At 41.5% G+C, this 144,179-nt stretch overlaps 1 protein-coding gene across 2 annotated transcripts; it reads right to left on the bottom strand.

Moving 5' to 3' along the window:
- Positions 1-31,576: 31,576 nt before the first annotated feature.
- CDH11 (cadherin 11) lies at positions 31,577-131,269 on the bottom strand. Of its 2 annotated transcripts, none has more exons than XM_083753524.1 (13): positions 130,358-131,269; positions 91,360-91,480; positions 63,335-63,745; positions 60,546-60,840; positions 59,776-59,895; positions 56,894-57,061; positions 52,318-52,505; positions 50,490-50,743; positions 47,919-48,055; positions 44,739-44,860; positions 43,716-43,833; positions 33,602-33,853; positions 31,577-32,923 (listed from the first exon to the last, which is right to left on the bottom strand). In XM_083753524.1, the coding sequence occupies exons 3-13, from the start codon at positions 63,560-63,562 to the stop codon at positions 32,427-32,429; spliced, it is 2,379 nt and encodes a 792-aa protein (XP_083609650.1). In that variant the 5' UTR covers positions 63,563-63,745; positions 91,360-91,480; positions 130,358-131,269; the 3' UTR covers positions 31,577-32,426. The 2 variants fall into 2 exon arrangements, with proteins under 2 accessions (XP_083609650.1, XP_083609651.1); XM_083753525.1 differs by having other exon boundaries at positions 91,360-91,476; positions 130,358-130,554.
- Between the last annotated feature and the right edge of the window lie 12,910 nt (positions 131,270-144,179).

Here is a 144,179-nt window from a genome sequence, read left to right as displayed (position 1 = left end):
CCTTCCAACATGCAACCTTTTAGGACAGAGGTGACAATGTCACAGCTCAGATCTGGCCATGGACTGGCAGCCCTTGCAACCTTGTCTCCCACTGTGATTGGAAGATAAATCCCTACCTCTGAATTTTAAAGAGCAATCTCTAAAGACCAGGTGTAGTGTTTTATCTCCCAATTGGGAGATAAAAGATCCCCACTTTAGAGATCTCTGAAGAGCAATCAGAATGATCTTTCCTCTCCGGTCTCAAGGAATGAGCACCACAGCACTGAGATAAACCCTCCAATCCTGGCTGTTCTTTGCAGAGGAACTCTAAAGAGCAATCGGAAGGTGAGTCTTTTATCTCTGATCCCAGCATTAAGCACCACAGCACTGGGATTGGAGATAAGCCTGGTGCTTGCGCCTTAAGAGCAAAAAGCAGTGTTTCCTTCCACCCGCATCCCTATGCTTATCTGCCCTACATAAAATGTCCATTCGCTTTCAGAGTAAATCTAGAGATGAAAGTTGGCAGTAGCTGTCTGTTAAGGTGGAACTGGATCTGGAAGAACAAAGGGAAACAGAACTATGAAACAAACTGGAGAGAAGCCTCTTTAATCGCATCCTCTTGATGTGGAGCATGCCAGAGATTCCTTGGAGTTTTACAGCTGTATCTATTGATGCATGGCAGTAGATTCTAGTTGCATACCGGGATTTCTCCTTTCTCACCTCTCTCTGCATGCTGCCCAAATTTATTCCAGAGGATCCCCCAAAGCACTTGCAGCAGATTCTGAGGGCATGAGGGGGGTGCGTGGGAGGAGTTCTGCTGCACAATTGAAACTCTCTTGCATGAGCAGAGCAGCAGCACCGGATGCACCACTTAATACCCACCTTCCAGAATGAGGGCACTACAGTCTAATGTGACCATTGTCAAACAATGAAAGCAGTGAAGTAGAATACTTAGCTCAGTAATGTCTGCATAGCTGGGCTAGTGGAGTAAAGGGATCCAACAAACCTTTGTAGCTTTCCTTCCTCCTCCTCCTCCTTCTTGTTTAGTCATTTAGTCATGTCCGACTCTTCATGACCCCATGGACCAGAGCACGCCAGGCACTCTTGTCTTCCACAGCCTCCCACAGTTTCGTCAAACTCATGTTCATAGCTTTGAGAACACCGTCCAAGCATCTCGTCCTCTGTTGTTCCCTTCTCCTTGTGCCCTCAATCTTTCCCAACATCAGGATCTTTTCCAGGGAGTCTTCTCATGAGGTGGCTAAAGTATTGGAGCCTCAGCTTCAGGATCTGGCCTTCCAGTGAGCACTCAGGGCTGATTTCCTTAAGAATGGATAGGTTTGATCTTCTTGCAGTCCACGGGACTCTCAAGAGTCTCCTCCAGCAACATAATTTCTTCTTGTACAGTATTACATAATTTCTTCTTGTACAGCTGGCCTCAACTAGAGCCAGGGCCTTCTCGGCTGCGGCTCCAATCTGGTGGAACGCTCTGTCACAAGAGACTAGGGCCCTGCGGGACCTGACATCCTTCCGCAGGGCCTGCAAGACAGAGTTGTTCCACCAGGCCTTTGGCCAGGGCGCAGCCTGACTCCCTCCTCTGGCAACCTGCTTAGAATCTTGCTTAATTAGTTGCCATTAATTTGATTTTAATTGATTTTTATAATGAAATATTTTTAGAATGTGTTTCTTAGAATCGGATTGTTTGATTGTTGATTGTTGTTAGCCGCCCTGAGCCCGGCTTCGGCTGGGGAGGGCGGGATATAAATAAAATTTATTATTATTATTATTATTATTATTATTATTATTATTATTATTATTATTTACTCCATAAAACAGGCAGAGACTTGCTTGGACTCTTAATAGGCCTGTGCCACTTTACAGTGTGTGTTCTTGGGAGAAAAGAGCTGTCCAGCAACTCCAGATTGGCTGACAGGTCACTCTCCTGTGCCAGTGAGTACCTGCAATATGTTGCGACATTGATTATGCTCCCCTCCCCAATTAGAAATGTATCCAGTCTCACCAATTTGGGCACCCCACTTTTATGGGCAATGAATTGGCCCAGTAAAGTTAGAATGAGTATTTTTGGCTTGACCTTACTTTTTACATCAATAGGGACACGGAGAAAGGGTTGGCTAAACTATTAGGCAGAGTGAGGCAGCCACCCCAGATAGCAGGTTTGAGGTGTTGTCAAAAGACAGTGAATTGATAGTTATTTAATATGTAAGTGTCATTTTTGCTGCCAGGTATGAGAGATGTTTAGGGGTTTTCCATTATGTTTGGCTGGCCTGAGGTGAAGAACAAGATGGCACCCTCTCCCAAAGCACATACAGAAGCCAATTGGACAGGTAGTTGACTCTTACTCCAATTCTAGTGAAAGGGCAATACCTCCATTCCACTTAAAGGCAGTCGGCTAGCATAGGTAGTACAAGGTAGTACACTCATGACACTCACAACTCTGACTACTCCCTGCACCACAGCATTTGTTGCCTGAGGCAGCCGCTTCATAGGACTGACCCTGGCTGAGGCAGAACAGACCACAAAATGCAACCCCACTGGTCTTTTGCAATATACACCCTGACTTGGAGAAAATAAGACACAATTTGCTGCTTCACCTTAGGCTGCAAAATGCTTTAGAATGGCCCTGTTGTATTCCTTGCACATTACCTGTCAGGAGTATCAAAGCAGACGAAGCTGCTAACAACCAGATTAACTTAGTTGAGTACATTTAATGAGTTGAGTAAATTTGTCATTTTTGCAAGAAGGTGACTCACAGGGGAAAGATGGGCAGGGGTGGGTGGGATGAAGTAAATCGTATCCTCCCAGTGTTAATTGTAATTCAAATGAGATTCAACCCACTCCTCTCCCATCTATTTACTCCCATGCTCCAATCCACTATATGGAGGCTGCAAATTGTCGACTCTTGGAATGGGTGATGCCTGTGAAACAGCAGATGGTAGAATATGGACAGTCTTTCAAGCAATACACTTTTATTACAATGCTTTAAAACTCAGCAGGTCTTTAGAGGAAGTCATGAAGGCAAGGTGGCTTTGGGGAGGAAGTGTGTGTGTGTCCAATTAAAAACACACCCACATTGCCTTTTATTTCAATTGCTTTGCTTTTCTCTCCCACCACTGAATGAATCAATGTAGCAGACTTACTGGTGTCCTCACGCAATTTCTTTTACAAAAAGAAACCCTGTTTCTCCAGCCGTTTTGATACTTCTGGGATGGTTTGCCTTGATCCAGGTATGCATATTGGTGTTCTCAAGGGAAACCTTTTTTATCTCTAGAACTTGATCTTAAAAGGATTCACCCTGGCTCTTCTTTAAATTAGTGTTTTAATATCAGTATGCAAAAACTTTCATCTGCTACCCGGGTTCCTTATTAGACTGCAAAAAAAATCTGAGTTTTTTAATTAGCATTTCCTCAGTGAACTAAACCCACTGAGATTACTACACTTAGTAAAATTTAATTAACTTGACAAAAGATCCTAATTGTTTTCTTGCCACTGGTCTTTTTGTCAGACTAAAAATAATACTCTCCCAATTAGACAGCTACAACCATTCTCCTCTTCTTTGGTTGCCCTACTTTTTCTTTTCTTTTGTATTAAAGAATAAGTTAATAATCTTTTTATACAAGAAAGGACCATTTTTGTTTTCTTGGAGTTAGTGTTTCTTCAGCCCAAGGCTGATAGTAGTGATAAGAACTTGCTATTAAGAACTTGCCATTGTTCTGCCCGGACACAGAGGTCCAGCGCAAAGGGCCTTCTCTGATGGTTCCCTCACTGCAAGAAGAGAAGTTACAGGGAACCAGGCAGAGGGCCTTCTCAGTAGTGGTGCCCATGCTGTTGAACACCCCCCCCCCCCCATCAGATGTCAAGGAAATAAACAACTATCTGACTTTTAGAAGACTTCTGAAGGCAGCCCTGTTTAGGGAAGCTTTTAATACTTGATGAATTATTGCACTTTAATATTTTGCTGGAAGCCACCCAGAGTGGCTGGGGAAACCCAGCCAGATGGCTGGGGTATAAATGATGATGATGATGATGATGATGAAGAAGAAGACACCTTTTTAACAAGTCAATCTGGAGCCCTCTTGTTTGAAGTGGTTTGAACCTTGATTTTTAAAAGTTCACATAATAAGCAAACAAAAATCATCTCAGTTTAATCACTTACATAAGAACATGCTAGATCAGGGTAATGGTTCACATACTATGCTGTTCTGACATGTGTCTATGGGAAACCTGCAAGAAGGTCCTGAGTGATTCCCAGGAACAAGTATTAAGAAGCCTAATGCCTCCAAACACACACACACACACACACACAAGCATAATGGTGTTCTCAAGGGAGTAAAGGTAAAGGGACCCCTGGCCGTTAGGTCCAGTTGCAGACGACTCGACTCTGGGATTGCGGTGCTCATCTCACTTTATTGGCCGAGGCAAGGCAGCTGGCCTACAGCTTCCAAGTCATGTGGCCAGCATGACTAAGCCACTTCTGGCAAACCAGAGCAGCGCACGGAAATGCCGTTTACCTTCCCACTTCAGCGGTACCTATTTATCTACTTGAACTTTGGCGTGCTTTCGAACTGCTAGATTGGCAGGAGCTGGGACCAAGCAACGGGAGCTCACCCCGTCACAGGGATTCGAACTGCCGACCTTCTGATCGGCAAGCCCTAGGCTCTGTGGTTTAACCCACAGCGCCACCTGCGTCTCAAGGGAGAGTTGTCCTAAAACGATCACTTTAGCTCTTCTTTAAATTATTGTTTTAATATTGGTATAGGGGTAAAAATCATCTGCTACCTAAGTTCCTTTTTAGACTGCAAAATATAAATAAATAAACCTGAGTTATAAAATAACTTAGAGATTGTTCAGAGTTACATCATTTGGTGCAGAGTCCTTAAGGAATGATTTCCACTGACATTCGCTCTACTAGTCTAAGCTAGGGTTCAGTTCTCTCTAGCATGTGTGTGGGAGTCCCATTCTCCTTTTGAGAGCCCCTTCAAACTTCTGATGGTGGCAGAACTCTTAAGAGGGCCCTCTCTGCTGATTCTAGAAACTGAGATTATCTATACAAAAGAAGGCAGTCTTTCAGATATGTGTGGCCTGATTGAAAGAAAGTGATCTGTGCATGCATTGTAGATTGCAAAGATACCATTAAGCCAAAGCATGCCTGGTGTAAACTACGACATGCATTGTTACTACCTGCATTTGTAATCCTATTATGTGTCCCACTGAAAATAATGCCATGTGCATAGATAGCTTGCACAATCAAATGTACCACCGATTTACACTTGGGTTTTTTGCTGTGTGCAAGGAAGCCTGCTTCCACATAAAGATCACCTTCTCTGGATCAGTATGGCTATAAATAATACACATGCAACATTCTTCCAAGTCTGAAATCGAATATATATATTTTAAAGAGTTACCCAAGTGCATTAAAGTAGTTACTTGACTTGGATTAGAAGCTTATAGTGTGCATTCCCCATATAGGAAATAAATGTTCCTTTCAGAAAATTACAGGGATCAATACCTTAAAGGTCAACGGAATGGCTGATGTGTTCAGATTTTAGTATATTGTCTGTCACTGACTAATGAAAAGTGACTGGGATCATTTGTCACATATATTGTGATAGTAATCATGGTTTCTGAACCTAGAACACAGTTCTAGAAATATATAGAGATGTATTTCATTCCCAAATTTAAGGGGAGAGGGGGACAGGACGGGCTCATTTTCTCTCTTTTTTTATCAGTTCTTTTATTTCCAGTATTCAGGCATTCTGTTTCCAAGATCCTTTGCTGATGTGGCCAAAACTGCACTACCCATGCAGAAAAGGAATGTACTGAGAGGCTTTGGGGATTTCAAAGTTTTCAGGAGTACAAAAACAAACATTCATTTATTATATTGATAATTCCTCTGCCCTTCAAGGTGCTTGAGGTGGCATACATAGTTCTCCTCCTCCTCCCTTTATCATCACAACAACCCTGTGAAGTAGGTTCGGCTAAGAGTTGGAGACTGGTCCAAAGTCAGCAAAGTCAGCTTCATGGCCAAGTAGGGATTGGATCCCTAGTCTCCCGGGTCTTAGCCCAACTGCACCATGTAGTTGGCAAAATGGCCAATTTGGCAGCTTGGAGAACAAGCAGGTGGCCCACTGCAACCTGTCATAGACCCATTTGCCTTCAGCAAACAAGCAAACCCTGTAATTTAGAGGAAGCAAAAATCCATTTACTGAGAATAAACCTGTCCACATATGCCATGAAAGAGTCTTGCTTATGATTTATTTTGTATTCCACTATCAGAGATAAAGGATTGTAGCTTTTAATAGCAACTTTGAAATACTAGGTGATAAAAGACACAACACAGTATTGATATTGGCAGCTGACTCGTTGCCAGTGTTATACTCATTAGGGCATTCTTTAGTTTATTTTTTGTCCTTCCAGCTAAGAAAATAATAGCAAATTTGAAGGCACTGAAAATGTATTTTTAGAGTGGGGTTTATATTTGAGGCTCAGTTTCTAATACTCTTGTGCTATATAAACATGTAGATTTTTCTGAGTATATTGCTGTAAATAAAACAGAATGTCACCAGCATCACAGGGTGAAGAGCTACTTCTCTCTCCTCACATCTTCTCTGTCCAGAATCATGTTTGATCTTGCCACGCTGCTCTAAATTCTAGCTCTAAAAATAAATTGATGGTGGCTAGGGTTTACTTCACGCTTCATCCAGTGCCCTCAAGCCTTCCAATTTAGCCTTTGTGACCTTTTAAGCTGTCTAAAACATCAGACAATATAGAATTTTCTTTTAAGATTAATTAATTTAGCCTAGCAAGATACAGGCAGCTTCACATTGCTTCAGACAAAGTGGTGTGTGTGTTTGTGTGTATTGGAGAAACCATAGAGAATGGTCTGGTTCTCCCTGGGGTGTCGTAGCAAACTGTATCTGGGCTCTGCTGCTTCATATTTAATGTACTGTTCCTCAATGTCACCACCAACACTACCCCTCCCCCAGAAAAAAAAACCCTACATAGGAGAAACTACAGTAGATGTTATTAGGGAGATGGACCCACTTTGCTTGCCAAACTAAGGGTTTGTTTTATGTGCAGGGAATTGTTTTATGTGCAGCGAATGGGCAAACATTTGATAATGTAGTACACACACCCAATAGGAATGGTGTAGAATTTGACTCCATTTGCATTTAAAGGCAAAGCTTACCATATGTGAACCAAAACACAGCCATCCTTTGAATCCCACACTTCTCTGAATTTCACAATGCAGTTTTTCTTTTTCTTTTTTTTTTAATTTTTTTATTAAAGGTTTTCTTAATACAATAGAAAAAGCAAACAAAATAACATATAATTTTTTCAATATCCACATTTTCTTCACTTCTTTGGACTTCCTCACATCTCTCGTTCCTGCGTTCTAAGTTTTTCGAACTTTACCCAGCAATTTATCACCTTGTTTCAATTCTTATATTATAATTACCAATATTGTGTCCCTAATTTTAGATAATTTTACCCAAACCTTAAAAGCTTAATTTTAGCATAATATTTATCCAAAATTTGTCTTTTCTTATATTTTCATTTATCTTCATATTCCTTTTAACTATCTTAATGGTGCCATATTATTAATAATCTTACATCTTTCTTAGCACTCATACAATTTACAATATTTTTGTAAATAGTCCTTAAATTTCTTCCAGTCCTCCTCCACAGCCTCTTCTCCCAGGTCTCGGATTCTGCCAGTCATTTCTGCTAATTCCATATAGTCTACACAATGCAGTTTTTCAACCATGTAATGTATATAGAAAAACACGTTTGTGTAAAATGTGATTAAAACACACATACTAGTGAATATTCCACACATAACTATGTTACTTTACAGAAAAATGCTTTGAAAAATTTTCCAGGTTTGGAGAAATTGATAATAAAATCCTGATGAATTTTCATGAGAAAATAAGGAGAACTGAACTTTACTGGAAAGAGTGAGAAACTGAGAAACCGACATTCACAGATTAGTCCACCCCTAACACCCTCATATACATGTTTACAATAGTACAGTCAACAGTTATTACTTCAGTGCAAACCTAGCCAAAGTCTCTGTATCTGACACTCTCCTGTGTACCAGTAGGGAATTCATTCTTTGAGTGCTGGTTAGGGGAAAGTGACATGAAACTTATGTCTCCCAAGCCACATCCAGAGACCCCTACCCACCCACAAAGAAACCTGGATGACAAGGAGTCCTTCAGGGTCTTTTACAGGAGTTGGATTTTCTTGCACAACAAGAAGCTATTGTTTGAGTACATTATTCCGGAATACAAACTTAAAAATGATGATGGGTGGCAACATGCCAAAAAAATCCAGAAAACCCCCAGCAATTGTACCACTTTAAAATGGGTGTATTAAGCCTACAACTTTTATTATTTTTTGTCATTTCTGCATAGCTTGGGTTTTCTCTGTGCATGCCAGTATGTCCCCATGGCCCTACTTACTACTACTACTACTACTACTAATAATAATAATAATAATAATAATATAGGTGGAGATGACGAGCTGGCAATTTCATCAATCTTTCTGGAAAGAAACTTCTGGGAAACTTAAGAAAAAAAACTTTTCAAAAATAACTGTGAAGATGGTAGCCATGAAGACACAGTAATTGTTGTAATGGAGCCAAAACCACCTACTTCTCATTATTATCTACCTGTGAATCCTTATAGCATGATTGGATCCAGTCCTACTTACTATACATCATTTCCATATCCTTTTTTTTGCACATTCAAATCTAATCATTTTCCAAAATGAGGTATTTTGAGTGGAACATATTTCATTTTAAAATTACACATCATTTATAAAGAATTTTAAGAGGAAAACTTTGCTCTGAAGGATATGTAATGGTTTCATAATGTTCTCCTTTTTGAACAGACATCCTATAAGAGAGAGAGAGAGAGAGAGAGAGAGAGAGAGAGAGAGAGAGAGAGAGAGAACACTAGCTCATGTCAGCTTGGTAAAAAAATTGAATCACTTCTTATTTGTAGTGTAGCTCCTACATTAAATCACTGTATAATACTGCTTCTTCAGTCATTCAGAGAAGAGACCCAACCATAAGAACATAAGAAGAGTTTGCTGGATCAGGCCAATGACCCACCTAGTCCAGCATCTTATTCTTCAAGTGGCCCACTGGAAGTCTGCAAGCAGGACTGGGCTCAACAACAATCTTCCCGGTTATGATTCCAAGGCACGCCACCACTGACACTGGAGATAATATAGACACCTATCTCTGACATGGGAAGTGGAACATTGCCATTGTGTCTAGTAGCCTCATCTTCCATTAACTTCTCTAATTCTACACTACATCTTGTGGGAATTACTACATCTTGTGGGAATGAATTCCATAGTTTAGCTACATGCTGTATGAAAAAATATCTTCATTTGTTGGCCCTGAATATTCAAGCAGTCAGTTTTGTTAGGTGTACCCAAGGCCCCATATTAGTGGTAGAGTACACATGGAAGATAGGGAATGGCCGTAGCTCAGTGGTAGAGCATCTGCTTTGCATGCAAAGGCCCCAGTTCAGGACTGGGAGAGGCTATTGTCTGAAATCCTGAACAGCCACTGCTAGAAGTTGTAATTATTGATCTAGATGGACCAATGGGCTGACTCATTATAAGGCATATTCCTATGCTCTATTTGTGGCATCTCAAGTTAAAGAGATGTGGGGAGCAGGACAGGAAAAGATTGCTGCCTCAGACTTTGGTGAGATCTTAAATTGGGTGAAATCAGGTCAGTATGCTAGAGGTGTTTAAAATTATGCATGATGTGGGGGAAAGCAGACAGAGATAAGTGTTTCTCCCTCTCATAAATAAACACTAAAACTTCAGTCATCCAATTAAACTTGATTGACAGGAGATTCAGGGCAGAACAAAGAAAGGACTTCCTCACATAATGCGTAATTAATTTTGTGGAATCTGCTGCTGCAAGATACTTTCAAAGGGCATTCAGACAAATTCACAAGTGAGGCATACAACAAAAACATGTTGGGTACATCAGGGGAAGGAATCAAGAATGAAACTGCTACTATCACAATGCTATTATGCAAGTCTGATGTGACCACACTTAGAATGCTGTGTGTCCAGGTCACTGCACCTTATAAAGCACAACGTAGAGCTGGAAGAGTGCTGCAAGAGGCAGCCAGAAGCCTAAAGTACCTGGATCAGTCCAATAGTTCATTGTTTTATCCCAATGGGGGACCAGTAGATTGTAGGACATGTCTGAAGAACTGGTAATATTCTAAGCCAAATGCAACTCATCACCCATATATTTCACCACATCTAGGGTCTCACTAAGCAGCCTGATGGAATGAGCAGTTTGGCTGAAATTTGCATACAGATCCATATAATTTCCAATGAAAGTACAACCTTCCCTTGCTTCTAAGTCCAAGGGAAGCAGACAGAAGAAGAAACACCAGTGCAGGAGACTTACCAGCACCCTGGTGGGTCATTGTGCATCACTGCATTTGCCTTAGGGAGTCTCAAGTTGTATGGGCCTGGTCTGTGATCTCCTGAGAGCAGAGAGTGTCTCATATCATCTGAAAGATGTGATTGGTATAAGAATCCCAGTGTCAGTGGAAGGGAACATGATTAGCCAACCCTGATCCACTGGCTCTGTTGCATAAATTGCAGCAGATGATTGCAGTTTGAAATACGACAGTAGTAACTGCAGGACACCAGAAACTGGAAATCCACCAGGGATCTCTTCCTCTTTCCCCTCTACATAAAAGCCAGCCTACTGCACCATTTTATTTCCCATGAAATGCCCATGGAGTTACTTTTTGGAGAATTAAAACAGTGGATAGGCTCAGCTGATGGTTAATGTTCAGGCTGTGGCTTAGTGTTCTGTTTGCCCACCCATGCATGACTACTAGGTAAGAACCCAGTGACAGAGAACTAAAATAAATTTTGCAAAGGACCCTGTCAAACTTGGAGCAGGACCCAAGTAGCAATAGTTGGAATAGTCCAGTAAATCTGTACTCCATAGCAGACTTGAAAGGAGGCTCCAATGACACCAGTGGGACTAAGAATTCATCTACACATAGAAGGTCTGCCAAACAATAACCAGATTGTGTAAGTAGAAGCATTCAGGTTTGAATTAACAACTAGGACAGAAGCATCCCTCCACTCTGCTGGGCATGTGAATAGCCACTTAACTCCCCAGCCAATGATTGGGATAAGATTATCCCCCCTTGCTAAGCAGGGGCATCATTTGACATCACGTCCGATGTCATGCACCCCTCAATATGTCCCATCCCCCACCCAGTGCATGAGTGTTCGCCCATGGCAGTGGTGGGTAGGGAGTGTGGTCCCAGTGGCGGCGGGCTGTGGGGAATAGTGGCTACCTCAATACTGGAGGGAGGGGTTCAACCCCCTACCCACAAATATTGAGGGCACTGAAGCCCCTTCCTCCCCCTATAGTTTGTGCTCCTGTTGCTAAGTGAGCCTTGGGTATGTAAACCCAACATGTGTACCCAGACCCCTCTGTCCGGTATTCACCAAGGTGTGCACACCTGGCCCAAAGGGCATTCCCAAGGACCTCATAAACTGAAGGCTGTGGAAGGAGGCTTGAGGGTGCCCTGAACCCAACAGTGCCTTAGGGAGCCTGCCAATTAAGTTTTGACATAGCTAATCCAAAGGATGAAGTTTCACCGATAACAAAACTGTTCCAATTTACTCCAAATGATGAACTCTTTCTGAAAAGGGATGCTTATATAATATTTAACCAGCCTTTCTCACTGAAAGCCCAAACAGATTTCTCTATGAATGCAGCCTAGATGTTAATCCCCCGTGGCACCAATTTCCTTTCACTTTAATGGTGCACCATAAAGTTTTTGCCAATCATAAGCATTTTCTTAAAAGCCTGGAAATGCAAATTAATAGTTTGCTAGTGAACCCAAACTGATGTAGGAGAGAAGCAGATGCCATATTAAAAAAGATACTGATGGAGAATGTTAAACTCAATTTAAAAAGTAGCAATGCAATTAAGGAAAAGGGAAATGCTGAATGAAGGTAATTGGTGAAGAAGATTATGTTTCTAAAATCTTGCAGATTCTGTGGAGAATTTGTAAGTACTTCTCATTGATCAATAAAGATCAGTTCTTTTACAGCTGAAGGATATTAAGGAAGGCTCTAGAAAACAGATAGGTTTAAGGAAAATGGAACTAAAGGTTACTTCCAGATCACCCACTTATTAAGCACTCATCCTGGTTTGTCTGTGGAAATGATATAGAACCCTTGTGTCAGGGGTTCAGAAGGAGAGACACAGGAGGGGGAGCAAATGGAGAGTGAGGAGGAGGAGTACGAGGGGGGCGCAGGCAGTGACAGTGGCCAGAGTTATTCCACAAGCCTCTCTAGCGAATCGGAGGACTCACAGAAGGGAGCGCCGGTGGCCAGAGCGAAGGGGGCTCCAGGGGGGAAGCCCCAGGAGGAAGGGGCTAGCGGGGAGTCCCTGAGCAGCAGTTGGAAATCAGGACCAGCTTCTCCACCAGAGCGCAGTGGGGAGGGGGAGTCCCAGGAGTCGGGACCAGTGTCCTCACCACCAGAGGGAGGAGAGGAGTCAGGTTTGGCAACGCCCACATCAGGAAGCGGGGAAACGGTCAGAAGGAAAGTCACCGGCTGGGCGCGCGCGCCAAGTTCAAATGTACAGGAGCGCGGCACAGCAGGGAGCCCGGAAAGGGAGCCAGGTCCTAAAGCCCGCCGGAGGGAGGGGCAAGACTCAGGAGGCTCAGCGTCAGAGGAGTCCAGGAAGGAGGGAACCCCAGAGGGCAGAAGGACCCAGCGAAGGAAAGAACAGCGTAGGAGGTGGAGCCGGGCTAGAATCTTAAACTGGTGTGGGTGGAGCAGTGAGTCAGAGGGGACTTAGCCGGTCTAGCGTCGAGACGTGGGTCTGCGCGCCCAGAGCTTGGAAATGGAAACTAAACTTTAATAAAGACTTTTGTATATAACATCCACTGGGCGTTGGTCCTCTGTGAGCTGGGACCTAGCGGCAGTCCTGACACCTTGAATGTTTATTGAGAATTCATTCTTATTTTTGCAGGCAATTTTGTGGGGTTATACAACATTGCATCAAGCAATTGTCATCTCAACTTTTCCAGTGCATTCCCGTATCACTTTCTTTGTTGCAAAACATCTCTTCCTCCCATTTGGAAGTCGGTTTGTTGTGCAAGAGCACAAGTCCTCTGTAATTGCACAACCTGAATTTGTTGGAATGTGATTGAATCCCACCTGCAAAATAGCAACAGTTTGGAAGCAGCCAGTGTAGGAACTGTAACCAATACATATGCAATGGTCTGTTGTTGCTGCTGTTTTCTGTGGTCACTTTAGACATCACACATTTGGGAGTGGACCATTGCTCAGGAGAGCATGTGCTTTCCAGAAGGTCCCAGGTCCAATACATAGTTTATCCAATTGAAAAGTACTTTAGGTAGAAGATTTCTAAGACCTTGGATAGCTACTGCCAGTCAGAATAGACTGAGAGATACTGAGATTGGCAGATACATAGATCCCAAGGGGGTGACAGCCTAGAGGGGGAAAATGAGGGCTGATGGATGGACAAATTGGGGGCTGGGGTGGCATAGTATAAATGTATTGTTGAGAATGGAAGAGGGAAGCCCTCTGAAGGCAATTAGTTCAGATTTCTGGAAGAAATGGAGCAGGAAGAGCCAAAATGATAGATCAGTGGAAGGATAAGTGATGGAAAAGCAGGGTATAAATCCTCTACGTACTTACAGATATAAACTAGGGCTGTGCGACCACTATGGATGAATCCCAAATTTCAAACTGAATCAGGCACTGAATTCAAGATTCATCAAAAGTGGTTGCACAACCCTGGTCTATATGGAGGGAAGGGAGCCATATGAAAGCAATCAGTTCTTACTTCTGGCAGGAGTGATCTATCTCTCCTCCCACAGCTACTGCAGGAGAAGAAAGAAGATGGAAATTGTCAGAAAGTGAGTTCCACTACACACTTGCAGCTCTGGTCCTGCTCACATTTGACTCTGGCCCTACACAAAACTGTCTCAAGCCCTGAATATCACTAACATTCAGTCTTCAACAGAATAAAGTTCCTTACCCCTGGAGCAGGCCATACTTGAAAGAATGGGCTGGGAGTCTGGCTCAGTACAAGGTAGTTTCTTAAGTCAGTGTGCCCCTAAGAATTGTGCTCCTAAATGGCCACCTGCAATATGAATGCAACAAGTATGCTGCTATGCATTATTGACTTTTATCTATTTCATTATGTATAGCTTTTACTTTGTTTGTAATCTGCCTTTGAGACCATTGGTGAGAAGACAATGTATAAATCATGCACCTACATGAGATGTGTGTCTTCCGGGTAGCACTCCCAGGTGAATCATATACTAGGGGAACTGTTCTCATTCACATGGCTATGATTTCTCTAGGATGCGTGGGGAAGCTGTGACCCTCTCTATGTTGCTGGACTCCATTTCCGATCAGCTCCAGCCAACCTTGCTAGTGGTCAGGAATGATGGCAGTTAATATCCAGCCATGTCTGGCAGGTGACAGGTTCCCCAACCCTAGCCTAGGAAGTCCTGAATACTTCAAGCACTTGTGTCTACTGTCAAGTTACACTCACCCCTGCCAATAATACAAAGATAGCTAGAATTTGCTTGATCTGACAGGCTTACTGGAAGTCGTTTACATCCCTGATACATGCAGATGTGAGGAGGCATGATTTATAATGCAGGTCTTTCAAAATAGCTTCCAGACAGGAAGAGAGCCTTGATTTATTTGTCCTATATAAATGGTTTCCTGGAAACAGAATTGTGTTATGTGTGCATGAGAGCAAAATGTTTGAAAGAGGGCTTGGGATTCTGGTTGTTGTCTTCCTTCCAGCTGACTCATGCCAAAAAGGCAATTTTCAAAAGGGGCTGAGGTTAGCTACAACTCTCCTCTTGCTGCAGGATGTTGTCATGGCAAAGGGATTCCATGGATATGTACTGAAGACAGAAGGGAAAGCATAGCCAAAGTGTAGTCTCCAGGCTGAGGAACAGTAGCGCTGGCTACAGATGGCAATAATTAACAACAGGGGGAAGATAATGCCTGGTTAGATGAGCAACCAGAATGATCTAGCATGCTGATTTTTATGTCCTTATGGTTTACTGCTGTAGCAGCCATTGCCCAGCATTTAAAAAAAATAAAATAAAAGGCCTATAACCTCTTCACTTCTTTGACCTTCCAAAGAAACAGTGTTTATAGAGGCATGTGAATTTATGCACCATATGGGATTCTACATTGTGCAACAGGGTCCCACATTATCATGGTCTATACATGCAGTAGATGAGGGCACAGAAACCTGACATGGTAGAGGTTTACTTCAGGAGCCTATTAAGGGATGCTAGTTGTTGTTTTTCCAGGTCCTTCCATATGAAAATAAGCCCATGTGGAAGAAGGAAGCACCACCAAGCTGGCTCCTGAGACCCCAGAGAGCTGCTGTCAGTCAGAGTACATAATATTGTGCTAGATGAACTAACAGTCTGACGCGGCATAAGGCAGTTTCCTATAAACCTGGGGAATGAAGAGGATTGCTTATAATTGCTGACTTCTGGCATATCTTTCTGCATTGTCAAGATGTTTTCAAATCTAATGGGTGGGAAACAAGGTAGATTCTAATTCCAAATGAGATTATTCACATCAGGGAAAAGGCAAGTCTATTCATTTTGAAGATTATATTTATATTTATCTCTTTCAGTGCTCCTCATTTGTTTTGAGGTGGGGCATCAAATAAAATAATGTCATCGATACCCTTGGTTCTGTGTCCACAGAGGCATGACCCTCTTCTCCTAAGCTGATTTCTTGGAGGCAGTGACGTTGTTGTGATGGTACTTCCCAATGTAAACTGAAATTGCATATTTCAATCTCCAGGCTCCTTCTGAGACATAAATGTTTAATTCTCAATCTAGTCATCAGTCATGTTAGTTGATCTATGGAAAGTTATCTCGCCATTGAAAAGCTCCCTCTCGCTCCCTCCAGATGTATTAAGGGTATACAGAAGGCTTCTAAGGAGCTGATGTCAGAACAGGTCTGTTGATTAATGGGTCCCTAGGACATTCTGACACCTTTGTATGGATCGGAAAGATAAGAGACAGCGAGAGTCTGCCAGAGTGCATTGCTTTATAGCACGGAGCCAAAAGGTTAGAAGCATTGTAGAATTCCAGAGAGAAACATTAGACATAGAGTTTCCTCTGGGGCAGGATAATGGCCTGCAAAGGCTACCAATAGAGTGAAAGATCATTTTGTAGTACTCAAGCAAAAACCAGAGACAAGACAGATGATGCTAAAGGGTGAGAGTAAAAACAAGAATAAAGAATCCACAGAGAAATGAAGCTTAACATATGTCAAGAATGGGGGTGGGGTGCTTTCCTGAGTTCCCTGAAAGTATACCTTAATCTATCAATAGTGAGAAGCAAGGTTAGCTGTAAAAAATGACACATTTTCAGATTTTAAACTGGGATAAGGACCTGTGGTTCTCCAGATACAGGTGAACTCCAGATCCCATCATCCCTGACCATTGGCCATGCTGGCTGAGGCTGATGGGAGTTGTAGTCCATAAGGTACCCTGCTGTTGCCTTTAGAGTGGCTATTTTAAGGAAAAAGGTTTGTGTTGATACTAAGTTAAACCATTCATTGTGGCAAATTTTTATTTGACAGAATGCCTAGTTTTAATCATTATTTTAACTGTGTGATTTGTTTTGTTTTATGTATCTTACTTTGCAGTGGTTTCAGCTACACAAATAAATATACAGATGAATAAATATTCAGAATAAGTTAGCTTCATGTGTAACAGCTGTACCAAACTATTTACCCATCAAGTCTCGAGCCATAAATGGAGACTTTTAAGGTGCTTGACCCTGTCCTACATAGCATTTCTGCTGTTTTCACCAGGAAGCAAAACAGGGGTGCTTATCAAGACCTTGGTAGATTGCCAGGTAGGTTGCCAGGCTAGTGGCAGAACTGACATCAGATGTCAGCACTCCATTAGAGAGCTGCTGAGGGCCCAGCACATCACAAGTTCACAGCAGAATTCACAAATACAAAATTCCTCATGAATTCCTATTCACAGTGCAACCAAGCATTAAACACTAGCTAAGTTTGTATTCAGAATGAAGTAGGATGGAATCTCTTTTATTGATGGGTGAGAAATTTGATTCAATTCACATTTAAAGGTGAACTTTACAAATTTGCACTTTCCAAAACAATAGGCAAACCAAAACACAGACATCCTTCAAAATTTGACTTTTTCTGACAGTTGTTATATGTACAAAAAAGCATATACTAAAGAATGCATAGAAATGCATATATTTGTGGGGGGAGTAGAAAAATGTATTAGGAAAATCGCTTTGCAAAAATGTGTCTGTTAGTCAAAATTGCACATGAAAATGTATTATCAGGAGAAATTTTCACTAAAATGCTGTTGAATTTTCATGAGGACTTCTAAAATTGAAAACTGACATGGAAATATGAGCTGAATTTAAGACTGGAAAAACGAGAAACGGAGAAAAGTGAAGCAGATTTGCTCATTTGTATCATATTAACAGTTAACTGGATGTGTCCCGTTGAATTAAATGGGGATTATTGCTTAGTATACATATGTAGAATTGTCCGCACTGGCAGTAACCATCTGCTTGTTGCAAGGCTGTTCCTAGATAATGAGATGATGATACTTTATCTTAGAATCATAGAATTGTAGAGTTGGAAGGGACCCTGCGGGATCATCTAGTCCAACCCCCTGCGATGCAGAAATATGCAGCTGTCCCACACGGGGAATCAAACCTGCAGCCTTGGTGTTATCAGTACCGTGCTTTTACCAACTGAGCTATCTTGGTATCAAGGCAAATAATTTTAAGCTTCAGGACCAATTATATCATATGGATTTTTTATTTTAAAAAACCCATTATGTTCAGTGGAGACCAGTCCAATAAGGTAAATGGGACACCCTCTCAACATTAAACTGCCCTAAACCTATTCTACCTGCCTGACATCCTTCTTTCAACCTTCTTGGGTCAAGGGGAGTAGCTGTCAGCTTTCCTCTCTTTAGCCTATATGTTGCCCTTATGGTATTCAACAGGGAGGAGGATGGGGATAAAACTATAATTAGTTGCTTCTGCCTGTCATGAGTTCTGCCTTTGCATATCACTGGCTCTGATTCCAGCTGCAGGTGGGCTTCCTGCCTTCCACCCAGCCAGTCCTTTTGGGCACCAGCCACCACTGATTATATTCTTGAAATAAACTGTAAGATTCAGTGACACTCGGCTGGTGCTGTGGTTCTTTTACAAGACAATCTTTCTGGTATGGAAAACACCTATGAAGCTACATTTTGATCTAAGTTTGGAAATAAAGGGGGAAAGCTAATTAGTTTTAATTGGGTCAGACCAGGTAGGCTGATTACCATAATTAACATCACCTAATGAGCATCCCGAGGGATTGTTCTTCAAGATGCACCAGGTGAAAGTGGGAAGCTTTTTGGTCTCTCACAAAGGAAGAAGGGCAGCTTCACACTAAGGTGAGCATAACATCCAGGGAATATGTGTATGAGGGAGCATTCAAAAGCTCGGTACAGGAAGCTTAGGGGAAATACAAGACAGTGTGTTGGAAGGGGATTGTGGCTTAAGTTCAAGAAGTTTTGGTCAAGAGGCAAATACATGAGAAAGCATCAGGGGATCTGAAAGTTCTGTGTCAAACCTGCAGCTTGCTGGGCTTAATAAAAGCAGAATTATCTGCAGTGAAGATGTGTTAGGCGTGCACAATATTTGTTGCTTTTTTAACATTGATATTGACGAGCTTTTAGATGGCAGCCACCTGTAAGATGCTGCCAGTGTGTTACAGCCTGTTTAATGAGCACTCTCCCCAATTTGCTTGTGCAGAGCTTACACAAAGGTTAGACTATGGTCTTTATTTAGCCAATTTGTTTACAGAGAGGCTGCAACACTGGGCTCCTTCAGAAGAAAGGGTAGGATATAAATTGAATAAGTCTGCATCTGTATTGGAATTGTGTTTTTTAAAATATTTTTTAAATTGTTTTATCTGTTGTGTGTTTGCTACCATCCTGCGGGACGAAGGGTGGTAAATAATAATAATAATAAATAATAATAATAATAATAATAATAATAATAATAATGTGTTAGGGGAGGGGTAGTACGTCTCTGTGGTAGTTTGTCCACCCTGCACTCACCTGTGGCTCCTAGAAGCTGTCACTATGCGACAGCAGCCACACCCTGGGAACAGTTTCAACTGACCAGCTAAACCAGGTGAGAGTAGCCAATGGGCCTGAAACCCTTGGTGTGTTAGGGACTTCCACTGCATGCAAAGACAGGCTTCTGTGGATCGAGCAGATGAGACCAATCATGGGTCCACTGCTGAAGAAGGCAGTTTCTGCATGTGTTGTAGGGGGAAGTGAAGGGCTGGTGGGGCTCGTCAACCTGGGAAGGTAGCCCATCTAGGAGAAGGAAAACTCTGGTCCTAAACCTCCACTGAGGGCTGGGCCAGAATGTGCTTCCCCTCAAGTTTTGCATCTCCTTTCTTCAGTCCACAAAGTTTAGTTGACAGAGGTTTAGTTAGTGAGTTTTGGGGACTGTGTACATCCATACACACAACTCCATGGCTCTGACCTGACCAGGAAAACACTTGATCCAGCCCTGAATAAATATGTTTTTGAGTGAACATTTAATTAGGGTTAATTTTATATACCATATTGACTCAAAATGGTCCCTGGCATCAAAAGCTATATGCAGATTGCCACTTCTACCTATTGTTGCTAGGTTTGGTAACAATCTCTCAGGAGGCATACAAGTTGGATCTGTCACACCAAAAATCAGGTGAAGTCATGCCAACATTGCATTTCAGCCTGCCATCCTTATTCAAAATAGCCTCCAGCATCCTAACATTGTTGAAAGCCACTGCTCCCACCTCAGGAACCCTCCTGCAAAGTTTGGCGACGGTATCTCAGGAGGCATCTGAAGAGAACAGAGAACAAACATAAAAACCATTTTCCAGAATATATGCTAGATACTTGTATAACAACAACAACAACAAATAATTTATTATTTATACCCCACCAATCTGGATGGGTTTCCCCAGCCACTCTGGGCGGCTTCCAACAAAACATTAAAATACACTAATTCATGAAATATTAAAAGCTTCCATAAAGAGGGCTGCCTTCAGATGTCTTCTAAAAGTCTGGTAGTTGTTGTTCTCTTTGACATCTGGTGGGTGGGCGTTCCACAGGGCGGGTGCCACTACCGAGAAGGCCCTCTGCCTGGTTCCCTGTAACTTGGCTTCTCGCAGTGAGGGAACTGCCAGAAAGCCCTCGGCGCTGGACCTCAGTGTCTGGGTAGAACGATGGGGGTGGAGACGCTCCTTCAGGTATAGTGGACCAAGGCCGTTTAGGGCTTTAAAGGTCAGCAGCAACACTTTGAATTGTGCTTGGCCAATTGTGTATGGCCATTAAAACCCATAGTCTTCACCCATAAGCATACTTATTACCTATGAATTCAAAATAACAGCTGCCCTTGGCAGAACAGTTTTGTGGAGTAGAACTTTGATCAGCCCCATCAAGCATGACCAATGGCCGTGATGGGAGTCATAGTTCACAACAACTGGCAGACACCATGTTGGCTACACCTTTTGTACATTTGCATTCTGAGTTTCAGCTGCCGATTTCCTGGCATAGACAACACTAATCACCTCTGGCCCCATCAGAATGATGAATGGCTTCCCCCAGACCCTGAAATCTACACTACTACTTGGGCCTGGCAGATGCTATCAGTGTAAGCTACTTAAAAAAAAAAAAGCCTTGTGTCAGTCTTGGGTTGTTTGTAGCTCCAGTGTTCAGCCAATTATCAATGTTCTCTATCTCAAGCACAAAATAATCCCAAGACATAACTTTCAATTTAATTACATCCTCTTTCACATATTTCAATGACATTTTCCAGATCACCGGAATATCCGGGCTGTGCAAAAATATGAAAAGCCAATAGTTCAGTGTGCATGATTTCTATGTTATTGAAATCAAAAGCATATGTTTTCCTTGTGGGATGCTCTCATTTTACATTGCAGGGCATGGTAGACATACTCTCACACACTCATAGGAATGTATTTTCACCCCCTTGAGTTTTTGTTTTTAAAGCAGCTCCAGCCCTCATTTGCTCCATATGCACAAAACCCTCACTCATTTAAGAAGGGTTTCATGTCAGCAGAGAATCTCTGAGAATCAGGTTGCAGCTCACACCTAACTTAATGACCCACCTGGAAAAGAAATCCCAGATTGTCAAAGAAAAAGCTGCCAATCTAAGCAAGGAGAAACCAAGTGCTATGGCAGGGAGCTATTTGCAATCGTCAGATTAACAGAAGCAATGACCTTTACACACTCCAGAAGAATCCATATGGGCCCCAGAGCACAACAACACTTCGTCAAGCAAAATATCTCAGTCGTATCTAACATGGGAGGAATATCTAATTCTGCAGTCAGCACTGGAATAAACCTGGCACGAAAATCCTGAGCTTTAGCCACCCCTTCGTTACTAAAAGAGCCACCAAGATTTGTGGTATCCAAGCAGCATTGTTTTGCGTGGCAAGTCCCCTCCCCCATGTGAAATGAAGACACAGGACGCATTATTTAAGGTTAATGGGCATAAAAAGGCCACAACTTTATTGATTACAGGAATAGGAAGGTATTGGCCTTAGGCATTGGCTCCTATTGACTACCCGGCATGGAGACCGGGAAGGGTTATCCACAAGCCGTGGGGGTCCTGTTGAAGTACGCCAACTAGGATCCCATGGGTGTCACTGCTCAGGGGCGTGCCGGAGGCCCTTACCTCCCTAGGTTTCGGACAAGGCAACGTCCCCCGGAGTCCTCTACCGGACCACCCTTTTCATTGGGGGAAGGTGATGGCGCTTCCTTCCCCCCTTCATTTGCATAACAATTACCCTTGCCAATGCCTAACCGCCAATACGGAGGAAGTTGTGACGTTTGCTATGAGGTAGGCGAAAAAACCAAAAGGCTGGAAGTGCGCCAAGTTGGAAAAATTCCTACCAGGCCCCTTGCGGCGACCAACCGAAGTCCATAGCAAGGTCATAGCTAGCTAAGCCTAAAGGGTGGGTGGGATGGGAAAACCGGTCAGCTGGAACGGGGCAAAGAGGGCGGTCCCTGGTTGTGCCAGGCCATGCCTGATTGGCGGGCAGGGTTGCAGGCACGCCCGGGGATTCCCTTGTTCTCGCGGGGGCAAAAAGGCCAGCCCTCACATGTGTGGGAGGGGGTATCCCGCAACCCCCTCTCCTCTCTAGTTCGGAAATGGCTTTCCAGGATTCTTCCTTTCTCTTTTTTGAACAAAATGTCTGCTTAAAATGTTGGCCTATCAGTTTTTGAGGATGGAAAACAGATGGGCTACAGTCAATTCCATCAAGAATCCAAATTAAATCCATTGGCTTGTTCTTAGTTTGAATTAATGAAAGTTGAATAATATGCATTGGCAGCCTGTGAAGCTTCTATGATTTCTGGCAGTGTAAGATCACAGGGCATTAAATCCGCATATAGCCAACCTCATCCCTGGTGTAATTCCACTGGCTTCAAAGAAGTGACTACAGGGATGAGTTTGGCCTGTTGAATTTCACCCATCCACTTCCCTACTATTTTATTACAAGCTGTCAAGGCCCACTTGAGCCACGCAAATTGTGATATTGCACTTTGACAACACTACATTTAAACAAGGTTTTGGACTGTTTCACACATGCATGCCCCCTTGATTTTCTTTTCCTGCATATGGTGACTTCCAGTTGAATGTGCAAAAACCATAGAGCTGTCACTACACACGTACTCAAGTGCTTGTCTGACAGAGTGTGCACCTGTTGATTTGTACACAGATGATAATTTGTTGATCATTAAATGTGAATAACTGCACAAGTGTACAGCTCAAATATTTGTGTAAGCATTTATATAAAATGTACACCCATGGAATGTAACTTGTGAACCCCGTTCTGCTTGCAATAGTAGAAGAGTTCCATCTGTAACCTACCAGAGCAAATTCAAGATCTCACCATTGGTATATAATGTCATTAACAACTTGGGACCAGTTTCCTTGAGGGGTCAGCTTTACCTCTGTGTGCTTACTTGACTGCTTCAGTCTCTTGAACTTGCACTCTTGCAATTATCATATGAGGTTTGCTCTACACCTGTAAAGAGTTGAGTGTGGCAGTGCTTGCACTCTGGAATGCTGTTAATATTAGCCAAACACCCTCAGTGTGTAGACACCGGCTAAAAAACACTTTTGTGTTGGCAAGCCTTTCCAGATGTATAAGAAGATAGATAGATGATAGATAGATAGATAGATAGATAGATAGATAGATAGATAGATATAGATAGATGATAGATGATAGATGATAGATAGATAGATAGATAGATAATAGAATATATATATATATACATACACACACACACACACACACACACACACACATACATATATTCTATCTCCTTAAAAAATACTGATTTTATTCGTATACTGAGAATTCTAACTTTTGCAAAGTCTGCAACTCCTCACCCAGAGTCAGTTTTTATTTGTCTGAGGTTATCCCAGTGTAAAAAAATCACATTTTATAAATATTTATCTCTTCCACCTCTCTTGGTCTTACAGATCCACAGTGTTATTTTATTAAAATAATTTATGCTGGGCACATTTTTCATTACTCACTCTATTTTATTCATATCCTTCCTTTGCTTTTAATGAAGGGGGGAACTTGAGCTGGCTTAAATGAGGTGTGCAGGCAATGATCCATCCAGTCACAGACCAGATCCAGAGCTGGTTAGGTGCAACAAGATGGTTGCATCATGTACCTTCAGGAAATGAAAGAAATTGTGTGGCAGGTAAAAGCGGCATAGGAAGAGGACAGAGTGCTTGAAGGGCCTTCTTGGTAGTGGAGGTCCTGTGCTCCATGGAAAAAGGGAGAGGGAGAGGGAGAGGGGGGGGCTCCAGATTGACTGCAGTGGCTCTCAAGGGTGCTCATATCCTTTGTCTACCTGGAGCTTCCCTGATTTGGGTACTGCCTTGCTCCATCCCAGTGAGCATAGCAGTACCACAGGGAGGTTGCCAGTGCCACTCCACCTCATCCCTGCAGGTGTGGGGGAGGGATCTGACAAGGTGGCCAAGGGTGTCATCCTCACACCATTTTTATTTTCACTTAAAGCAAAGCTAAGCTAAGACAGAATCTTATTGCCTAGAAATGTTGTCTACATTGTCAGTTCTGGTCCTCCTTTTCAAGTAAACAGTGGCTGCAGCCAAGCTCTGCTTGGGGTGAATCATAGATCAGAGTTGGAAGGCAACCCGGAGGACCATCTAGGAATATGCAGCTGTCCCTTATGGGACCTTGGTGTTATCAGCACCACACTCTAACCAACTGAGCTTGCAAACAAAGTGGTGCCTTAGCTTTCTTTTAAAACCAGGAATGGCATTGGGGGTGGGCAGAGAGAGAGAGAGAGAGAGAGAGAGAGAGAGAGAGAGAGCCCTCAACTACCTTACTGAATCTAAGCAACTAACCCCCTCATCCAAAAGTGGAATGACTTTCACCCTCTGCCAACGGCTTGACAACTTCTGGGAGGGTTTTTTGCCCTTCCACACAAGTGCTGGATGGAATGGGGAAACCTCAGCCATATAACTTATTCCACAGCTAGTTTAATCTCCATTCCCTAAATATGCTTTTCGTTTGTTCTTCATGGCCAGTTAGTCTCTGACACCTTTGGAAAGGATGTTAGTGAAGATGCCAGCTTTCATTATGATTTTGGAGAAGAGTCCTTTTCAGTTCTCATAACATAAGTATCAGACATCAGGTGGCTACAGCTTTGACATATTAGTGAACTGAAATTAATAAATATTAGGAAGTTAGCTGAAGAAGCAACCGGGCTAATGCCATTTCCAGCACCCCCATTTTAATTCAAAGGTGAAGCCAACCAGCCAAACAAAAAATACTCCTTAAGAATACAAGAGCCCTGCTGGATCAGGCCAAGAGCCAATCTTGTACAACCTTCTGTTTTCACAGAGGGCAAACAAATGCCTACCAGACGACAACAAGCAAAACATGAGCGCAACAATGGTCTCCCTTACACAAAAGGATGTCAGCTAAGTCAACAACCCATGGAAAACGTCATGTACCCCCCACACACCCAGAAATGGAGAAAGAAGGAATTTGGATCAACACTAGCCAGCTACAAAACTTACGCAGATAAGTCAAAATAAAAATATAAAATGATTTTTTAAAATGTAGGATGAGCATGAGCTAAATATGCATATACTTGATTGATTACTATATGCCTACTTTCCTGGTAATTGCAAATGGTGGTGCAGAGGCTGAGAAGTTGCATTTGATAGATCAGGGTTTGGGAATCTGATGTAGGTGTCAAATGCAGCCCCCTAGGTCAAGGAATGTGTCCTTGAACTTCAATAATGCCCCTGTCTTGCCTGGTGAGCTTTGGCTAGAACTAGTGGTGGCGGCAGCAGCAGTAGCAACAGCTCTGCTTTGATCAGTATCATGCAAGTGGGAGATAAGCTCCTAAATCACCCCAGACATAGTATTGCTGATGGGCAGTGTGGGAAATAAAAATGGTGGCTCCCAAACTCGTCTACTTGGGAGCCCAAGGCAATCATCTGTGGTGGGCTGTGCCCATGTTGGCTGTGGTGTATTGATGCCAAGTCTGAGCATTAGTTACTTAAATTGAATATCATCCTCATTGGATCATCTGAGTGAGCAATCTAGTCTAGTGACCTGTATGTTAACCAGGGAGTAAGAGTGTCCCAGATCTCTGATTGCAGTGGTAACTAATCGAATCAGGTTCAGCTTTTCTCTTTGGGCATGAGATTCACCTTCAGTCAGTTGTAAAAAAGAGAAAAGCTTGTTTTTCCCAGAACACTTTTAAGAGATCCTTCCGATAAGAGTTGACAGGCCGTCGTGCGGATGTAGTCAGCATGTATCTTAAGTGGTGAGAAAGAGCTCACAATAAATAATGTATTTGATGAATGTAGCTTCATTTTCTGCCCAGCTATGCAATATGACGTGACAAAAGAGCTAAGCACAGGAAAGGAGGATGTGGATGACACAGTGGAGATGTGTGCTAATGAAGCTCTTTTAAGCCCTAGTCAACTACAAAGAAACACATTTCGTTTTCCAACATAAGGAAGTCAATGCTAGTGATGTTACCGAAGTTGGCTGGGAATACAAATCTTCTGATGGTCTCTTCTGCTCCTAGGTGAGCATCACAGAATTAGAATTGAAATTCTAATGCCCTTGCGTTTGCAGTGGGATTAGAAAATGGTTCCTAATTCAGCCTGGAATTAGTTAAACTATTTTTCAGTTCTTTAGGAAACTAACTCAGCTAGCCAAACCTAAATCTGAATTAAGCACACCTGGGTATGGAATAATTTGTTAGTTTCCAATCCTAAATGCAGTTTCCCACATTTCTGCAGCAATGCATATTAAGAGTAAATCCTAATGCAAATTCATTGTTTTAGTGCCATTTTTTCCTAATACATTTTATGCTGTTTTGACTAACATACAGCGATACCTCGGGATAAGAACTTAATTCGTTCTGGAGGTCTGTTCTTAACCTGAAACTGTTCTTAACCTGAGGTACCACTTTAGCTAATGGGGCCTTCTGCTGCCACCGCACCGCCGCCACATGATTTCTGTTCTCATCGTGAAGCAAAGTTCTTAACCCAAGGTATTATTTCTGGGTTAGTGGAGTCTGTAACCTGAAGCGTCTGTAACCCGAGGTACCACTGTCCACAGTTTTGCAAGCCATTTCCCACAATACAATGCATTTTATGCACACTTTCCCCTAAAATATAGATTTTGCTACACATTGCATAAAAAACAGCATTGAAAAAAATCAGAGAAGTGCAAGCTTTGAAGAAAAGTTGTGTTTTGGTTCTATAAGTGGGAACTGGTTAGTTTCTCATTAAAATTCAAACAAAACTGAGTTCCTCCCCCACCCCGGAGACCAACCCAGGGTGTTTTCCCATCACTAGAAACCACTATTTGCTGTTTGACATCTGTTCTTTTTCTTTACAAAAGTCGGTGGGAATTTTTCTCCCTCTCTCTATAATATTCAAGCTCAGTAGCCTTCTGGTATTTATCCATACACTTCACATTGTGTAGACGAAGAAGTGGGCCTCCCTATCACCACCCATGAATTTTGTGTGTGGGAAAATTCTGGCAACAAGAAGCCCACACTAGCGTAGAACATCTGTTTGGCATGCAGAAGACCCCAGATTTGATTCCTAGCATGTATATGTAGGCCTGGGAATACTTCCTGTCTGAAACTCTGGAGGGCTGCTGACTGTCACTGCAGACAATAATAGAGTAAGCCCTCCTTATAATTAGAATTTAGGAGGAATGGAATACAGAGTACAGTGAACCAGAGTCACAGTAATGCAATGGATCTGAGAAAATTCCATAGGGAAACATGTGTTCATGGAACAAGTAACAACCCTCAAGTGTTAAATCAAAGCAGAAAATAACTGTGTCTAATTTCCAATATTCAGAAAGGCACTTAGGGTGCAACCCTAGGGCTGCTGGAAGGGTGTCCCAGGGGGCAGAGGATATGATGGACCTCACTTTCTGTGGGCAGAGAGGGAAGTCTGCAGTAGAAACCCATCAGTAATTGGTGTTGGAAAGCTCAACATTGGTGATTGTTCAGCTGGCAGTACTCCGTGGATGATAAGGGCAAAATGTGGGGCAGATGGGGAAGGGCTCAGAGCTCTCCAGACTCACTCTTGAAATGGAAGCAACTGCCCTAGCTCCAGTTATTTTAACTGCTATTGGATGATGATGATGATGATGATTTAAAAAAGAAGAGAGGTTTCCCCTACCCCAGAACACACACACTTTTCTACCTGGCTGGTGTGAGCTTGGCAGGGCTTAGGAAGTGGTAGTTCCTCTGCCCATTTGCTCCCCCTGTTTTAAACATGAGCATTCCTTACACTGAGTACTGATCATCTTTCTCTCTCTCTTCCGTATCAGAGAATAGTGTAGGTGATGCTTCTAAGAGTACAAAAATTTGCCAACAACATGCATGATATGCAAGTCAGTGTGATGCTGTGATGTCACCCTGATTTGGGAGACTTGAAAAACATCTTTCATTTTGTTTCATGAAATCAGCATTTCTCTTTGAGAGGCTTGCAAAACTAAAGCCAAACTCATTACAATGCAATGGATATGAGCGAGCCTCTTATTTCCAGCTATGGTAAAAACCTTATCAACCCACAGAGCTTACTGCTATCTTGCTGCAGATGACTTCTACTTGAATCACCATTTATTTTGGATTAATTTGCATTGATTTTCATTGTCTGTATTCTCAAGTAACGAAAGGGGCCTCTTTACAGTGCCCTGGCTAGTGAGTTGCTCCCATGCAGGTCAGGATCCATATAAAAGCTTCCATTTCTGATAGTTTAGGTAGGAACTGCAATGAAATGTTACAGTGTGCAATGCTCTTGTTCAGGATTCCAGTCAATCAGCCATACCGTTTTCCAGCACAGTCCATTCCATTTTGTTCCTCTCCCCACTGCCTGCCACGTTTCATTCCTCCCTCATTCCATGCCCAACAAGCATATAGTCCCTATTGGACTGTTTTTGTCCCCATCTACATATTTTTTGTACTTCATCAAGCCTTTAGGGTTTCCACAAGGATGCTGTTCAATGGTAGCTGGTTACCACTGAATGGAAGGCAGGGAAATCAACAGTAGGTGGTACCAGAGTCAATGACAAGCAGAAAAAAATAATTCTAATTTTCATAGAATAATAGAGTTGGAAAAGACCATGAGGGTCATCTAGTCCAGCTCCCTGCAATGAAGGAATATTTTGCTTGACATGAAGCTGGAACCCACAACCTGGAGATTAAGAGTCTCATGCTCTCCTAACTGAGCTATCCCTCAGGTCTAGATGATGGACTATTTCACTGTCCCCATCTTACTCCTCCTTGCTAATTCTATAAGGCGAAAAGGAGACTAAGGAGGATGGCAACCAATGACATCCCCTGGACTGGTAAGAAGACAGGCAGATGGGGACTGGCTGAGAAGAGACAGAAGTTGGTGGGGCAATGCCCCATTAAACCCTATGGACTCTATGGCAATTGCTACCTCCCTCTCATGGATATTTCTGTTTTTGGCACATAAAGGTCCACACTTGTAGAAGCAGTGGTTGTCAACCTTTAGGACCTCTTGGCATATTTACAGAGGAAATAAACCATTATGAGCCCCAAACACAGACAAACGCACCCCAGACCAAGCATGCACCACAGCCAAATCTATTAGCCACACCAGAATGCTTCTTTCAACCCTAATTTCAGTTGGGTAGATGGTGGGAGGAGATCATGGAAGCATCAATCAAGGCCCATGGGTGCCAGAGTAGCAATTCTTGGTGTATAGAACATTTAGCATATCCTGCAAGTAACACTCTTCCCCCTGAAAGGTCAGGAATAGCTTGCATCCTGCATGAAACACAGTAGCAGAGGAAATGGAAACCTTTACACAGACCCAGACTGCTAGAGAAGGAACCACATGAAGTGGGCAGCCTTCATGTGGGGAAAGGAAGTCTTAGCCTTAAATTCAAACCGAAAGATAAAAGGAAACATGAATGATTCCTGCTGGTCATTGTTGAGATGACAGCAAGTAGTCCACAGAACTCTGGAACATATAATTAACAATATTATTGGTGAGTGTGTTCTAACATTTTAGCAAGTATTTCAGTGATTTCGTAGGTTAAGGAAGACAGGAATCTTCCTTATACTGAGTCAAATCATTGTTTTGTCTAGCACTTGTCTATACTGACAGGCGCAACTTTCTGGAGCTTCAGACATGAAGATTTCAGCTCTGACTAGAGATGCTGGGGGGGGGGGGTGAATTTGGGACCTCAGCTACTGCCTTTCCCCTAGATAGTATCATCACAAACGTGCCTTTTGATTTTGAATTTTTAAAAAGGGGGTTCCTACAAACAGATTTGTTTTCTGACAGCTAAATTTAAAAAAGACAAAACTAGCCGGGAAAGTAAATTTATTTCCAATCTTATAAGTGAGAAAGAGAGAGAACCACAGACAAAAGAAAACCCCCAAATATTTAAAATTATGAAAAAGTAATTGACAATACTTGTTTCCCTTAAAAATTAAACAGAAGCATATAGAAAAGGTGTTACATTTTTGCCTAACAATGCAGTAAAAAGTACATTATCAAGTAGTGAAAATTATGATGAAGATTATTGTCATTTTGAAGATAAAGGTGGAAATGGCAACTTAACAGCAAGTTCACTTTTCCTCTATATGTTAATATAAATTGCGAGCTTTCAAAATTTTAATTCATATCACCGAAATGTGCAAATCTAGCAAAATAGTCTTTGGATTATAAAAATAAGAAAATAATAATAACAATAACGAAAGAACTCTGAACTAAAGAGTGTGAAAGTATATAGAATGTGCATTCTGTTAAAATGTAGTATTGAAATAGGACATGATATAATAGTTACATTTTTTCTTACACTCAAGCCTACTAGTGGGGCATCTACCAATCTTAGACCTTTAATGGCAAAAGACAACTATATTGAAGTGATTAAATTTAAATCAACATCTTTAAGTTAAAACGAAAATTACCATAAGCAATGCAGCTCTTGCCAATATTGGCATTCTTCACTGCCAGTTGAAGACAGAAGCAGCATTTATCCCCCTGTCCAATCTCCTCTGGGACATTAAAAATGGGCTTTGCTGATGATATGGTTGTTTTCTATATTACATTTTCAGACCTCTGACCTTCCCCTACTAGCTATCTAAAATCTAGCTTGCTTACATTTGTTTCCAGATGTTAAACAAATAGATGAACATAATCTGGTCTGTTGTCTAAACTAATCCAGAACTAATCTATAGTCCCTTTTAAAAATTGATTAAATCAATACATTGAAAATATTAAATAAAAAAGCTATGTATTTATTTTTCAATGTTTTATATTCTAAACGTTGAAGCAGCAATACCTGCCCGGCGAACTAAAATAAACAACTATTAAAATATCAAAGCACTAATTAATATATTTCTTAGGTAGAAGTTGGGTAGAAAATTGTTAGTGGGCATGCATCCCCAAATTGGGTCAGGCTGAGATTTAAGTCTCTTGCAGTCTACAGAAGGCTAAAATGGATAGTCAGCTTAAAAAGCACTGAGTAAATTATAAGTACAGTGCATGCCTGCACATTTATAAAGTCATTTGTGAGACTGTCAAGAGGAAAGATAAATGCATATAACAGGGCAAAAATACTTAGGAAAACTGAACTGAATCCAGAGCTGACTCATTTTACATTTAAGGTGCTACTGCGTTCTTGGAGCAGCTGCCAGCTTGCCAGCATTCCGCTAAAAAAACAACTTGTAATTGATTTTAAATAATCACTTAACAAGACAACTTGAACTACAAACGCATAATAAATAGGGCTATTAAAAGGTCAAATGGGTAGTGAGGGGAGATATACATATGTAAATGGAGCATTAGAAACAACACTTTCCCTTTAAATTTTTAATAAACAAAACCAGAAGTAAAAAAAGAATCATTTTTTTTTATTTCAAAGTCTGCTTCATATATTGAAGCGCATATTAAAGCAACAGTACAATGTTCATAAAATATAAGTGTGATGTAACATTTCTTACATGTCAGAATACTGATATTTGTATGTATACTAAAAATAAGAACTTTAAAATTGTACAAATAGATACATTTAAAAATGACATAGAAATAGGGCGCCTCTCACTGCAACAAGACAGAGTTTTATATCTGGCACGTATTAGATTAAGATGAAAGTATAAGCAAAAAGATTTACAAGAGTCAGCAGAAACAAGTCGGATGCTCAAGAGACATTATAATTGTACATTGTCCTGTACATACATCATATGTGTTTAAGCTGGCTGAATATTATATATTTCAAGTTTAAAAATGCACTACATACGGAGTGTCCATAGTTTAAGGCGAAATTACAGCTCAGAACTGTTATCCTTTCTAATTTGTGGAAGCTTCTTTGACATAAAAGACTTAGTTGTTCATCATACATACAAAGATTGCCCGATTGTAGGATGACTTTTTTATTTTTATTTTTTAAAAAGAGTTTCCCTTCACTTAAATATTTTGTATTTCACAAGTGGTTATTTTTGTCCCCCTTCTAGTGAAGTTGATAACCAACTCCTATATTTGCCTTTTGCATGAAAAGGTTCTTCACAGTATTTACCACTTTTCTTAACAACCGTTTTTAATTTAAGGACTCTCCTGAACCCCACGAAACCAAAAATGCTTTATACGAACCTTTTCTTGTTTTATTTTAAAAAAATACCTGCTTACATTTCTTTTTCTCAGAACATTAGACACAGTTCTTAAGGCCAAATTTTAACTTTATTGTTAAGAATCGTCTTCAAAAGTGTCTTTGGAGCCATATAAGTCTGCTAGTTTCTTAAAACGAGGTCCCCAATTTTGTAGATAGTCATAGTCCAAATCGGAATCTGTCGTTGCTGACTCCAACGAGCTAAGTGAACCAGCCACTGAGCCTCTTCCTTCATAGCCATAGATCTGGATAGAGTCATAGGGAGGAGCTGTTGGGTCATTGTCTGCTTCTTGTATTCTTGTGTTGATAAAGTCATCAACATCAACACTGTTTGGAGCAGGCCGAAGCCCTGGCCGTGGCATGTACTGGTACTCCGGCTTTATGTCTTTGCGAGGAATAAATCCATTGATGCCGTCGGGGTTTTGCAAAGTAGCAATGTCAAAAGCTTCAGTGTCTTCTTCCCCGCCACCTTCATCATCATAAGTAATGATATTCTCTCGAACATCTTCTTCTTCAAAAACAATAAGAGGCTCTTTCTTCTGACGTTTAAGTGTTACAAATAACACTACAATCACTGATGGAGGAATTGAGAAGGTTATTATTATTATTACTAAAAAGCAAGTGAAAGAAACAATCTTCCTGTGCACTGGGCAAATCTTAGAATAACAGGCAAAAATACTGGGTTGAATCCAAAGATTCCATTCCATTCACATAATGAGCTTCTGTTCTAAGAAAGTGAGTTCTGCTTATGGAAAGCCTTCTTTTGTCCTTCCATTCACAGAATTCTTCTATGCATGAAAAGCCTTTCTGTGAATAGAACAAAACTTTTGGATCTAATCCATTTTGAACAGAGATGTGCAGAGCCCACTGCAGGGTGAATTTGTATTTTAACAGGTTAATTTCCCATATGCCTGCTGGATGTCTGGAACACAATCTGAGCTCCTTTCTGGAACACACCAGGCACTGACACCCTGATCTGGTGCCTTTATGAGCCCTCTCCGTCAAGGGGATGGTGGAACTCCTGAGATTATGCTGGGAAATCTTGAGACTCTAGACACTAAAGGCACATGGTGCCTGCTTGGCACTACAAAAAATCAGGATTCACCAAGATGTGGCTGCTGTGCTGTGCTCAGTTTGGTGCATACTGAGTTCAACATATTTTTGTAGGATCCCACACCGTATTTCAATGGAGAAGGGAGAAGGAGGAGAAGCAAGAAAAGGGAGAGGAAAATAAATGTTAAGATTTCCTTACCTAACAAAATGACAATACAAGCAAGGATGGCAATTAAAGCTCCAGTGCTAAGTCCGGCATTGAGGACGTAGGCTTCTGGGTTGCAAGAGATTAATTGTCCATTTCCATCACAACCACACACCCGGATTGTGAGTATGTTGGTACTGCTCTGTGGCGGGTTCCCACCATCACTTATCACGATGGGCAGAGAATACAAATCCTTTGTCTGCCGGTTGAAGCTTGTGCGTTTCACATAAACACTTGCTGTGTTATCTGTTGTAAATAAGATAATGATCATTATAAGGCTTATACCAGCACCAACCCCTTTGTAAAAAGAATTTGCATTTGCCCTTTTGTCCAAAATAAAACAGAACTTCGGTCCTAATGGCATGACAACATTTTAACATTATGTCTTCTGCATATTGTCATGCTCTCATCATTTTAGTTATTTGAGAATAAAATGCAGTGGTGAAAAGAACAGAAAGTGGGTGAAGAAAATAAAACACATAACTTTGCTCATAATATTATGGACACACCCATTTATGGGTATTGATTACTGCACAGAGCTTGTAAAATGTGAGACATGCATCCCTAAATGGCAGGGGAATGAAAGAGACGCATACCAAGAACATGGATAGGTAAATCTGTCGATTTTGGTTCCTTTCAATTTCTATTTAATTCTAATTTTGAATCCTGGTCTCCACATTTCCACATCCATTTGTGAATTTATCTTACATTGCACATTTTGAAATACATTTTTCTAGTACACACATTTTTGTAAAGCAATTTTCCATAAAACAAGGCATTTATGAATGTTATATTCACAAATATGTGCATTTTTGTGCACATTACTTGGCATGAGAACTGTAGTGAAAAAAGAGAGAAGCAGGGATTTTGAAGGGTGGTTCTGTTTTCACATTGTTTGAGACAGTGCAAATTAGTTACATTTGCCTCTGAATCAACTTTCTGCCCCATCCCTAGTCAAAAAGCACATGTCCAATGTTAGGAAGCTTCAGTCAGTCTTTTTCAGGCAGAAAATGCACGTCCCTCCTTTGTAAGTCCTTTAATACATAGTTAAGGTGGGGAGTAGTATAATATTTGGAGGCTCATCCCTGCCCTACACATGTTCACACTCTGTGCAATTTAAAAACCTGAAAAGGTTGGATTTGCAAAGATGAGGAGCAAGTCCCATCCTTCTACAGCTGCATGCAAGTAGGCTATGTTCAACCCTCAAAAAAATGCACATAGATCAGAGAAGAGGCATATTTATTTTAATCGTTTATATGCTGCTTTTAAAAACAAAACTTTATTCAGGGCATCTTCCAATCAGCAGAATAAAGATCTCTTAAATCAGTATATTTAGAAACAAACAAAAACAAAACAAACAAATAAAAGTCATATACAACAATCCCAAATAAGCAGAATGAAACTATTTCTAATCCTGATGGGGAAGAAAATGTTACAATTTAAATAGACAATAATACCAGTTTAAATATCCAGCTCCTAATTTGACCAAAGGCACACTTGGGGAAAATAATCTTTAAAATATGTTCCATAGATATGGGGTCACCACTGAAAAAGCCCTGTGAGCAAGGCATCAGTGGCTGATCTTAAACCCTCGGCAGAGTCAGGCAATCCTTCAGGTAACCAGATCACAAACTCTTCACAGTTCTACAGGTTAAAATCATTACTTTAAACTGCACAGGGACAGCTCCTTCTTGTTTGATCACCTTTTTACCATGTGAGCATCTATACTGTGAGCTTTTTTTAAAACCACAATATTTGATGGTGGCCACTAGATGGCTTTACAAGAGATATCCTGTTTGGGACTTCCCAGAGGGAAGCAACTTTACTTTACTTTACTTTACTTTACTTTACTTTACTTTACTTTACTTTACTTTACTTTGCTTTGCTTTGCTTTGCTTTGCTTTGCTTTGCTTTACTTTACTTTACTTTACTTTACACAACTCTGAGAAATTAGATGCTGGACTAGACAGGCTTTTGGTCTGATCCAGCAGGGCCTATATCTGCTGAAGCTTCTGGTTCACCTTTAAAGGCAGACTCACAAAAAGTACATTTCAGTAGACTACAGTGGTACCTCGGGTTAAGAACTTAATTCGTTCTGGAGGTCTGTTCTTAACCTGAAACTGTTCTTAACCTGAGGTACCACTTAGCTAATGGGGCCTTCTTCTGCCACCACACCGCCGCCACACGATTTCTGTTCTCATCCTGAAACAAAGTTCTTAACTCAAGGTACTATTTCTGGGTTAGCAGAGTCTGTAACCTGAAGCGTCTGTAACCCGAGGTACCATTGCATTCTGTATGTGATCCCCCTCCCATGTCCATTGGCTCACCCCACATTTGTATCTATAGTTTGCATGTCATTTAGGAAATGTACCCCATTTCAAAACATACATTACTAGGTACTCTCTACCACATCAGATTATTTACAATCTACCCTCTAGTATTCACTACCTTTATTGGAAGGGTCTCAGGCAGGGGGTCTTTTCCATCACTTACCTGATTTCTTTAACTGGAGATGCCAGGGATTTAATTGGGGCTTTCTGTGGAATAGAATCTCCACCTCTTCCTAATACAATCTTTGTTTTTGCTGAGAAACAGAATAGGTGTGGGCAATCTTTGGCCCTCCAAATGTTGCTGAACTACAACTCCCATCATCCCGGTCATTTGCCATGTTTGCTAGGGGTGATAGGAGTTCTAGATCAGCAACATTTGGTGGGCCAAAAGTTCTCCACCCCTGACCTGGAGAATCTAAGGGTATTATTTTAAGGGTGCCTCATTGGCTGAGATCTCATCCCCCCATTGCAACATCATTATTTGTTGAAACATCCCTCATTTAGAGAAGCCATCCCAGTTTCTGATTTGATCCCAGAATGTCCCACTTTTCCTTAGGATGACACTATTTTCATTGGAGAAATGTTGGAGGGTATGGAGTTATTTGACCCCCAAGCTATCTTAAGGAAATCCTGTATAGGGAAGTTTTTTAATGTTTAATGTTTTATTGTGTTTTTATCTATGGTGGGAGCCACCCAGAGAGGCTGGGGCAACCCAGTAAGATATGTGGGGTATAAATAGTAAAATTATCATTATGGAATGGAATGTCCCTATTTTCGTTGGAGGGTATGCATCAAGGCACTTAAATTTAAATCACCATTTCATGCATATCTCACTGAATAAATGGAACCCTTCAGACTGCATGGCAGTCTGCAGAACTATACCCTGAATTTAAGCTATGGTGTTGTCCTTTAAGTCATAGTAGTCAAAATGAAAATGACTCATGTGTTATGGCTAAATGGAGCTAAATACCTACCTAAATTTAGCTGTCAAAATAAATATTTTCCCTCTTTATATTTTCAGTGTATTGCCTTTGGCAGACATCATAGTATTCAAGCACTTGAAAGAAATGGCATTTATTCAGACATAATGTCACTGGGCATAATTCCAATAAAGCCAGTCCTGGAACTAAATTTGGCTCAACAGAGAAGCTAATTCGTAATGCTATCATTTCCTCAGACTTTATTTACTGTTTAAAAGAGGTGGGTCCAAGCCAAATATTACTGTAATTTTTTTCCACCCTGGACATGTGATTGTAATCAGATGTGGTAAGTTTATCAGTACCAGGATAAATATCTGTGGATTCCTTCTTTAAAAGAGGGCTGCTAACAGTGTGATTTCCTTTTTTCCCTTTTCAAAGGCCATGAAATCTTTATATGCGTACACAGGGGGGAAATAGCAATTCTAAATTTCATGGTTGTGCACTGCAAAAGGCATGTGATCCGCACAAACAGAGGTGTTAGATCAAGCATAAGTAACCTGCAGCCATCCAGTTGTTGTAGGCTCCAACTCCAGTCAGCAAGTACATGTATTACTCCAAGGTCTATAATAATCTTAATTCTTGCATCCTCTAGAAGCATGAAGTTGCCACTACTTTTATTATCCACTCTGAATGTACTGTAGGAGAAGAGCAGGGGGGGGAAATCCATTCCAAACAACTTCAAACTCCATTAATGTTGTTTTTCTTTCAAAAGCACCAGCAGGTGGCTGCTATCTCCTGATCCGATCCTTCTTCATAGATTGGTTGCAGTTCTTTTATATGTTTATGGTATTTCCAGAAAGACTTATTTCCTCCTCTTTGATGCTCCTCTAGACACCCTGGGAAAAAGTCTGTGGGTTTATTTATTCATTGAAATGCCCTTTCTTTTTCATTTTAAGCAAGTCAAAGGAAGTTTGGTATAGATTATTGAATTTTACCACCTGCTGTACAGCAGACCAAATATCATTGACTGTACTCCAACAACAACAACAAAATGCATCAAAAAGAAAGCTCTCCTGAGGTCAGTAAGATAAGAGTGTGGTGGCCTGGGCATGCATGGAAGTCCACAGCTTGGGGCTGGCAGCTTTAGCACATTCACATCTAAGGTCCACTTCACAAATATCATTCCGTGTTGCAGAAGTGGTCATCGTTGTTCACGTATGTCAGGATTCTTACAGTGGTTAGATGGACATCTGGATGTGGTTGGATGCAATTGTCTGTTAACACTTCTGAAATGTCTAGTTGTAGGCTAGGAATGATGCAATAGTGGCTTCATAACAGCAAAGCCATCATCATCTTCAGAAAGCATTTCCATAGCATAGCTGAACTTCACACTGAAGTTGTTCAATTAACATGGTGCAATTCATACTTGTTCATTCTTTTCTTTTTGTTTTCTCTTCTCTTCTTTTCTAGCTTTTGTGTGAATAATCACCTTCATGCCAGTTAATGAAAGAAGATAGGACTAGATCTAATGAGCTTACAAGAGCCAAACTTGGGGACAAACTTCTTTATGGTAAGACCAATAAAGCAATGACCTAGACAGGTGATTGGCTTTTCCTTGATGGGAGTCTTCAAGTAGAGGCTGAATTGGGGATCCAATGCATTAGTGATGCTCTACCTCTGGGTTTCTAGCATTGCAACTAGAAGCCAACAAGGACTCCTCCAGTTCTACGCTTCTATGAATTTTGCCACTAAACAAATTAGGCCACATTGATAAAAGTAAAAAACCATAGACAATTCATTATGGTACAGTTCTCTAACCATCCTTAAAGCCTTCCAAATGAATTCACATGCTTGGTCTGTGTATGAAACAGCATCATATAATACTCTTTGGTTTTTTATATAAAAAATCAATAATGCTTGGAAATCATTTAATAACTGTTTATATAATATATTGTGGGTTTTTGTCTGGATAGAGTATCCATTGTTCCAGGAGAACCTCAACATTATTTGTTTGTTTTTTGTTGTTTGTAACAGAACAGCAACTCTACATAGCTGCTAGGACTTGCTACCGAGGCAAGACTAATGTTCCAACAGTTTACACCAGATACCTTTAGGTCAAAGAATACCTGATATCTATCTATCATCTATCTATCTATCTATCTATCTATCTATCTCTATCTATCTATCTATCTATCTATCTATCTATCTATCATCTATCTATCTATCTATCTATCTATCTATCTATCATCTATCTATCTATCTATCATCTATCTCTCTATCTATCTATCTCTCTCTCTCTCTCTCTCTCTCTCTCTCACACACACACACACACACACACACACATACACAGAGGGGGAAAGAGAAAGAGAGCATTTTGCTCATAAGTGTATGCCCATCTAATCCAGGATCCTGTTCCCTTAGTGTCCATTTAGATGTCCACAAGAATCCAACAAGCAGAATTCAAGTGCAACAGTTCTTTCCTCTTCTGCAACTCCCACAAACTGGTGTTGAGAGGCACTCTGCCTCTTACAGTGCAGGCAGAATATAGCCACCATGGCTTTTGTCATTCTTTCCTATTGATAAGCATCCCCCCCACTCCTGAAGGGTTTGATGGCTGAAGATGGTTATGTACACATTAGATTCCTGAAAAGCTGCAAGACACTTTTGCTGCATGGCAGAGACCCATGTAAGATGACATTATTATTTTTTTGTTCCTTCTTGCAGCATTCCTGAACATACATTTGAGACACAGGGCTAAAAGCACATGTTTTTTCTCATGTAAGCATGCTGACCATTAAAGGCTAAAGGGGCACTGCTACTGCAGTGGAATTTCTGCTACCCATTATCAGTGAGGCCAGTGTCATGTACACAAGAATATGGCCTGACCATAAAACTGGTAAGAACCAGTTAAGGAAAAACCTAAGAGCACAAGAAGGGATCTGCATGTACAACAACAACAACGTGTGTACAAAGATTGTGTCTAGATGAGAGATGGTGAGGAAAAGGGATGGCAGAAAGTGGCTTGGAAGAGGATGAAAAAGCCAAGGTGATGCAGGTTTTGTCTGTACAGTGTGTGCCCTAATGGAAAGTCTTTGCAGACTCTCCCCTGTAGTACATTATTGAATAAAGTCTGACTGATTGGGACTTGGGTATGAGTCTGCATACTTGAACCCCAAAGGGGAAATTTCCGCCACAGTAGAAGGGAGTTCATTTTTGTATGAAGAATCCGTTTCAACTGACTTTTAATGCTGTGCCTCTGATCTTCCTGCAGTACTGGTACATTCGGTCCCAAACTGTCATGGGAATTAAAAATGATACCAGATGTATAGAGAGAGTGTGAAGTAAGAAGATGGTTGTCTATTAATATGATGCAATGTGAGTAAACACCCTGAATGAAAGCAGTGTTGTGCTTTATCACAGCATGAAATTACCCATTATCCCATGCTTTCTATATAACCAAGCTGGGCTTGAGAAAGCCAGTAACGCTACTGACTATTAACAGGATGTAAAATGTGACTTTTTTTATTATTTCAATATGTAATTACTTTTGGGAAACGAGTAGAAACTCTATTAAATGATCATTATAGGATGGTATTCACTTTAAAAGTTCTGGCAGGGGCCTAAACATAGGAGTTTTCATTAACTGGTTTTGCAGTTAATAAAGCCATTTTTCTTTTAAAGTAGTGAATTCCTTAAGAGTGTGGAGGCATGATACAAAGATTACTCTGATTTACAAATGGGAGGGGAGAAGGAGAAATTTTAAGTTATTTGACTTGCAAATCGCAAGACATTCTGTCACTGGGAAAAAAAGGTTACTCGCTAGAAGCCTTTAGAATTCCTGCTATTCACTTTGACTCTCTAGCTTAACCTTTTAAAAATACACGCACATACAAAGAATTAAATTAACTACACTGTGGGTCCCCCCTCCCCCCCACACACTCATGAAAATGACATGAATATATTAAAGAATTTATCATTTAGCTGGAGAATTGGTAAAGTAAATGAAAAGCTCATACCGCCCCTCCATCCAGATAAATTCAATTGACTTAAATTGTTGAGGAGTTTTGTTTTTCTTTTAAAAAAACCAAACTGCCAGAGTGCTCTCTGCTAAAGCTACTCAGTTGAACAGATTATCAAGTATCTGTGTTAGGAATGTTATTCAATTCACTGCTTGTTTTGATTGAAAACAATGAAGAAAAGAAAACCAGTGGTGCCAGTCCAGAGAATGAATAGCAACTTGACACAGGTTAGCTGTAGTTCAGTTAATAAATGACCCAACTAATGGTCCACGCCTCCCATAAACAACCCAGACATTAAGTGATTATTTGGATGGAAGCCAGTTTTTAAAATCTATAACTTCTAATGGGATACTTGCCATTAAACATCCGAAAGGCAACGCTAAATGAAAAAGTTGGACCAAGGTACAAGAGTTCATAACTACATAGTTGAAGGTAGTTAAATATGGTCTTGCCCCTTATACACTCAAAAGATCACTGCACTCTGAATGGGGAAGGGGCTCGTGAAAATACCATCTCATCAGGAGGTTCCTTTTGTACAGTATAGGAATTGGGCCCTTAGGATGCTGATGTTTGTGTGTGTGTGAAATAGCTTTGAGATGTTTATGGGGTATGAATTGTAAGAGATCAAGAAAATAAAACTCAAAGAAGATGGGGACCTCCCAGACTCTCTGCCTATTATAGGTCCCACCAGCCTGCATTGAGAGAAATCATAGCTTAGCAACACATTTGGCCCCATGTTCAGTTCCTTTCCCTTGTATTTCCACTAGCTGCCTCGGGAAGCAGGATTGGTGTCAGCGGTTCCTGAGATTCTGTGTACCCTGATGTGATACAGTGTAATTGTACACTGTAGGAACAGATTTGTTTTATAGATTTTTATTTACATTGCTTTGATGGTTTCAGGGTTTGAAGCAGTTTTTTAAAAATATGGGGGAGGGTATTTTAATAATTAAATAAATAAATAAATAAATAAATATGTAATTTGGGGTTATAAGGGACCAGTGCTGTAACTTGGTGGTAAGGTTTTTCTATTTAGCACAGCTCTAAATTGGTGTTTATGCTTTTCTCTTCCTCTTTAACTGCTTTAACATAGTTAGTCCTTCCCTCTATTCCCCCTAACATTACAGGAGAAACGAATAGCAGGGATTTTTTCTATAAATGGCTCAGGATCTAGAATCATAGGGTTGGAAGGGACCCCGTGAATCATCTTGTCTCAACCCCTGCTGTGCAGGAATACGCACCCATGAACTTGTGACCATGCAATTTTTTAAATATAAAAAGTACAGGTGTGTGCATGGGGAGGGGTGACTGTGGTTGACCCCGCAACACATGAGGAAGCTTAAATCTCCTTCCCAAACTTTGATCCTGGTAAAAAAAAACAATTGCCACCCATGTGCAGCAATTAGGAGAAGGAAAAGGAAACTTCCAACTGGTGCTAGATTCCCAGAATTTCCCACCACACCAGTGATAATAACAATAATACCAATAGTGGAAAGAATTGCATAAGAACATAAAAGAAGAGCCCTATTGTATCAGGCCAAAGGCTCAAGTCCAACATTCTGTTCACATAGGGACTAACCAGATGCCTTTGGGTAACCCTTAAACAAAACCTGAGCCCAACAGCACTCTCCCCACCTGTGATACCTATCTAGTATTCAGAAGCACACTGCTTCTGACAGTGAAGGTAGAACACAGCCACCATAGCTGGCAGCCATTGAAAGCCTTATCTGCCATGAATTTATCCAATCCTCTTTTCATCATTGCCTCTTTGGGAGGTAAGTACCATAGTTCTTCTGCCCTTTATCATTTTTTTTCTTTTAAAATTAATCCTCCCCCCATCGGCTTTATTGGCCGAGGGAGCCGGCGTACAGCTTCCGGGTCATGTGGCCAGCATGCCTAAGCCGCTTCTGGTGAACCAGAGCAGTGCACGGAAATGCTGTTTACCTTCCCACCGGAGCGGTACCTATTTATCTACTTGCACTTTGAAGTGCTTTCGAATGGCTAGGTTGGTAGGAGCAGGGACCGAGCAACAGGAGCTTACCCCGTCGTGGGGATTCAAACTGCCAACCTTCTGATCAGCAAGTCCTAGGCTCTGTGGTTTAACCCACAGCACCACCCACGTCCCTCTGATAGGCCCCAGCAATCTGATAGGCCCCAATCTGATAGTCCCCAGCAAATCAGAAGGCTGCCATGTGACCATTTTATTTGTGTTACCAGCCAGCGGCATAGCTAGCCGCTCAGGTGCTGGGTGTGGCCCGTGCATCACGCAGCTAGGGGCAAGATGAGCTCCCATGGGGGCGGGGCATGCTGCATGCAGCCTCTCCACTGCCTCCCCCTCAGACAAGGAAATGTGTGGCTCAGGCATGCTGTAGGCCCCCGCGGTAAGTGCTGGCCCCTGCTGTGTGGCAACCAGTGCCAGCCGTGTTTCGTTACATTTGTTGACTGTACTAAAAAGTTTTGTGAGCACATTTTTTTTAAAAAAAAATATTTCTTTTTTAGTCATTTTGTCAACCCCCTCAGTGATAACACCCGGAGCGGCCCACACCGCCCTCCTCCGCCACTGTTACCAGCTCAGAGATGATGCGGTAGCAGATGTTCCTGAAATCGCTACAGCACTTGCGATCCCAAGGCATTAATCTTATAGATTCTATATTACATGTATTTATTAGGATAAATGCTGGTGGTGATGCACTAAAGGAATGCCTCTGAACATTGTTTTCACATTTCACCCCACCGCCCATCCTTTGCAACAAGTCTCAGCCTCAGAGAGGCGGGCATGGATAACTAAAGTGTTACAGTATGGCATGATAAGAATAATTAGTTTCCTCCTGTCTTCACAAACCTCGGTTATCTCGGAGAGTAAAATTAGGCTTCTGGATCATATCAGGTGGCAACCCAAAGATAAATCTTGGGCCATTAGCTGCATCATCCTTGTCCTCTGCAGTAATTGTTAATAATGGCTGTAAAAGAAAGGCTCTTGTGAGCATGCTGTGCATCTAAAAAGTCATTCCTCTTCCCATCCCACCAAATTGGCTCTTGAGTGAAAATTAAAATTGGCTCTTGAGTGAAACTATTGCCCAGCACATCTTACATCATAAGAATGTAATCAGAGCCCTTCTGGATCAGACCAAAGTCCTTTCCTGTCTAACAACCAATTTCACAAAGAGGCCCACAAGCAAGGTGGATGGGCAACTTTCTTCTTGCACTGTTGCTTCCAGAAATTGGTCGTTCAGTGGCATTCAGCCTCTGAACCTGGATGCAAATGCAGCCATCATTGCTTGTAGCCATTGATAGACTTTCCCCCCATGAATCTGGCTAAGCCCCTTTTAAAGGGGAAAAGGCTACAACTCAGTGGTAGAACATCTGCTTTGCATGCAGAAGGTCCCATGTCCGATCTTAGGCATCTCCAGAGAGGGCTGGAAAAACCTTTTTTATTGAAACCTGGAGAGCCAATGCCAGTCAATGTAGACAATACTGAGCTAGAACGAGCTGTGAACTGATATAAAGCAGCTCTCTATATTCTAAAAGGGGGGATATGTGTGCTATAATTTTAACTACTTGAAAAATATGAATAAAACTTAACCTGAAATCTTAACCTTTTTTTTAAAGGCCTCAGATAGACAATATTGGCTCTTCTAAGAAACTTGGCAACAAGTTCTTTCCAAAAGGGATGATTTATGAGCTTTAAGCCTGTTATTAGAATACATTAGAGATGCTCTATGTCTCGGAGAACAGGATATTAACCCCCCAGAAGCCAAACCTATGTTAAATTGAATTTTCTTTGCCACTCTGCACTTAAGAAAAATGAACATCCTCATTTAATCTCTCCCACCCACAAATGAGAGGTTTGTGTGGCGGAGGTTACCTCATTGGTCTGTGGTTTCTCACAAACAACTGCTTCATAGTTATCTGCAAATTTTGGAGCATTGTCATTTACATCAAGGACCTTGATCGCTACTGGAACTTTGGCTTCCTGGTGCCGATTATCTACAGCAGTAATTTAGAAGAAAAAAAGTCACAACATGGGATAAAAACACAAGAAACAAAGTTAGCTGCCCCACCCACACTAATCCTATCCTTGACCATTGATATCAGGAGTAGTAAATCTCTTTTCCTGCCTTTGCCCCAAAACCCAAAAGCCCTGTGGCTACTTTAAGACTAATAAGTTTTCTTAAGGCATAAGTTTACATAGACTAACATAACATAAAAACATAATTTCTCAGGAGTCTCTCTCTCTCTCTCTCTCTCTCTCTCTCTCTCTCTCTCTCTGTGTGTGTGTGTGTGTGTGTGTATCTGGGCACTGGTGAGCAGATAAAAACAAATATAATAATAATTCTACCTGGGAATGAAGGAATGCATTAATTCAGGTTGTTAGTCAAGATGTGGAGGTCACACAACTCTCACAAGTTCAGAATGTCCCATTAGCAGGAACTGTTGGTGAGGAGGGATGGTGCTGTGCACTGGGCCTCCTACCACCAAAGTTGCTAGTTACTAGGACAGGAGCAAATTGGTGGGTGATCAGTGTTTTGTGGGCATATCAGCCTGCACAGTGCTGAGCTCCTCACTGACATGCCCCTCTCCTAGTAAGCAGCAGTGACTCCATTGGTCAGGTGCACAGTGCTGTTCCCTTCTCAATGACCACTCCTGCCCTTCAGGAGACATCAATAGGCAACAAGAGCTGAATGGGATTAATGATTCTCAGGAGAAACAAAAGTCTGCCCATTTTCCCCCTAGAGTTTCCATACATTAGGAAGCATTTCTTTTTTGATGTTTGTATACATAAAACAGCTTTTCTATTCATGTGAGACTGTATTGGAGCAGAATAAATACAGGTCAGGTAAAGGTAAATGAACTCCTGACCATTAGGTCCAGTCACGGACAACTCTGGGGTTGCGGCGCTCATCTCACTTTATTGGCCGAGTGAGCTGGCATACAGCTTCCGGGTCATGTGGCCAGCATGACTAAGCCGCTTCTGGCGAACCAGAGCAGTGCACGGAGATGTCGTTTACTTTACCATACCTATTTATCTACTTGCACTTTGACATGCTTTCAAACTGCTAGGTTGGCAGAAGCAGGGACCAAGCAATGGGAGCTCACTCCGTTGCGGGGATTTGAACCGCTGACCTTCTGATCAGCAAGCCCTAGGCTCTGTGGTTTAGACCACAGTGCCACCCACGTCCCAAAATACAGGTCAACTGGGTTCTAATTAGAGCTATATGCAAATGGCCTCTTAATCTTCTCAAATTTATGCCCCATTCCATGCCCAATAAGCACTCTGGCCCAAAGTTTTGTCCAATATCTTCTCTGTGTGATGGGCTCATGGAAAAAAGCTGCCCCATGAGCCCTTGCTGCAGAGTGGAGGGGAAGCCTGTATAAGGCTGCTTCCCCTGGAGCTCAGAGCCATTTTGCTTTGAGAGCTTCCCGCCTGCCCACCCTCAGGTTAGAGCCTTCACTGAGCAATTTTGGGTTGTTGGTTGACAGGGCCGGAAAGGAATTTTTCTCTCTCAATCTACTACAGTGGTACTTCTGGTTAATAACTTAATTCGTTCCAGAGGTCCTTTCTTAAGCTGAAACCGTTCTTATCCTGAGACGTGCTTTTACTAATGGGGTCTACCGCTGCGTGCACGCCTTCGGCACAATTTTCGCTCGCATCCCAGGACAAAGATGACAACCAAGAGCAGCTACTTCCAGGTTAGCGGAGCTCGTAACCTGAAGCGTGTGTAACCAGAAGCATTCGTAACCAGAGGTACCACTATATTGGCACTTGGTCAGGGTTTTCTTCACCTCAGTGAAATTATGACTTCCCTTTGTTTATATGAGGGTGGAAATGGCATTGGTCAGAATCAACATAGTACAGGGGTCCCCCCATAAGGTGCCTGAGGGGAGGATTGACTATGACAAACCCAAGCGGAGGTTCGGTATCTGCCTTGTTGGAATCTGCACCCTGGTCCCCCAGTGAGACCTTGCTTGCTTGACTTGCACCACGGCAAGGTTCAACACTGGCCAACTCCCATCATACAGGTTTGGAGCGATCCAAACCCAGTGGATCCATTCTATCAACATGAGCTTGTGGAATGATGAACTGATCCTGGAACCCAATGCCATGCCAACCCTTGCCTTGCCTGCTGCCGTCAATAAAGGTTTGGCCTGATTTGGTTGTACAGTCTGGCTCTCATGGGTCACATAATGCACCTGCCTGGGCAATCATGGATAAAGAAACTGGGTAACATTTCACTGAATTTTTCTAAGGGTAAGTTATCCAGCAGTTTCTTGTGGGTTAAGGCTCCATGTTAGTACATTTTCTTTCTCCCCCATTTAGAACGCTCCTCCAAAGTTCATTTCTTGCCATAGGCACCAACTCCGATGGGCTGGAGCAGTTTCAGCCCCCCAAATATACAAGGGTACCTCAGGTTACATACGCTTCAGATTACATACGCTTCCGGTTACAGACTCCGCTAACCCAGAAATAGTGCTTCAGGTTAAGAACTTTGCTTCAGGATGAGAGCAGAAATCGGGCTCCGGCGGCGCTGCAGCAGCAGGAGGCCCCATTAGCTAAAGTGGTGCTTCAGGTTAAGAACAGTTTCAGGTTAAGTACGGACCTCCAGAATGAATTAAGTACTTAACCTGAGATACCACTGTATATTTTTAGGGGGCTGCCCCCCTTAATATTCAGAGGACATTGCACAACGCCACACATGCAACATCAGGATGTCGTACAATGTCGCATCACATTCCAATCCTCTTGAAAAGCTAGCACCTCTGTTTCTTTTTGCTTTACTAGACTGGCTACAATTTTGCATTCTCTGCAATGCACAGACCTAAGATGACCAGCATGCACATACTACAAAATGGTGAGTAGTATCAAGAAAGAACTCTGCAGGAGTTGGGGGGAGGGGGAATCTCAGAACTTTTCTTAGAAAAGTCTTCCAATAAATTGGCTCAAAATTTACCTGAAATGTACCTCAAATTTTGCTCAAAATGGAGACTGTGGCATTTTAATATAATTTATACGAAAAGTATATATAACTGTCTGATGAATACTTACGGAGTTCATATGCAAACACTGAGATATTGTGCCAGGCCATATCTTCCCTATCCAGTTTCTTTGTGGTTGTAATTGAACCATCTTCTGCGCTGATACTGAAATATCTGTCGAGGTCAGTGTGACGATCAATAATATAACTAAAAGGGGATGCAAATGAAGTAATTAGAGAATTATTCAATTCATTTAGTGTCTCCTAGACAGTGTACCACATATTATTTTTTGGAAAAAATTGTTTGGAGGCACTCTGCTTAGCAAGATAAAAAAATAATTAACTACACTTAACTAAATCACCAGCATCAAAATGGATTTCCTTTCCTAATACCTACATGAGCACCATTGTTTCATATCAGTCTTTTAGCAGAAAAAAACACTTATAAGTGTAGAGCTATGCATTGTCAGAGATACAGGTGGCCTATTGGTGCATTCTGAATCATGTGATTACAATTGTGTGAAGCAGGAGGCATGTTACTTCAGGGATGCAACTGTTGGCTCCTCATCTACCACTGAAACACATTATGGCTCCTTTGCTACCATTTCCATAGGTTGAGGGAATGCCTGAATAATGGACCCTCCTCTATGTACATAAAGGTAAAGGTACCCCTGCCCGTACGGGCCAGTCTTGACAGACTCTAGGGTTGTGCGCTCATCTCACTCTAGAGGCCGGGAGCCAGCGCTGTCCGCAGACACTTCTGGGTCACGTGGCCAGCGTGACGATGCTGCTCCGGCAAACCAGCACCAGAGCAGCACACGGAAACGCTGTTTACCTTCCCACTATAAAGCGGTACCTATTTATCTACTTGCACTTAAGGGTGCTTTCGAACTGCTTGGTGGGCAGGAGCTGGGACCGAACGACGGGAGCTCACCCCACCGCGGGGATTCGAACTGCCGACCATGCAATCAGCAAGTCCTAGGTCCTGAGGTTTTACCCACAGCGTCTCTCGCGTCCCTCTATGTACATAGCCACCCCATATTATTTTGAATCTCTGCAATCAGGGTGCCACATTACAGTGGGAACCTACATGAATAAAGCAGATTCCTCTCTTCAAACCTTCACCCAGTATGTGGACAACATGATGATATGAACAGTGTCCCTGTTCCCCCATTTCATATGACGATGACCATGTGATTTAGAACACCCAAATAAGATTAGGATAGCAGAATTATTGGAGTGGAAGCATCAAATGCCTCTTCCATCCATTTGTTTGTTGTGTTCTATACAAACCCCATGTGGTGTTTAGCAACACTCAACCCCATGACATGACAAATGCTTTGAGTTCTCTTGTCACCTGCTCCATATCATTGTTTACTACTAGTAGAGTTGAGGAAATAAATGATGTGATGACATGACCTCATGGAGGTGTTATTTCATGTTTTAGCATTTGGGTGAGAGCTGGACAATGGGGTGTGCCATTTTCAGCAGAACCCCAACCCCAATAATGTGTGTTTCCATACTTAACTATATTGTGTGAAAAGTGAGTATTTTCCTCAAAGGTGGAGATACTGGGTGGTATCTAATGCTAGTTCTACTTAAAATAGATCCATTTAAATTAATTGACATGGCTAACTTGAGTTTATTAATTTCAGTGGGTCTACTCTGAATAGGACTTATTTGGATGCAACCCATTTTCCCCACATGTTTTCAAATTTCCCATGAAGTCATTTTGGAAACAACCAGTGTCAGCTTAATTTACATCAGTTTATGCTTCATGGTTTGCCAGTTTATTGAAACATTGCTAGTTCATTAACTGTACATTTATCTATACAGCCTCTTTATTAGCTAAGATAACTGTGTTAAGGTCTTGGGAAACTGTATGCACTCTGACTCCGTAGTCTTGGACATTGCAGTTGGCATCTGAACAAGTTGGATATAAAAAGCATAATAAAACTTTTATGGAATCTGGCATCTCTTTTGAAACTGTTATTATAGCATAAAACAGATGTGCCCTTTATAGTTAACATTGGTACAATGTATGTAGTGTGATGTTATCGAAGGCTGCAATTGCCTGGCTTGTGATGCCATTATGATCAGATTGCATTGAGCACCACATCCCCGAGTTATTTTTCAAAGCATCTCCTGGGTAGGGGGTTACTTTCAAGTTCCAAGAATAAATAAATAAAATAGGGGCACAGATTTTTCCTTTCTGGCCCAGATTCTTGTTGATCTGCATGGGGGGGAAGGGACCAGAGAAAGCAAAGAGGAGAATAGGATGGCTTAACTCAAACAAGGCAATGGAAATATATACAACATGGCTTTACAGGTTTTTAAATTGCCATTTGGGGGATTTCCATAAGGGCATCACTGACACCATCCTTCGTGTAGTGGTTAAGAGTCGTAGTCTCGTAATCTGGGGACCCGGGTTCGCGTCCCTGCTCCTCCACATGCAGCTGCTGGGTGACCTTGGGCCAGTCACACTTCTTTGAAGTCTCTCAGCCTCACTCACCTCACAGAGTGCTTGTTGTGGGGGAGGAAGGGAAAGGAGAATGTGAGCCGCTTTGAGACTCCTTCGGGTAGTGATAAAGCGGGATATCAAATCCAAACTCCCCTCCCCCCTTCCCATTTTGCAAGCATACCTTATAAGGCTGTTTTTTGCATCAGGGTCTTTGGCATGAACCCTCCCAACTGGAGCACCAGGGCCCAAATTCTCTTCTACTTCCAGAATATAAGATGGTGCTAAAAATATTGGTGGCTCATCAGCATCCTCCACATTAATTTTCACGGTTACAGTATCCTTGAATGGTCCATTGCTGATGAACTTTGGGTCAATGTGTATATTGGCTGCCTCTACCTTCAAGCTGTAGGTCCTTTTGGTTTCATAATCAAGATGCTGAAAAAGACAGAAGCACAGCATATTAGAATCAGTGCTATGACTATTTTTACAGAAGTCAAGTGTGCACACACAGAGTCACAAACAAAAAGACTCCTATGCATGCACAATTTTTCAGAATTTGCAAATCTGAGCTTAAAGGAATGAAGAAGCAAGGACCCATGATATTATAATATTGAATATGGATATTTGAAATAACCTATCAACATGAAAAGTTAATATAAAAGGTAGAAAGGTTGAGGCTGGTGGCTTAAGGCTGACCAAGAGATTAACACCCCAGCATCTCCAGCATTCTTTACTTTGCTCTCTCTAAGGACAACAATTTTCCTTAATATAATTCATTTTAATGCTTTTTCATGAATATATGCAGTTTTGTAGAAGTTTTGCTTGGAAAACTGCACTGCAAAATTTGGAGAAGTGCAAATCTACAAGGATGACTGTGTTTTGGTTTGCGAATTGTTTTGGAAAGCACAGGCTACATCAAATTTCTCCCTATTCCTAGTTCTGATAGCCACTTGTTTCTGCCCAGGGTCGCACAGTGGCCAACCTGTTGGCCACGAGAAGCCCATAAGCAGAGGTTGAGAGCAACAGCATGCTCCCCACCTGTGATTCTCAGCAACTGCTATTCAGAGGCATAATGCCTCTGACAGTGAAAATATAAGATGGTCACCCTTGCTTGTAGCCACTGATAGCCATATCCTCCATGAATTTGTCCATTCCTCTTTTAAAGCCATGCATGTTGGTGGCCTCTTAGGACATCCTGAGAAGCAGTCAGCCCAAGTAAAGTATACTGTGAAACCAGTTTGCAGTGTTGGTTAAAAGTTTGTCATTAATGACACTGAGCATAGTTACTTTCATTTGGGATTTAGCATTATTAGATGTTCAGATTGATTTCAGCAGTGACATCAGCTGTACAATAAAAGAATTCATTTTTGAATTGCAAGCAGAAACCAGATAAGTGGCTTAGGCTGGTTGAATCTCTTGATGGGAATATAATGCCGTTCAGCCTAGGCTTCCTTTCTTCCCATCTCCCCCTTTCTTTCTCTCAGCACTGAATGCATTTGGAAGGAATATTGACAGCAGAAATTAAGTTTTCATCAGAAAAGCAGGCACAAAAAGAAATCTCTTGTAATTTTCACATTATCCGAAAATTCACACCGTACTGCCAACTTGAAAATGAATGCTTGATTATAACCAAAGCAATCCTATCATTTATTTCCAAGTTAATACGCAATATGCTTTGAAGAACGAATGGTGTTGATTTCTCAAGTGGAAGATCAGTAAAAGAAGAATGTACTTTCTTCACTTTAAAAAGATGTTAAGAAGCTTCTATGCATCAATGCTTTCTTCTCATAATCTCTTTCCTTCCATTCTGGCTCCAGGCATTAGCAGATAACAGTAAAATGGGATGCTGGAAGTTAATCATAGCTTCATAAACAAATTATCCAAAACTGCATTTGCTGTGATTTTCTTACCATGAGCAATAATCTATGGCTATTATAGTTTCTGCAAGGCATGGGAAGAAAATGAAGTATATTATCCATTAACAGGAATGAAAGGATCGCATTGCTTACCTTCTTAAGCTTCACAACCCCTTCCTGAGTCTCATAATCGGTTGTAATTTCAAACATCTCTATACCGTCTCCATCAATAATGTTGTAAGTTACTAAGCCATTTTCTCCAATATCTGGATCTTTGGCCTTTACTCTTCCAGCTTCCTCCCCTGGGATGGCTGCTTCTGATATTGACATCTGATAAACACCTAGGCAAATAGCATTTATTAATAAATGAGCCATTATTAGTTTCTTTACGTGCATTCTTTTCACTTGTTAATCTACATGTGCAAAAGGCAGCACAGAAAGTGCTAAAACTCAAGACATCTCAAAGTGCAGAAGTAGTCAATGTGCTGCCCTCCAATGGACTACCATATGCCACAGCCAGCATGGCTTATGGTCAGGGGTGATCAGAATCCCACAGCATCTGGAAATAACTTCTGTATGTTGGACACTTCTGTATAGACCTACTGACAGTCTACCTGCCACTACTCATTTTCCTCTGCAATGCACAGCTACATGAAAGTGTTGAGTGTACTTAAGAATGCAGTTTCACATCACATGGTTTGATGGTGAACTAGAAGTGCCCTCCATAACACATTCAACAATCCTCCCAAATGCATAGGAGTTATTTGGCAGACGTTCAGGGCTTTCTTGGTAGACATGTCAAAACAGATCAAATCTAGTGCAATGCAACAACAATATTATAACCCACACCAACCCCAAACAGGGAGAGCATGATGACAACAACCTTAAAAACCTTTGGTGCTTCCCGAAAGGTGTTGTGATTTAGAGTACCCATTACTCACAAACCACACGTTCCATCTGACCTCCAACCTTCATTCTGGCCTTACGAGACCTCAAGGAGTAGGAATGTGTGCTTAGAAATGTCTGGCTTCTACACGATGGTTTACTCGTGAATCCCATTCCTGCACCTAAGGTGGGAGCGTATTTGCCGTCAGCCGGCTCTCTCTAAAATGAGGCCTGATGACCAATAGGGAAACGGGGGGAGATTGGCTTTATAAGCCTTCTCCTCCCACATTGTCTTGTTCCTTGTGAGTTTGCAGCACCCTCCCTCCTTCCCTCTCTCCTTATGGTGGTCATTTGTTGAAGGGACTGAATAGGGATGTTTGCGGGGGGAGGCCTTAGGATCCCTCTATTTTTTGTGGTGGGCACTGAGTACAGAAAGATAAGGAAGTGGAAGCGAAAATTGCAGGGAAAGTGAGACATTATTGGGTTAAGGGATCTACCAGTGTTTTACACCTGGCAGGGTTGGAGAGTTTCTTTTAGGCCTGGCATGTGTATTTTAGGCCTGGCATGTGTATGCTCAACAGCAGAGAATCAGTGGGCATGTTGGCTTCATACCCAAGGCTCACCAAGCAAGGATGGAATTATTTCCTCCCCAACCTTTATTGGGGAGCCCCAGCATGTGGCTCAAGTACGTGCCCAGATGCATGGATAGATGCTTCCCTACCAGAGCTGGCTAAAACCTCTTTGAATCAGTCAGTTGGGTTAATGCTGGTTTGTAGTTCCTCCAACTTGTTGAGGAATACATATATATATATATATATATATATATATATATATATATATATAAAACCTTTATTCCAATGCTAGCTCATGAGTCTGTGAGTGTAGGGACAATGACAATTTTAAATCACTCACAATAATGACTTCATTGTCTGTGACCTGCTCACCAGTTGTTATGTGCAGTGGATTAGTAGACCAACAGGAAGCTGTTATTTTATTCTCCCCTCAAAAAATAACTTCAGCTTGACCCTCGTCGTAAGGCTTAGCACAGATTGTCAGCTGCCCCAGAGAGGAATTTAAAATGGAACCCATTTGCAGTGTTACTACCAGCGCTAATTTGCATTTGAAAAAAACACAGTGCATTTGAGCTATGCTTTACTTGCCTTCTTTGCTATTTTTTGCCACCATATTTTCAGACTTAAAAATGCAATACTAAGGTCTGGAGCTAATTTTTCTTAAAATTGGGATATAAAATCCTCAATGTGCTTGCCATTTTATTGAGTTGCAAAGGCAAGAATGATGAGCCAAAGAGCCTACCGCCTAAATCCCTGCCTATTAATAAATACTCTCACTGCATTATTTACAGTAGGCAGACAACTACACCACATTATTTTCACCATGTGCTGAAACCTTTTCTGTTCCAGAAAACCTAGCTAAGTATGCAAGTTTGGCATGTAATCTGATTTTAGTAGGCATCTATGCTTTCAAATTACTGATTTTGTTTTATATTTCAATTTTTAATGTTCTTGAAAAGAACCCCCCTCCCTGAGTTTTGCTTAGCCCTTATGAATATATTCAATTCCAATGAGGTATGCTTTCCAATTTGAGATGAATATTAAGAAGCTAGCCCTTATTAAGGTTTGTTTAGTTTGTTAAGTTATTTGTTTAGTTAGTTAAGTAAATTGTTATCCTACCCCTCAGTACAAGTTCTGTCAGCACAGCTGACACAACCAACAATATACCCTTGTCCTTGCTATCCTCATAACAACCCTGTGAGGTGAATTAGAATGAGAGAGACATTGTGATTTTCCCAAGCTTCATGGCTGAGGGGGGATTTGAACCAACATCCCACTGGTTCTAATCTGGTACACTAACCACTACAGCACACTGCATTTCGAGAATTTATTTCCAACATTCCTGACAAGAGCCTGTAAACTACACCTCATTCACCTGTAAACCAATTATAGAAAAATTACCTTCCAATTATGCATGTCTTAATCTCAGTCATGAGCACTATAAGACCATGCAGAATATATTGTGACACGAAGGCTGTAATTTATGCTGCAGGTGTTACTGCAGAAATCCAAAGAAAATTACATTAAAAACAAATCACAGAACAACCTTCAACTCCCAGGGTGGTTTCAGAACATTTATTCACACCTTCTTTTTGTGTGCATTTCAAAGAAGGACAGGGCCCAAAAATTATGCTTGCACACTTCATTTTTGACATGCCATACTTTGAGCATAGATATTCACAATCAAAACCAACAACCTAACCCTCAAAAAACTTAAGAAATCAGGGCCTCCAAAAGTCAGATAATTCACAGAAAAACAGCTGATGTAATTGTTGTGCATCACTGGGACAGAAATGAAATCTAAACAGAGATTGCTTTTAAGAACAGTGTCCTTGTCAGTTTCACAGTGTGCACAAACTCATAAATATACAATCTGGAAGAAGTGAGATTCCATTTCTTTCATCCTTCTCTTGTTACAATGGATATTTTCCCCCTCTCAAGTATATTTTTATTGCTTTCATCCAGTGCAGTCTCAACTGTCTCATTTAACAGGTTTTTCCAGTGCTTTCCACAAAAGTCTTTGCCACATCCCATTGATCTCAGTGGGAGTATGTTTTTAAAACATCATTGTCCGGTATGTTTTGAAAGTGAGACACAAAGCACAAAACCTCCCCCTGGGTTTTAATCTTGCCTTTGAGGGAGAAAAAAACAACAATTCACTGTGAGTCACTAGGAAGTTGTTTAATCCTTTTATGAATAAGCTTGCCTCCCCCCTTTTTAAAAAGGGTGTTTTGATAATGACTCCTAAACTCAATTTGATATAGATGTGTCTACATATTTAAGGGTGAGGCAGAGGAGCTCAAGTGATACTGATAAATTCTGCCTAAGCTACCAGGCCAGATTCAAAGTATTAGCACAAACATACAAGCCCAAAATAGCTTGGTACCCAAGTGCTTAAAAGAGTGCTTTCCCCACTATCATGTATATTGGGCCCTGAGATCAGTCATGGAGGCCCAGTGGGTCTTCTCGGTGATTGTTCCCTTGTGGAATGCCCTTCTTAGTGAGGTGTGTCACTAAGGGACCCAGGGACATGGTGGTTTAAAGTCATGTCCCTGGCAAATTGGAAATAATTAGTTTGAAAGCAGAGGATTTTTTTAAAATGAGTTTTAAACTGTTTTTAGAATGCCATTTTTTAATTGGTTTTGGATTGGTCTGCAATGATCCCAGAAACTCTTACCTAAATGTAGTCCCCATTAAGATCAATGAGATTTTACTTTTGAGTAGACTTTCTAGGACTGCACTTAGGCAGGATGGCCAAAATACCCAGCTGACATTTGATAGTAGATTGCTCAAAGATTTTCTGAATACCTAACCCACTGCATTATTCTTAAGAAGGCTTGCAACACCAACTTCAGAGTCTGTGCACTATTGAATACTGCTTGCTAACAGGCAACAGCAAGTGAAATAGATCCTTAAATGGCTATTATCCATGGCGGCTATAAGGAACCTTCTAGTTCATAGGTAGTATGCCACCAAATACTAGTGACTTGTGTGTGTGTTTGTGTAGCAACAGTGGGGAAAAGGTATTGCTTGTGGGTTATCTCACTGACCATGAGAAACAGGGTGATGCTGGACTGCACAGGCCAGGCATAGGCAAACTCCAGCCTTCCAGATGTTTGTGACTACAATTCCCAGCATCCCTAGCTAACAGGACCAGTGGCCAGGGATGATGGGAATTGTAGTCCCAAACATCTGGAGTGCCGGAGTTTGCCTATGCCTGGCATAGGCCTTTGGTATGATTCAACAGGGCTCTTCTGATGCTCTTTACTTACTCTGCGGGAACTTTGGCGGGTTGTCATTGACATCAGTAAGTGTAATTGTCACTTTGGTTGTCCCTGAGAGCCCTCCCATGTGTCCTCCCATGTCCTTTGCTTGTATGACAACATGATATTCTTCCTTTGCTTCTCTGTCCATGTTGGGGAGGGCAGTTCTAATAATACCTGCAGGTAAAAGACAGAAGGAGGGTTCAGAAAACATTCTTTAGACATCACTCTACACTAAGAAGCATACATATTCAGATGCATCAGCACTGGTCCAGATTCCTCATAGCTAGCAACTGCCAGCAAGGGGAGAATGAGCCCGACATGGGCTGGGTAATATTCAGCTGTTCAGATCCTATCTGAACAGGAGATTTTGGTGAGAGCTTGTGACTGGTATGAATCCGCTAGATGAAATAGCGGAAGAACGTTGCCTATGGAGAGTGAGGAAAATTCTCAGGGATGATTCATACCCTGGCCGTCACTTTCTTGATCTCCTGCCCTCAGGCAGAAGATATACAAGCAAGATTAGTCGCACCAACAGGGTAAAGAGCAGCTTCTATCCGTGGACTGTTAGGCTGCTGAATGATAACAACAGGGCAACTGACTTTTGGTTTTGGTGGGTGTACGTCAGTAAACGAGGGGAATTAAGACTAAGAGAGCTGAGTGGGGGGTGCTCATGCAATCTCACTGTTTACAAGTTGTACAAGTGGCAATAAAGTATTTCAATTTCTGTGCCAACGATTTCTCATTTCCCAGCTATTCTGACCAGTTAATGAGAAAATAGATTGTATTCGAAGATTACAAGAGAAATTATGCTGGGTGGGTTACTATCAAGGTGGCCAAGAGGTGTATGTGACTGCACTTTCTTTCATCCTACAAATCATCTCTCTAGAGGCCTGTACTCTCCCATGATCTAGACTTCCCTTTAAAATAAAACCAGTGACCGCACTGAACTCATGTACTCAGTAGCAAGCCTGCCTGGCTTACGATGCTTCAAATAAAGCTCAGGGGAAGACATTATCAGGTAATTTATCCCATGGGGATTTTTTGATATCAGGAAGAATAGGCATCTGGGAAAGCTGCAGCATGCTGGAGAAATGTTTAACAACCTGAATATGATAAATCCAATCCAGCGCCCACAAAAATTATTTTTTTAAAAATTGACTGCCCTGAGAAAGATGGCGAAAAAATGGAAGTTTCTTTTGTGAAGAAAGAAAACTTTTGAGAAACTGGAAGACATATATAAATAGCTCTAAACATGATACTAGGGAAGAACAATGATGAAGCCAGGATATGCTACCGGAATAATCCTGGCTAAATATATACCCACTTTCTGTTCCTGTTCTAAATTTGAGTACAGACTTTATTAAAGTACAGTTCTCCATTCAAGAAACATTAAGTACATCTTTAAAATTAAGGAAGTTTGTTAAAAATACATATTTCAAAGTGACTTTTCATGTAGATTTTTATTTAATTTATATATTCAGTATTTTAAGAAAGCAACTCCAAAGATAAATATGGAAATGGGATAGACAGAGGTGAAGACATGCAGAAGTGTTACAGACTAGGAAAAATACAGGTCTGCACATCCCAAGCATTTGGCAGGCTAAAATACATTGTTAATAGACGGCTTTTGCTTGGTGAATTGCGTGTTGCACAACCATTGTCTGGAGCCAGTTGGTGATATGAAATGTCAGACTGTATCTACAAGTGAAAAGTAATGGTGCTGTCAAAGTTTGTAACTAGGTGGTTCAGAATATGAATGTGCCTCTCTCACAATGCTTGAATGTGTTACAAATCAAATGACATTTCCCCTCAGAGATTCTTCTACAGCTCTATAGCAAAATCAGACTGCAGATATTCAAAAATGTTTTTAGTTTAGATTTTTAGTCTAAGTCCAGGACATTAATTACTGCTCAGTCAGAACTAAGCAAATGCTCCCAATGGCAGATTTTAAGGCTCCTATAGACAGTAGAGAAATTACAAAGGTAAATCACATGGTCTTTGGTAATAGGAAGAAGTATTTTTTCCCCCCATTGTTGGTACTTCATCCTTTCTTCTAAAGCAGCCTTCCCCAGCCTGGTGATCACTAGGTGTTTTTGACGCCCATCACATGTAGTCAGTGGTCAATGATTATGGAATCTGTGGTTGAAAGCTTCTGGGAATCTAATGGCTTCTGAGTCAGGCCATTAGTCCATGTAGCTCAGTCTGGAAGCGACTCTCCAGGGCTTTAGACAGAGGACATTCAAAGTCCTGTCTGGAGGTGTTGTTTGTGGTTGTTTAGTCGTTTAGCCATGTCCGACTCTTCGTGACCCCATGGACCAGAGCACGCCAGGCACTCCTGTCTTCCACTGCCTCCCGCAGTTTGGTCAAATTCACGTTAGTAGCTGAGAGAACACTGTCCAACCATCTCGTCCTCTGTCGCCCCCTTCTCCTTGTGCCCTTGATCTTTCCCAACATCAGGGTCTTTCCAGGGAGTTGTCTCTTCTCATGAGGTGGCTAAAGTATTGGAGCCTCAGCTTCAGGATCTGTCCTTCCAGTGAGCACTCAGGGCTGATTTCCTTAAGAATGGATAGGTTTGATCTTCTTGCAGTCCATGGGACTCTCTGGAGGTACCAGGGGTTTAATCTGGGGCTTTCTACATGCAAAGCAGATGTGCTACCACTCTTCTATGCCATTATGTTGGTGCAGCTGTTAAAGGGTATCAGGACTTGCCACAGAAATATAAAGAATGGTAGACATGCCCATTCTTTTAAAAAATGAATTAATATCTGGATTTTCATTTATGCTCAGGTCTGATCACCATATTTCCAGATTTGTAAAGATGCATTGCTCCGGTTACCCTGGGGAGTGCAGGAAGCACCTTTCTCTTGTAGCAAAAAAGAATTGCTCACCTGTCTGTGCTTCCACAGAAAAGTACGGCTGACCTTCAAGGATGCTGTAAACAAGTTTGGCACTATTTCCATAGGTGGGATCATCAGCATCTGAGGCAGTCACCTGAATAACAGATGTACCTGAAAACAGAAAGGTGTGGTGATACATTTCAGGATTTAAGTAAGCATGTTAAAAGCATGGAGAACATTTTCAAAATTCATTTTTATTTAAAAAACAAAACTAAATGATTGGGAGATTATGTACTAACTAAGCACTGGAAAACTCCAAATTCTCTAGATGAGGTATTATTAGTGAACCACCACTGGTTACCCACCAGCTGTGCTAGGGATTATGGGAAATCTCTGTCCAATGAATTATTTGAATTACACTGTTCAGTAAATTATATTGAATCACCTTTTACCTCATTGGCAATTGCTTAATATTACTATTTGGGGTGTTTATTAGAGGCTCCCTCTCATAAAAACAACATTTCAAGGTATCTGGCAATTATATGTATAGTAATTGCTGGATTGATTTCTCTTTGACATGAGGTGAAGAACCTAACATGGGCAATTTCTGCTCCCATTGGTGCTTTCATCAGAATTCTCTGACATCCCTAGTCAAGACACAAGTTTACTCACAGATATGCTATTTGTGAAAAATAGGCATGAATGAAAATTGCATGTCCTTAGCGTAAACCATAATTGATGATCAGCTCAATACCGATTGTCCTAGAAATCCATTTGTCAGCCTGCGAACTAACTGTTATTTCATGTTTTCTCTTACGTACCTACATTAGACCTCTCTGGTACATTGGCATGGTAGTTTTCATGTAAAAATTCAGGGGGGTTGTCATTGATATCTTGAACTTTCACAATGAATTCTGAGGGTGGTTCCAGAGGTCGGTTGGTATTCCTGTCCACAGCTTGTGCCGTTAATGTGTACTGAGCTCTTTCTTCCCGATCCAGTGTCTTTGTTGCATGGATGTTCCCTGATTTGTCATCAATGACAAAAATGATTCCCGCTCCTTCACCTGAGAGAATGTATTTTATGTTCCCATCACCAGAATCAATGTCCGAATGAAGCTGCAAAATGCAAGATATACACACTTATTGTTTTCAAAGCCAAGAAAATGTTAAGTACATAAGAGCTTTGATGGATGAGGCTGAAAGCCTACCTAGAGTGAGCAACTAGATTCTTCTGGGAAGTCTGCAAGCAGGACAGCAGTGCAAAAGCAGTTCCAACAACTGGTATTCAGCTACATGTTGCCTCTGATACTGGAGATAATACTGCTATTGTGACCAGGAGTCACTGATAGCATTACACTGATAGCATGTTTTTTCTTCTTCTCCTAATCCCTTTCTCCTAATCCCTGTATTGGGAAGTTTTTAATGTTTGGTGTTTCATTATGTTTTTATACATGTTGGAAGCTGCCCAGGGTAGCTGGGGCAACCCACACAGATGAGTGGGGTATAAATAATAAAATTATTACTGTCATCATTACTATTATTATTACTACTACTATTACTACTATTATTATTTGAAGATGCTTTTTATCAACACACTGACTTGTACATATTAATGAAATTTCTGGGGTTCCCAGATTTCTTTTGCCCATATATTGTAAATTTATTGGGCTGAAACCAGATATGTACTCAGAGTTTATTTGTTTCCAGAAACTGATTTTCTGTAGCATGGGCAGAGAGTCTGATAACCCAATGTGTCTTTGTATGGCCCCCTTGGGACTCTTCCTAGGCTACACCTTCTCCTCGGCCTCTTCCTTGTCTGGATGCAGGATAGAGGGGTGTGTGTGTGTGTGTGTGTGTGTGTGAGAGAGAGAGAGAGAGAGAGAGAGAGAGAGAGAGGTGTAAAACCTTAACCCTTAGCCCACCACTGCCATGTGGCCTCAGAAAGGTTTGCCCAGAAGGGAATCCTAGGCTGAAAAAAGGTTCTACACTCCTATTCTATGATGCTTCTGGGCATCTCTGTCATGGATATAATGAACAAGTAATTTTAAATAGCCTGAAGAAAGAATTCACAAAGTGAATTAAGGATTAGTTTAAAATGTACTTGGGATTTTTTTGGGGGGGGGCAATGTGGAAAGTAAAACCGATTATTAGTTGTTGAGATTAAGAGGAAAAAGCAGAGTATCTTTTATGAAAGGTTTTATATTCATCAGATACTTTTTTTAATCTGAACTTTTAAAAAAATGAGGTATGTGAAGCATGGGGCTTCAACAAATGAACCACCCATTGGCTTCCACCTCATTTCCAATTTCTCAGCTACTTAATGCCCATTGTGATATTTTAATGAATGGCACTAAAGCAATTAAAGTATAAAATGAAATCGGAGCCCCACTTGCCTTCCTTCACTTTCATAATGCTTATAGGCATTGGCTCTGCGAATTGATATGAAAAAGTAATGTATAAGACTGGGAACCATCTTCGCTTCCTCAAATGTTCAAGCTGGTACAATAGTGAAGAATTGTCACTCAGTGTGGTTAATCCGTTCCTGCTGTTTAATGCTGGTGCAGGTCCTTTGATGTAAGCAGGGCAGCACTTTTTAAGCTACATTCTGTTATAACTTGGAAAAATAGGTTGCATTCTGGGTAAGAGCAAATGCAGGCTGCAACCCAAGTATGAACACAGTTTTCTTCTATCAAGGATGACTTTTTAAAGTCTGGTTCTACTGCTTTTGTGATAGAGAAGTCATCTGAGTGCTCTGTCATGTGAGTTGCCACACAAATGTTGATCATCCATCATGCTCATACACACGAAGAACCTTCCCCTGGAAAGGGGAATACAGACAAGCAGAGAAAGACTGAAGAGGGAGTATCACTCAATGGTGATATCACTCATGCAGAAGGTTCTAGGTTCAATCCAGGGGTAAATTTCAGTTAATTTCCGTTACTCTCATTTTTTCAACTGAAATGCATCAATAGGCATATTTAAATTTAAAAAGGCCTTACAAAGATTTGTCACCATTTTAACACACACTTTTCCAAACGGGGTGCCAACTTGAATAAAATACGCAGATAATTGATGACATGACACAGTGCATGCATATGATTTGAATGGCAATGCTCATCAACTTTGGGGGCCCCGCACGCTCAAATATTTTATTGGGGGGACCAAAGACCACTCAAACCGCAGGAATTGGCTTTTATGTTGCCAAATATGTACATTTTTGTATGTAGTTATGTAATATTTGCTATGATGCACTTCTGCATGTTACTTTCACCAATATATGCATTTTTGTGTACTCTTTCCTCTAATGGACACATTATTTGGTTAGAGGACTACATTACAAAATACAAAGACGTGCACATTTCAAAACATAGCTCTGTCTCTGGAGAATATGGTCCTTGCGAGGGCATCAGAGGGACTCTTTGATGTAAGGCTGGCCCAGCTATGAGGCAAGGTGAGGCAACTGCCTCAGGTGGCAGAATATATAGGGGCAGCAGATAATGGGAACTGACATCCAACAACATCTGGAGGACCACAGATTTATAGAACTGCAGCTTAATAGTTCCTAAATAGGTAAAATGCAACAACTGATAAAGAATAAAGGCTTTCTTACCCTTCCCACTAAAACAGGATCAGGTCCCGTATACTCCTCTATTACAAAGAACTGGTTCCATACCCATCCTCTTTTTGAACGGTGGAGAACTTGCCCTTCCTTTCCTTTTTCATGATGACCATGGAGTGATGGCCTGAAATGATTCAATTTCCCGATCTCTATTGCAAGGCTGAAGCACAGCATTCCCAGGCAGATAAGGGTAGCATGTAAACAGTTGTCCACCTTCATTTTTGGTTAATGTATAGGCACCAGAGTATCCACAAATCTAACACTTCTTCTCACAGGGCCGCCAGAAGAGTAAAAAGGAATAATATAATCCTCTTGAAATTTCAGGTGTACTTTTCCATAAATGAGATGTAAACACTCCTTAAGCGCATCACTTTAATTCTGGATAGATTCCCAAATTATTTCCTAGAGGGTGGAAAGAGAGAAAAAGAAAGAGGGTGAGAAATGCAGCCTAATTTCCCCCACTGTGTCAATTATAAGTTAATTATAATTTCGAATATGTATGTGAAGCAAGTTAGCATGGCCAATATGTCATACATTACAATGACATTCCTCTGTTTGGAGTGTTGCCTGGTTCAGAGGTGTTTTAAAGATAAAGAGCCTTAAGAAAGGAGAGATAGACTCTTGCAGATGCCCATTAACTGTTAGCAAACTAAGCAGACACACAAAGTAACCTGGTCATCCTATTCCTTACTATGGTGAGATGCATTGCATGTCTATTTAAATTACAGTAATTATTTCTCAGTGTGCATATATACATACATATTAAGATGCACGATTTTATGCACATCTATGCCTTCATTTTTGATGATGTATATCCTCTCTCTTTTTCGATTGCAAGATAATAAATGAAATTGGGTAGAATAGGAAAAGAATATTATATATTATATATTATAATAAAATATATTATAATACTTGTAGGTATGCATTCTAATTATAATGAATGATTTCTTTCCCTGTACTAGACTCACCGGGATATTAGAAACATTTACAGTTAGTTTCATGATTATTGAAGAATGGAGTTTGCTTCTGTTTTTGTTTGTTTTTTCTACTAAGAGTGTAGAAAGCTGCCACAGAAAACTGTCCAACCATTGGCCCATCTATCTCATCATTGTTTACTCTGATTGGCAATGGTTGTCCAAGGATTCAGGCAGAAACCTTTCACAGCCCTACCTGGACACACCAAGGATTGATGCTGGGACCTTTGCAAGCAAGGCAGATGCTATTGTCTGTATCAAATGTGCATGACCTAATGTCAGCATTTGCTTTCACCACTTCTCAGTACCTTTTCAAAATGCAAGCATCCAGAGTTAAGGCTGCAGAACCATGATATCAACTCACCATGCAGAGTGCATAGAAAATCATATATATATATATGCATATTTATAACACATAGAAGCAAGCAAAGCCAAATATCAACCCAATACTGCCCTTTCCACTTTCACCAAATAACTTTCCATCAAGAATAAAACATTAGCACCCACCCTTTACTGAGTTGCTTTTCACTTCAGTCACACACTCAGCATGTAAAACCCAAATATCAAAGAATGTGACTGGATGACAATACATAGCTGGTGAACTACAGTCAATTTGGTTGAGCACAAGAGCAGGCATTCTCCTTACATGATCCACATGAGAAAAGTAACTAAATAGGACTATATTGGGGAAGGTCCACATCAAAACTCCCCCAAGTTTCCTCCAGCCACCACAAGGGAGTATTTCAGGGCATGTGAAAGTACATACAAAGGGAAGGTTTGGGTGTTCTGCTTCATTATCTTTGTTTGATTGGGGAGAGATATAAGAGGAAATTAAAAGAAGACAAATGAAATGTACAAGTGAATTTTCTTCCACAGACCATTAATTTTAAACGATGCCGTCAACAAATGGGTTTAAGAAAATCATCAAATATTTCCAATAACTGCCAAGATGTAGTATAACTTTATTACTGGGATTATTATGTAATTACCAAGAAACTCTTTAGAATAATAGAAAAGATGTGTGGGTATATGAAAGTGTTTACTATCAGTTGTTCAGGCATGAAGAACCAAACACAAAACATTAACCACATATCTAAGCCATTATCCTTAATTTACTAATTAGGGCTTAATGTGGTAATTGCCTGCAATCCCTTTCTTTGTAAATCTCTCTCTGTTGGGTAAGGAATGGGCCAGAATCTTTTCAAGTCCTGTTGTATCTGGTCTTGTTGACATGACAACAGTACCCTAGGGTTTCTTTCTAGCATGCAACACAGAGGTTTTCAGTCTGGAGAAAGCACACTGGGGTTATTTTCAGCTGACCTACAGAGAAGTGCAATTCCTGTTGGTTTACCTCACCAACTATCTGGGTTTTGCAAACATTCCTAACAAATACTTGGGCAAGAAAACACACCTTATGGAAGCATAGAAAGCTGCCTTACTCAGAGTTTGCCCACTCATCCAGCTAGCCTAGGATATTCTGTACTTAATAGAGGTATGGATGCTGAAAGAAACTTATTTTTTGTGAATTCTAAAACTAGCTGAGCTGATCCACACTTTCCGGAATAATGGGCACATTAGAAATTAGTTATCCACCAGCTTGAACACATCTATGATGTTCTAGTGCACCTTTAAACTCATTCATTCATATATATATATATATTGGAAAAATGCATAATTTGTATGTATTTAAGTAAGAATTTTCATCCTGGTTTGTTTAAGCATATTCATGGAGAAACAGAACAGGCTTATGAACAGAAGCATGGCATGTGACACTGACATGAAAAGAAAATGATTGGGCTTTATCTAACTGGAATGGCTTTCCAGGGTTTCAAACAGGTTTCCTTCCCATCCCGACTTTGAGATGACTATGGAACCTTTACAGGCTCTATCACTGAGCTGTATCCCTTTCAACAGCAGGTTTATGTAGTAGGAGCTGGACCTGGTCCAATTAGACATATAAACATCTAGGGAAAGAAGCATGTGGATATATGTTTTCATCAAAAGACATCACCTATAGTTCAATGGACCATGGATGAGCATTGCCATCCAGACTTCATGTGTAGAAATCTGACTTGATGCATGGATCCTTCTTGCAGGATTGACACAACAATGTTTCAGTGGGAGTATTTGCCTGTACTAGGAAAACATTTTTCTATTGTTGTTGTTTTTGCTTGTTACTATGTTATGTATTTTTGTTTTTTTGATCCTTGGATGAAGGGTTGTATGGAAATTTAAGCAACAACAAATATCAGTTAAGTGATTGGATTGTATCTTAAAACAATCGATCCATAAATTATTCTAAGTTGTGGAGAGCTGATTGCTACTATAGAAGGAGGATCCAGCTGAAATACTGATCAAATGTGTGGTTGAAGAGCATGCAACTAACTTGAATGAACTTTCCTTTGTTCCTAAGAGCTCAGGGTGGCTTTTTAAAACTGAACATACACAATAAATGGTAAAATAAATATTAACATATAAACTGTCAAGGTTAAATCCCCTAAAACTCTTTGCAAAATCTTTTCCTGTTTCCTTCCTATTCAATAAATATCTTTCCCCCCATGTTTCATATGTTCCATCTTAAATTTCCGTAGAGGGGGTGGAAATTATAATAAATGAATCACAGACAAAAACCCAAAGAGGCAAGTGGGATTATTATTTGATGACAAGGCTAGAGTCTAGGAAACCACGTCTGACCAATGGTATTCAAGCATGCTCTCTATATAGCAAATATAATCCCAGTAGGACAAAAAAAGTTTCCAGTGACTGCCTTTATTTCAAACACCATGTGCTGAAGCTCAATAGACTAAACAATCCCTTAGATTTGTCTAACCACCATGTCTGCATGATACATTAAAATAGCAGCTGTTCTGTGGGGATATGTATTTAACAAGACAGATTTCTAGAGTGTGCTATATAATGACATTATGATGAATAGCGTAATTCTGAGACAGTTTGCAGAAATAAGGGAAGTGGGATTTTCTGGCAAACAGACAGAACAAATAACTGAACCTCGTATGTAGCTGGATAAATAACTGAGTGGGAAGTGCACAGATGAAGCAGACCTTCTTCTTCATGCTTATTGGGTTTGTAGCAATGGAAGGTTGCCAGACCTCCATTTAGATATTTTGGCTGCCCATAAAATTGTTACACAGCTGGATGGCCATTCCTTTGATAGTCAAAATGCTGGTGAGAAGCTCAGAACACCCTGGTAATGTATTTTGCTGTGTTTGAATAAAATACCCACTAGAGAATTGACAGGAAACCATTGGCCCTCCAATGACTCCCATCATCCCCAAGCATGCTGGCTTGCCCTCATGACTGAAGGGACCGGGGCTGCATGATGTGTGTACAATGTGCGCACACACTGCAGAGAATGCCGACATCACTTGCACATGCTGCAAGGTAGTGCTGGCGTGCCCTGCGGCATGCGCGACTGACATCAGTACTCCCCATGACATGCGTGCATGGCTGCCACAGAATTTTGAGGGAACCCAATTCCTTCCTTGAAAATGGGAGGGGGGAGAGCTTGGGTCCCTGCTCCCCCATGACACCCCTGACCCTGACCACTTGTCATATGTGATGGGGCTTATGGCAATGCCAGTCTTTGGGGTTTAAAATTTCAGCAGCACCCTGCACAACACCAAAATTCAGTGCCCCTCCGCCTCTCACCTTCCATTGTTCATCATTGTTGCCCTCTTGACTCGGCACCCAGTGCAGGCAAAGCTGTCATACTCCCTAAATCCACCTCTGCTGATGGGAGTTTGAGACCAGTAATATCTGGAGGTTCACCACCTCTACACTAGGACTTTGGGGAAGTGGCACCTGATCTCAGGGATGGAAACATGGGTGGGTGGGTGTGGGTGTGGGTGAGAGAGAGAGAGGGTGGTGGTGGTAAAAAGTCATAAAGCAGTTTGGAAGAGGCACAAAGTGAATGGTGAATCGGCTGAAGGCAAAAGTTACCTAGAGGATTCAGAGAGTCTAGGGATCTAACACTGGGTAGTTTACCTTCTGCTTGTAAGAACATCTGCAGTTTTCCACTACTGTTTTTCACCACACTTGTGCATTTTAAAATAATTATTACAAAAACGTTTCCAGTGTTCTCCACCAAAGAATATCCAGCCTGGTAGCACTGCCTTTCGAACTCCCCAACAGTGTGGGAAATGGGAAGCATGCAACAATACAGCATATTATGGGTTGGAAACTGCAGGTCTAAGGGCCAAATATAGCCCTTCAGGTCTCTCTATCTGGTCCTCAGAACTCTTCTCTGGCCATACCCCTCTCCCCAAGCCACTCCCTCTCACCAGTCCTTCTTCACACATATGATGTTTTTGCCTGTCTGGAATGTATCTTTAAACTATGATAATGCCTCTTGTTTGTCTGGCTGGAGGATAGAAATTAGCCTACTGTAGAGAGGTGAAATTTACATTCATTGCTCTGCCCACTTTTGCCTCTTGCCCCATCAACCGCAGATATTCCCTTGGCCCCCACTGGAAGCTTGCCCAGAAATGAATGTAGCTCTTAAACTGAAAAGAGGGAGATGGGTTGGGGAATGGGAACGGTAGGTGATAATAGTTCAGAGAGATAATTTTTCCAATATTGGTTTGTAGGCCATATTAACATGGTCCCCTGTAGCTGTCATTAATGAGCTCTTTCTAGAGCTCTCAGAGTGTGCGATTTCAAAAGCAATACATTTACTGCAGTACAATCTTAAATTCTGAAGTAAACCTGGCTGAGTTAAATGGAGCTTATTCCTAGGAAAATGGGTGGAGAATTGTAGCTTTACAATGTAATCCTATGAATCCTATTCATTGGGTGGCATTCCTACTCAGAATAGACACATTGAAATTAATGGATATGACTAACTTAATGTTCACTTATTTCAGTGAGTCCAATGGGTTACTTACTTCCCAGGCAAGTGTGTGCAGAACTGCAATGTAAGTGAATTAATTAAAAGCAGATGTTGCTGAATACTGAGGATCTCATCCAGATATATATTTTACATATATTCAACAGTGCCTAGATAAACGACACTATTCCACTGAAGCTCACTGCACTTCAGCATAAACCGTTGTCTTTGTTCCTATCATCTGTCTCAGCGAACTGAAATATTATGGAAAGGTGTTTAAGTACGCTTACCTCCTGCTGAGAATTTTCATGAGATAAAGTAAAAACTGTGGCTTCAATCAGCTTAGCTATTACCAGATTTACATTTCCCTGCTAATTTAAGAATTATTTTACACTTCAAGTAACCTCAGCTTGCATGGAGGCTATATCTACTTACCCAGTGAACTCAGTGTGGCTTGATTCTGAGAAGACATGTAAAAAAAAAACTGGTTGTGACTAAGTTGCTCAAGTATGTAGTTAGCTGAAGCCAGTAAGGGTAATCAGTGGCACTCCAGCTTCCATCATTCCTGGCAACTGGCCATGCTGGCTGAGGCTGATGGGAGCTAGGTATTCAACAACACCTGGAGGGACATAGGTTCCCCCCGCTTTTTAAAAATAAACCTTTAGTAACAGATTAAGGACACTTTGGGGGCTGTTTCTATTGTGTTTCACATGAGAAAACATAATATGGCACTAATGTGTTAATGGGTTTTTGTTACCTTGTTTTTGCATAGAAGCTCTCTTCTGTGGCCTAATAACCTGAAGTTTCCAATCTCCAGTTTCTAACGGATACTTTAAATGCAGGTTGTTTGAGCTGGGAATATGTGTGCCTATCTGTCTGTAGTGTGTGTGCATGTGTATTTGCCGATTCCTCCCACCCTGTCCACTGCTGCCCCCTCTGCCTCCCAGTCTGCTTCAGAAGTGAAAGAAGTATGGAGGGCTGTAGGAGAAAGGGAAAATATGTAAAAAGCAACCTCCTTCCCTTATTCATTAACAGAAATGAATATGAGAATCATAGTGATGTTAGTAGTGATGTAATCCCACTGATTATCAGATAAGAATCATGACAACTATAGTCTGTTAAGGGAACTGTAGGTCTGCAAGGGGGAAACTATAGTTCCAGGATTCTTGAGGGATAGTCATATGCTTTATATGTGCATTGAGTCCTCTTTAAACGTATGGTGTGGTTCTGAATTGTACATAAAATGTCGGGGGGGGGGGTTGTGGAGTGAGACTGTTACATGAAAAGTCATTTCTTAATTCTGTACCTGGGGCTTGACGAAAGACCAATTGAGCAAGATGGATTCAAGGCAGGGGGAGAATTAAGTGGGTTAGCACAAAGAAGCAAAAAGGGAATTGACTGGATGGAGTGCATGACCCAAATTTTCAGTTTATCCCGTGCTACTATGTGTAGCTAGAAATCAAAGCAAACACGTCCATGAAATAACTGAAATGTGGAAAATCAAGCATTTGAGTGCCCAAGAGTCACACCCTACCTGCAGCTTAGAGCTTCTCCTAACAACAGGGTGCTCTTTGCTGCTTCAGACCACAATATAATTGTGTGAGTCTAATACGCTCTGCATAAACCTCTGTACGTAAATCTTTGAAGGGATTAGAGTCTTATTCTTTTAATACTCTCCCTTTTACCTTGGAGATCTCTTGGGGCAACTTTAAAAATTACATTCTGTGCAAAGTTATGAATGAAAATTTTAATCCCTTGCATTTAAGAATTATCTCTCTTGGCTTGGTATTGGATAAACATTTAAATCTGGTAAACTCCAACTGTTCCTAAAAATAGCTTTTCATACTGTAGTTGCTTTCTCCCTGTGGCCAGTTGGATATTTTGTATATAGAACTGATAGAATAAAGGCTGATTTGAAGAAAGTAAAGTGGTGCCTCTGGTTATGAATGCTTCTGGTTATGAACGCTTCAGGTTACGAGCTCCGCTAACCCGGAAGTCACTGCTCCTGGTTGCAAACTTTGCCCCAGGATGCGAACAGAAATCACATGCCAGAGGTGCATGCACAGCGGGAGACCCTATTAGCAAAAGCACGCCTAAGGATATGAATGGTTTCAGCTTAAGAACGGAACTCCAGAATGAATTAAGTTCATAACCAGAGGTATCACTGTACTACACTTCCAAATATGAGAAGCATCTTGCAAACGATGTCTATGAGTACCAACTAGGGCTGCCAACTAATGAAGAATGTTTTGTTGCTTAATTGCCAGCCTACTGACCAGTCTTTAATGATTGATTGATTGATGGATGGATGGATGGATGGATGGATGGATGGATTGATGGATTAAGTACTTAGGTAAAGGTAAAGGTTCCCCTGCCCGTACGGGCCAGTCTTGACAGACTCTGGGGTTGTGCGCCCATCTCACTCAAGAGGCCAGGGGCCAGCGCTGTCCGGAGACACTTCCGGGTCACGTGGCCAGCATGACATCGCTGCTCTGGCGAGCCAGAGCCGCACACAGAAACGCCGTTTACCTTCCCGCTGGTAAGCGGTCCCTATTTATCTACTTGCACCCGGAGGTGCTTTCGAACTGCTAGGTTGGCAGGCGCTGGGACCGAGCAGCGGGAGCGCACCCCGCCGCAGGGATTCGAACCGCCGACCTTTCGATCGGCAAGTCCTAGGCGCTGAGGCTTTAACCCACAGCACCACCTGCGTCCCACATGCAAATAAATACGCAAATAAATGTATTTGCATATTAACAAACCCTCAATATATACTCTTTAGAAATGCTGGAGAAAGTGTGGAGAGCTTAATTTGAAAAACAAAATTTATCATTTGCTGTGAGACTACTTTTACTATTGTCTTTTAAATTCTTATTCCAGTAGCACCTCAAAAACCCCTGAAAACCCCTCTCATAATTTTACTATCTACTTAGCTGAAAATTTCCCTCCACCAATCAACCAAATATTTGGTTGATTTGTATGCTGGTCAAACTAATTAAAGATTAGAAACTGCCCAGGTTCTATCCAAGTTTCACATATGTCTTTGAAAATTCCAGAGGGTCACTGGATGGTTTCAAACTCAATGAACCAGGCTGGAGTGCAGCGCAGTACATTCTGAGTGCTTGAGTTCTATCCCTCTTTCCCTGCTCTTACCAGACTACAAATCCCAGTAAGGTATCTTTCTGTGTACCATAAGGGAGATGGAGAGAACTGAAGAAGCATGGAGGGAGAGAACAGAGTGATTTCTCACTTGCAAGAGTAGCAGATCTGTGGCAAGCAAGGAAGGAAGGCTATGTGGTTGTAGGAGTTGAGTGTGTGTGCATAAATCCAGAGGATACACTGTGGTTTGTGACAGGCACCTCTGCCTGGCCCCACCTATTTACAAAAGTCTATATTATTTGCCCAGTATTTCTACCCTAATACAAAAGCTATGTCTTTTGTCCTGTGTTTCAATTTAAATTGTAATATTTTACTTTCTAAATTTGCATTTACGCATATTAACAGTTTAAAAGAGGTGTCATAGAAATTCTTTTTCTCTGGTTTTGGTTTCATTTTCAAGCACGCACAGTGTCTAGTGAAGGCACAATTTGAAAGTACAAACAAACTGAATGATTTCAAAATAGGAGATAGAGAGAGAGAGAGAGAGAGAGAGAGAGAGAGAGAGAGAGAGACTAAAAGGATTGGGAAATGAAAAATGGTTGCAAACTGAGTTTTACATTCTTCAACTGCCCTGGGGAGATGCACTTGAGATAAATGTGACATAGACTGTCTATTTTTAAGCACACACTCAGCAGGAATAGGAAAACAACCAGCATAAGAAAAGGAGTCTTACTAAGGAACACAATGATTGATAGTATCATTTGACATAATGACTATGCTCTTGGAGGAGTTTACTTTAAATAATAATTGTATACTTGTGCAACGTGGAGCTAAGTGGAAAATTCATAATTTACCGTGTGCTCAAAATCCAATATCGCCCTAGCCTTTGCCCATTCCCATTCCAATAGCCTTTTTTTATTATATAAGTGAGTGGTTTTAGATGGGGCCCTGAGGGAGAAATAACCTAAGTCAAGAAGCTGCAAATTATTATATGTGGCATTCACATTATAAGCCAGTTCTGAGTGCTTTTCATTTACAAGAGGGCTCGTGTGTAAGGAGGTTAAAATTAACCTTAGACCTTTTCTTTTTGTTTTCAGGTTTATGCAGAAAAAGTCTATAAAAAGATTCCAGCCCCAATAGCAGCCTAATTTCAACATGCAACAGAATTTGCATGCTTTAGATCTAAACTAGTACAGAGCAAAAGGAGGCAGACTTTGCTTTCATTCATATATATATATATATATATATATATATATATATATATCTCACTGTTTGGAGGCATTTCTTCATTTATTTTCATTTGGAACATTTATTTTTAATTTTGTTTCAGAATTAGAGTGGGGGGAGACACAAGAAGCGATGAAGAAGAAAAAAATGTGTGTGTGCAAGCATATCAAACATTATACAGTGGTACCTCGGGTTACAGACACTTCAGGTTACAGACGCTTCAGGTTACAGACTCCACTAACCCATAAATAGTACATCGTGTTAAGAACTTTGCTTCAGGATGAGAACAGAAATCGCGCAGCAGCGGAGCGGCGGCAGCAGGAGGCCCCCATTAGCTAAAGTGGTGCTTCAGGTTAAGAACATTTTCAGGTTAAGAACAGACCTCCAGAACGAATTAAGTTCTTAACCCATGGTACCACTGTATAACCTTCCAAATTATAGCCTTTTCAACAAAGTCTTTTAAAGGGCGCTTGTTATTTTTATCCCAGTCTTCATCTATAATAGATTCGAAATTGTTTTCATTAATTATATATGTATATCACTTCTAGCTGTTTGATTGGAAATGATTCATAAACAAGAATAAACAAATAATCCAATGGCACAGACACACAACTGCCACTGACCCTGGGGCTTGTTGGTGGTTCCTTTTTCGAATGAAATTTCTAACTCACTTTTGCTTTCCAATGGAGATGCTCAGAGGGGCTAACAAAGCAGCTAAAAAAGAAAAGCCAATAATCTTATCATTAAAAACAAATGAATAGATACCACAATACAGCACAAAAGCATTAAAAATAGCATTAGCAAAGATTCAAAAGAGACAGAATTTACAAATAAATAACTTTACAGAGCAAAAGAATCTAGGGAAGGGAAAAGGAACTTTTGGGGTCCATGATTTAATGTTTATGCAAACATATATAGGGTGAACAGCCTTTAAGACTGGAAGAGAAAATAGGAACAGAGAAACCCAAACTGTAACATATTTGTCTGTTTTTCGTAGAATTAATAGCTTATTGTCTTCAGAGTACTAATAAACAAGATGATGATATAACCACTGGTTTCTGAAATTGGTTGACATTGACCCCTTAGGATGAATAGGGCTGGGCTGGAGTTTGAAAAGGGCCCAGGATGGAAAATACATTTGTGAAATACAGAGAGAAAACTTTAATTAGGAACTGCGATCCTCAGAAATAAAGGCTATGGGCATGTACAGAGTGTTCCCACTCCCAGTATGGAACCTTCACAATACAACACTATTCTCTTCTTTTTTACACAAGGTAATTTTTAGTAAGGATGGTTGGTGACTGAAAAATGTTGATTACATATTGATGTTTCTTGACTTTATTTCACTTACATTCTTAAGAATTTGGGTTGGTGCTGATGACAACTTTATAAGCTCAATAAGGGGTCAATGAACACAGAAATCTTGGAAACCCCCAACCCCTACTTCTTGAGGCCAGAAATTACTGGCTGCAGCTGAATCCCCTGACTTGGAACTGACTGTCTTGATCAAAAGGTGCCGAAAGTCTGTTAAAAAACCCCCAAAGATTTTGTATTAATCGAATAGTACCAAAGGTATCCTGCAGATTTGAATTAGGAGCAGTTTCATTCACTGAATGGGCTAGAGCTTCGCTTTGCATAATTGGGATCTGCAAACTCTGCTTTTCAATTGCTTCTGGAGTAATTATGTAATAGGAGAGGTTGCTGCCATTCTGAGTCCTGACCCCTTTTTTCCCAAAGATAACCATAAAGAAACAGCAGTTAAACTATACAGAACTATCTTTCACAGTTTCTGCTGTGAAAATTGTTCAAGGGGCAAGAGCCTCTATGCATCTCCCATTTTCTCTGAGCTGTACAGCAACAGTCCTTTATACTATGTAGTCCCTTGTACTACAGGAACGGGGAAAACTTTTTCAGTCCACATTCCTTTCTGGGCAACCTTCCAAGGGTCTCATATCAGTGGTGGGCAAGACCAGAGCCAAAAGTAGGTGAAGCAATGAATGCAAATATTGTATCTGTACAGTTATTATTATTATTATTATTATTATTATTATTATTATTAATTATTATTATTTATACCCAGCCCATGTGGCTGGGTTTTCCAAGCCACTCTGGGCAGCTCCCAACAGAATAGAAATATAAATATTAATAATAAGTGATAAAACATCAAACATTATAAGCTTCCCTAAACAGGGCTGCCTTCAGATGTCTTGTAAAAGTCAGATTATTTCCTTGACATCTGATGGGAGGGTGTTCCACAGGGCGGGCACCACTATTGAGAAGGCCCTCTGCCTGGTTCCCTGTAACTTTGCTTCTCACAGTGAGGGAACCGCCAGAAGGCCCTCAGCGCTGGACCTCAATGTCCGGGCAGAACGATGGGGGTGGAGACGCTCCTTCAGGTATACTGGGGTGAGGCCGTTTAGGGATTTAAAGGTCAGCACCAACACTTTGAATTGTGCTCAGAAACATTTCTAGTTTCTACACACACTCATACACCTCTCTCTAGCCTTCATCCTAACAAGCAAGAGGCATTATCAGAGCATATTATTATGACACATTCTAGCCAACCAAAAGAAAAGAAAAGAAAAGAAAACATTCAAGGAGGGTCTGAAGTTGTGCCAGAGAGTGGTATGATCGAGGGAGAGGATGTGTGGCATATGGAGAGTTTCAGGATCATTTAAAGAGGCCTCACACATGGACAAGGTGGCAACAAAAGACTGGAGAAGAATGCTACACACCATAGACACCATTTAGTTAGCATGAAGCACTTTTAAATCACTTGATCACCATGAGAGGGGATTAAGCACATGCTTAAATCTCCCATTAACCATACCCCGTGGATTTAGATATGAAACAGCCAGATACTGGCAACGTCATGCTATAAAGAAAAAAACCCCACATGCATCATTTTCATATGTGTGAAGATGTGCCAAGATTGCTAAAGTAAACACATGCAGAATGTTTACCTATTAAGTGCAGATTAATTAAACTCTGTGAGAATTAATTGGTTCTCCACAGTCAGGTTAGGCAACCTTTTAAAGATCACACAGCTTGCACATTTTGGATTTTGAAAAGTGCAGCTCTCCTCATCAGCCAAAGCAAAGATACTATTATGATGATCACCTTCTTTGGAGGAAGCTAATTCTATAGGAGGGGAGCATATGTTTGCAAAGGTTACAAACAAAAGCGAGCAACTGAAGGCGTCTAGTGATATTATAACTGTTTGACTGCTTTGTTTTGTTTCTAGACATCTGCTGAAGAAGAGTGCTGTTTGATCCATGGGACAATCAGAAGGTGTCATCCAAAATATAATGCTGTTATACAAAACTGTGGTGTGACCACATTTGGAAAACTATGGTATATACAGATCTGGTTGCCGTACCTCAGAAAAGATATCGTAGAGTTGGAAAAGGTTCAGTAAAGGGCAACCAAAATGACTGAGGTGGTGGAGCAACCCCCTTGTAAAGAAAGGTTGCCACATTTGGGATTTATTGGTTTAGAGAAAAGCTGAGAAAGAGACAACATGATAAAAGTTTATAAAGTATGCATAGCATGGAGAAAGAGGATAGAGATTATTTTGCCCCTCCCTCTCTCATTATAGCAGAACTCGTGGACATTCAATGAACCTGAATTTTGGAAGATTCAAGACAGATAAAAGAAAGTACTTCTTCATGAAGTGCATCGTTAAACTGTGGAACTTAAATCCACAGGGGGCAATGATGGCCAACAACTTAGATGGCTTTAAAAGAGGATTGGTCAAATGCATGCAGGAGAAAGCTAACAATGGCAACCAGCTATATTGGCTATGCTTTGCCTCCACAATTGGGGGAAGTCATGTACTGAATAGCAGTTGCTGAAGAGTACAGAAGGAAATAGTGTTCCTTTTGTCAGATGCTGTTTGAAAGTTCCCCACAGGCATCTACATTGGCCACTAGATGAGACTTTCCTTGTGTTTTTATGAAATATATTTGATAATTCCCTTTGTCCTTTGACCTTTCCCCTAAGGACCTCAAGAAAACATTATTTTTATTTAAATATGAAGTGCACTTTCATAAAGAATATTGCAAGGTGGCATACAACTTAAAAACACAAAAATAACAACAAAATAATGTAAAAGCTAATTGGCAAAGAATCTCAAGTTTGAAAGGCTTGTCTGAATAATGCACCTTGCAGTAGACATCGAAAAACAAGTGGATATGACTCCCGTTGAACCTCTATTGGCAAGAAGTTCCACAGGGCATGGCTCATCACACTAAAGGCTTGGTCCTTCCTGAAGGCCAGCCAAACCTCAGGAGAAGGGGGATCACCAAAAGTGCCCCATCCAAAGATCTCAGCAGTTGAGGTGGATCATAAGAAATCAGATGATCGTATAATTATATAGCTGGGATGTAGCATAATACAGGATGCAAGAATCACAACTATGCAATTCTTGAAAGTTAACCATCCAACCTTCTCAAAAAACACTAACAACTTCCAATGAAGGAGAGTCCACCACCTTCCGACATGGTCCTCTTCAACTGTCAAAGAGCTCTAGCAAGTTCATCCTAATGTTTTCTCTGAATCTCCTTGTTCTAATTTTAATTCATTAGTTTGCTTTCTACTCTCTGGAGCAGCAGCTCTAAGTCTTCTCTTCTTCAGGCTAAACACGCTAACTTCCTCAACTGTTTCCCATAAAACTTGTTTCCCATAAAACTTTATCATCCTGGTTGCTCTCTCATCTGCACATGTTCCAGCCTTCTTTAACTGTGGTGCCCACAGAACTGGACACAGAACTCAGAACTGATGCCTTTCATTGTACTGAATTTGCAGTTGTGGAAACAATTATTCAGAAATTGGCTTATAGCTAGACCAAAATATGTCAACCCAGAACAGAAATATTGTTTTTCTGGGCCCAGTGCAAACCTATAAACACAGCTCTGCTCTTAAAAACATCCAATAACCTCATTGTTGTTTTGAAAAAATGGATAATTGCTTGGCTTCCTTTTTGCTTTATTGAATGTGCATTGTTGAAGCGCCTGGCTGGAAAGGCCATACTACATATTTTGCTCAATGCACAGTGTGCTGTTACATCTCATTTTTATTTTTATTTTTTATTAAATATGTATAATTCCCTATACCCAAGGGTCTCATTTTTTTCTTAATTATTTCAGAGATATTTGATGTGGCCAAGCCATATGTTGTGGACAACAAATCCCATTGGCCACCAGCTAACAGTCAGCAGCCAAGGGTTATGGGTGTAGGATTCTACAACATTTGGAGGGTGTGTCACATTGACTGCCTCTGCCTTAAGTACAAATGTGGACGGACAGTTGTTATAGAGACTTCAGTGCACAGTGGCATGAGACTTGTCCCTTATCTCCTGACCTGTGACATGCCAACAATCTTGCCACCCATAAAGCTCCAAGGAACGTTTTTACTAACCCTGGTAGCCATGATGGTGGCCATTTGGTGGTGATGGCTGAGTGGCTGGAAAGAGAAATGATGAACCTTTCCTCCTGATGCACTGCTGTCCTGATAGTTAACAATCCCTCCCCCCACTTGTTATTTAGGAAGGAAGAAAGGGAGAAATAGCGGTATGGTACGCATTAAGCATAAGCGTGCAGTTTGACCTTGATTTTCTATCCACAGCCAAACATAGCCAAGATTACTGCTGCTTTAGACAGTCAACACAAACACATTTTTTTTCCTTTTGTACTTCAAAACAGTGTTCTGAAACATCTAGTTGGCATATTCAAAGCCACATATTTCCATACCTCGAGACAGAAGGAGGGAAACTGGATTAATTTATTACTTAAAGGTGAACCTACCTACCGTGCACTATCTGAAACATTATGTGTACCGAATCAGAGCCCCCCATGGAAATCTGCACTTCTCTGAATTTTTCTGTGCCAAGTAATGTGCACCAAAATGATAAACCCTGCATAAAAATGCATATATTAGCAATAATAACAAACAGATGCATTGTATTATTCCAACAGGCTTTTGAGCGCTGACTGATTTTAAGGAAAGGGCTGATGCTGTGTTGTTTTTATTGTAATTATCTGTGTGTTTTAATACAGATAATTACAATAAACACACCTACATGCTTTAATTCTTTTTTTAAAAGATTTCTCCCCCCCCCCCACATGTTTTTAGCTGTTCCCATTTTATCTGTAAGCCACCTTGATTCCCTGTGAGGGGAAAGGCAGGATATAATAATAATAATAATAATAATAATAATAATAATAATAATAATAGCAGAATACTAAGGAGAATGGTTTTGCAAAAGTGTGCATGGTAGGCAAATTTGCATGCAGTGGTACCTTGAGTAACTTCAGATTACAGACACTTCAAGTTGCAGACTCCACTAACCCAGAAATAGTACCTCGGCTTAAGAACTTTGCTTCAGGTGAGAACAGAAATCGTGTGGTGGTGGTGTGGTGGCAGCGGGAGGCCCCATTAGCTAAAGTGGTGCTTCAGGTTAAGAACAGTTTCAGGTTAAGAACGGATCTCCAGAACAAATTAAGTTCTTAACCCAAGGTACCACTGTATTGGGATAAATGCTAGTGAATTTTCCTGAGGTCTTAAAAAATGGAAACTCATGTAGAAATGTGGAGAAGTGAACTTTTAATTGGAAAAAGGGTGGGGGGGGGAGATGGGAAGAAACTGAAATTGACGCATTCATCCATGATAGATGTGGCTCACTGTTCAGAATATTGCATTTTCTGTTGCAGCACTTCTTGACTGGCTTCTGCTTCTGCCTGGTTGTAACAAACGTCACTAGATTTTACAAGCCCTGGATATCCCATATAGATGCGCTGACAGAGTATACCCTCAATTCTGCCACATAACCCTTTCCCCCATCTCAGTACTGGGCTTGTATCCTGGATCAACATCCTTGAGTCTAGATAATGTACTTATTTCCCACCCAACCACCATTGCTTGAGTTCTGACCCAAGCCCATCAGAGACATCAACATGCTGATTCTTACAACCACCAGGGACTTGGGACCCAAGAGTGCAACATTTCTCTGCAGCAAGTCCATTTTATTGATGAAATATAACCATATATCCTTTGAGGGGGCAGGGGAGACAATGGCTTAGTACAGGGTCACAAACAATCAGGGAAGGAGTGTGATACTCGGCAGGCAAATGTCTTGAACTGGCTTCTGTTGGATCGTTTTGTTTATGCTGCAAGAAAGCAGCAGAAGCAGCAGTTGTGGTTGGCTGTGCTGCACTACAGCATAACAGAATCTTTGTTCATCTCTGCTTGGTGCCATTTAAACATTGTGATTCATTGAATTGGAGGCTACTTCCTGTAAGGGTGACTTTTCTCCTGTGTTTACAGACTAGTGGGGGCCCCACTGAAAAATAAAAAGGGGGGGAATAGAGGAGAGGAAGATTATTAAAGATTAATACAGCCTCTGGAAGTTGAAAAAGGTCATTGAACCAAACCATGTCTCTTCCCTGTGCAAAACAACCCTTGTGTATAATAGTGGCAGCAGGCAAAAATAAGGTAAAAATTAGATTTTAAATGATGAAAACCTTTTATGCATCCACTGTTGCAGTTGGGGAATATACTCTTGTGATGTGCAGTTAAACAAAGTAACTGAAGATACTTACAGAGTACTGGAATGATGTTCCAGTTAGCTTCAGCTCTGCCTTATTGCAGGGCTACCATTTTAGATGGCAGTGGTTGAGATTGGTGGTGGAGTGGGAAAGCATAGCAGTATTTCAGTATGAACATAGGAACATGGGAGAAGTTTGGTTCAGTTTGCATTTAAAGGTGAATCTTTCTGCTTCTCATGTGTATTTGTTTATTCATTTGGAGTATTTACTTTGAATTCCCCTGGGGATGCCCAAGCATCTACACACATAACCTGGTTAGCAGTCTGAGCAGGAACACAGGTCACCCCATAATGATGAAATGTTTTGCCTTAAATTATTTCTCAGTTTACAGACTTATTTCATTTTATATGCAAATCTGTGTCCTTTTGGATAGGCAATTTCCTTTTCCATAAGCAGGCATCCTACTAGGCAAGCTATCCACTGGGCAGTCCCATAGAGGCAGGTGGCAAAAGCTGTGCTTGAGCAGCCACCAAGCACAGCTGGCTGGCAGCTTGGTGGATCCCAGATTATGCAGGCTTGCTTTTCTCTCTGTTAACAAAGATTTTCTCCTTAGGCTCATAGCAAGCATTTGAAACCTGGTCTCTGCCAAATTTGTTGGAAACGGCTCTTCATTAGCAGACAGAGAGAGGGAAAGAGAGAGATCATTTTTATTCAGGTATGTGAAAGGCAGAAGGCTGCTACAGGGTAATCATAATCTGTTATTGTTTCCCTCTAACTTTGTGCTATTTTTTCATTTTCTTTTTAATGAACTGTCCAGTCTGGTTTAGCAATGGAAACTATGATGGAGCTGCAATATAAATGGCTTATTCAGTGCATTTGTTTTCATTGCTATTATTGTTGTTGTTGCTGCTGCTATTATTATTATTAATTTTAAAAAACCCTTCCCCACCCGCCCAGCACCAGAGTATAATTGAACAGCATGGAGAGTGATTGCAAAGGCAAGTTGTCAGGGGTGAAGCAGATCTTATATCAGAAATGCATTATTGACACCACCACAACCAATTATAAATTCTCCTTCAGATTTGCATTGTACGAAGGCAAACCATGTGGGGAAAAGGATTCAGGGCCATGTATTTTTGACTCCACAGACCAGATCATTAGTGAAATTAGCTTTGTGGGCCAAATTTGACAGGAGGGCAAGGTCACCCACTAGTAAATCCCATGGCACCACATTGAAGTTAGGTGTAAGGTGCTTTGCAGCTTCAAAAGGCTGCCTTTCTTCATGTAATGTTGCCAGAGAACTGTCTTTTCTAAGAACATGTGAGAACTGCCTTTTCTAACAACATTTCTGCCATCATCCCCCACCCCAGTAACTTCCTCCCAGCGCTTGGGTCAGAGGGCAGTTAAACATTTCTATTCAGTCAAGCTTCTGTGCCCTAGTTATTTGGACTGCTGTGAGTTTTACAGTTTTCTATAGTTAGTTCATATTTTATGCTGTTTTACTGTGCCACACTGATCTCCTGAGGGCCAAAGAGCAAGATATAAATAATTTTAAATAAATGAATAAATAAATCATTCTTTCTAAGTAACATGGTATCTACACTATTTCCTTGCATACCCAAAGCTAATGAACTCAGAAAATTGACATGTGCTGCCTTCTTTTGATCTCAATTTATGATACTTACGTATATTATTATATTTTCCCTCTGTGATGCAAGCTGCTAAAACCCTTATTTATATGCAAAGAGGCACATACTTTAGAAATTGCTACCACATTCTGGGATTGCTAATACTTCTGATTAGCAATTCATCTATGCAACCCTGAAAAATTGTCTAAATAATTAGTAAATTAATAGAGGCATAATAAGGCTCATCTAGGGAAATCAGCAAAGCTGTTCTCTGGGCTTGTGCACACTTTACCCTAAAATAAGGTTGCTCTCTGTCCTCACATTGCAGCAGAGGTATGCTGCATCTATGCCCACTCCCACCCTGGTAGAGTTTCAATTGCCTATAAGTTTTAGGAAAGCACATAAAACCCCAGGCCTGGGGACAGAATGCAGCCCTCTGTGTCCTACTCCTGCCAAGACTACACCCTTCAATGAGCCTGCTTTTGCCTGGTTGAGTATTTTCCCTGGTCTGGAACATGTCATTGAACTATGATCACGCCTCTTGCTTGCTTGGATACGGAGAGAGATGTGTGCATATTGAACTCTGTATTATTGGGAGAAAGATAAGAGCCCTACCTGCTCACATTTTCCTCTGGCTCCTCTCACCACTGGATTTGTGACCTTGAGATGAGTGCTCATAAGAGACTAGGCCTCAGGATAAAATAAAATAAAATCCCCTCTAATCCAAAAGAACATACTGCAGTGACATTTTTCTACAACATATCAAGGATCCCAAACACATGTTCATTTAGAAGAATGCAAGCCTAAAATGAAAGATTAGGGTGATGTCAGCCGTTTCCAGGGACCTTCTTTGTGAGGTTTTTTTAAAATGTAAAAGTTTTGTGTTTGCTTGGGCTGAGAGCTGGGGGGGGGGGGGCAGGGTGGAGAGCTGAGTGACAGCCAGGATGTTGAGACAGTGCATGTGTCAGCAGGAGAACAAACTGAGATTAAAGTGCATTAGTAACTTTGTATTAAATGTAACATTTAATTTAATATAACATGCTACATTAAATGTTACATTGCATTAATGTAACCTTTTTATATGTATTTTTGGAAAAATTGTTGCTGCTTTAGTTTCCATACACCACTTAGATATATATGTTTCAGAAGATTATATATTTTACACCAGGGTTCAGCAATTTTTTTCAGCAGGGGACCAGTCCACTGTCCGTCAGACCTTGTGTGGGGCTGGACTATATTTTGAAAGGGGAAAAAGAATGAATTCCTATGCCCTACAAATAACCCAGAGATGCATTTTAAATAAAAGCACACATTCTAGTCATGTAAAAGCACACTGATTTCCGGACCGTCCGCCAGCCGGAATTAGAAGGCAATTGGACCAGATCCAGGCCCCGGGCCTTAGTTTGCCTACCCATGTTTTGCACACACACACAGGTTTTAGAACAGCTTGGTTTATGAACAACTTGGAAATAAAACACTGCAAACCTGGAAGTAGGTGTTCCGGTTTGTGAACTTTGCTTTGGAAGCTGAACATGTTCTGCTTCCTGTTGAGTGTGTTCTGTTTGTAAATTGAGTCCCTGCTGCTAATCAGAGGCTTCCTGTTGAGTCTGTTGGCTGTTGAGTCCCAAGCACCCACGCAACACAGAGGTGATATTTGAAGCTTTGGCTATATATATATATGCATTTTTGTGTGTGTGGCTTTTTTGTTGTTGTTTTTTTACTGTGATTTGTTCTTTGTTTTATGGGACTGACTTGTGACTGTGGCTTGTGACTTCGTTTTTGTGACTTGTTTTTGTGATTGTGTGGAATCCTGTTCAACTACTGATTGATTGATTGATTGATTGATTGTGTGACTGCAGAAATGGATAAAAGCTCCCCAGCCAAACAATGACTATCATCAGTGCACATAAGAAAAAAAACCTTGTAATTTTTATCATCTACAATACTCTTATTTATTTTAAAGTACAGTACATTGATTATTGCTTTCATTTTATGGATCAATGGTCTCATTAGATAGTAAAATTCATGTTAAATTGCTGTTTTATGTATTGTTTTTAAAAGTCTGGAGCAGATTAATCCATTTTGCATTACTTTTTATGGGAAAGCATGCCTTGGTTTTAGAACGCTTTGGTTTTGGAACAGACTTCTGGAAAGGATTAAGTTTGAGAACCAAGGTACCACTGTACACATATAAAAACACTTACATTTTATATTTTAAATACTATGAATAAATAAAGCAGGACCTGAGTGCAACAACACTCTCTCCTATGGCTTCCACCAACTGATACATGTGATGACTTGATTACATTAGCATCTTCTGAATGAACCATCACAAATGAAACACTGCAAATAGAGCATGCTCAAGTGGGAACCGTAACAAAAGTGTGGAGTGCTGCTGCTCAAGATGTCAGCCGCTATATTCCAGCCCCCCCCCCTGTCCCCCCTGCAACTGTCACATATCATTCGATGACCATTGAGAATGTACATCTCCATAGGTCTGTTTTTTGGAGGGAGAGGTTTCTTTCCACCCACTTAGGGTTGTTGTTGTTGTTGTTTTACATCCCTAAATATTTTGGACCTTCAAACCACAGGGTTTCCCAAAGTCATAGAATTGTAGAGTTGGAAGGGACCCTGAAGATCATCTGCTCCAACCCCCTGCAATGCAGGAATATGCAGCTGTTCCATATACCTCCTTCTCGTACTATTTTGCCACATAAAGCAATATCACTCCTAACTAAGCATTGGAAACACAATGAGTTATATTAGGCATAGGCAAGCTCGGCCCTTCAGATGTTTTGGGACTACAACTCCCGTCATGACTAGCTAACAGGACCAGTGGTCAGGGATGATGGAGTTGTAGTCCCAAAACATCTGGAGGGCCGAGTTGGCCTCTGCCTGAGTTATATTGTCTCTAACACTACATTTTTATGCAGTCTGCTCAGACATTCAGCATTACACATTAGAAAATAATAAGTAGCACTGTGATGAAAAATCGAGACATACATCTCTATAGGAAATGACCGCAATGGCACAATGGCAGCCAAAAGTTAAATGATATCCTCCAATCTACCACTTATTAGATTCGAATTTCCTTCTACAAAATTGTCTCTATGGACTGATTCATTAAATGAGACCTGCACTTACTTAAAATATGAATCAGAAAGTAATTACTGTGATTTATAAAACAATATTCATTTATACAAGCAGGTCATCCCATTGCTGACCATGGAAGCCAAATACATGGTAGCCTACAGCCAGAATTCTAAGACAGAGTATGCACACTAGAGATTTGTATGCTCAGTCAAGGATTCTTCCATAGTATTTCCAGCAACAGCACCTACTAGGCTAAATTGTCCTCAAGACCCACCTAGAGTGTCGGATTTGGGGAAAGAAGTGTCCAACAAAGTTGAAACAATCAAATAAGGTCAAGCTGAGCCTCACTATAGTCACCAGTTGATGGAACATTTCTATCTGCTATTTTTCATTTTTGCCTCAGCAATCATAACCATTTTTGTATATTTCACCTTTGACTGCTCTTTGATGATTTAGATACAGAAACAGGAAATTTACATTCTTGAGTGAGCACAGCAGGAATGAAATCATTTCAGGGCAGAACAAAATATGAATTGAAACAGAGAATGTAAATGCCATATGGACACCCAGGTTTACATGACAATCAACAGAAGTGGTGCTTTTTTGCTCTTCTTTGCAGGAAGACAATTGAAATTCTTAATAGAGTGGACACCTAAAATCAACCAGCAGGGAGTCTTCTCTCAGAAATTATTATAGGCATAGCAGCTTCCTCTGTATTTCAAATTCAAAGCACCTACAGAAATCAATAGGACACTTCTCAAAACTGGATGCTGCTTGACTCAGACTCCCCACCCCCCACCCCCGTTCTTGATAAGTCTAAACAACTCCCATCCTTCACACTTTCTCTCGCTTCCTTTAAGAAATTGGATGAGGCCAAAGACCCATCTAGTCTGTACAACAGGAAACTCTTAATCCCAGGGTCATGGGTTTGAGCCTCATGTTTGGCAAAATATATACTGCCCTCCATCCATAGATCTTGGGGCAGTTCACACCGGCGACACCTGGATGCCTTTGAGAAGCTGAAAGGGAAGACCTGGATGCAGCAGCACTCTTCACCACTTGTGATTCCTATCAACTGGTCTTCAAAGACATACTGCTTCCAACAGTGGAGATAGAACATAAATAACCATTGGGACTAGACGACTGCCTTATCGTCCATGAATACGTCTAATCTTATTTTAAAGCCATCCAAGGTGTTTGACATCATCATGACGTCTTGTGGCAGCAAATTCCATAGTTTCATGATGTGTTGGGTGAATAAGTATTCTGAATTTCACAACATTCAATTTCATTGGGTGGCCCCTGGTTCTAGTGAGAAAGGGATAAAAAAGCATCTATCTATTCAGATTATCTACATCATGCATGATCTTGCACATCTCTAGCATGTTTCCCCTTACTTGCCCCACCCCAAACTATAATGCTCCAATGTCGTAACCATTGCCTCCTTGACCATTTACCAGTTCTGTAATATCCTTTTTGAGATGCTGCGCCCTGGGCAACACTATTCCACAGTATTCCACATGTTGCTGCACTATAGATTTTTAGAACTGGATTATGATATTGGCAGCTTTATTTCAATCCCTTTCCTAATAATCCCTAACATGGATTTTGCCTTTTTCGCAGCTGCCACACACTAGGTCAACATCTTCATTCGGTTTCTCACCAAACTCCCAAAGTCTTAGTCCTGCTCTGTCAGCTCAAATCCAATTAGCATATATTTGAAATTAGATTTTTTTTCAAAAAGTAACTGTTCTTAAGGAACTCAAAAACTGTAGCTGTTTCTGATAAAAAGTTATTGCCTTGTGGTGGCTCTTGGATGTTGTCTCCATAATTTCACCACAATTTTGTGATGGATGTTCATGTACCTATAGAAACCTGATAATCTCCTGCTGTTCCTCACGTATTGACATTTCAAGGTTGTGATCATGCTTCATGAGCTCCCCTGCTGACTAAAATAGATTCTCAACAAGGCCATTGAGGCAAAAGAAAAAAGAAAAATGAATTTGTAGATACAGCTTTGAGTGATGGAGGCACAAAACTTACAATTATCCTTCTATTTTTCCATTGTAACTTCAGGAAATGGACCTTTGTTTACCAAATTAGTAAGCACTCCTCTTACACCACACTTCCAAAATTAGGATTTCTAGAAGTTCATTCCCCAGCCTCTTTTCCACAGTTGAGACAGGTGGAATAAAAGTATGGGGTGGAGGTAGTTAAAACAAAACTGAAACAAAAAACTAAAACCCACAGGCCTAAGCACACATATGTGGAGACTGACACACTATCGCTCCTGCACATATAGGCACATTAGCAAAAGGGAAACATTCTCCAGCTTTCACAGCTTTGAGTTTGTCATTAAATGTGTTCAACGACCCCAAGATACCGTAGTTTATAAAAGGGATAGGGATTCTCTTTCAGGGAAAGGGCCACATTCCCTCCTCAATAGCCTTCTGGGGGCCAAATGCCAGTGGCAGGTGTGGCTAGAGGCAAAAGTTGGCAGAGCAGCACTGTGAATTTGTACAGCAGCCCTTTGCACGTTAGGCCAATTTCTACACACAGACACAAAGCTCATCTCTCTACCCACCATCCAGGCAAGGAAGTAGCACCGGCAGAGTTCACAGACTCGTTCCAGCCAGGCAGAAATACTCAAGGGGGGTACAAAGGAAGCCTGGTGAGGGATGTAACCTAGGTAGAGTCCCAGGCACCACACAGAGAGATTTGAAGTGCTGTATTTTCCCCTTAGATGACACATAGATGCCGTTGCCAAATTAAATTGATCACTGTCTGTTTAAGCATCAAATCAATGCTACTAACTCTCGAGACTAATTGCTGCAGTCTACCTTAACTGGCAAATGAATGTCACATACGCTGTCCTGTATTGAGGGTTTTTCTTTTTCTTTTTTTAAAGCGATGTCACAGCGCACAGGGCATTTAGCTGCCAGAAATAAGATTATCAACACTCAAGGACATTTTGAGCAGAAATGAAGCAGCTGTCAAGCAGAACATTGCTACCCTGCCTGTAAAACAATATGAATGAGTCAGCTAAGCACTAAGCTGTAATGTCATAGGCCTAAGCACTGTATTATGAGCATTGTAATTCAGTTGGGAACTTAACATCAGATGTAGCTAAGAAGGCTGATACTGGCATGATATCTATTACAGCCAATGCAGAAAAATGTTTGGGGCAAGTTAAAATGTGAAAATTCTTATATTTCAACAGCATGCATATTCAATAGCAGAAAAAAGAAAACATGAATCTACAGAATCTCAGATGGTAAAATAAAAATAAATAACCAACACAACTGAACAGAGAATAGCTGCAAAACAGGGAGAACAGTAGGGATGTGAAATTCCTCATTATCCTAATTGCTTCACACTCCAGCACTGCTTTCCCGATTTTAGGCTGGAACAGTGAGGGGAAAAAACACATTGACTGATCACATGTAGCGATGCACAAATCTATCAGTTGCAGTTTTGCTTGGTTTTCAAATCTTAAGTTCAGTTCCCCACATTTTCTCATCAGTTTAAGAATGCTAGTCCTCATGAAAATTCACCAGCATTTTAGTGCAAATTTCTCCTAATATACACATTTTTGTATGCAATTTCCCCTAATTTACATTTTTTTTGTGAAGCAATTTCCGTGATATAATGTATTTTAAATGACATTTTCACTAATATATGTATTTCCATGCACAATATACCAGACTGTATCTATTTCTGTTCCCATTACTTGGCTGGAAGACTGCATTGCAAAATTTGAAGAAGTCCATATTTCAAAGGATGCCTGTGTTTGGGGTCACATACTAACTTTACCTTTTTTCCTTTTTTTGCGTTACCTTCACGTATTATTTAGGGACATGCAAAATAGATTGGTTTGCCTTTAAATGTGAACTGAATCAAATTCCTCCTCTATCCACAGTCACAAATGAACAGCAGAGCTATTACAGTTTTGCAATGAGTGGCACTCCATGAAGTAGTTAACAATGAGCTGATGAAATAATGAGATGAAAATAAGCTCCAAAGATAAGCCTTACAGTCAGGAAACTGGGAAATATTTGGGTCACACACAAGAACCATCACTATGGATTAAAACCACAACTGGTTGTCAACAAACTCAAAATGTAGTAACTGCACATCAAGTACAAAACATATGCAAAGACTGACAAGCTATCTCAAGTCTATGGTCCCTTCTAGCGGAATGGAAACCCTTTTTCACTCCAAGGTTTGCACTTCCTTCTGGGCAACCCTTTGGAGGCCACATGCCAGTGATGGGACCAGAGGCAAAAGTGGGCAGATCAATGAATACAAACTGTACCTTCACACAGGAGGCTACTTTCTATATATACTCACACACCACTCTCTATCCTGCATCCAGACAAGCAAGAGACATTAAACAGTGTTTAAGGATGCATTCCATCCAGGTGTTTAAGGATGTATTCCATCCAGGCAAAAACAGCCGAGTGGTACAAAGCGGTGCCAGTGAGGAACGTGGCTGGGGAAGGACCCGAGGGTGGCCCTAGCACCTAAGTGTGAGGTGCCTCACTCCTGGTCTATCTCAACACTATTTCTAACAACAATAGCAACCAAAAACTTCAAAGAGATTAAAATAATAATAATTATAAATGAAAAGAAACCTCAATGAGATTCATGGTTCAGCACCGATGGAGGTATTCCCCTCATTTTTTAAAAAGTGCATAGCTTGCACTTTTTTGTGCTTTGAGTGAGGTGGCTGTAGTTCTGACTATTCTTCTGCAACCACTTTCCCACAACCATTCTTCTTGTACAACCACTCACAACTTCGTAGCGCCCTGACAGCTCCCTAACAACTTCCTTGCAGCACCATAGGCACCATACTTTAATGCAGAAATACTGTAGGTCACAGTGAAGGCAGGACCAGCAGTGCACAGTTTAAAAGGCATATTGGCCCTAACTGGGAAAGCTTCATTGGTATTGGCCTGCATGCTTCCCAATTAGTAGTAAGCTATTGCAGTCACATTCCAACAGAATATACCACAGAGCAGGGAAGGCTGCTGAATACACACTGAGTGGGATGCTGCTGTGCTGAAATTGGTGTGTGCCATTTTGATTTACAGCTGTGCCTATCTTTAGATGAGGGTGCCAGTCATGCCATGTTCAGGCACTCTTCCTCTAATGTGATTCCAACAACAGTAAACCAAAGTTATTTGTCTGGTCACAGAGCCAGTAAAAAACATGTATACATCTATACCATACATTTTCTAGTATGTACTAAACTGAAATATGTTGTGCTCGTATAAAAGAAGGACAGAAACCAACCAAGTTACAATTTATTCAGCAAAATCCTTTGCAGGAAGGAAAAAAAAGAAAAGAAATCTAGCAACTATTTCCATTACTATTTTCTTTGTGTCAGTAGGCCAAAGTTATCCAAATGCATACAAATTAACATGTATTAATCTTCTTTGATTACCATCATATGAGAGAAGCACACAGGTGCTCTTAATAGGGAAGTCATCAGAATCATGAAGGGTTTCCATATAAGAAATAAATGGAAACTACATCTCTCTCTCTCTGGAAAAAATAGTATTCCATCCTTGCTTGAAGTGCAAGCTGTTGTGATCAGGCATCTTACCTTCACCCACTGGAAACCCATTGCCAATTGAAGTAGCATATTCCCTCCATTTCAGCAAGTCAGCAGTCCCAGTGAAGAGTCAAGTTCTGTGATGCCAACGTATCCAGTATCCCAATTCTTTCTGGAAAAGAAAAGAGGGGTGGAGTTCAGTTGAAATTCAGAATGGCAATACAGGCTGAATAAAAGAATAAATAAAGTCTTTAAAGCATTCTCCCTTTCCTGGGACTCTGGGGAATTTTGAAGGAGGGAAGAGCCTCTCAACGTTGATATTTAAAAGTAACCAGTACAGACATATTATTGGGGGGTGGGGTGGGAATGTTCCCATAAATAAAGTGCTGGAGGCCATGTCAATATCCCACATGTTGTTCTCTTCCCCTTCAAGACAGAACAGAGTATCATGAAAGAAAATGGGCTCTGGAATCATTACCATGTGTAAGAGACACTGTTGCAAAAGTAACACCTAGAGTCTTGTCGCAGCAGCCAATTAGAGAATTCTGCTGGCTCAGGCCTTTCAAAGCACTATGAGGCAAATTAGAAAGGGAAGAGAAAGAGAAACAGGCTTGATCTATACAGATGCTTGATACTGAATGTAGTGTTGTAGTTAGAATTCAGAACTTAGTTCCATGGAGATGTGGGCTCAAACCCCAATTTAGGATGAGATTAAAGCCCTAGCCAGGTTCTTTGCTAATCGGCATTATGGAGAGGGAATGCAGAAGGGCAACTTCAGGACATGTTTTCTTTCTTTCTGAGTGATGATATCATGGTCCAAACTGCCCGGCTAATTGACCCATCCTCCTTGCTCCAACAAGTGCATAAGATGAGAATGAAACTTCCAGTTTGGTTCATGGCAGTTTAGCATAGTAGAAGACAGAGAAGAAGAAAACCAAACAGAGGTTGGATACCTTCTTCCAGTGGTTTTCTTTCTTCCTTTCTTCTTGGGGGTACTTGAAAGAATAAGATATGGCAGAGGTAGCCACTGTGGAACCCTTCAAATATTGTTGGACTCCAGCTCCCATCACCCTCAGTCAGAATGGGCAATGGATTATGAGAACTGTGGTTGGATATTATCTGTAGAGCTATCCCTGGGACAGGGAGTTCCATAGCCTGGGAACTACAGCTGAGGAGGTCATGTCCCATATACCCACCAATCACACTTCTGATGGTGGTAGAATGCAGAGGAGGAAAGCATGGAGGAAAGTTTATTCAGCCCTGAATAACAACAGCAGCAACTATTATTATTATTATTATTATTATTATTATTAGGATCCTATTATAGAATTGTAAAGACAGAAGGGACATGATCTAGTCCAATCCTATGCAATGCAGGAATTCTGACCACAACCATTCCTGGGTGGACTCGAACCGCCAACCTTCTAGTTAACAGCCAGACACGCTGACCCATTGTCCCACAGGCTATATGCAAGATTTCAGATGACTTACTTTCCCACTGGCTCACAAGAAGAAGGATAGATAGATTCTCAGTAAGGGATAGATAGATAGATAGATAGATAGATAGATAGATAGATAGATAGATAGATAGATGATAGATAGATAGATGATAGATAGATGATAGATAGATGATAGATAGATAGATAGATAGATAGATAGATAGATAGATAGATGATAGATAGATAGATAGATAGATAGATAGATAGATAGATAGATAGATATAGATAGATGATAGATAGATAGATATAGATAGATAGATAGATAGATAGATAGATAGATAGATAGATATAGATAGATGATAGATAGATGATAGATAGATAGATAGATATAGATAGATAGATAGATAGATAGATAGATAGATAGATAGATATGCAGGTTTTGGTGTCCTCGGGTGTCTTCCCGTGTAAAAGTTGGGGTGTCTAGGCGACGTTAGATATGCATATATTTGCATTGGCATCGGAGTTTCTGAATTCTGATATCCCTACTATAATGTGTCATGGGTTTATATCCTGCCTTGGACCTTTGCAATTTGTACATTACAGGAAATAATCAATTATGATCCCCCACAAAGGAAAGGTAAACAAAGGTGGTGAACATGGGAAACTTAAACTGAAAGCTGTATTTTCCTCTCCAAGGGTATTAAAATGGATACATAATGCATTTTGTCAGTTGTAGGCAGAAATGCCGACCAGCTGATACTTCTTAAGTTATATTTCTTATGAATAACTCATTAAGAAGAATTATACTTATCTTTTATAACATATTATGGATTAGCATATTTGTCATAAGACAGAACCACGGGCATTGATTATGATTTCCAAGCAAGAGATGGAAAATCCATAACAGCCATTTTTGGATTTATTTTTTGACAGGCCAGCTTACTTATTCCAATTTCAGGTTGTAGTGTTCAAAGTCAAAATGCAACAATCAAGGGGAGGGAGGGAGGAAAGTATAATCAATAACTCATCACCAGTAAACATGTAATTTGAATGGAATTGATATAATGGTACTTTTAGCCCAACTCATAACAAGATTATTATTTTTTCCTCTTTTTAAGTAAGGCATTTCTTGAGGAGTTGGTTTATACTGAGTGGCATCCGTAGGGATTTGAAAACTGTTGGTACTTTGGATGCAAAGAAACGGGGTGTCCAAAAAACCAGCCCATTGTCCTTGTAGTAATTACTTCACAGTGCCTGATGCTAAATGGACAGTTCTGGGTCCCAAGAACCAGCTGAATCCTGTATTGTCCTTGCATGATAAAAAGATTAGAGGCTGAAAAGCAGAGGAACTGAATCTCACAGCTTCTTAGACTGCACAGTGAAAAGACCATTGTAACATCCTCATAAATCCTCAGCTCCCTGGGCTCTTGACAACTAAAGCAATGGACAATAGAATTCTTGTGTTCAACAAAACAATCATTGTCTGCCAAAGGGCTTATCTGCTTAATTTACAAATGTCTTTCATTGTCCCCAAATAATTCCCTATTAGAAAAAAACACCCTATGACAAGGAGAACTAAATAAATATTTGCAGATTTGTAGTATATTTGCCACCATGACTGCATCAATAGGAACAATAAGAACAAGAACTATAACAAAATATGAGACCATTGCAGTTTCCTTTTCTCAGGCCCACATTTATCATTACTGTATATGCCAGGTGTATATGCATTAACGTGGCACATCACTCTCAGTTTTAGGGTGCTTTCAGATGGGTATTGGTTGTGAGACTGACGGTCCTGATGTGTGCTTTTTTCTTTTTTGCTGCATCTTCAAATGCCTACTGACATTTTTTCCTCATTTAATCCAGATGTACCCTTTCCAGGGAAAATCCAGTGAGTAAAAAAAGGGGGGGACTGGTAAATAGCTAAGTTTAAAACACTTTTAAAGTTTGAAATAAGTTTAAAAAAAGGAAAGAGAGAGAATTCTTAAATATTTAATAAAAGCCTATCAGAAGTTCAGACTAATGTTGCTGAATGATATTTAATTAAAATATCTGGACATTTGTATCCAGTTTCAATGTACAATAAGCAAGCAATAGGCAATAAAATAATTCCCCAGACACTCATGCCTATCACTTTTTAAAAAACAAATTTTCACATCGTGTGATACCTTAAGCAAGAGAAGCCTTGCAAATTCTTCTATTCCTTGACACACAACAAATCCACAATTTTACCAATTCCCCCCTTCCTTTTTAAAATCTGCCCCCTGCAATTTATAAAATATTCAGGGCCATGTTCTTGCTTTAGTTTTGCAAATCTCAACAAAACCATTGGGCTGCTTCCAAGCTTGGTGGCAGCAAACTAATTACTTTCAGATGGGCTTGGCTGGGTTGAACAGACCCAGGGCTCAATGAATATTCCCCCAGACTGTTGATTACAATGGTCAAGGCTGACCTATGTCAATTTTGGGTCAGACAAAATGCATTGTAATTGAGGCCCTGATGCATTTTGACCTGACCATAACAGATCAGCCAAGGAACTCCCTGGGCAAATACAACAGGAGGCATTTTTCTAAATCAGGGCTAAGAAACCTGTGGCAAACAGAAAGGGAAGCTTTGGCCCAGTAGTGGCTAGTTTAATCCTAAAGGGATTAAAGTGGTATGATACTGCTTTAAATGCATGGTGCAGAAGAGGCCTAGGAGAGAAAGGGGAAAATGTATTTGACACTTCTAGTTACTAGACTTGTCTGAATCCACATAAGCTTCATTCAGCAGAATAAAAATCTATGGCACCTCACAGTTCTCAGATTCTTCAAACATTATTTCAGCCATTGTCAAATATATGTCCCAGCCCATCTTTCAGTGTGCATACTTATCTATAGTAAAAAACAAACAAACATACAAATCTGTATCCACATTGCATTTTAGAGTTCTCCTTTAATTTTCTGCACATTTTAATGCTTCAATCCTTTCAGAGAGAAAAGAATGTTGGCTTTTGACATACAGCAATATCAGTCAGGGGATGGTGTTTTTTGTGTAAACAATTTGGTCTTTGCCACAGCAGAACTGTTTCTATAAAGAAGGAATATATAAACATTGACTCAACCATTTTCCAGTCTGTCTCCAGTACCTCTTTAAGATGGTACTTTAGGAGCTGCACCCTGGCTCACACTGCTCAGCAACCCCCCCACCATTCCCCTCAAACAAAACAGTCAGTTTTGACACAGAAAAAATAGCAAAGATGTGTACAATACAGAAACTGACACCTGAAATCTAACACAGCAGAGCCTTTCTCGCTGTACTCAAACCTTCCTTTAAGCTGCCACTTCCCCCCTCCACTGTCTGCCTCTGCTCACTCTACTCAAACCACTGCCATTGTTTAAAATCACCACTTTCCGTATTTCAGTTTTTCTCCAATCCTGCTTCATTCAAACATCTGCTGTTGTTTAAAACCAACATTTTCCACTCAGTGTTTCCCTATCCATGGTCATTGGCCATGCTAGTGGGGCAAGTGGAGTTGGAGTCCAACAGCATTTGGAGGGCCACAAGTTTTAGATTAGTCCTGAAGACCTTCTTCCAGCCACCTTTTGAAATGGAATTTGGTTTAAAAAATGGCTGTTGGCTGTGAGTTTATTGCTGTGTGCTTCCTTAACTGTTTCCATTTATGATGTGGTATTCTGCATTATTTAGCGGTCTTGGCTGATGTCTTTTTAATTCGTTTTCCTAGATCTATTTTATTTGTTTTTCATTTGATGTATTTAATTTTTCACTTTGTAAGCCTGTGTGTGTGTGTGTGTAGAAAAGCAATAGAGCAATAATTAATTGACTAATCCCCTCACCCCTATGCATGAACATGTCATTTCCAGTCAGGAATCTCTTGGAACATGGAGTTGTATCCAATTAAGTTGTACTTGGAATAGTAATGGATCATAGTTAGTTAAGTTATTATTTTCAGTGGGTCAACTCTGTATAGAAGCCTGCATTGGATACAACCCATTGACCCTGCCTTATTTCACAGTCAACTGAGTCACAGGTGCAGATCAGGGCAGCCACTTAAGCATCATCAAAAGAGGACAAAAATAATTTGCATTAAAATTGCATATGCGCTCTCTCTCTCTCTCTCTCTCTCACACACACACACACACACACACACACAATTTTTAAATAGAAATATATCTCATCATACTTGGGGAAACCGTGACAAGGTGACCTGTGTGCAGTGATGCTGTCAGGGCTGAACTTTGGGTCATGAGCCCCGTGTTCCTCTCAACAGAATGAACAAGAGCCCACCAAATGCACCAGAGCTATCTTAATACATTCTGAAGTTTGTGAAGCATATGGAGAAGTGAATCTATCTTTGGTCTTTCTCTGTTTCTCGTTTTTCAAATCTTAAATTCAGTTCTTGACATTTCTATACCTGTTTGCAGGTTTATTTGTTTTTTAAAATCCTCATGAAAGAATGTTGGGCATAAATCCAGACATTTCAGGGTGGTGAGGTTTTGTGGGGGGAGGAGTAAAAGTAGCAAAAAACAACAACCCTATTTTTGAAAATCCACAATATTCTTGCAATTTAAGCTGACACAGAGAAATGTTTCTTTGTTTTGTTTTTTACAGCATTCTTCACTGAGCAAACCACCCAGACCCCTAGAGCCCTTTCCTGGTGAGTCACTGCCAGCTCAGTCCCTGAAACAAATCATATTGGCCTTACGTTGAACCCACTGCCTGATATTTTTAAACTGGACGTGCCAGGGATTGAACTTGGGATGCTCTGAATGCAAAGGGGGTGCTGTATCTTCCTTGTTTGGAATTGCCAGGATTGGATCTGGGACCCTTTTTGCATAAAGCATGTCCTCTGCCATTTAGCTACAGACCATTTCCCTTAATGTGCAGTGATCAAATGCTGAGAAATCAAATGGTGTTGACATGAGTGATCCAGGCTCACCCAAATAGGCAGGCTTTCCTCATGGCAACCATGTGAATCAGCCCCCAGATATACAAGTGCCTTGATGACCCTTAAAGGGAAGGGCTCCTTGGTGGAGCGTCCCAATATTGGCTGAATGTTTCTTGCCTTTCTTTCCCTCCAACATTCCTCTTTAGCAGACTGTTTCCTCTCTCCGTCTCTGGTTCTCTCTCCTCCTTCCAGGGTTCTGTCACACTTCCACAGTCATTAAGTAGTTGTTAAAATGAGCTGCAGAGGATGTACATATCTGTCTTTCTGTTATATTTAATTATGTGGCCAATGCAAGGCATCCAATTGCCTTCCTTATGCAAAAGTATTAGGTAGGACTCGTTACTTTGATTAACAGCACAATGTTTAATGTGAGGCCTTTGTTAAATGGAGATTGCTTTGCAGTCCTTCTAGATATTTATTCCTATGCTCTCTTCTTGAATGCTGATGCCTTCTGACAGGAGAAGATATTCATGGGAGCAAATTCCTGGCAGGCTGAAGAGGCAAAGGGATGTGGTATGCAAGCAACTGGTCCCAGCAATCAGTTATGGTAGATACCTCATCAAGAGCTAATCTAAAGATTCAGGGTATTTTTGATAGGATTTGAAGCATGCAGTAGAATTTTGAATTGAGGCTGCCTTTAAAGTGTGCCTCTCGGGGATGCTAGAGAAAAGAAGATTTATACTAGTTAATCCTGATAGAAATAAAAAAAAGAGGAACAATAAGCATTTCCAAATTGGTTTGGGATAACAATATGCCCAAGCCAAAATTGATTCTAAGATGATCATTTCTGTTGATACATTTGTAATGAATCCATATTAGAGCAGTGTGTCTCGGAAAACAAACAAAAGCTGCAAATAATAGAGAAACTAAAAAGATTATGCATGTTTACCAGGCTGAACTGAGTAAACAAAAAGTTTCAAAGGGATCTTTGCTGTAGCAGAGAAATGAGAAGCCGATTTCCCCAGACCTCATGTGTGCAAAGCTCCAAAGACTTGTTCACAATGAAGCAATACTTTGTGCCCTGCAGATATTGCTGAACGCCAGCTCCCATAAGGCCCAACCAGCAGTGCAAATTGTCAGGGATGCTGATGCTGAGAGTTGTAGTTCATTAACATCAGGAAGACCACAGGACACCCCAGTCCTGCCATAAGTTCTTATAAAGATGGTTAAAACATGATTTTGTTTGTCAAGGGCATGCTGGTGGCAGATAACTCACGGACTGAAAATAAAAGCCTGTTATGGCTCTAGGATTTGGGGTTGGGGATTGAGCAAGCTGCCTCCTCCCTTAATAGCCCCCGCTGTACCCAGTGCCATTGCTGCTAACTGCTCAACCAGTGGCAGAGGCAGAGCTTCATGCTCCGGCACCAGGGGCGGAGAACAGGTGGGGGAATGGCCAGGGGTGTGGCATGCATCCTGGGGCGTGGTGCGCCGCCTGCAGGGGCATGACGTGCATCCTGGTGGTGTGGTGCGCTGCCCGCAGGGGCATGGTGCATTGCCTGGGGGCATGGCACTCAGTGCAGGGCGGCCAGCCACGATGGCACCCCACCAGGATGGTGGTGCTGGGAGCTGTGTTCTCCCCCCGCCCCCTTCTCCCTCTGCCAGTGTGCTCAACATCAAAAATAAATGGCTGCTGAGGGTGCGACAGCAGCTATTGCTCCTTTGCTGCCATCACAGCTCACTCAGACCAGAAAAATGAGTAAACCAGTAGGTGGCAAATGTGGAAGGGAGTAGCAGCAAGACCAAGTGAAGTCACTGGAATGGCTGCCAAGGTATGAGCCTCAGCAGGTGTCCAAACATGCTGGCTTTTTCCAAAGTAAGTCCACAATGCTTGGGGTTCCCAGGCTGTTCAACAATATTTGCTGGATATGCCAGTCTGATGGGCAGCTATGCTGATCAAGGAAGCTAATGTGCTTGGTTTTGGATTCATTATTATTGTTGTTTGAAGGTGAAATATGCAAGCAGAAACTGACAGATAAGAATGACTTAAAGTTTAAACATATAGCGGCAACATTAACATCTGTTGCCAAGTCTATCAAGACCTTCCAAAAGGATTGCTAAATTGTCCCAACAGTCAATCAGGCAGAAGCTGGCCAGTGAGCCAGAGGTGCCTCTGAAAAGCACTTAAACAACAAGACTAGAGAGATCTAGCCAATTGTAACCGCTGTAATTTTCATAAAACAATGTCTGTTGCCCACCACGACTGTGAAGCCAACTATGCTTGCAATACGGAACAGCAGCAGCGATCATTACTTGGTAGATTATAAATAAAAACTTGTTTACTGAAATTTAGCTGGTTTTCTCCCACAATGTGTTGGGTGCTGTTGTTCCGTCAGAATGATTCAGCACTCAAAATAGCAAAACCCAAAATTCCCTCTTCCTGCTATTAATGCTAGTTCACAGAGTAAAATGATGCATAAATACCAGTTACTGCATTGCCTACATTTTTACAAGGCATAGGTAAATGGAAGCGAAGCTGTAGGGTTGGGTTCCCACCCTGTGGCTTCAAGACATGTTCCCCTATTGCCTCACTCAGACCTCATCTGTACTAGCAGCTGAAGGAGGTGGCAGTGGTGAAGCTCAATGGTATATCATCTGCTTTGCATGCAGAAAGTCCCATGCAATGACTCCTCCAGGTAAGGTTAAAAAAGACCCCTGCTTTGAAAACCTAGAAAGCCACTGCAAGTCACCAGATTGTAGTGGCAGTGATGGGAATTATTTTTAAGTGCTCTCCCATGTACTAAACCTCCTGCAAATTTACTGGCTAGCCCATCAGGGGGTCAGGGCCGATCCCTGTTCACTCCCTGCTGAACTAGTTTTTAAGCTACTAAGTGTCTTATTTTAATGTAGAGGAGTTTTAAATGAAACAGTCTATTATACTACTTCAGAATTCACCTGCCTCATTACTCTTTCATTCTATTGTATTTATAGAGCAGTTCTTCAGTAACACACACTCTCTGGAATCAGTGTCTCTACCTGCAGAATTCTGGGTCCGAGTCTAGACATACAGCAGAATGAGAAAAGAATGAAAATGAGGAGTGGACTATACCACTTCAGATGACAAGAGGGGAGGGGGATTCCACTTTCGAATAGTTCCATATATCTTTGGAAGAAGAAAACATGCATACATAGGATCAAAGGTTCTAGAACCTCTCCCTGCTATGCTACTGTTCTATCTTACGGGAATCTCTAACATAGGGGAGTATTTCAAATGGTTATCTTCTTATCCCAGTATATTTCTCTGCACAACTGGTTACCACAACATTTCCAGCACAATTTAAGGCCTTGGAGATTACCTATAAAGTCATAAATAGTTTAGGACCAAGATGGCTGAAGAGATGACCTGTCTACATACAAACTGGATGCCCATTTGTAACTGGATGCCCTGCTGCCAGCTGATGGCAATAAGATGTTCATTACAATCAGTACTCCAGTTAGCCTTCTCTGGAGTGATGCCCTGCTTGTTAAGCTGCCTCCCCTAGGAAATGTGATTGGTTCCCTCATTACTGACATTGAGAAGGACTTTTAAGACACATCAGTTCACTTGCAACCTCAGTTTAATCCCCCAGCACCACCTTGTTTCAGCTCTACCCTATTTTGTGAAGTTTGTCTATTTTTACTGGTCACTGTATGTCACAGGGGGTGGTTTTTAAGTTGATGTTGTGAAGTGCCCTGCTGATGCCAGTCCTGCACTATGTGCTAGACTGTTATGCCCTACTTATTCCATTGAATGAAACAGAAGCAGTAGCAGTATGCATGAGGAGGGTGGAGTGGCCACAGCATCCTCCCAGTGCTTCTGGCACTGCCACTAGCTGGAAGAGGTGTAGGGTGGGGTGGAGTGGGATGAGGTGAAGTGAGGTGGCCCAAAGGCAGGGGGCCTCCAGCTTGGTGGAGTTGACTGTCCCACAAATGTGAACACACATGTGGGGCTACCATCATCATCCCAGCCCCTTTGCCTGGCAAATGATGTGCCACCACAGGGAATTCTAGCCCCTTTGTTTGTCACTGCTGCATCTAAACACACCCTTATCTTCCCTATTGACATCAATGGATCATAACATTTATTTGGTTGGCTCATACAGCTATATAGCTGTTGCCAATAATTCGGAAGCAGCAGCTGAGAACTAATAATATGGCCCAGCAGAGTGCTTTGCCTAAATCTAACGTTGATAGATATGGAAAACAAGCCATATTATTAACTGATAACGATGCTGCAGGAGCAGCAAAAATAACATGCACAGAATAAAATAACTTGCTGAAGCTTCAGTAGGGAAACAGCAGTAAAGAACTGAAGTCAGCAGATGATAAGGCTCCACTCTAAAGTGGATAAAGCAGTCCGGTTACTAGCAAATTAAAAATAACCCTTAAATTCTCAAAGAATTCCATGAGGGATGTTAGTCACACACTTCTCATTGATTTTAATTTAAGTTCCAGAGAAGTTCAGTAAAGCTGGTGTCTCCAGTGATCCTTTGTAGAACAAACAATTGGCAGTTTAATAAGTCATGATTTCTAAATCACATGCCTACGCAGGCTGTCTCTAATGAAGACTTAGGAGCAAAGCAAGGTAGAACTGGAAGGGGAGGCAGGGAGAAAAGGATTGAAAAGATGCCAACGTATTGACCATGATCAAAGTTAATAGTTATGACTCAACATTCATTTCATTATCACAGCTACGTTTTATTGAACCTTTTAATTATTATTTTTATCATTATTTAGGAAGCAAAATGATAATAATAGTAATAATGAAATTTCTGGTGCCACTGAAGTCTGAGGTGAGGGAGTGGACTTTCAGAGAGAGGCTTTCTTAGTGGTAGGAACCCAGGTGTGGAACACTCTCCTCATGGTGGGTTCCCTGAAATTCACTTCCTTGTGCTTTCGAAGCTAGGCAATCACTTTTCACTCCCTCCCCCAGCTTTTAAGATACAATTTTGGATGGCTTCCCATAATAGATGGCTACTCCAGGAGGAAGTAATGCTTCTCAATATCAGCTGCTAGAAACCATAGGAGTGTTATTGTGCTTGAATCCTGCTTGCAGGTTTCCCAGATGCATCTGGTTGGCCACTGCAAGAACAGGATACTGGACTAGGTGGGCCCATGGCCTGATCCAACAGGCTTTTCTTTCATTTGGATGACTGGTTTATCAAACATTCATCCCAATTTGTTTGCACAAAGCTTGTGAGAAGGTTATAGTAGGTGATACCAGAGCCAGTGACAAGCAGAGCCAACTTATTTTGGCTTTGCCCCCATCCTCCTGCTGAGTTCTACAAAGGCAATGCTGAGACTGAGGAGGATGGGGGAGATGAGTGCAACCTCTGGACTACTTGTAAGTAAAAATGCAGGCAGGTGGGGGCTGGCTGAGAGCAGGCAGATGTTGGTTGGGCAATGCCACATTCACCCAGCTTCCACTTGGCACTGGGTGCAGGGAAATGAGTGCATTTTGGATCTGGATGATCTATGCCTGTGGAATGCCCAGTTTGCACCACCACAACTAGTGGAACACCACCAATAAGATATTTGTGCTGGTGGAGCTTTCCACCACTAATCCAAGGGTGGTTATGTGTTTTTATTTGCCAGTAGTCCTCCCTCTTCAAAGGCACTTAAGCTGTTTCCTCAGGCTCTTTCCATTTTTCTAAAACATTCTCATTCTCTTCACCTTGAGGCAGTAGAAAAGGGCAGTGACTAAAAACAGGTTTAGTGAAATCGCTTATCTCACAGATGTAATCCCGGGGCATAGAAATCCAAGTAAAGCCCATTGGAACGTTCATTCTGAAAACACACTAGGATGTCATTGTTCCCTTGCTGGGAACGTGGAAAGTAAATCCTGACACGGCAGTGAAGCTCTCTAGCCAAAGTCTAGTGTGGGCTTGCTCCCTCGACACATAATTGTCATGAAGAGAACAAACAAAAGGGCTGCAGACAACATTTGTATTTTGAGTATTAAAGGTATACCACTTAGTTTGGGGGCAAATTTATGTTTTTGTTATTTCATTTCATTGGGTTGTATCCAATTAAGTTCTAACCAAAGTTGACCCATTGGTAAGCCATTGTGACTTAGTGGTTAAAGTGTCAGACTAGGACCTGGGAGACCAAGGTTCAAATCCCCACTCAGCTGTGAAGTTCACTGGGTGACCTTGGGCTAGTCACTGCCTCTCAGCCTAACCTACTTCATCACAAGTTTGTGGTGGGGATAAAATGAGGATGAGGAAAACTATGTATGCCACCTTGAGCTCCTTGGAGGAAGAGAGGGAAATAAAGTACATATGCTGCCAACATGTGAATATTGTTGGAGGAGTGCATATAAGCATGCCACGCTCTGTTACACCTCACCTCCATTATATCCTCGTCCTTCCCTCTTCCCAGTCCAGAAGGACCTACTACACATTGGCGATCACATGTCATTTGGACGTGCCTAATATTAAAATCAGGGGCATGGGTGGTGTTGTGGTCTAAACCACTGAGCCTAGCACTTGCCGATTGGAAGGTCGGCGGTTCAGATCCCCACAACGGGGTGAGCTCCCATTGCTCGGTCCCAGTTTCTGTTAATCTAGCAGTTCGAAAGCACGCCAAAGTGCAAGTAGATAAATAGGTACCACTCCAGCGGGAAGGTAAATGGTGTTTCCGTGCGCTGCTCTGGTTTTGCCAGAAGCGGCTTCATCATGCTGGCCACATGACCTGGAAAAACTGTCTGCAGACAAACGCCGGCTCCCTTGGCCAGTAAAGTGAGATGAGCGCCGCAACCCCAGAGTCATTCGTGACTGGCTTAACTGTCAAGGGTCCTTTACCTTTACCTTTTAATATTAAAATAAAGTAAGTGGACATGTCTAACTTAGGTTTCAGTAGTAATACTCTGAGCAAAAGTTATTTGAACACAATCTCCTCTGAATATAACATGCCTTCATAAGTATTTTATCTACCCACTTTCCTTATATATTCATTCAGAATGGGACAATTTCAAACAAACAATTTGGAAATAAGCTGCAGGCAGTATTTTTTTGACAACAAATCCCCTCATAAAGATGTTGCTTCATTTGAAAAGTTATGGGCATCAATAAATGTAATAGCTAACTTCAGACATTTTGTAGAGATTAAACTGGTAAATAATGTTCACATGAATGTGGATAGAAGCATCTATTACTACACATTTTCGAAAAGAAATAAAAGAGTCATTTTCTTTCCAGAGAAGAAGGGGTTCATAATTTCATAACAATAAGCTATTTGTGTTGTTTTGTGCAGAGGTATTACTACTCCTTATCATTTGTCTCCATATTAAAAAAATAACTTAAAGGGTCATTAAATTAAATAATCATAATATTCCATTTTGTTTTTTTACACTATCTTAAATGTGTTTTATTAACTAGTTATCACTTTGACTGAAGTATATGCCCTTGATAATAAAACGTGTTCTTATTTATTTACCATATTTGTGTCTCATTGCTCTCCCAAGGGTTTAAGAAGAGCCGAAGGTTGTTTCCTATTCGTAGAATCACAGAGTTGGAAGGTACCTCAAGAATCACCCATTGCAACTCCTTACTGATGGAGGAAATTTACTGCTCCTTTATTCTTGGTGGGTGCTCATCCAACCCCAAATTCTCTAATAAAGGAGAGTCCACCCTCCCCACCCCACCCCCACACAAGCTGTCTTTTCCACAGTCCAAGAACTCATGCCATCAGGAAATTCTTCCTGCTGCTTAGTGGAATCCCCTTTCTTGCAATTTGAACCCTTTGACTCAGGTCTTACCATCTGGAGCAACAGAAACAAAACACATTTGCTCATCTATGTGGCAGATATTTGTAGGTCTCTATAATATGACTGCTTAAAGCCCTATGCAGCCCACGACCCACATACCTATGGGACTGCCTCTCCTGGTATGCCCCGCTGAGGACCTTAAGGTCCACAAATGACAACACTTTGGAGGTCCCAAGTCGCAAGGTGGTTAGATTGGTCTCAACTAGGGCCAGTGCCTTTTCGGTACTGGCCTCAACTTGGTGGAACGCTCTGTCACAAGAGAGCGGGGCCCTGCGGGACTTGACATCATTTCTGCTGGGCCTGCAAGACAGAGCTGTTCCACCTGCCCTTTGGTTTGGACTCAGTCTGACCCTTATGTTTCCCTCCCCTTATGGTTTTGATCTATGGGCTACTATTAAAATGAAGCTGCAATTTAAATTGTATTTTAACCGGTATTTTAAATTGGTCCCCCCCCCCATTATGTTTTTATTGTAATTTTACTGGCGTTAGCTGCTCTGAGCCCTGCTCTGGCCGGGGAAGGCGGAGTATAAATAAAAAATATTTATTTATTTATTTATTTATTTATTTATTTATTTATTTATTACCATATGCTATCATATCTTCTCCAAAAATACCCAGATCCATCAACATTTCCTCATAGGATATGGTTTCCAGGCCACACACCATCTTTGGCCTTTTCTGCACTACACATTGAAAGCAGCATCATGCCCCTTTAAATAGCCATGGCTCCCATCAAAGAATCCTGAGAACTGTAGTTTGTTAGGGGCGCATAGCATGGTTAATAGACTCCCTCACAGAGTAGGGAGTCCCAGCATTCCTGGGAAGAGGGATTGACTGTTTAACCACTCTTGGAACCTTAGGGCAATAGGAGGTTTTTCACAGTTCTCAACACCTTTAATGAGCTAAAGCTCCCAGGATTCTTTGGGGAAAAGCCGTGGCATTATACTGCTTTAAATGTATAGTGCAAATGGGGCTTTTGTTGTCCTCCTCTGGATAACAAGCCTTTGAGGAGGATTTGGCTGAGAGACAGGAATTGGACCAAGGTCACCCACAGTACATTTGATGGCTGAACAGAAATTAGAATCCAGTCTTCCTAGCCTCAATTTATTATATAATGGCTCTTACACTAACACAACATATATGGGTGAATAATTCACCCAATTCAGTTCAAGTTGAACATCTTTGCATCTCCCTAATTTTTTCAGTGCTGGTGATTTACAATCCCCGCTCACCTATTGCAAACAATGGGACACAGAAACCTTGATTAACTTTGATGAGATCACACACGTATTAAAGAATGACACAGATACTTGGAAGGAAAACAGCAAAGTTTGATTCATATTTACAAACAAAACCCCCAAATCACTTTTAACTCAGCTAACAGACATATTTCTCTTGTTGTTCATTATCTCTTACTGCTCTGAAATGGAATGCTTTGATCTCCAACAAGATAATGAATCAATACAAACTACAGGTGTTCTCTTTTCTTGCTTTGATAACTCTTTTTCATATAATTATTGAAATGTAACTGCTTCCACAGTATGTTCAAAATTCAAAGATCAAACTCATGTTTTGAGCAAAATTTTATTCATACCCACTAATCATAGAATGTATTTGTGCTTGTTTGAAGAGTAGTACTGAAGAGCAATCTGCATGCTAAGGCATCACTGAGCTCTTTGGGTGTCTGGCATATTTGGAATTTTGAAGAAGCGTTGTGGGTGCCTTTCACAAAATTGCTGGGTTGGTTTTTAGGGTTTTTTTGAGGGGGGTGGCATAAAAGAAAATGTCTATTGTCATGGTGTGGCATAACAAAAAATGGCTACCACATCTGAAAGAGTGGGGAAAGAGAGAACATAATAATGCAGGCATGCAGCCCCCATAGGGGGAAAGTGTCTACATCAGCCATGCTGATGCCTGCTCACAGAAAAGCTTTTTGCCCCTCCCCTCTGTTCAGAAAAGGGAAGGTGAGTGTAATAGCACTGAATGAAAGGTGGCATGTTTAAGGAGGTGTGTTCAGTGTAGGAGAGGCTGAGCCAGTGCAAACAGGAACTGAACAGAAAGAGCAAATGGTTTCTTGTGCATAGTGGATTTCGGGGGGAATATTTTCTGATGCTGCCTATGACACCCATAGGAGGTACAGGTGGACTTATTGATCAGCGCTACATTAGCAAACCCTATGCTTTTGCAGAATTAAAGTGCCAGCCACCAAAGCAATCAGTGTTCACATAATGAACACTATGGTTTTCTTTCTAACTTTTTGTGTGTATATATTCTTACTATATTTCCACAATTCTATTACAGCTCATTCGGAAAATGACCATTTAAATTGAAATAATCATCTGCCTTAATAATGAGAAAGTTAATTCAAAGCACTAATTTTTAAAAAACAAACTAACCTGGAAGTAAAATACATTTCTCAGTCCTCACTATTTTTTTTAAAAAAGAACGAAACTTCAAGAAAATAGTTACCTTTTCAGGTGTTTTAGCACATTTCTGCTTGCTACAATCCAGCTACACACATGGCTAGATTTAGCAGAAATTAGCCACAATTAAATCCCACTGAAATCAATGGGATTTTAGCTGGTTGCAACTAAGCTGTGTGACCAATGATTTAGTTTAATTAAAGCCAATAATAATAAAAAGACAGAAACATCTCACAAATCATTTCTTAGCAATCATAAGCCCAGCTATTATCCACTCCACTCAGTTAAGTCAATTTCATTTGCCCATTCTCCTATGCAAAACAAACCACATTCACTCAAAATATCCAAATATGTACAACCCACAAAGCAGAAAGTTTTGGAGCAAAATATAGTAATGTCACAATACACTCAATTTCCACATTGATTCACATCTGTCATGTTTCAGCTAACCAATATGAGAAAAGTTACTGCAAATGCACACTGCAATTCCAAAGCTGTTTACTTAGAAGTAAGCTACATTCCATTCATATTGAGTAGTTGGTGGGTATGGTGGGGGAAGAGTAAAGTTGGAGATTGTAACCATCACATGCACCAGCATCCATTATCCCCCACCATCCCCCACATTCTTTGCTTAACATCCAACTGGGAGAAGCATTGTGGTTAACTTGGATAGTGTAGTAGTAAGTAAGTAAGTAAGTAAGTAAGTAAGTAAGTAAGTAAGTAAGTAATAGTACCCCACCCATCTGACTGGGCTGCCCTAGTCACTCTGGGTGGCTTCCAGCATATATAAAAACCATAATAAACCATGACATATTAAAAGGCTTCCCTATAGAGGGCTGCCTTCAAATGTCTTCTAAAGATTCACAAATCTGATTCCCTCCTATAAATTGGCATGGCTACCTGCATTATTAACAACTACTACTATGACTGTAAGACATGCTTTCCAGAATGAACTGTGCAAAACCTATCCACTGTAATGTATTTCAAACGCACCCAAACCACTCACCCTCCATTTCACACATACACATACACACACACACACACACACACACACCATGATTGTGAAAGTATTTGGCATTCATATGGTTAATTCTCAGCTAGATAAGGTTTTTTTCCAATTAGTTAAGTCATTGCTGAACTAGCTACATCCCCTATCCAGTTCCTCTATTCTGTCCTATATAGCTGGGTGGTGCAGAGGAAGATAAACAAGCCCAGACTTCAGGGGAGGAAATAACAGTCAGCCTGTTTCCAGGTGTCTTATAGCAAATTTTGAGGGGGGTAGAAATATTTTCCCCAAAATGTTTTTGTTCAGTGCCTTTGTCTCTCCCACTTGCTTGCTGCTTCAGCACCAGTTCTTGTCTCCTCACCCCCCCCCCCTCCTGCCCTCTCCTTCTTCTTGGCTAACTCAATTGATGATGCAGGAGAATGGCAGTGAGCACCTTCAATGTGGGATTGATCGGGAATAATTGATCGGGCGTAATAAAGCATGTTCAAACACAACAGAAAAGTGCCAGAGAGCTGGCTGTAATGTCTGTTTTGTGGGTGGCAAGAAGAGACTGAGATATGATTGCCTGAAATCTCTTGTTCGTGCGTCCTTAATATTGGCAGATCAGAGGAGCTAACATATAATCAAGTTGCTCTCCACTCTCTCTGAACTCAGGGCTGCTCTTAAAGTGCATTTGAAAACTGCAGCTGGTGCAAAACACAGCAACCAGAATGTTTTTCCGGTGTGCACATTTCAGGCCATGCTATGCCACCCTTTCATCAATTGCACTTTCTTCCAATTAGTTTCTGAGCTCTGCTCAAGGTGTTGGTCCTTGCCTATAAGCCCTGTATCAGGGGAACCTGTGGTCCTCTGAATATCATTCAACTCCACTTCCAGAAGCTCTATCCAGCATAGGCACGGGACAGGAATGATGGAAAGTGGAGTCCAACCACACCCCTTGTCCTATACAGTTTAGGACCAGGATAGTTCTTCACATATGAGCTGGCCTAATAAGTTACAATTAGAGGCCCTGACTTCTGTCCCACCACAAAACAGGACGATGAAATGATGAAAATGTTGCAGAAATTGCCCGAAGGAAGATATGGAAAGGAATTACACAGAGTCTCTTTTTACCTCTAGACTGTTTCTTACTCAAACTTGACAACGATACTCAATGGTCCAGACTGAAGACTTCCTGCACCCAAAAATATTGGAAGGAATGCTTATCTGGCTGTTCAGACATAGACACCAATGCAAATATTTAGGTTCATGTTATAAATAAGTTGTCCTGTCTTGATCAAGAAGTTAGTCCATGTGCAAAGGATTTTGGGTATAATATTCAATTTGAGGAATGGGAAAAATTGTGGAAAGAGAATATAAAATTTACAGCATGTACGCTGCTGAAAGAGAATGTAATGAAAATGTTTTACAGATGGTATATGACTCCTGTAAAATTAGCAAAGTTGTATAAGGTTGATAACAAATGTTGGAAATGTAAAGATCTTTCTTTCATCAGTGGTGGGAATGTAAAAAAGTAAAAAGTTTCTGGGAAATGATATACAATGAGATGAAAAAAATGTTAAGATATACTTTTGTGAAAAAACCAGAAGCTTTTCTTTTAGGGATGATAGGAAAGGACATAAGAAGAAAGGACTTTAAACTTTTCCAATATGCTGTAACGGCAGCCAGAATCCTGTTGGCCCAGAAGTGGAAGCAAGAGGAGATACCGACGATAGAAGAATGGAGACTAAAACTGATAGACTATGCGGAATTGGACAAATTAACTGGAAAAATCAGATATACTAAAAACCAAAAGTTCATCGAGGACTGGGGGAAATTGGTGGATTATCTGAAAAACATATGTGGTATAAACACAACGTTAGTGGGATTTCAAGAGGCACTGTAAAAAATCAAATAAGTATTGTTTATTAAAAATAATGGGATTAAGGAGGAATAATGGCAATATAAAAAAAGGGAATGCGTATTAAAGATACAAAAATGGATGACTCTCAGAGACGCTGAAGGAAGTTCAAAACAGACATAATTTGTTGTATTCGGGTTAAAATGTATAACTGAATGAAAATTAATAAAAAATTATTGGAAAAAAAAGAAGTTAGTCCATGTGTCCCATATCAAACTTTAGAGGACAAGATCACTGCTACTTCAGCCCTTTGGTGAATTTACTTTAAAGATACAGCACACCCTTATGCCTTGCCAACAGAAGTTCCCCAATATATGAACTAAATAAAAATAAAATAAAATAAATGTGCCTGAGGATCAGCTCAGGTTTTAGTAATTATGCGGCACATAATGGAAAATGTTGGAAAGGCTTTATCTTGATCATTCAGCAATAGGCATTCTTCTGAAATCTCCTCAGGTTTAATACCTCTTTAATATTTGTGCATAAATAATTCAAATCTTCTTCATTAACCTTCCTGGCAGCTGCCACTGTCAAGATCCCCAAGAGGCTATGAGAGCTTCCCTTCTTCAGAAGATGACAGCATTAGATCTAAGCTTGTTGCATATTATTTATTTATTTATTTTTGTCATTGTTTGCAAATGGAAATGGGGGAAGACACTTCTTAAAAATCAAAACCAGGAGCAATTAGTTCGCTGCTGGGGAACCTGTGGCTCTCCAGATGTTGTTGGACTCCAACTCTCCTTAATCCCAACCCACAGGGAGCAGTCAAGAAGTTGGTAGCTGTAGTACAATGTCTAGAGGGTCACAGCTTCCTCACCCTTGAGCTAATCACACATGAAAGGTAAGCAAAGTCTTTGGGGAGATTTATGTGCAGGTTACAGTTTGTGCCAAAGTTACAATTTGTGCTGAGCAGTCAAGAGCAGAAGAGAGCAGGGCTAGGCAGTTGGTCATTTACCAAATAGTAACCCATTACAATATGAGAATAATCATTTTCGCAAATATGCTATATATACAATGAGGTAAGAATTTTATCTCTCTACTGCTGTGGCTTTCCAAGGTTTCAGGCAGGGGGCATCCTCAGCGCTATCTGAAGATGCCTGGGATTGAACCTTGTCCTCTCTGCTTGCAAAGCAGACATTCTACGCAAAGAGCTCTGCCTCCCCTCGCCACAGATAGGTTCATTAGAACAGAGGTTTAGCGGGAACCTGAAAGGGCTGTGACGTGGGGAGGCAGACCAGGAACTTGTCTCATGGATCAGGGTGCTGCTCACGGCCATGCAAAGGGCACCCTCCAGTTGATGGGACAGCAGTCATTCTATCACCAAACTATGCCCTAACAAGTTATGGAGGTACTGCACACACAATTGGGAAGCTTCTTGTTGTTTTAAATCAGCCACCTGGTTCAGGTTATCGTGATACAAATAAGATATGGTAAGTCAATTGATAGTTTCCTTTAGGGATTAACTTTCAATTCCAAAGGAAACATGCAGGCTAGCAGGCCCGAGCAGACTCCTGATGTAAGCATTGATTCTGCCTTTATCCTGTTTCAATTCAGGAAACATACCAATCTTCAGCATTTAATAGGTTTTCAGGGAGCTGTTGGTTTTAAATCATAGGAGGATCAAGGATATGGCTTGCAATGCTTATTCTGGAGGAACACAGAGAAATGAAATGTCATGTAACTAAACGAAGCGCTGCAGATCTTTGTAGGACAATTCATATACAGTCTTCGCAGCACACAATTAGATTTCATATAAATGGCTACGGGCAAACAAGGGATGCTCTGTCTTCTCAATCTAGTGACACAGACGGAAGAGTTGTTTTGTGTTCTCCGATCAAGCAACACCAGCAAGCAGCAGCTAACAACAGCTTTGGCATTTGTGGGGTATCTTTTTTTATTTTAATGGTGCTGTCTCTGGACTCACAAGCTCGCTTAGATTTGCTGTGCTTCAGTGAATGCAGGTCAGGCAGCCATGTGAAATGTGTTCCCAATCTGTTTGTGACAATGGTAAATTTCAAAAACAAAGGCGGTGAGGAGGGAACCAAGAACATCTTGCAGAGTCAGTAAGACCCGGCTCAGGAAACCAAATTTTGCAGCTGCATTTTGTGGCCATGGTTTGTTTTCAGCATCAGAGCATAAGAGGAGCTTTCTGGATCAGGCCAGTGTCCCATCTAGTCCAGTATCCTGTTCTCACAGTGGCCAACCAGATGCCTGTGGGAAACCTGCAAGCAGAATTTGGGCACAAGAGCGACCTCCCCTTCTGTGGTTTCCAGCAACAGGTATTAAGAAGCACAGCTGCTTCCAATTGCGGAGGCAGATCATAGCCATCATGGCTAGTAGTCATTGATATCCCTCTTCCATGAATGTGTCTAATTCTCTTTTTAAGGTAGGCAGGATCAGAGGTAGAAGTGGGTGAAGCAACAGGTGTGGCTCTTATCTTTGTGCCATAGGTGGCATTCCAGCCATGCAAAAGTCTGAGGTGTTTGCGCATGTAAACACACAAAGGCAGAGAGAGATCTCCTTCATCCATGCAGGCAATAGACACAATCACAGTTTAAAGACAAAGTCCATCTAGGGAAAAGCACCCAAGGGTGTCATGGAGCAGGCCCCCAGATCCAAGGTTCCCTGCGTTGCTATATCTGTTCCACATGAACAGCTGGTTGTGTGGTGGCACTGCCAGCTACATTGTTAGGAGACCCTCCTGTTTTCTTCTAGTTTCAGACATATTAGAATTTGGGGCTTAACTGTGTGACCAGTGGTTATGGAATGCCATATCCCCATGAGATACGACTGTCAGTTGCACAACTTTAAGCAGCTACTGCATGGCTGAGGGTTTTTTGAGAACATCCATACTTCAGGAATAAATAGATCAGCTCCAGGCTAACAGTGTAATACCATAAAGAGTGGCTATGCTACAAAATAAACAGCCTGTGGAAAATAGATTTTTCTAACATCCTTCAGTTATATTAATCAATAGCAACAGTAAGTACACCATTTTCAGATATAATCATTTTCAAGATGACAGCATCCCTTTAAGTCAGCAGCACTTGCTTAAAGAAAAGAGCTGTGTATGTTTGAATCCAAGAGCACATTTGCACATACTGCAGCTCTAAAATATTTAAATGACCATCGCTCGATCTTTGCAATTAGTTCCTGTTATCTGTCACATTACAGGATGCAGCCTGTTAAGTCATTCCGCTTCTCAATTACAGCCTTAGATTAAACTCTTGGTCTTTTCACCCGCAGACATTTAGCAACTAGAGAGGCCAATAAATAAATAAATATCGGGTTATTTCTAATTGGGATAGGAGGTAGTACATCTGGGCACTCCCCTGATCTCTGTTGCTCTAGAGCCCAGAGCAGCATCTAATGGACTTAAGTTGGATTTTGGTTGAATGTTAGGAAATTGCTAGATGATAAGGACATGAGAAGCTGCCTTACACTAACTCAAACCATTGGTCCATCTAGCTCAGTACTGCCTACACTGACTTGCAACAGCTCTCCATGCAACATTACACACGTCTGCATGTGATGGCACATGCACTATGTGCAGACGTGTATGGATGTTGCAAGTCTGTGTTGTGGAGGCCGGTGGTAGCTGCTCCTCTTCTTCCTCCTCTCCACAGCCAGCAAGGCACCTCTTTCTGTGGAGAGGGGGGCTCTGCCTCTGTGTCTGAGCCCCCCTCCCTGGAAAGGGATTGTGGTGCTAGGGATGGTGCGCCCCCCTGCCCCCTCTTCCTTCACCAGTGCTCACTGGCTGGCTGCAGAGGGCAGAGTTGAAATGCTTCTCTCTTGGAAGCAGCACCACTGCCTTCTGCTGGTTTTTCTCATTGACTTTGTGGGTGCCCAGCCTACACACTTATATTGTTGTGAGTGCCCAAGCACCCACGGCCCCCAGGAGTTGCCTTCTATGCTGGGGAATGAAATTGGGACCTTCGATATGCAATGCAGATGCTCTACCATTGAGCTGTAGGCTCTCCCCAAAGAGCAGTTTCATCATCATTTTATTTATATGCCACCTCTCCATTTTTAACTCAAGGTGGCTTACAAAATAAAGGTATTTAAATAGTTACAAACATCGCAAAATTATTTATAAACATTAAATAAAATGCTTCAAAAAGTACACAACCAAACTGAACAATTCCCACATAAATCATAAGATCTAAAACTAAAGATACACAAATAACAACAGCAACAACCCTCCCTAAACAATACCCCAGCCCAACAGTCTGTTCTGCAGCTTCAGCTTTTGTAGCTGGAGTCAGTCATCACCCATCCCTCCCAGCCCATGTGGGAAAAGGCCTGCAAGGAAGGGAACAGGTACCCCAGGACTCACAGTCAATATTGTCTCCATCTTTTCAGTTTGACAACTGACCCAATTATTTAGAAGGGTGGTGGTGGGTCTTCAACAGGTCTTCAACCAGGCACTGCACAACCATCGCTTCGGGATGCTTTAGGTCTGGCTCTATTACATCAAGCAACTGGATTAGATAGTCTACAAAGATCCCTCTGACTGAATTTATGATCCTCAGCTGTCTTAAGGATTCTTGTTTTCTGTCTATTCACATTCACTTTCCTCCCTTTTACTCTATTCCTCCTGCACCCATTTATTCAGCACACCTGGCTTAGAACACTCAGTATGTTGCATTTTCTTTTTGACCATCACTGTATATTACCTCTCCTTCCATAGGATATTGTGTGTCTGAACTAATTCTATGGGGATAAGCCGTAACCTAGCTGTGGAGCTCAGGATTTGCATGCAGAAGATCCCAGATTTAATTCCCAGCAGCTCTAATTGTAAAGAGGAGTTGGTGTGTCTTCCCATTGGCATTCATCCAATAGTGGTGCATGTGCTGAGCTGGAGCTGTCTTCCATCCCAACACAAGTATCCTTGCTGCTTTTCTGAACAGGTCTGGGCTGGAGCAGTGGCAAGGTCTGGCCACATGGTCACAAAGGCATGAACAACACTGCTAAGCCAGAGCTGCAGATGTTGCAACCACAGGTCCCAAACCTCATTGCTGCCCTACCCCAGCCCTGTCCAGGCAATCATCAGTACCACCAGTGTTGGGAAAGTGGCTCTGCCCAACCTCATGTGCCACTACTGCTGCTATTCTTTTCCCTATTCCAGTAAAACAAGTTAGCAATGCCAAAATCATCATCTAGAGAAGGAGCCATAGCTCAGCTGTTGAACATCTGCTTTACATGTAAATGGTCCTAGTTTCAATCCCTGGCTTCTCCTATTTTAAAATGATTTAGTATTAGTTGATTACCCTCTGACTAGAGTGCTTCTGCTACCCAGAGTAGGCACCATTGGGCTAGAACAGCCTTCCCCAAACTTGTGCCCTCCAGATGTGTTGGACCGTGACTCCCATGACCATTAGCAATGCTGCATGTGGCAGATGGGGGTTGTATTTCAAAAGATCTGGAGGGCACCAGGTTGAAGAAATATGGGCTGGGTGGATGGCCAAATTGTCTAGCATAGTATAAACAAATCCCCTTCCAGAATCCCAGCAGTTTATCCAATGCTAGTCAGAGCCTGTCTCACCCCTCTGTGACATTGGGAAAGATCAGGCAATCACCCCAGGTGCATTCTCAATAGAAATAAATGCAATGCAGTATCTACTGAAGCAATAGTGTAGACTTTAAAAAAATAAAAATGGTGGAGAAATTAAGTTTCCTTCCATTTTATATAGGTAGACACACTTTGGAATTCAAGAGGTAATTCCATATCCTTATTGTTAGTTTTAAATTAGAAATGACCAGACATTTCATTTTCCTTTGGATCCACTTGCAATGCAATTATGGTGCTATTTTCAAACCAAAGAAATGGAAGAACATTCTTGGGTCACCTTTTTATTTATGAAATGTAATAGCAGGAGATGGTAAAAACAACACAATTCTCTTGGAAAGCTCAGTTCAGTAAAGCTTGTTTCAGCTTAAGGCTTAGTTCATAAAAGCTTGTTCAGAGCTCAGTTTGGAGGAGCTGAAATCACGCCAAGCCTTTCAGGCTTGCTTAGAAATGCAGGCTCTATAAACTCAAACCTCCTGGTTAGATTTAGTAGATATCATCTGCCTCAAAGCCCCTGTATTCTGCGTTTCTTCCTGGCACATTATTTCTAAACTATGGCATTGCTGGAAAGATCCCAGAAGCTTTTTGAAAAGGAGTGGGCTTGCCTGGGACAAATGAGAGAGAGCATGGAGAGGTTGCTAGATAATTTCAGAGGCTTGCAGCCTTCTAGAAGGGGAGGAAATTGTAATGGAAAAAGGGCATATCTATTTTCATTGGTAAAGATTATAACTAAATGTGGACAGAGAACTAGGCTGCTTCATTGCCTTATCCAGCATTCCTTTTCTTAGCTCTGAACTTTATGGCAGACAATAGGCTCATGATCAATACTCTTTCAGGGCCATTGGTTATTCCAACCCTTTGGAATGTCTGTCACTCACCATATGCCTCTGGGGGTGCTAAAGGAAGCCATTTTGAAGTGTTCAGTCTTGGCAGAAAGACCAAGGATGAATCTGAGTGTGTGAGAAAGACTGAATTTAAAATCTACCACCTTTGTGGTTGCATAATCTTTATTCAATGCATGAAGTGTTATTCTAAGCGGGTAGGTATGCTAGAGTATTTAATACCCCAAGTAAAGAAAGGAGAAAGGTAAATATTTGTGCTTTGTTTTCTTTTACAAAGAGAGGTCAAAACAATGTGTATGAGTGAAGTGGAGGGGGGAGAAGGAGAAGAGAAAGAAAGAAAGATTCAGCCAATAAAATATTTTGAGAGTATTAACTGCTGTGTGTATAATCTATCTATATGGGAAGAATGGCAACAGAGGAGGAATAATCACCTGTTGGATTGCATTGCTTAAATGGCATCTCTGAACACAGCTTTGAGCTGGCTGGTTTGAAGAAACAGCTAGGAGCTGTAAAGTTTGCTGTTGTTTCAAGACTAAAGACTAGTATTTCAGTACTGCTTATTCCAACCCTCCAGCATTTTGCAACTGAAAATAGAGACATGCATGTAACACTCTGATTCTGAGCCCAAAGATTACTACATGAAACCGTCCCCCTTCCAAACACACGCACTATTACACATTGTACTATTGCTGGAAGCTCTGCATTATTTATCTATTGGATTTCTTTAGGGTGCAACACACTGCAATCATTTAAAAGTGAAGGGAATGCTTTTTTTGGGGTGCTAAAGATATACCTGAAGTGGGAACACACACACAATTGCCCTATAATCAGGGGCGGATGAAGAGGGTTACGGTAGTGGCGGTCTGCCCTGGGTGTCACCACTGAGGGGGGGGTGACAAAATGCCGGGCGGCACTCACTGCGAGGCCTGCATCATGCCCGAGCCACACATCTCTCCTGGGAGAGACACAGTGGCTTAGGCGTGCACAGGCTCCAAGCTCTCAAACGGTCCGCCTCCCGCTTCCCCCTCAGCTGTAGTGGCAGGCAGACTCCTCGGAGGCCCCATGGAGCATCCTGCCCTGGCTCGCCCCGCCCTGGGCATAGGGCACACGTGCCATCCCAGGCGCCCAATCGGCTTGCTCCACCACTGCCTATAATACATTATCAATGCTTCTAAATATACCTCAATGGCTGCAGGGCATGGAATGGCAGGTTAGTGCTTTGCACAGTGCCCTAGTGTTCATGTGATCAAGAGGGCAATTTAACCCTATTATCTCTTCTATGGTGCTGATTGCAAAGTGCCCCAAATAAAGCCAATAGGGAATTACCACCTGGTGCAAACATCACCTTCAGAGGAACATTTTTTATTAGAAGAACAGCAGGAGAAGAAAGGTATACTGGTCTTCAAAAATATGTCAGGGAGCAATGCATCATATGTAAAACCACAATATAAAACACAAAGACAAATATTATTAAACAATAAATGAAAAATTAACAAGAATTGGCATAATGCATGGGTAAGGCAAGAGGATGCCCTCCTGATGTTGTTTGTTGTATTGGCTGAGGCTGATAGGAGTTGGAGTCCAACAGAATCTGGAGGGCAGCACATTGGTGACTCCTGCCCTGATACATCTTAAAATGCCACAAAAACTCCAGTTGTAGCAGATACAATAAAACATTCAAATAAGAGCCATGGGAACCAAATAAGATTAAAACCCTCATTTAAATCCTGAACTGGTTAGAGCCATGGAGGATCCACATCTGCTGTGATCCTAATATTTGTCATAACCCTCTGATACATTATTTGCATTTAAAACAACAACACTTATCTTCATATCAAATGCGAGTTTGCGTTTAACACAATATCTACTTTGATTTTTACCCTAAAATCCAGACTGTACCTGGCAAATTAGGACAGTTTGAGAGAATGCTGCATGGGAGACAGTCCCCTCAACTTGCCAAATTATTATTTTAAAAACAGCTGTAAGAGAAACCAGAACTTTCTCATCACAATAAAACAAACAGTGCAATCTTAAGTGTGTCTACTAATAACTAAGCCCTATTAAATTCAATGGAGCTTATTTCTAGGAAAGTGGGGTTAGGATTGCAACCTAAGCCTGTAAAATGGTGTTCTTAGTCATCTTCTTGTTTGGTTGGAAAGGAAGCATAAAATAGTTTTGGGTGTCCCCCCCCCCCCCGTTTCTTCTTAATCACACCCTTTTCCACTCCATGGAGCACCCCATCCAAGCACTCACATCCATATAAATCGAAGAGGGAGGAAAACAAACAACCACAAAAAGGTGCATACACAACAAAACAAATCTTGTTCTTACCCACGAAATTATATTTGAAAAACTGACTGCAGTCCTCCTCCATTTCTTTCATACACCATTACGCTGTCAAGAATCATAAATGCCCACTTCTAAGTGCACCGTACATTTGTGACAGCAAGATGCCTAGAAGGGATTTCAATTATTTCAACCAAAAGAAGGACGACTGAACAAAATGTACAAATCTTGTGAGTGCCACATTGGGAAACTATTTGAGCATGGGTAAAACTGCAGATCCCAAACACACATCCCTCTCTTTGGAATTGTCTACTGAATGTGTGAATAAGAAAATAAGCAGAGCCCTGTTGCATCAAGCTAAAGGCCCATCTAGTCCAGCATCGTATTCTCTCAATGGCCTATTTGAAACCCACAAGGAGGAGATGACTGGACTGGATGGTTGCTGGACTAGATTGGGTAGAGCTGCCTGCTTGGCTAGGAAATAGATTAGGTGACCACAGGCCATTTATTTCCTTACTTTCAGCTAAAGCTACTGTACTACAGTTACAGGATTCTTGTGAGGGTTAAAGGGGATAAATCATGTACACCTTGAAGGCAGGATGCACAATAAATGCATGAATCTCTCTCTATATATATTAGAATTTATTATATGCTTATATTTAGTTTTTATTTCATGAGGAACTTCAAAGCAATATACACGTAATTATTTCATCCAGGACCTAGCCTTGATTTGGACCTGCTTAGCTTCAGCAAATTGCCAGTCAACCAAATGTTTGTTGCCATCGACAAACCATTAATGAAAAGTTAAAATATGAAGCAATACAAAATAACAGCCTCAGCAGAACCAATTCTTAATACCTCAGGGTGACAAGTTAGAAACAATCATACACACTCTGAGACAAACTGCAACATTCAGATACATTGTACCTATTTAGTATTATTTGACCTATTCTGTGCTACGTCAGATGCCTTTAGTGCAGACAGGGAGAACCTGTGGCTCTCCAGATGTTGTTGGACTTCCATCAGCCCCAACCAGCATGGCAAATGGTCAAGGATGAAAAGAGCTGGAGTTCAAAAGGAACAGGAGATTCCATTGGTTAACTATCACTGCAGTAGACCAGGTACCAGGAATTTACCCATGTGTGCTTGGAACACATTATACTGTTCTTTGGCTGGCAATTTGAAAGACACAGCAGGCAGTTTTTCAATTTCTCTAAAAAGTAGTGAGAGAGAGAGAGAAGGCTAACTAAAGTTCAATGTTCTTATGTATATCTTCACTAATATACAAATGCAAATAGCAAATCTTGGACTCTTGCTGGATTTGTGATTATCTGCAGACTTCGGGCACCCAGGCCCATGGATGGATTATGCTGATCTGTACATGTAGCACTTTCATCCAGGACAGATATTATCAAGATTTTGCATTTTACTTAACTGTAGTGGAAAAGTCTGCCTAAAGTCTTGTTAAGTGCTTGTTATCTTTTAAAAAAGAGAGTTTGACCCTAGTAAGGAAAGCTAGACAAGGGAATTTATATATGTGGCCTTTTGGTTTTATTCTTACTTGTATAAAAAGGGGAAATGAAGGGAATTGACAGGTGAGCGAAGTACAGTTTCCTGAAACTATGGGCACATCTCTACCAGACATCCAAAGCATTATTCTACCACTTTAACAGTCATGGCTTCTCTTGCCCCCCCCCCCCCAAGAATACTAGGAGACCCTCTTCACCTCACAGAGCTGCAATTCCCAGAGTTCCCTGGGAAGAGGAACCTGATTTTTAAACCACTCAGGAAATTGTTGTTCTGTCAGGGCAATAAGGGCTTCCTAACCATTCTTAACACTCTGAACAATCAACAGTCCTCAAAATTCTTTTGGGGTCAGCTATGACTATTAAAAATGGCATGATGGTGCTTTAAATGTATAGTGCAGATGGGGCCTAAGATAATAACAATCCTGGATAATGAGGAATTGTTTTTGCCTCATGCCCAACGGAAGACCATGCTGTCACCAGGAAGATTTCTGTGGGGGAAGTCTTCCCTAACTGGGGAGCCACCTTGAACAGGCTCATTCTCAATGGTGCTGCTGATACCTATACTTTCAGTCTGATCCACCAGAACTCTTACTATGTTCTTACAAAAAAAGGGGGCTGATGATCTGCACTTGCTCAGTTTCCACATCTTATTTTTATTAGCAACTTATTTCTTCATAGCATTAACAGATGCCAATTACGCTAGACCCTGAGGTTTGGAGAAAACATCTACCTTTCATATGATAAGATGAGGTAGGCAGAACAGAAAAGGGAAGGTTCATCTCATTGAGACCCACAGGGAAAATTTAGCACCATATATAATAAATGTAAACCTTGCACACTTTAACACTTTGATTATAGTCTACGCACACAATGTATTTTTAAAAACCCACTCTGCTGCTTTTTAAAACATTAAAGGGGAAATTATGCAAATGTTAACACATTAGATTGATTAGGTTGGGAAGAAACCTTTTCTACTTTATTTTATATTTTAAGAGAAGAGTCACAATTACAATGATTGAGAAAGTGGGATGTTAATGAAGCATGCTATTGCTAATCAATGCTTCCCCCTTGGGTGCTGGTGGGGGCTCAGCCCAGTCACCCTCAAGGCTAACCATTCACCCCACTACACATCTCTTGATACAGTGTATTTAGGAATCTCTAAATACTCTTATAATGATAATAATTTCTGCTTAAGTCAACTGTAGTTGACAAATGGAAACTAGGGCTGAAGAAAGGCCTCCCAGAATTCTTCATGGGCAGTGAAGTTGAGGTTGAGGGGATCATTCTGGATATTCTTGGGAGGTAACATTCTGAGCTCCCGTTCTTCGGTCCCAGCTCTTGCCCACTTAGCAGTTCAAAAGGACATCAAAGTGCAAGTAGATGAATAGGTACCGCTCCGGTGGGAAGGTAAACAGTGTTTCCATGTGCTGCTCCGGTTCGTGGCTTAGTCATGCTGGCCGCATGACCTGGACGCTGTCTGCAGACAAATGCCAGCTCCCTCGGCCTATAGAGAGAGATGAGCACGCAACTCCAGAGTTGTCCGCGACTGGACCTAATGGTCAGAGGTACCTAACATTCTCCAACAGCGATATTATTTGAGCTCAACCCAGCTACTATGGCTGATCAGATTTGCCTGTACCTTGGTGCAGCTATTAAATTAACTAGAAATTCTAGAGAGGTAGCCATGTTCTTAACTAGAATAAATCTGATTAAATTAAGTAGAATAATTCTAATTACGATTAGAATATGGAAGAATTCAGTATCATTTTTGCTTTTCTTAAAAAATGCCTTATTCCTGAAATACACTGCTTCATATCTTTAAGGTTCTCTTCTCCTGTGCTTAATGGCAGGGGAGAACTATTATATCCTTATAATTGGACTTTCCAGGCATGCAGGTATATACAATACATTAAGCTGCCAAGGTGGCAGAGTAAAATTACTTGCAAAATGCATAAAGGCTTTGAGCTGTGGGGCTGACTATACATATTTGAAACTTGAAGCCGATCTCCCTAGCCCTTTTATAACTGGCATTATTTTCTTATTTTTTATTTTTAATCCTATATTTTGGAACTATTCCAGGTCCCATCTCTTTCCTCTACCCTTGGATTTTAAAACTAGGTAGCAATCTTGCTGTGGGAAACAGAGAAGTCACTAGGAAATCTCAGGCATGGTGGCGCAATCTGTTCCTTGGGACTGTCCCTGAACATGCCCTCTCCCCAGGTCCCACCACTCACTGGCCCTGCTCTGCGTCCTCCTGGAGTATTTTTTCCTCCTGGTATGTGTCCTTAAACTCTGAATACACCTATTGCTTGCCTTATTGGAGTGGGTTTATGCACACTTCTGTGCGGCCAATGAGAGCCCCGTCCATCATTGCAACCACTTTCCCCTTAGGTTCTGCCCACAATGGGAATGTGGCCCCTGAAAGGTTCCCCATAAAGAAATGTGGCCTTCTGTCTGAAAAAAAAATCTCCCCACCACTGGTGAAGTGGCTGCCTTATAATAGTGGGCCTCAAGTCAGGGACTCTGGATGCTGAACTGCAATTCTTACAGCCCAAGGAATAGACTCCTCCTAGCCTAGAAAAATGGCCCTGTGCCTGTAATCAGACCTAAGGTTACTTTACAAGGGGCAGCTTCTGTTGGAATGGCTGTGGAGTTGAATTCCAGTCTAAAGATAAAAGCTTCTAAGAAGGGATAGTAGGAACTAAAGTTTCCTATCAAAACTTTGCAGCTGACCAGGAGACTATGGTGAGCTATATTGATTTCCCCACACCCCATTACAGTTATTTGTGAATATCTATACAGGGCTTTTTTTAGCCGGATCTCACAGAAACTAAGTTCTGGCATCTCTCTTGTGCAGTGTTTTTTTCTGGGGGCATGCAGGGGTACGCATACCTCTAAACATTTTGTGAATCTTTGCACTTGTCCATTAATTGCATTTATTTTTCCTGATTTGAACTATAAAATGGTGATTTTCTTGAGTCAAAACGAGAGCACCCCTAAACATTTTTTTAGAAAAAAGCACTGCTCTTGTGGGCACCATTGCCATTATAAGAGAACAAGGGAGGTGAGGCATTCAAGGTTAAGTCCAGGCACCTCTCCCCCCCCCCCCTAGAAATATAGCACTGTCTATCAATCTTGTTAGCATATGCACATTTGATGCAAAACATTATCTTCTTGACAATGAGCAAAAGGTCATCCCACACAGATCACAGAGCCTCCTTCAATCATAAAATGGAATAAAGGTCTAGAACATTAGCCCACATGTTTGCTAGGCAACTTATTTATAATAATTCATATTTCTCATTTCGTTTTTCTCACTGCCATCTTGACAAAGCCAGCCCTCTAGTCCACCAAAGCTTCTGCCACAATGAATGGGCTTGCATCTGCAAAACTGTATCTCTATCCTGCCATACATCTGTTCATATTTCAGGCATGGTGACTTGTGGCCCAGTGTGCAAGTGGACTCCCAACACTGAGCATTTTGTGTCTATGGACTGCAATAAAGCTGTGTGTGTGTGTGTGTGTGTGTGTGTGTGTGTGTGTAACTCCCAACATAAAGCACTGCCTTTGAGTTGATGTTGGGTGACCTGAAAGCTGTGCCTGCGGTGTTTGGTCTGTGACACAGTTAAAGCACACACCTCACCAGTTGACATTGCATTGTGCCATTAAATGTACAGAATGAATAAGTCAGCATTTCAGGAGGCCCAACCAAGGAAGTATGGCCAGTGAAAGACTTTAACCTGCTTCGGAATTGCAGTGTTGTGCCAAAAAGAAGAAAACAGGGATCCCTCACAGTGATACTTCATCACAGATCTGACCTCACTGTCGTCCACCCCCACCACCCCCATTTATTTACAGGGCCCACTCCCTACATTTGCAACAAATTGGGAGGAGGGCTCATAGCTCAGTGGTAGAGCACCTGCTCTGCATGTAGGAAGTCCCAGCTTTTCCACTAGATTACTTAACCCTTCCTGCTAAAATCCATACACACAGATTTTTTTTTTTTTTTGCTATTGAAGCCCAGGATCCCTCACAGAAAAATTAAGTATTTCAATAAACCCTTTTGCAGGAGTTGAAAGAAGCTGCATTTCATTCATTGGAGAATGTGAGGTGACTAAATCAGCATTTACTTAAGTTGCACTCCTTTCCCCCAGCTAAATCCTGTTGATTGTATCCCATACAGTTCTTTATCATGGGGCAGCCACCATCAGAGAGTATGTTTTATTGCTGGCTCAACCCTTACACCAAATTCTTTCAGCTGAATTTCTTAATTGGAAGTGCTGAATTTCTTAATTGGAAGTGTGTATGTGTTGTGGGGAGATTGTTCAGAGTTCCTTTACTGCTCCAGTTTGTAAATAGCTCAACATTTGCAGTGTACATTCAGTGGGCTCCAAGATGGTGGGACCCAAATCACATGTAAGTCCCATTGTCTATATGTGTCAAAACATATCAAAGGTTTTGGGCTGACTAGGTCACAGACTGAGTTCCATAAAGCCCTCCAGTTCTGCCAGTGAGCTACTGCCATTCTCCATTACCTGGTCCTTTTAAAACTGGAAAGTTATATCACTAATGCAGGGACTCTGGCCTGGGCTGCAGCATAGAGGATAGCCTCACAGCTAGCCACGCTTGGGGAGATGCTTTCTCTGCAGGAGAGAAAATGATTGAAGGTATTTGTGGGGCTGATCTTACTTCTTCATTCTTCCGAGAATCTGGGGTGACAGAATTCCAGAAGTTTGTAGAGAACTGGTAGTATGCGGCTGAAGGTAACACTAGAAAGACCGACTAGAAAGATGTTAATCCTGACAAACTGCCTGAGCATTAGCCTGAACCACAGAGAGATTGAATTCCGTCTCCCCTGAGAGGGCAAGCAATGCCGGTGGTAACAAAACAGCTTTTCACAGTGGCCTAAAAAGCAGATGGGCCACAAGCAAGGACATACAGAAGAGCACCAGCGCCCTCTAGTGCACACAAGGCCCGGCTCTTAGGGAAACAAATTGCTAAATATAGACAGGGCTACAGATTCCCTGCTAATACCGCCTGAAGGCATGGAGGGTCTAGGTCTAGCAATACCTTCCAAAAACACAAGGCCCTTTATTAAAAGCAACTATGGTAGGATTCATAAACAAAGCAGGCACAGTAAAAAATAGATTTAAAAGAGCTTTTAACCCTTGGTGTACATGGAAGTAAAACGTGTTGGTTTTTTTGCTATGCTTTCTGGAGATTTGCTTTCAAGGGACAATATTCTTGATGAAATCATGAGGACTCTGTCACTCTCACAGTGCAATCTTATGCATGCCTGCTCAGAAACTAGCCCCATAGATAGAACTCCCAGTGTGCATAGGATTGCAGCTTCTGACAATTTTTAGGCTTCTGTATTTCCTTTGTCATTTACAGCCTGATCCTATGCATGTTTGTTTGTTTGAATGAACTAGATGCTACCCTTTGCATAAGCCACAGGACAGTTTACAACAAAATCAAACCACATAAAACAAATCACATGTTTACCCAGAAGTTAGTTCCACTGTGCTGGGTGGGACTTACTTTCCAGAACATTATTTAGGATTGTAGACTTAATAGAGTTTATGTTTAAATTTGGGGTATTTTGCCCCACTGATAGACACACTCATCCATTTCATTTTAATTTGGCTATGGCACTCCAGTATTGATCAATTAATCCATAGTATTATTGCAGACTAAAAATCCTGTGGGGGTTTGTCTCACTCAGGAATCCATGGGCATCCAAAGGAATTGTTCACTGAGGCTGGAAATGAAAAGTAAAAGAAGATCAAACAGTGGGATTTTTAAAGCTCAGTGGTATAAACACCAGAGAGGTCGTGTGAAGTGTGAATTAACAGCAGTACGTAGGCATCTGATGTGACACCAAACTGGCTGTTGTTCTTTTTTCTTAAATGACCAAAGAACCAATGACATTTGTTTAGGTGAAAACATGATTTTCTTTGTCAAAAGCTCTTGGGTCAAGTGCCCCACATACAATTGATTTACTTGTTTTGAAAATAGAAGACAATTGGGTTTTTGTTTTTTGTTTCTTAAAAAACACCTGAATTCTAAGCATTTCCAGAAACTAAAATTCGTTTCATAGTCTTTTCTTTTGTTTTTATTTAAATGTGTTTCTTTTTAATAAATAAAAAAATCTGCAAATCCGTTGCAATTTCACAAAATCTTGCTGTTGAGTTACAAAGTTCCTCTTTCTGCAAGATCCATATTCAACAATGAGTGTAACTGTTTTACAAGAGGGGGGATCCTCTCCATTTAATTTATCTTATTTGGTCAAACTGCATTTGTTTGTGAGAGTGCAGTTCTATGTATATTTGATCAGAAGTAATTCCCGTTGGATTTGATGGGCCTTATTTCTCAGGGAAGTGTGTATAAAAATGCAGCCTAAGTTGCCTGGACTCTAAACACGATTCATTAGCGAGGAAGTAGCCCCTCCTATTAGGCTGATGTTAATCATGCTTTGTCAGACAAATGGGGGGAAATACATGATATCAGTTGAAGAAAAAATCCCAAGAACTACCATCCTCTGTCACCATTCTATATGCATCCCATCTTCCATATATAATTCCACAATGTAAATCATTGCACTTTGTCAGATTATCTGTCCACAGACCTCACCCCACCCACCAATGAGAGATCAACTATCAACACTGCAAAGGGAATTTCTTTGCCTCGCTCTTGACCGAGCTTATTGTAATAGTTCCTATGCTAATGAACTCACCCGAATGTGCAAACTTTGTGCATTTCTTTTCTGCAAAGTCAGAACTGACAAGAAGCCTATAAATAGCACATCCCTATCACCCTTTTCCTCTGGTTGCATTATCAGAGGATTGGGTTTTTAATATAAATTATATAAAGCAGAACTGCAACAAGGAAACATCCAGCATACAGGTATTCTTGGGGGCATAGAGGTCTTTGTTTGGTTTTTTTTAAGCCTCCAGACTGAAATTCTTCCTTCTCTAACTTTATTTGTTCTCAAGAAGCAGCAAGGCAAAAGGTTTTCAAACTGTGGTCAATTTTACATTTCCTGGGGTGCAGCACCTTTTAAAATGTGCTAAAACAGCCTTCTGAGGTTGGAAACAAAAGAAGAACTCTTCCAGGCATTAAGGTCTACTTTACTGCCTTACCATGAAATGTGCTGAATGATGCAATGCTACAGGACCGTGGCGTGCAAGCAAACAGCTTTTATCATCATCACCATCATATTCTGGAGCTTGAAATAATCCTAAGAGTGACATAACTTGCATCTGAAATCCCAAAAGGTGGCAGTCACCAAGGCAAACTTCGGCTTAATTGTTGCAGAGAACTTGCTTTGTTGACAAATCTTAACTGAATCTGAGAAGAGGCCAAGTGTTTCAGGTCTACCTCCTAATGAGCATTGCATGTTTTCCAAACTCTGACGAAACAGCTTCTAAACCAGAGAAGTGGATACACGAAGCAGGGAAAATACGTACACAAAAAGCCAAGGAAGAAATCCCTCTCCTGCTCATGGCTCAGCCTACCTGAGTAGGTCTATTGCAGCCTTATTACTTTGCAGTTTCATTATTAAGCCATTAAAATTATTTGATTCCTTAACAGTGGGTCAATGGCCCGTGAAATTCTTATTGTGTCATCAAAATGAATCAACAGGAATCATGTCTTTCCTAGCTGAACTCTGAGCCATGGGGATGTGAAAGAGAAAGAAGAAAAACACCACTTAGTTCTCCTTTTCCAAATTAAAGGTTGCTGTTTCGCCTGAACTACTGACCTGTATTTTGCTAAAGGGATTCCTTTGTCCTCACAGAGCAAAGAACTCAGTCACATCACTGAGACCTGCCCTTTCTATTTTATTTTGCAAAAGCAACTGTACCAAATATATATACTAAAGGATATCCCCCATTCCTTACTCTGTGCCAACTTGGCACCTCTCTGCTTGGGTACTGGCCCAATAAATATTTAAAGGCACTGATGATAAATGGGCATCACTCCAGAAAGGTAAAGTTGCTTGCCTGGTGATGTCAGATTGTAAGATGGGCTCTGGGGAGGATTCCACAGGAAGAGGGTTCTTATTCAAAAAGTGACCGTTATGTAGATGGACTGGCAACCTCAAAGCCTGATTTATTTCACCTTCCCTGGGGCTGAGATTACCTATACATCAGCCAAAGAGCATAACGGTTTTCCAGCCAAGCCACACCACCACTCTCTCGCTCCCTCTCCACGGGTACCTTGTGAATGCTGCTGCAAGATGCGAGCGGTTGGCCAAACAAACAACGACAAAAACTCTCTCTGGTAACAACCATGCATCTTCTGAAAGGGAATATCTGGGATAATGTTTTGAAAGGGGTCTCCTTCCCTACAATTCTTCTACACACACACACACACACACACACACACACACACACACAGTCGACTGCTTTCCGCCGCCGCCGCCCGCCCCCCCCCACAAAAAACACCGCCGAAGGCTCCAGAAGTAACCCAGAGTTAATCACAGTTCCTATCGACCCACTTTATCTCCCCCCCCCCGCAAAAAAAGAACATTTGCCAATGCATGCGATAGAGCGATATTTGTAAAGAATTTGTAGAGACATGAGAGACGTTTGCACAAAACATAACGAGAGAGATAAAACCTCAAAGATTTGAGGATGGGGTGCTGTCTAGATTTGAGGGAGAGGAGAACCCGTGAGACTCCCGTAGCCGTTTCTTGTGCAATGTCCCCCTGCCCGCAGAGCCTCGATTTGTACTGATCTGATTGCCTCAAATTGATGCTCAGCAAGCCAGCTATGGCATTTTGCTCTGGGGTAGCCAGATGCGCTGCTGGGCTGCTCCGGAGGTTCTGCTTGGGGGGAAAACAACAACACCCATATGGCTCTATCTCCACGCACTTTCACAGCCAGCTAGAGATAAGAGGAGCCCAAACAACCCAGAGATCTTGCCCGTCTAGGTGTCTGATCTGCGTGCATAATTTCTTTCTCTCCCCCCCCCCCACTCCTCGCCGCCAGCTACAAACCAGCGATCAGCCCTCCAAGCTTCGCCTTTGGCTTCAGGTCAGTTTCCAGCCACCCCCGGGCTTCCAAATCCTTCCTTTGCCCCCCCCCTCCCCGCGCCGCCCCTGCAATCTCAGATGCCTCGATGGCAGAGGAAACTCTGCGCCCCCATCAAACCCCCTCTTTCCAGCAGCTTCCACTTTGCACATCTTCACCCTATCCACCCTCAGCCCTTTCCCGATAACCTCCTCCCTCCCCCCCCCAAAAAATCTCCATGGATGTAGCAAAGAGCATCGCTCCAATTAAGAATATAAGAAGTCCCCCCCCCCAAAAAAAAAATTAATCTAGGACAGGCGGAGGCAGGCGGAGAGTCAGCTCTTACCTGCGAGTCCGGCTGCCTGCTTCTCCCTGGGTCACCTCTGGCAAGAGGAAAGCGAGCCGAGGCAAGTCCCATTCACAACTAGAGGCGCAGGAGGAGCAGCGGCAGCAGCATCCCCAGCCAATTCCACTCCACTGGCAACGGCGGCTGAATGAGGCTTCGAGCTAGTGGAAGGAATTAGAAACAGGAGCGAGCGAGTGAGTGAGTGAAAGAGAAAGACAGAGAGGAGGGAGGCAAAGGGGGAGGGAGGGGAGAGAGCAGTGAGGGGGAAGGAGGGAGGGTGGAGGCAGGCAGGATGAAGAAGAGGAAAAGCTAGAGGCTCTGACTTGTCCTCTTTTGGCAGAAAGGGACGGCAAGGCCTCAGATCTTTCCCTTTCCATGGGGCTTCCCTGAAAAGGCAGTGCAGGCTCTGGGAAAAGGCGTTCTTTGCATTTGGGGAAATGCTCACTCTTTAGGAACATGGGACGCTTTATGTACCCAGTCAGAGTGCTGGTGCATCTGGCTGAGGAATGGTCTATGTACTGACTGACAAGCGGCTCTCTGGGGTTACTGGCAGGGAAGCTTCTCAGCCTTACCGACAGACACTGGGGATTAGACATGAGACCTTCCGCTTGCTGAGCAGATGCTCTACCACAGAGCAACGGAGAAGCAGGAGTGGATCAGGATCTCTTCGGCCACACTACAAAGCGGGAGCGGAGGCCCTGCTCATTTTTCTTTTCTCCTCCTTTTTGGGAAGCCCCCTTTTCTCTATCCTAAGCCCAGATGTACAAAGGATGGAGTTGGTGTTTCCACTGGGTAAGGCAATCTGTGCACGTTCAGAAGCAACTCCCACTCTAGCCAACCTGCAAATAACCACCTTCACAATGCATGAGATGGACCATTTAATTCAGTGATAGTGTGCATGCATGGTAGGCAGACGATTCAGGGCTCAATGGCTCAGATCTCAAAGCATGGGTGAAAATGATCCCCAACTGAAACTCTGTAAAGTCGCTTCCAAGTCCATGCAGACCCAGAACGAGAACCTGTGGCCCACCAAATACTGCTGGGGAAATAAAACTCCCATCATCCCTCACCATTGGTCTGACCATTGACCATTGGGCTGGGGCTTTTAGTGCCCCACAACACCTGAAGAGCTGAGGGTTTCCTATCTCTCATGTAGACAAACCTTGAGTTACGACAAATGGTCTGACTTGGCTGGCATTATCGTATGTTTCTAGTCTCCTGCTTTCTTGGAAATGGGACAGGATGGTCTCTCCAAAGCATGCAGATGACTCTTCAGTGGGGTGATGGCTAGCATGAAGGAGTCACCTCTTCCAGAATATTAAGTATGGGAACCAAGGCATGTTCCATGACACTGTTGCTATGACTCCCCACCCCACCCCCAATAAAGAACACACCCACATGTTAAATGTCGACTGGCAGTTTAGCAACCATCTTCCATCTTCACACGGGATGAAGTAGAAATTTTAAAAAAAGGAAAAGCCAGGATAGTGCAGTGTTTCCTTTTCCAGAAGGCTGTGTGCACAATATTGCTTACTCCAGCTCCAGTGTGGTCCCACCACTAGTGTTTGATGCTGAGTACACATGATGCTAGCCACAGACCATAGTATTTCATGAAAAATGTTCCTGTTTGATGCACTTTCCCTCAAACCAGCTCCCATTTTCTGATTAGAAAACAGAAGCTGCAGTGAAGCCGAGGTGTGTACATTTCAGGCAGCCATTGCACATGCGCTGATGACAATGTATGCACTGATGACAACTTTAATAAATCTGGTAATTGGGTGAAGACATCTCTCTCCTCTTTCTGGTATGAATAGCACCATTAAAAAATTTGCTTGAAACATTGCAGTGGCGTTGCGGGGGCACAACTTAATGTATTTCAAGCCACTAATGTGTACATAATTTTATTTTTCTGAGAAGTTTTTTCTTTCATAAGTGACACACAGGCATCACTTTTAAAGTGTTGAGAACTAAGAAACAGACTGATATCTTGAGACAGACTGAATTAACACGAAGAAGCATTCACCCATACCATTCATCTTCCTGGAACCATAGAACTCAGCAACAGAGCAGATATGCCACCAGGCACTGCTGATCATGTAGTTGGGTTCCAAGTTATTTGCATATAATGTCTGAGAATATCCTTGTCAGAACACAGGTGACAGGGGGTGTGATATAGACACACGGGGGGGGGGGGGGAGGTTGCAGGTTGTTGACTCTGCTAAAACAGTTCCTTGTATTCTCCCTTTACCACACCATTCAAAAAAACAAATCTCCTGTTCACATACATATGACCAGTCACTCTTATCACAAAATGTCCCTTCTGATTTAGATAAGAAACCAAATCAAGAAAAGGCAAAGATCCTAAGGAACCTTAGGAGCCAAGGCCACTAGCAACAGCCCCTTGTTCCACACTAATGGGAGGGGGAGTCCTGGAACAGCAGGGCAGCTGAGTAAGTTGGACCAGTGGGATAAGGCATCCTGAGCTGATAAATGATGTGTTGTTAGCAACATTTCAAAAAACTGATTTGCTGGTGGCACAATCTCTTCCCCTGTCATTCAGAAGTACATAACATCAAGTTCAACAGGCCTTACTCCCAGGAAAATGGCTAATAGAATTGTTGCCGGTGTTTGTATTTCAGGATTTCTTCACAGAGTTTGGAGCGAATAAGAGAACAAAGAATAGAATACTATGGCAGAACACTACAAACAATAAAGCAAGGGAAAAAGAAAGTAGAGGGAGAATTTACTGAAGCTCAGCAGTGCATCCAAAAGTAAACAAGACTGGATGCACCCTCACATACAATCATCCTAAGATTGCTTCTTTTGCAGAGCTGTGGCCATGTCATCAGGGAATAGAAGATACAGATAGAAATGAAGGCACTTAAAGGTTCAGCAAGCGCAATTTATTTCTAGAATTAATTTTAATCTCACTTAGTTAACTCAAATTTTTGTTGACCGGACTGCCTTGGAAGGAGAGGAACACTCTTTTTTTTTAGAGGCTTTAAAGCAGAAAATGGATGGCCATCTATTAGGGATTCTATAGATTTCTTGCATCAGGAGTGGGTTGGACTAGATGACCTGTGAGGTTCCCCCCAACTCCTATGATTCTTTGAAATTAGGGTGGAATGCAGGGTGTCAACACACAGTGGGATGTTGGACTGATTCTCCTGCACAAATCTGCTCAAGCCTTGTGATCAGCTGTGGAGGCCCTGTATATAGTTCTACCTGTAAGATCAGCAATATTGGTGTGGGCATGAGAGACCAATGGTGGCTTCAGTATCTGTGGAATTCACTCCCCAGTTATTTGTGTAGGAACAGACTTTATAATAGGTCTTTAAAAAACACTGGTGTCAGGTTGCACTTTTTTTGTTAAGGATTTATAGTGTTGCTGGTCTGAAACTATTTTAAGTTATTTTAGTTCTCTGTAATGATGTGTTGCTGACCTCTGATTTTTTTCAGAGTGCAGTTTAAAAAAATAAAAAATAAAAAATGAACGGTGACATTGTATTCTATAGTGTTTTTTATGTAATCTGCTTTGTGAGGGCTTTGTCCTAACAGATGGCCTAGAAAAACTTAAATAAATAGAACAAGGAGACTCTAACAATCACTATGCATTTTGCATCAGTGAGTTCAGCAGATATCTCCCATGTGCTTTCGTAGCTTCCTCCATTGCCTTAAGGACTAGAAACTTCACCAGCTTAGGGAAAAAAGCAATGGCTTTAGAAATTCTACATATTGTGAGTGAGCTCCCAGGTTCTGCATAAGCAACATGCCAGTTGTAATTTGGAACTCTAGATGTCCTGGATTCAGTGTCTTTTGGCTGTGATGGAAATATTAGGATATAATGAGAGAGGGGGAGAAGAACAGAACATACCCAAGAACATTATAGATATAAACAGATATGGGAGGTCCAGATGGTTATTCTTTAAATGAGAGGAATGTGCTTAGGGGAGTTTGCTGGGAAATAAAGGAATGTGTCTGCAAAGCAGTTTTTATGAATGTGAAGAGGGAAGAACTTTACTTTAATCGGAGTTGGTCAGTCAAAGCTTTCAAATATGTGTCCAGGCTCTGCAATGGCTCCTAAAAAAACAAGATTATTCACAAGGCTGCTTGAATATTTCTGTCTTATTGAAAGCAGATAGTGTCTGATGCTTTTCAATCTGATGCCACTGAAATCCAAATGAGTTCTCCCATAACCTCAGTACAAACTAGATTACACACACACACACCCCAACCTTAGGCAAAGCCCCATTTCTCAGTGCCAAAAATGAAATAAAATAAACATTCCAAAGTAGTCAGAGGATGGAATAAATTATTCAAATCAAAGGCATTTGCATGCATACATCCAATCTGCATGCCGTATTCTGATTTGAGGATTTTGTCCTCAGGATGAAGGGCTGTGCAAGGGAGACAGGAGCAGCGTTGGAGAAGTGAGTCAAACATGGGGAAAGAGAACAAAAAGCTGTGTTCCCATCATGCCCCTCTGGTAACTGGGGAAGGGCAGTGGCTTAGTGGTAAGGGCTGGGAGAGACTCCATTGTCTGAAATCTTAGAGAGCTGTTGCCAGTTAGTGTGGACAGTCCTGGGGCAAACAGACCAATGGACTGATTCAGTATAAGGCAGCTTCCTCTGTTCCTGATTTTCAAAGAAGGCACTGCTTCCAGATGAATGCACAGCTTATGGCAGAAGTTGGTTGAAGAAGCTCCTTGTAACATTCAAAGGAGAAGTCTTTGTATGTCCATTATGGTGGAAGTGCAAACTTCCAAACGGACAGGCTACACAGAAGACAGCAAATGAAGGGTGCAATCTCAGATTTTGCTCCTGTCCCCAAAGCACCGCCAGGCGACTGTGGAAGCAGCTTGGCTGATGAAGCTTCGTAATACATTTTGAAGCTGCTCTGAATGCTGAGCATTTAGGCAGCATTGCCATTAAAAAAAAGAGGATTTCCCCTTTTGTTAACCACAAGAAGTAGCTACTTAGAAACCTGTGTTTCTCATGATATATGAGAACTTCAAAATGTCTCGTTCCAGCAAACTTCAGTGTACAACACAAATATCCGCTTTATAGAAGTTTTTTGCTTTTGTTGACATCAGCCAAGGGTGCTTTCTTAACTGTTATTGATTGATTGCATTTATATTTCTGACAAGGCACCCAAGGTAGAATAAATTTTACAATAAATATAAAGCAGACAAAGTATTCTCAGGACAGCTTCCGGAATGAGCTTCCAGACCTAGTCTTCCTCACTTCCTGCTTTCTCTCAGAGCACACACAAAGTTTTAAGTACCCCCAGTGTGTTTGTGGGGCTTCTCTCAGACCACCAATGGTATTTTCAGGAGCTGGTAACTACCTGGGCCTCCCACTCATATTACCCATGTGCCAAGTTTGTACCACCATGGCATGAAAGGTTTTTCAGTGGATTTCCCTAAGCTATGGACATCCCTTCCCTTGGAGACTCACCAAAGTTAGAGCCTACAGGTTTAGCCAACAAAGTTCAACTCAAAGCAGACCTATTGAAGTTAATGAATCACAGTTAGTCATACTCATTAACTTCAATAGGCCTTTTTTGTTTGTTTGCAGCCTCCTTCCCCTGTTCTCATCATGTGTTCTGCATTTAGAGCAAACACATTTAACAAAATATGGGACTGTCTTGTTTAAGCTGTTATGACTCCCGGTCCCATACAGGTTTGTGCCTCAAACCAAATGGGCCATTTATAGAAAGTTTCTTGATGACACAAAGCTTATTCCATTGTCTCCCAGGCCTACTAATATTGCTTCCAGTGAGTTTCACTGCTGAGTGGAACTAATGAGAGATCAGCAAAAACAGAGTCCAGGGACTACAGGAGGGGAAGGGGCACCATTCCAGTGCTAGAGCCTTTCATGCAGATAGACCCATATTAACTCCAACTGTTTAGATGCTGAGGAGCTACATGGTTTTCTTAAAACTGCTTTCCCACTCCATTATTCTAAGAGCAAACACATTCTCTAAGTGTTGATTGTCATATAGCCAAAAGAACATGACTCCATGTATGCTTAGAATTCACTTTAGGCCTTGCCACTGAATGCAGGAAAATCTGTAGAGAAACTAGGTAGGGAGGCATTGGGGGCAGGCCTTGTGTGCAGTTCCCTGCTCTCTACCCCATTTTAAGCCAACACACATTCATCCTAAATGCATTAATAGGACTAGTGTGTAGTCACATTAGGGAAGTAAGGAAGCACAGTCTTCAGTTGCACATTGTACTCATTGCATGCCACACCATTTCCATTTCCAGGGCAGTTCATCTTCCATCAGAAACTATGTTATTTGTCTCACTGTCCACTGTAGCTAAATTACATAAGGTACATAATTTATGTAATTATTATGTAACTTACGTAAGTCAAATAGTTATTGTTTCATTCCATGTGATCCCTGCAATGCATGGGGTGGGACTTCATGAGCCTTGGGGTCTCTTACAACTCTCCAGTTATATGATTCCACTCCATACATTTCAGTGCAAAGGAAACAATGCAAATGGGGGAAGGGTAGCACAATCCATCACATATTGCCTGTTGACTAAAAGCAGCAACAGCAGCAAATACTGATCTTATTCACTAGATTGATTTCCATTCTGTATATGGGCCAGATAAACAGACACCAGCAATTTCTCCTCCCATTTCTGTTTTCTTTAAAGTTCTCTACCATCCCCAATCCATATTACCCTATTTCCTACTGGGTATGAATGCAGGTACGTATATGAACACACATAGCCATCCAGATTTCAAATCAGCTAGCCACATGTAACAAACATAATAAGAGATGGGACGGGGAGACAGAAGAAATGCCAAAGCTAACCCAATAGAATTGCACACAGTACTGAAAGCAGCACCTGCTTAATATGCTTAAGTCAAAACCCATTTATTGATGAATTAATGAAACCTTTCATTATACATTTCAAAAGGCATGTTAACAAATGAATACAATAACATTTGATGGGGCGCTAGCGATTGGTCAGAGTTTGCTTCAGCTTCCTAGGCTGGAATCTCAAAGGCAGAATCTAATCAGGTGTCTTCCCTATTACATTTGTCTTGTCATCTCCACTTTCTAAAGGAGTTATAAGTTTGAGGATACAACCCAGGAGATGATACTCAAGCAAAATTTCATTTCAAAATCAATAGACTCTGCTTGAAGAGATGCTTCATGTATGTCCAGCTGAATCAACAATATTCACAAAAACTAAAATACAAACTGACCCGTATTTTGGAACTTGAAAAGCACAAATGCTGATAAAATGTTTCAGCACAATAGAGGTCATGCAATGGGCCTTTCCATGAATGCTATCAAAGCCCTTACAAGAAAGCAAAAAATAAAAAATTCTTTTTTTAGGAGATGTATTATGAAATAGCCAGTTGTGTTAGCATTACAAACTACACCTAGGTTTATAGCTAAAAACTGACCTGCCGTCTCACCAAGACCACGTGACAGCCTCAACAAGCTGGGGTGCCCAGGCCAAGGAGCATGTCCCATCATCTCCTGATAACCATTAATGGTCTGAGAGAACTACCTGAGCAGATACTCCCCTACATTCCCTGGGGCAATGACCTGTGTGACTTGAGGGAAGGCAGAAGTGAGGGAGCCCAGGCCAGAAAGCACACATGCCATTGGCCCCTGATGAAACCTTCTATAGCAGCCTTTCTCAACATTTGGTCCCTTTATGTTCTTGAACTACAACTCCCATCATCCCTAGCTACCAGGACCAGTGGTCAGGGATGATGGGGGTTGTAGTCCAACAACATCTGGTGACCCAAGCTTGAGAAAGGTTGCTTTACAGGCTGAGATGACTTTCAGAGTAGCCCCCCCCCACACACACCTATCACAACCCCAGAATCAAATTCCTATTCTTTGAAATGAAGACAAGGCCTTGGAAACAGGAAAGGCTTGCAGAATCTGCTCTAGAAGCACTTCCACCAAGCAAGTCCCCCTTCAGCCTGAGGATGTAATGTTGCTGCCCTCAGACTCAGAGGACTTTGTTGCAGAGGTCCCAGTGAGACTGATGCAGAAGGCTGGGGTCCTTTAATTGAAAAGGCACCTTTCAGTGGGGATGTGGCAAGCAAATAGGATGCAGCAGCTGTTCTATATAAGGCTCAGGTTCAGTTGGTTGCATGCTGAAGCAATATCAGAACCCTACGGTACAACTGACCTTGTTTCCTGACCTTTGGACTTTGCTTGTGTGAATTGACCCTCGGAATTGGAACTTTGGACATGATATACTGACTTGCTGTTTAGGACATCAGGTTGGTGGTGGTTCTTCAAGGGGAACTGGAGGTATGCATGATCCAGGCCTGGGCTTCCTCACTTCTGCTATCTCTTAGGTTACACAGATCTTTCATAAGCAGCCTTATGCTGTGATCTTAGGCAAAACAAGACTCAGGTTGGGGTCAGGAAACAAGGTTGAGGGCCAATCCAAGTAGCCAAGTCCAAAGTCCAGTAAAATCAGGATACAGTCCAGAGTCAAGCCCAAAGCAGAGTCCTGTGGAGGTCCAGGAGTATCCAAGTCAAGATCCATCAATATGGACAGTTAAGCAGACACACCACCTCAGCTCTGTGGCTTTTTTATACTTTGCCTGCTGATTGCAGCATCTGGGCTTGCTGAGGCATGTAACCCTCACCTGTTACAAGCATACTCCACACACCTCCTCCCAGAGCTAGTGAGCCCTACCTGGCCAGCTGGGCTGTGGGCTCTTGCCTGTCTCAGCCTCTTGGAGCACCCTGCCCTCTGCTTCCTGTGCTTCAGATCCTGCCATGTTTGTGGCTCTGGTGATGGACCCTGCGGCTTCGGTTCCTATCCCCTCCTCCTCCTTCTCCATCACCCCATCTCCTTTTCCCATCCCCAGCTTGTCCTGGTGTATCCCAGTCCTGGCTACCCCCCTCATTGGGATCCTCTTCCTCCTCCACATTTTCCTGCCAGTTCATGACACCTGAAAGAAGTGTTGGGGCATACCCTCCCCTTATGAAAATTCATTAGCATTTTTGTGTGACATTTTTCCTGTCCACATCTCCATCTGCCATTTTACCTTAACACACATTTTTGCAAAGCAGTCTTTTCTAATGCATTTTTTTAAGTTATTTTCACTAATATGTGCATTGTTACACTTTAACCTAGTATATTCATTTATTTGTTGCATTTACAACCTGCCTTTCCTCCAAGGATATCAAAGTAGCATACATAGTCCACCTGCTCCCCAATTTATCACCACAACAACCCTGTGAGGTGTGTTAAGCTGAATATAAGTGACTGTCCCAATGTCACCCAGTGAGTTGCATGGCCATGTGGGGATTTGAACATTCTAACTACTACCCCACACTGGCTGTCATATGTATACATTGTTGTACATTGGCTGGAAAACTCTGTCTCAAAATCTGGAGAAGCACAAATTTAAGGATTGCTATATTCACTTCACGTAAGGGATGCAGGTGGCACTGTGGGTTAAACCACAGAGCCTAGGACTTGCCGATCAGAAGAGCTCCCGTTGCTTGGTCCCTGCTCCTGCCAACCTAGCAGTTTGAAAGCACGTCAAAGTACAAGTAGATAAATAGGTACCACTCTGGCAGGAAGGTAAATGGCATTTCCGTGCACTGCTTTGGTTCACCAGAAGCGGCTTAGTCATGCTGGCCACATGACCCGGAAGCTGTACGCCGGCTCCCTCGGCCTATAGAGCGAGATGAGCGCCGCAACCCCAGAGTCGGCCATGACTGGACCTAATGGTCAGGGGTCCCCTTTACCTTTTTATATTCACTTCATACTTTATTTTTTTTTAATATAATATTTTATTAAGTTTTAAGAGTAACAACATACAGAAAAAAGAAAAAACACAAAAAACACACGAAAAAAGAAAAATCCCTCTTTTTAAATTCTCATCTTTGATTCACTTATTTTTCTGACTTCCTCATGCCTCCCTCACTTCATACTTTATTTCAGAAAGTGGTGTTCAGATTTGCCTTTAAATGTGAACTAAACTGAATTTCTTTTGCATCCCTACAAGGTTCAACTTTTTAATGGGAATCTTTTTACATTGCATTTTCTCTCTTGATGGTTCTGTTCTTCCATCAATGCCCTAAGCATAACTAAGGAATAGCTTGCAGTAATTTAGGATCTCCTAGGTTTAAGTAATGCCTGCAACCTACCGGGATATCCTGTTCACTGTACCCCTAGCAAAAGAGAGGAAGGAAAACCTACATTGCCCTCCAGCAAAAAAGTTTGCCCAGATGCCCCAGATTCTCTCATGCACTGTTGGAATGACATACGTTTCAGACATAAACACAGGAAGTTTATACATAGTTTCGAAATTACGCAACCATATCTGTCTATATGCTTAAAGTTAGGAACATCTGTGATAACAGATTTGCAAGACTTAAAGAGAAAAGAGGTTGCCAGTTCTGTGCTTTGACATTTGCTCATTTCAGAGATTATTTTAAAGATCCACTGCTCACTTCCCAAGTTAACACTGTTTATCTATATATATTTAAAATGAAATAAAACAAACAAACCAACATCTGACTGTGTTCTAACAGATGAAAGCCTCAAGGTAGCTGATTTTCCATTTTTTAATCACTGTTCTGTGATACATATAATTTTCCTTGTATTTTTGTAGCTGATTTTTATGTGTAATGTTTACTTTGATGCTAAAGAGGATGTGATATTCAGCTGTTAATTGTGTTTTCTAGAATGTAGATGGTCTCTTTTTGTTGTTGTTTAGTTGTGGTTTATTTAAGATATTTCAGCAGCAGCAACATATTCATTCATTCAATTTCACAGGGGGGAAATAAAGATTTCTATACCTATGTTTTATATAAGTGTATATTTACTGTTTACCTCTGTATAAAGCAGGGCTGGGGAAGCTGGGGGCTTCCAGATGTTCAACTCCAAATCCCATCAGTCTCAGCCAGAATGGCCAATGATCAGGGATAATGGAAGTTGTAATCCAGCTTCTTAAAGAAGCCCACAGGTTCCTGAGTGGTTCCCAAAATGCTTCACAGTTTTCATTGTTGACTTTCCTCAACAACAGCAACAACGTTGTTACAATTCCCTACTTTCACACATAAGAGAAGTGAGGCTGAGAAGTGAGACAGTGACTATTCCAAGGCCACAGGATAATTCTAATGAGCCCATGAAAGAAGCAGAATGTGACTGCAGACAGAAGTTTTGCTGCCTGAGGCAAATATGGGTTCCCACTACATGTACAGAAAAAGCCAACTGGACTGGTCACTGAATCCTACTTCAACTTCTACTTCCATTACACCTGAGGGTAACAGCATATCATAGGGAAAGCCACATGGCACATGCAGTTCTGTCCTCCAACCTCTTGCTACTGCTACCCATCCCCTTTATTCACCTCCTGAGGTAGTAATTTACCTCTACCTGATGTTAGGGCTGGCTCTGACTGAGAATAGTCCTGGCAGACCACATGAGTGCAAAGGGTTGTCAAGGGGAAAAGGTTGGTGCACTGTGATGGCCAGAGAAAATGAGATGCCATTAGGCTGCCTGATGTGTTTACCCAAATACAGCTGCAAGAGCCTCCAAACTTGATCAGAATGGTAGTGAAGGAAAGGGTGGGCACTTTCCTGTGCCATTTCCAAATTTAAATCCACTCCCTCCCTCCCCCTCCCTCTTGAAAGCTGCTATTAGATCCATAGCAGAGCAAAAGAGGCATGGCATAGTTACCCAGTTCTACTACCACTATGGGTCTAATAATAACAGGGGAAGAGAGTTCAATCAGTTGCATCTTAGTGAGCCATGGGGTAGAAAGCTGCCTGAAATGTTTTTTTCTTATGATTCCATGAGTACAAGGGCTAAAGTGAAACTAAACATTCAGGGAGAGGCATGAAATATCACTGAGAGGATTGGGGCCCTACACAGCCTTCCTTGTCTACTGCTGCACCTCTGCGCCTTTGGGTGGTGAACTATTTCCTTTATATTTTTCTTCTTTAAAACTGCTTCTAAATTCTTGTGTTTGCATGTGATGTGCAGCTAACCATCCAGAAAAAAGTGCTTTAATGGTAGGAAGCACTGTTAGGCCCAGCTGCTATGAAATCACAAAGACAAATAATGGATTTCTCTCCCCCCCCCCTTTTTTTTAAAGGGAAGTGTATTTGGAAAGATAAAATTTATTCCTTGGCTTTAAAAGTTACAACATGTGACCTTGGTTTCGGAGAACAATCTGTAGGTGGGGGTAAGGATGGAATCAGAAAAAGGCAGAGGGCGAAGTAGGAGGGTCCTTTTTAAAGGAGTGTTAGATGTGGGGTGGCAGGGTGGAGAGGTAATGTGGTAATGAAAATATTTCTCAACTAACAAATCTCATCACACATGCATCACCTCTTTCTCCTTCTGATTTTACTCTAAAGGGCTTTAGTTTTGTAACAAAATGAAGTGAGCAATGGCCACATGGGGAGAGGGGAAATGTTTGGGTGAGTCACTGATCTGTATCATGTCCGGCACACCAGCTCTTCCCCAAGCTAGCCCAAGGGCAAATGGTAGACATGTGGCCTCACTCCAATACAACAGTCAGAATGTAGTTCATTTTCATGCTAAGATACTCTGCATTTGTCTTGAATAAACAACATGCTTAGACTAAAGCAAGGAAGCAAGGGAATGAAAGAGGATGCTGTGGGAATTCACTGAACAAAGAATTCTAGGGTGCACATATAAGCTCATAGCATTTTGAACTGGATGAAGGATGCCAGAATAACTACTAAGCACTAATCCACTATTCACATTCTCTAAGGGCAAAACTAGACGCGATGTTATTTATGTAGATACAATGTGATTAGTGACCAAAGGGAGGCAAGGGGCCTTAGGATCACAGGGAATGGAAACATAAGTAGCTACTTTAAACTGAGTCAGGCCTTTGGTCCATTTAGTTCAGTATTGTCTACACCGACTAGCAGTAGCTCTCCAGGATTCCAGCCATACCTGGAGATGCTGGGGTTTGAACCTGGGACTGTCTGAATGAAAAACAGCTGTTATGCCACTGAGCTATAGCCCTTCTTCCTCCACAAAAGGAAGAGAGAGCTTAAATACCCCCCACACACACCAATACCATGTTCCCAGCAAAAATCTCACCCCCTCCTAAGCATGCTATTTGCATCAACAGTAAAGCATTCTGTGGTTCCAACTGAAGTTTTGCTCCCAATACAAACTGCAGCCTCCGGAGGACAATTTTCATCAGGAGTATGGCACATGGAAAGGATAAACTCTCCCATTCTATGTTATGCTCTGTGTTCCTGTGCTGCTCACCCTATTAATGGATATGTTTCACATTTTGAACAATGTGAACATTAAGCACATTAATATTACATCTAGTTTGGCTCTGATACTATGGAGGCTCTTGTTCTGTTTCAGGAGTGGGCAGGCCCTCAGGCCCAGAGGACAAATACAGCTCTGCAGGCCTCTCTGCCTGGCCCTTGAAACTCTGAAAGCACTGCGTAAGTAAAGCAGGCTGCCCACTGTATGGAGGATATATGGAGCAACAATGTATGGAAGGTGGTGGGGAATGTAGTAGAATTGTCAAGGGTAGGGAGTACATCCCTGCTCTTCTTCCTCACATGATGTGGAGCACAGAATTAGGAACAGGAAAAGAGGACTGACCAGGACACCAACTCAGAGACTGTAGAGCCACTATTGGAAAAGCTGGATCCATTTCCTGTCTCTGAGCTTCATACAGGTAATTAGGAGCTCACTGAACCTAAGAACAGCAGCTGGGTCCACAACATCAGGACCCATAGAAGCAGAGCTAGGACTCAGACAACACATTCTACTTGGCCTGAGGAACCCAGTGTCCCCCATACTCCA

Source organism: Podarcis gaigeae (assembly GCF_964106915.1).
Source record: "Podarcis gaigeae genome assembly, chromosome: 8".
Taxonomy (NCBI): domain Eukaryota; kingdom Metazoa; phylum Chordata; class Lepidosauria; order Squamata; family Lacertidae; genus Podarcis; species Podarcis gaigeae.
This window is presented reverse-complemented; position numbering and strand designations above follow the sequence as displayed.

Bases quoted from the DNA above. Each gene is read 5' to 3' on its own strand.
- CDH11 (XM_083753524.1), bottom strand. From the start codon at position 63,562: ATGAAGGTGGACAACTGTTTACATGCTACCCTTATCTGCCTGGGAATG. The intron at 59,896-60,545 runs GTACGTAAGAGA...TTCTGTTTTCAG, and splicing joins ACCAGAGAGGTCTAATGTAG to GTACATCTGTTATTCAGGTG. The intron at 50,744-52,317 runs GTAAGCAATGCG...TGTCTTTTTCAG, and splicing joins GGGTTGTGAAGCTTAAGAAG to CATCTTGATTATGAAACCAA.